The following is a 111,482-nucleotide window of genomic DNA, read 5'->3' as shown; positions in this document are numbered from 1 at the left end:
ATCTATTTGTTTAATATTTACATTTAATTTGATTTAGTTAAAATGTTGTTTATTTTATAACTACATGTTTGACTATACGCCTATATGCTCGTACGTATTTATTTTTTTATCAATAAGGATTAGTTTAATGTGCATGTTTTAAGCGATCAAATCGCCTAATATTTGAGTTTATGAATAAATTCTGTAAAATGCATTTAAAGTTAGTCATAAAAAAAAATGCAAAATAAAAACCACATTAAATTATTTAAATTAATTTGTACCACCTGAAACAAATTTTTGGTTTACGTACCTTAGTATTGGAATATTTTCAAGACAATGACATTGCATCAAAATCCCAGTCCTAATAATAACTGTTTTATTTTCTGTAACCAATGGCAACCATCTTTGGAATGCAAAATAGGTGCTTACTAGGTAGGCGAGTAGGTACTTATGTGAATATATTATATTTGTTATATGTATAATATATAGGAACCTACCTATAACCTTTGTATTTATATGTTCTTAAATAATTTTTAGTTTAGTAGGTTGTGTAGAGATAGGTTCCTATGTTATACAAATAACTAATAGGGTACCTTATTTTTTCGAATGGTATGCTGTGAGTTGACTACCCATTCAAATACAATTTTGAACAGATGTCACCTAGGATCTGGGATTAATATCCACTTAAAGATAGGTACTTAAGTAACTTGATATTCACAGGATACACTTACAAACAGCATCGCTAATAATGTAATAGGTAGGTAGTAGGCAATAAGTAATGCAGAAAATAAATATCATGTAACGGTACCTATAAAATATGGAAATAATTATTTATTTTTCATTAAAATAGGTATACACAGTAGTTAATTTGTTAAATCAAAATATTTTTTTCCATTTCTTAAATTTCATAATTTCATATTCTTAGGTTTCTACCATGTTTTTTCCAAAAAAAAAAATAAATAAATAAGGTCTTAAAAACGTATCGCTCATTAACAGTAGATAGGTACATAATATTTATATTAATAACTTATTAATTATTACATGTATACAGAAACATAATGCAACTAGGTTAGGTATATCTGACGTAGGTAGGTAGGTGTAGTCGCGGCAGTAATGCGAAAGCAGTTCCCGCGGCGCCGTCGGTTCAAACACGAAAAAAAAAAAAAAAAGGTAGGTAGGTGTATAATATTATCACCGTGCCAATCTAATTTAAATCGATAAATAATTAATAATACTCTTTTAGTTTCATTGGACGATGCCGACTACCTATTTTGAGTGCTCTACAACTTGGTGAAAAAATGAAAAATTCATTTCTAAAATCGATAAATCGACAATTTCAATTTAAAAAAAAATGTCATATTTTTACTTATAAATTATAATAAATTACCTAATAGGGTACTTATAATATCATTCAAATTTGAAGTGTCTTGTTTAACTGAAGCTCATAAGAACTTACCTGCTTAACGCAATAACGTACGATTAAAAGTCCTATTCATAACTTAAAAAAGTATTATGCCTAGCCGCCTAGGTAATTATTTATGAATAGAAAAATTGTGGTATTTAAAAAATAAGTGACAAGCAAGAATATTGTTAATGAAAAAAAAGTTTGTTGCAGTGTTACCCCCCTGGGGGTATATAACAAAAGTAGATATTTCTTGAACGTTATAAGTGATAACTATTTAAAGGATTATGTGTTATTGGTGTTATATTTAATAAATTGTCTATTACCTACGACCTATTATTATATATATATATAATGTGGTTATTCCCGAAGGGTATAAAATGTATAATGAAGTGATCTATCTGTAGGCCAATCATATGATTATAGCATTACACCATTATCTTTGTAGGAATAAAACTTACTAAAAGTAGTTACCTATTCAAAATTTAATGTAAGTACCAACCTTACTCGACAATTTGACTTTATTGGACAACATATAAAAAATAAATGAAGATAGGTATCCATCGCAAGGTGCGTTTAGATTACATAATATAAACAATAATAAATTGGTAGGTGTAAGTATAAAGCCTTTAACCTAACCAATTTACTTTTTTTGCAGTTTTACTTTCAAATAAAATTATTTATCATTTTCTTTGACGACGAAAACCTGCTAGGTACCTTTGTAGTACAAATATTTCCGATTCGAGGAATCCCAAACTCAATTATTTTGTTTCTATACCTAGTACCTATCTACATGGCCACATAGTAAAAAAAAAAAAAAAGGTTTTGTTTGTGGCTTCAATTTTTATTTATACCAGCAATTATATGTAGCTAGGTAGCTATATAGGTACATACTAATAGTCATATTGGCATTTATTAATATCACAACCACTAGATACAGTTGGTGGTTCTCTCATTCTCTGGGGATGAATAGTAAATTAAGTAGGTATAGTTACAAGTACCTATATTTAAAACATTATTTCTCTCAGTCGGAGAATATATAAAATGTCCAACTAGTTTTCTGATGAGTTTTAATTCATCAATCGATATTCGATATAGGTACTTTAGGAAGTTATAGGTTTTTAATAAATAGTCGATCGTCCGAAGAAAAGTACAATATTTTTAGTTTTAATTCAATAGGTAAATAATATTAATTACAAATAAACCATAAAAATACATTGTACACATTTATACCTACCTATATTAATGATATTAATAAAACTTCAATTTTACTAAAATAAGTTATTGGTATGGTACCTAGTTACGTAATGGCCGGTACCGAATTGGTTTCCGAGGCCCTACCACACATGCCGAATTGGTTCCCGTTTAAAAAGGTATTTTATTCAGATGAGCTGAATTTGTTCACGTTGCTACTCAAGTAAAATTGTTTAAATTTTAACTTTAAAGCAATTGTTTGCAATAAGAAATCATATGAAGAACTTACCATACTATTATTTGTTTAGATTATGGAGACTATATTTGAACAGTATTAAAAAATTTAATTATGTTGAATTTCGCAGTAGTAGGTAGTACCTACAAGGAAATTTAACAGCAAACAAGAAAAAACAACCAACAATTGGAAAATTGTGTAACTGACTACACTAATAAGAAAATTTTACGATTAGAATATTTGAAGAAAGTTTGCTTCAAATTTGCAAGGTTAGTTTAACTTAACCTATCAGCTGTTCAGCTCAATAATTTAAAATGTAAAATTATTATATATTTTATTTACTTAAGCGATGACTGGTTCACTTACATTTCAACGATCGCTAATTGCACATTTTTAATCATGACAACTACTTTAAAGTAGATAGTACCTACCATCTAATTCTGTAAAATCGGGAAGGGAAATGTGATTAAAAAGTGCAGAGAACTAGGTAACTCCACCAGTAGTGGGATACTCAGAAATTTAAACGTAGTTAACCAATTTGGCTACTCACAGTTTAACATACCTACCTAGACTTTGAAATTCAAAGACACAAGTACCTAGGTAATTTTCTTTAAAAATATATAGGTATCTTAATATAATCATCTTGTGTCATTCAATAATCAATATATATGTGTAATTATAAATAAATAATAATATAATATAATTAACATAATAATATTATGTATATTAGATATTATGACCATAAATGTTTCTATTTTTATGGTTAAATATTGATACATAATACATGCCTAGGTACTTTGAACAAAATATAATCATCTACATTGTAGTAGAAATTTCTAAAACGACTGAAACAAATTTGAAAAAAAATAACTTTTGAAATTATTATATGTAAGTAGGTACCTACAGTTAAATGATATATAGGTACAACTGTTCGCATTCGGGTACCTACCTACCTATTTTTAAAATTATATAAAATCCTATATTAATATATATAATAATTACAATGGTAATAATTTTTTTTTTTTTGATTCTAACTTCAAGTGATATATCTGTGCAAAACGTTTAGTAAATTATGTAAATTCATGTTGTAAATTAAATATCTAAGTCAATATTGTTTTAGTTAATCATTACCATAATCAATATATTTTTTTTCTTTTCAAAAAGCTTTTTTAGAATAACTACTCACATATTTTTCATAAAATATGTACAAGTTAATAACTATTTTTTTTTAAAATAAACTTCAAAAGTTACTGTGTACAAATTCCACTAGTACGAAACATATTAACAATCAGAATCTTTAAAAAAAATCATTTTTAGTTTTATACTAACCATCGTTTTATTTTGTGTAACATAATAGCTAGGTATTTAGAGTTTAGAAATAAAGTTGTTAAAAGTATTATACTTTTTAATGGAGATTATTAGTTGACCGTCTAGTCATTGTCTATTTTGATATTATAGATATTTTTGTTTATTTGTGTTATTATATTATATATTGCTTAAAAAATATGAGATACCTACTTAATCAGTGCTGTATCGTAACTTGTAACTGTAAGTATACTTATATATAAGCTACTTACTAACCTAACTGGATTTAAGACATGACATCATAAGGATGAAATAAAATAAAATTAGTAAAATATCTACTAATATTTTAGTAACATTTGTCTTTTTTTTATTTATCCCAGTGGCCAAAAGTGAACCTAAAAAGTTCGTGTCACGTGATTGACATGCATTATTTTAAATACTTGAAACAATAAAATAGAGGGACGTCATTTATATATTTTTTTTTATATCATTTCACTAATTTGGGCAGCTCAGTAAGTACCTAATTATCAATTGGGTATTTGGGTGGGTCTATATTATTTCAGTGGTATTAAGCATGAAGTAGATAATGAATAATAATAATAATAATAATAATAATAGTTCCTATATGGATATTTATCATGTATAATATTATTCAAGGAGATCAAGAGCTAAAATATTACCTATATATCTTCAGTTAGAACTTGAAAAACATTTTCTTTCAGAACGAGCATTATAATACCTAATATTAATCTTCAGTTATAACATTTTTGCGATTAAATCATTGAAGCGTTACAATGGAATCACTGTGTTATTAACTATATATGAATATAAATGTTTTGACTGCTATGAGTTTAAATGTATTCAAATATAAATTATTGTAGTGTCGTGAAATGAAAACTTTGAGTCTATTTTTTTTTCTAAAGAAAAAAGTTCTACGATCTTCAACATCGAAATGCACATTAACGAAACGCATTCAGACTAAATTAATGTGTGGTACGGCCTGTTATCTCTATATTAAAATCGCGTGTTCGAACCCGGAACCATTTAAAATAATAACAATAACAATAACAATAACATGGCACTGTCATAACGATATAATATATTGTGTTAAAAACAAAAACAAACATAGTAATGTGTTAGGTACAACTTACAATATTAGATAGGTACCTATACTGATCAGTGGTGCTTATAGAAATTTATTATTTTCACTATGGGCCAATATTATTCCTTTTTTCAAGGTGCCTGTTGCCGGGAGCTTATAATCTGTATACCTATAATATAACCCCTATATTCACCACTAGTACCTTAGTAGAATGACGTCAATGCGTATTTGCAACTATCAACTACATTATAGAATAATTTAATAGAGGGACAAGCCGTCCAGTACGATGTAATAATAATGTATTGTTCCGTTTTTAAATTGAATTTTTGTTCGTATATTGGAATTAACTACAGGCATCAACAATGTCCAAAAAGAAAATAATATTATTACCAATTCAAAGCCAACTTATAGAATGTGACTTTTTTTTCGTTTCGACGGTTTTCGTGGTATTTTGATATATTATACTATTTTTATGTTCACAAAGAAACGTCGCCGATATCCGTTTCGGGTCGTTTGCCTAGGGTTTGCGGGTTACACGACTTCATTTCGAGATTGCACTGGTACTGGTCGGCGTACGTCGCGGACCGTCGGTGTTCGTCGTGTGCCAAGCAGCACATTATCAGACCGGGTGGATGGTTGGCGCCGCCGTTGTTCATGGGGTGGGACGGCAGCTCTTGGTGACCAGTCATCAGCTTGGTCATGCCCGTGGTGATGTCGGCGTCCAGTGAGACTTCCGACAACGGGCCCGGGATGTTTAGGAACCGCTTCCACGCTGACCGGAACTGTGGAATAAAATTAAATCAATAACCGTATATTAGAATATCGCACCGTTTTAAAACGGTACAACAGTAATAAACCCGAGATAAAATCCAATATATATTTTTATATAAACCAAAAGTACCCGAATTTCGTTCAAACATTTATTTCTTACTTTTGGTGACGTGCCTTATCAATAATTACCTAATAGTTTCTGCACAAATTACTATATATATGCTTACAATATGGTTTACCACAGTTTATTGCCCTTTATTGGATATTTTATTATTTTCCCCAGAGTACCGACTTAAGAAAATTTATTTTTGAAAACTTTTACTCTAAAAAATATTTTCTTACATAAATAATTTTTTGGATTTAAGAATAATGTGACGGTCAATATCAGAACAACAAAAATTTAATAAAGGTTCTAGCATCTCTAACGGGCCATATGGTCTCATTTTGTTTCTCCTCCACCCACTTCCCGCAAACTGAACTTTAACACCAACAAAATGTGACAGTAATATTAATTTCCATCAAGTAAATTCCTACCTTTTCGAACTTTTTTACATAATTTAGCACTTTGCCTTTTACTTGTTATCTCAGATTTTAAAGTTTGTCCCAAAAACACGAATATAAATTGTTTTGTTTAATACTTAAAGTTATAGTAGTTATACGCTTATAAATGTCAGAAAAATCATATTTAATAAATATTCATTACATTAAATATGTTATTCATATGAACTAACTACACATACCTACTATGTATAACAATTATGTATGTACATTTCACCTATTACCTAATAAGCATATTCCTATATTATATAGGTAGGTACGATCAATAATATTTCGGATCCTGCAGCAGTGGCTGAAATTAAAGTAAACTGTCAATGGTGAATGTTTTCAGTGGTGGTTGAGGTGGAGCGTGATATACACCTTACACATATAGTATACGTATATAATGATGTGTTGTATTACGTTTTTTATTTCTAAAGATATGGCGTCAACGTCATATTTTTCTGTAGAGAAAATGTCTTATAATATGACTACTGACTTGTATATCACGCACAGGATAGGGTGTGGTGTTCTATACACTTAATAGACATCGGTCTACATAGAAATTACAAAGGAATGTTATGCTCTAACGAGTGCTGTTATATTATGTCCAGACGCGTGAAGTGAATCATGGTTGACAATTATTATTTAGAAGAGAAATCTCGTTGTTCGGGATCGTCCATATGAATGTGACAACTACAGCGTGTATGTATATATTTTTATTTTTATATTATATTATATTATATTATATTTTGAAAAATACGAATAATTAAAAAATTTGATCAAAATAATTATGATTGCAATTTATTCAAATATAATTTTGATAACGTAGATGATAACGTTAGTAAAATTATTTACCTTTTAATAGGAATATATAATTGAATTCTTGTGAAATGATCACTAAAAATTAGGGGAGGGTGGCAAGGAGTGTTTTTGTGTTCTTGTAAGGTCGATGTCATATAGCATTGTCCCACCAAGTCCTGTAAAATACAAGTCAAGGTACTTGTAAGTTGTTTTATTTCAACCATGTTCAAATCATACCTATGTAAAATTATATAGGTACCTTATAATATAATAGGTATATTTATATAATTATGTGTATAGTAAATAAAAATATATATTTGTTAACGCACGTATATGGAATAATATTATTTCAACTAAATATTATAGAACAATACGAAACATAAGTAAAAAACGTTTCCTTCTTAGTTAACAAAATAGATATTTATATTTTGTTTACATCGTTCAATGTCTTTGAAAATGTATTCTTGTATACAATTTGGTCATTGACACAATATGTTTTTCTTTAGGATCTGTATTGTTATCGTTGTACGAGTTTAAAATATAAGAAGGGATAGCATAGACCATTTGGCTCGATTGAATTTGCTCATAAGCACGTATGGATGATATTATGGACATTTTTTATACCAGCAAAATTATGTTATGGTGATAGCATAGCGTCATTTTCATCTATTACTGTTAATAATATATATACTGTACATTTTTTTTTATTGGGTGCTATATTAGCTATTTTAAGAAGTTACGGTATGGTTGTTGGAAACTCGTGTATGTCCGGTATGTGTGGCAAGGTTTTTGTCACTAAGAACCCAGGTGGTCACTCATCCACGAACTAGTGGCAATGGACGGTCGAGTACTCTCAATCACGTTACGTGACTGATTGCAGCAACCGGGTAACGCCAAGCCACTTTAAGATTATTTTATTAAATATTAAACTTTTAGGGATAAATAATTTACAAATAAAATAATATTTTATAATATAAATGTTACTAAATCAGTATACATGTCATTATAATGTCAGTCTTAGAATACATTGATTATATTCATAATTTGAAATTATTACAATTTATATTATACTGTCAAAGGCTAAAAACCGTATTTTTATATAAACTAAAATGTACTATATATCTAGCCACATATAAAATGAATAATAAAATCTAATTACTAATTTAGTAATTAGTGTAGCTTGGTAAATGTGCTTTATTGCATCCGTGTATCAAAATAGTTATATTCGTTATATTATACATCGCGATATTACAAATTACAATCAACGAGATTCTGGATGTGCTAAATATTAATAACTAATATTAAATAGTTAATTAAAAGATAACAGTTCTGTTATTAATAAAATCTTTTATTTAAGTTATAAATAGGACAGGAGCTTGTTGACTTCGTGCACTATATGCACTGTCGTTTACTAAAATATAGTAAGTTATTAAGTATACCAATAACCATTTTTATCATCGAAATGAAATTAATGGTATAATTAATATTAATGAATTAAAGTTTCTATATGTACCTATACGGCTAAGTAACATAACCTAAACTAAATATAAATTCTACGCATCAACGATATAGTGAAATAGGGGAGGTATATATACCAGTATATAGGTACTTAAATAGACTATGTATTTGACATTCTCACGTCTTACTTCCAATTTCTCGTTATCAAAAATATATATTTTTATTTGTGTATTGAGTAAATTTTAGTCTATGCTACTTTGGTTATTAATATATATTAAGACGTGTACTTAAAATGTTATTTATTCAGACTACAGTGACTAATCCGATGTTTCATATAGTATATTTGCTGTTAGATCTTATTCAACGTTTCATCGATTAGCAAAAATAATGAAATAACATAATATTGTTAGTTATTGTTAACTATTGTATAATAATTAATAATATTGACAACAATAACCTGCAATTGTAAATTACTAATAACAGAACGTCACGTCGGTCAGCAGAAATTATATATTTTATTCGTAGGTAATAATACATTGTGCTATAATTAAGTATAATTATTATAGCCCAGTATACTTTTCTAGGTATAATAATGTGAATTCGGTTGAAAATACAAAAAAAATAATACCTCAGCTTGTGATTTGTAAAAAAAAATAACTAGTTAAAAATATAAAATTATTACAAAATTTAAATATAATCTCGCCATACGATCAATAATTAATTATTAAATATCTAAAGTTTGTATTTGTATTATAAACAAAAACAAATATATTGGAAAATAAATAAAAATAAATATGTGGCGTGGAATGGTGCGGTGATGGTTGGCTTCAGTCATTAACATGTTCTGAAGTCAAGCATCCGCCTGTGTTCTTAGTTCTCAGATGGGTGACCACCCAGGTTTTTAGTGACAAATCTTCTCTACACATACACGTGTTCTAACCAATTGTACTCTCCCTCACAGTAATAAATACACTAAATAACCCTGGCTAATGACCTCAGATGTTGAAGCATTAACTCAATAGAAAAAAAATAAAAATATACACATTTTATAGGTACATATTATTAATCGTTGACATAACCACACTATACCTAGTACATATACCCCCCCCCATTTATTTCCAACTACATGCAACATGCTACATGCTTTACACATTGTTGATTAGTGATTAACGATTATTGAGTTGGGACAATTGAGAAATTACCGCCAGCTATGAATTATGATTTCGTGTTTACCTATGTGTGAAATTGGGAAACGTCACTAACGTGATTATTCTCTTCACAATATTTCCTTGGCTCATCGGTCCTTTAGACTCTACAGTTTAGAGTATTAACTATTTTTATTATTACTATTATTATTATCATTATTATTATTATTATTATCATCATCATCATTGTCATCAACCGGGTATGCTTTTTCTCGGATATTTTTTACCGAGGGTATTTTGTTCCGTTTTCCGGTTATATCTTTTAAATTCAAAACAAAATATTATGTTCTCATTCAACAATAATAATATCGGTATAGGTTGACGTAGCTTACCTGCGTATTGAGTCCAATGTATATAATTGGATTCCAGCATATGCTCGACTTGGCGCACAAAGCCGGTATTATGCTGACGACCGGACTGATATGAACGCCGCCAAATGCAATCATCAGAGCTAGCACTGAGTACGGCATCCACGCAGTTAAAAACGCCAATATCATCACGGCCACCATAATGGCTACCCTGCATTCTGCTTTGGTCGCTTGTCCGATGATTTTTTCAGCAGCTCTCTGTTGAACGTGAAATATTGTGATGTTATTGTCACGCTGATAACACGCAGGGAGTTTTTTAAGAACAATTTCAGGTTTTTTTAAAAAAAATTTTCTATAATATTACATTGTATGTATATATATCGACGAGGCCGAAAGAAGTGTGCATGATGACATTTGAATTTATAACGAAGCACCACCTTCAAAATGTTATTTTAAAATCAGATTTTATTCGATCGATTGATTGACGTTTACCTATTCAAATTGATCGTACCCAGTAGGTATTTCAGCATTTGATATCTGTATACATAGTTAGGTATATGGTATGCCAAAAAATAATTGAGGCTGCATCAATTTCGGTTTTTTTTTTTATTTCGTATATGCTATAGTATTATGATATAGTTCAGTTATTCAGTAATTGAGAGGAAATAATTCAAAGGAAATTACAGTAAACATATATTTTTTACTTTTAAGGCATAATTATTATAATGATCAATAGAAGTGCATAATTCAGTACTCGTATATAATTTGTGTTCCGATTGCAATACAGTTCATCGTCAAGAGCTGTAAAATTGTTGTTCATTCAACAATCACTTTTACCACGTCATGAAGTACTTTCTCCCATGTTTAATTAACTTTGAACGCCATGTCAATCGTAACTGTAAACTATACTTATTACTAAAATATATATGCTTATTATACCTATACATAGATACTGGTGTGTATTAGGTACACGTAATAGTTGTATCTAGTAGGGCCTAAGGGGATCAAGTCCCTCCCGAAACGTCAGACGATCATTTTTGTACCAGTGAAATAATCCTTCGTGATGACATTAATTTTTTTATTTTATTGAAGTCCCGTCCCTCCCAGGGAAATAAATCCTGGCACTATGGTACTGTAGAACTAGACCCCAATACCTATAATATTGGTAGTTCTGAAATTATAAACAACTTATCAGGAAGGTTTATTTGTATACATAAATTTATTGTATGTATGGTTATATTTTTTCCTCTCATAATTATATCCGTAACGTTTAATATACCACGATTCGATAACCGACTCAACTCGGGGCACGCTTTTTACATGACCATTCTTTTTTAGTATCCGTGATTAAATTTATGAGTTAATAATTTAATTATATTCTTGGTATTTCATCGTACACGAGTTCATTACTAATGAGATTGTTAGTATTAAGAGTATATTATAGATTTAGTAGTAAATAAAGTAGTTAATAGTTATTATGATCACACGGCGTTCTGGGTAGATTATTTAGCTGCATTGCTGTCATAGGTCTGTTTCCCGGTATTTTATACAATATAATAAAATAATATTATGATTTATGACGTTGTGTATAATATTATTTTAGATAGGGAAAATTAAGTTTGCTTATAAAATTAATAACTAGGAAAAAATTCAAACTACCTATATATTTATAATTACGACTATAATATCATATAATATTTAAATATATAATTTTCATAAAAAAAATCTTTACATTTTACCTTTCTTACTGTAACGACGAGGCTCACATACGAATAGATAATCACTGTAACTGGTAGAAATAGTCCAAAAACAAATATGTATATAACATAATTGCTATGCTCACCACTCTCCCAGTCGATTGAACAACTAGAAAATATTGTTTAACTTTACTAAACCGAAAAGTGACAAACTAGACTGCTTGATTAACAATTTTACAATCATTGTCTATCGTAAAAATTACTAACACAAATCAAAACATTTTTATAGATAATTTATAGTTTTAAAAATCAAAATGTTTTATAAACAATTGTTCTTAGGTTTTCACTTTTTTAAATTACACCGTACATATTTTTTAGTTTCATGAAATAAAAATGAATAATTTTTTTAAGACTTATACTTTTATAGATAACGAGTGTTAGATGTTAAAAATTACCCCGTGTTTAATATAAATTATAATATACCTAAGCTACACTGTTAATTTATAAGATAATATTTCATATTTCATATTTTATAAGCACAATGATGAAAATAGACGATAATAGTAAAAATGCTTATACATTACGTGACTAAAACTGATTTAAGAATAATACTATTGAGTATATTACATGGAATGTACTTATAGTATGATTTTTGATACTCCTTAACGATAATATTGTGGTGTACTATTTTATTTGCAATACGTAAAAAATCCGAATTTAAACTGACTTTTGAAAAGATATACTTGAATGTGTTGAAATATTGTTCTAAATAAATTTCTCTAGGTTAATAAATAATATGATTTCGTGACCAATTGCCACCCGCCAATTTCATACCACAGCACTTACTGTTTACTATATTATATTTTATAAAAGTAAAATATTTTAGAAACGTTGTTTCTTGCCGATCGAAAATTCGTTGTCGAGAAGTGAATAGAAATTAGGATCCCTAAAAATGTGAACTTATTTGAACACTATTGTATTTTTACGAACTTGTCTGAAAAAAATGAAACTCAGATATGTCGTTAATTTCGTTACTTTTTCCTGTAACCTGTTGCAATAATATACAAGCATAGATTAATACCATTGAGATTAGGATTTAATGGGTTAAAGCCCTCCGGGGGCAATCATCTTCGGTTTTCTGTAAATATTTTTTTTGTCACGAGTTATGTCATTGTCAGATTCAGTATTACCTGATGTTTGCAGATTCGTTGACGTAACGATTCCACCCGAACAACGGAGGTCCTGTTACAGCAAACGCATATATCCATATTCCAGCTATTGCGTATATTGCAGTTTCCTTGGTCAATCTGGTGCTGCTGAACGGATACCGTATCATTAAATACCGATCGTATGCCAACACTGTCAAGGTCGTAATTGACGCTATTCCTGATGAAAAAAAAAATGTGAAATAATAAGTAAACCCGGCAGTTTGTGAGGTGAGTGGATTTCTTAATTCTTAGTTTATTGATTCTATTATTCATTGATTTAACTATAGTTTTTAGCGAATGATATTTCGTTTCACTATTATTTATGAAAACATTAATATCGATCAATTATTATTGTTTTTAGTAAAGGTTTTGGTAGTTTTCCTCTTTTTGCAGTGCATGCAATTTAAAACGTATATACTGTTTGTAATAATTATAATATTAAACATGAATATAGACTAAAAAAAGATAAATAATTATAATATTTTTAATGCCTATACTTTAAAAGTAACAAATAAACTAGTTAAGATCAAACGAAAATTATAAGTTTAAGGTAAATTTATTCTAGGGTTCCACTCTTTATATTATTCATTTAATTATTTTAATTAGATTTTTGTTTGGCAGTAAAATCTTCTTCTATATATAAACGTTAATTAAATCAAGTCACATTTAATTAACGTATATGTCAATACAATCTGCAATAACAACGCTAAAAACATTAATAACATTTAGTTCAAGAAATTGGGATTTTAAGAGATCCGTATTACATTTTTATGTCAGTCCAATTTGTGATAAATAACCAATTTGTTTTCATTTTATTAGAAGTTTTAAAACATTTACATAAAGAAATCATTATTTATACTAAGTACGTATTCAGTTTTAGTTGACAATTTCATAAAAATAAAATATTTACCCATGTACTACAAACAACATACGCAATAAAAGTTCATATTCCGATGAATATAAATAATACATAATATTTGCTACACAATAACTTTAAATTTAATTAAGTGAACCGCATAAAGAAAATTCAGAGAAGAGTGAAAAGCTAAGAAATTTAATTCTCAACTAAAACTTAAAGAAAATATTGTTAGGTCAATGCTGTAAATCACGTAGGTACAGCTTGTTGATTGTTGCTATGCAGGCCCCCATTTAACGATTTTAGGACTAAGTACATAATTCAATAATATGTGGACTTTTAAAATCCACCGACAACAAAATTAACTAGTCATAACTAGAGGGAAATATTATACACACAAAATAAAAATAATAATTAGGTATCTTAATAAAACATGCAGATAGGTAGGTACTTAATATTATTGAAACGCATAAATCATTATTTTGTTAATATTATTAATGATTTTCTAATACTGTGACAATTTTTTTTAACAGATCTAAAAGTAGACATTAAATGTATATATATTTTTTAATACTGTTTTTTGATTAATTTAAGAGATTATGTACCTAGTGGTTATGTATAATATACATTATATAGGCTACTCATATAAGTTATGGATTTACTCAAATATTTTTTTGTTATTGTTTAATAATTTTAGAATATTTCAAAATATTTTTAGATTTTTAGAGTAGCGACGAATGTATTGATTTTACAATAGTGTGTGTTTTTTATGTGTTTATACAGGATACGTATAGTAGAAAGAATGCTTCAATCTTTAAATTTTAGTGTAGATTTTGATAGAAAATTGGATCAAGTTGATACTTTTGACTGGTCAAAATTAAAGTTCTCAGTATTTTTCAACATATTCTGGAAAAACAAAAATTGGATTCACTGAGAGAAATATTTAAAACATGTTTTGAGATTTTGGAACAAATTGACCAGTATAATTTGAATCACGTATATTGGGCGAGTGTATACTATTGAACATTGTATTTTTAATTGACACCCGCTATATTATTGATTTTATTGAGTCATGTGCTGAAGTAAACAAAAAATAGTTTCCTGTATAAATAATATAGTACTAATAGTCAATTATTTACAAACACTCAAGTTTGGGGAAGAGTATAGTATTGGCGTAACTGGAGATTTCCTTCGTTATAACGGAGCACTATATATACGTATATACTGTGCGTTTATGTAAGTATTAGAGTAGGTACTAGACAACAACATTTGGGTTGAAACAACAGTATACTTCCGTGTGAATTTCCTATGCAATCACACCTGCCAAATTTGTGCGAAGTTTATTCTTTAATGTGCACTTACTGATGTACCTTTGGTTTACAAACCAAATCGAGTTCATATCGTACTTATGAAAAATAAACACATCTTACAGCATTCATTCACGTGAGGTGTATTATTTTATTTATTGAAATTTCTATTTGTAAGAACGGTATGATAAAAGTGAACTGACATCGTGTGACACTATGACGTCTTACGCCAACAATACATCAAAACCTCCGAGTTGTCCAAAGACCGAAACATTTTTCTCTTCATTGTTTCTCATTGTTTTGGCATTTTCATGCCCGAAAGTTTTTCAATAGTGCATGATGGAATTACGTGGTTTATGAAAAAAAATGTCTCACTTACGGTTACGATGGGCATAAAAATCAAATTACTTCGTATGGGTGCACACTGCACACAGTACAGACTACGGTGACATAATCATCATCAAATATTTTTATTTATTTTTATAGATATATTTTTAATTTTTTATAGAAACACTAAAATGTTTTTATGTTTTATCTTTGTTTTGTACATTAAAAAAAAAAACTTTTTTCCATTTGAACGTCTTGTAAAGCTTTGCAGAGTTAAATTTATTGCATTTGATGTGTTCAGTAAGTGCAAACTATTTTTCGATGGTATTTCGAAAATGTTGAAATAAGTTATGGAGAGATGTACCGTCGTAAATAATTTACCTATGACAAATAATCATTAATATTATTATCCAATTCCACTTCAAAATGGCACAGTATTTAAAACGAATATATTTATTCTGACTCTTAACTGACTTAACCGAATTATGAGTGCTCTAATGCCTCGAGGTTATTGCAAATGGCCGATTGAAGTCTCTAGTTTTAATGATATGATAAACTTATAGCTGCAACAGTGTAGTGTTAACAACTTAACAATTATTTAGGTGTTATCGTTGGAACACAGTAGTAAACTGCTAGAAGATTATACTGCAAAGAAAGCGTGTGGTGTTGGGCACTATCGTCAGTCGTTTAGTGTTACTCAACTCGGTGATAGGTAATTAATTAATTAATTGAATCGTTAGTTAAACACATTGTGTAGACTTACACAGTTAATAATTATGTATTATGAACTTATTTTATTAAAGTTTAGCAGCATTATCAAGGACCAGAAATTATGTCGTCAATAAGACCTATAGTTTGTATACTATTTAAAATTATTAGGGCAGGAATTAAGAAAAGCAACATCACGCCCGACAGATATATTAATAATCTGAAGTATTAGAACAAAGATTACAAACACCTAGATAGTTAAGGTTATATAGTATTCCTCAGCTATAATATACGATAGTATATAATACATATTTAGCCTAATATTTAATATATTATATTAGTCTTTTAGCGTAGGTGTTCTTTCACATAAAAGTGTTGTAGTTCATATTTTATTTGAAATTCTTTACCCAACTCATCTATTTGGTACTCTCATACCCGTAAAGATAAGGAACTTCGTAAATTACGCATATTCCTTTTATCTTCAAGAAATATGTAATATGTGCATTGTGCACACATAAAGTAAAGAGTAAAAAGAAAAATTTAATAGTGGCAGTATTGCAGATTGTATGAAATTTATTTGCAACATAAAGATACTTATTTGGGATAGATCGGAAAAAAATCGTGGGACCATGTTTGCAAAACAGTTTTTGAAATTTTTGAAATATGAATATAACACACAAACCTATATTGAGCATTGAATATAATTTCCATTGAAAGAAACAATAATTTTTATTCTTCATAGCTACGTACAATTTAACGATTAATTTAATACTATTTAATATTAATATTTTATATTATATACTATTTGTCATTTTAGGAACGATTTTCAAATCGAAAATTGTTTGTGTTGTAAGTATGCATTTAATGTGTATTCTATTGACATTTGTGCAAACCAAGTATTAATATCGGTGTAATTACTAAAAAAAATGCGTTGATAATTAATAATTACCAAATAATGCCATAAAAAACCCATAGATAACACATATGGTTTGACCGAAAATCCAGCCTTTGGTGATAGCAGCGGCCAAGGTAACTGGGTTTCCCAGTACAGATACGGCTAAGTCGGATGTCGCTAAGTTGAATATTATCACGTTTTGAGGGGTCCATAGCTAAATAAAAAAATAATTTTAAAATTAATCGAGTTTTGATAATAATGCACCTAATAAACAATTGAGTATTTTGAGTTAATCATTTAATGTATACAATATATGCATTATACATGTTACACTAAACTTTTGGCATTGCATTTTATAGGATCAACTGTTCAAGATATAAATCATTTTGATGGCACGATGTTACGATATGTCAAAGAGTTATTATGGACAGGTTGATGCGTAAATCTACAAGTGAACACTCACCCGGGAACAAACTTAAATGGACACAGTTAACAACTAATCATGTTTGGTAACTGCAGACGATCACCCACATCATGCCATCATTATTCATGTGATTTTGAAGGTGAAATATCATTAAATATTGCAAGGGATAATTTTAAATTGGTATTCAATTAAAGTGTTTGTACTTACCTCCTACTACTTCGTTTGTTTTAAAACACATAAATAGAGAAAGTTATAGACTATCATCAGAACATTTAATATTAATAGTAATTTAATACGAAGTTGTAGGTAATTGAAACTTAATTACATTAATTAAGGGTTGTGAATACGGAAAGTCCAAGGAACGTTGCCTTGTATAACCAAAGTTTTGGATAACCTTGAGTTGGGTCCCTAACTTCAAAAATAGCATGAATTAGGTCCGGGCGTATTTTATCGAGTTCATGAGTTGGGTCCCGATATATTTGATCAAGTGCATGAGTTGGGTTCCGATATATTTTATCGAATTCCTACATGAGTTTGACCCAGCCTATTAGTGGAACTCAGAAGACACTACTTGGAGGTTGGCTAGAAAGTCTTCCAAAAATGTTGATGTTTGTTACGTAAGAACCACTGTCCGATGTAAAAATTATTAAAATATTAAAATTATTATTCAATTAGTATTTTTTTTAATTTTTTTTTTGTTACCTTTATTTGTACCCATAAAATTATTTTAAAATTAGCTTTTAATTTTTTTTTTCTTCTAATCGTTAATAGTTTAAACTAGGGAAGAAATTTAAAACACAACTCCAAAGTGAATTGTAAATTTTACCCTGAATTCCAAGGAAAATTTCTATTAAAACAAAAATGTTGGAGTGTGCTGCACAGAAACTAGCATTTAATTTTGCATGAAAACCATCGCAGCTATTTGTGGTGCGATTTGTGGTCGTTGAAAATTCAGCCCAAATATTTGGAAGAAATTATGCATCTTGCTCAATATATGTTCCTGGACCAAAATCGAGTATTATTAAATATTATCATGGACCCAATTCGAGTATTATTAAGTAATACCGTGGACACAACTCATGTTTATTATAAGCGATCAAATATCTCGGGACCCAACTCATGTTTTCCCAATGTTCTAAGTATATTATTAGTGCATAAAATATATCAAATACATCATTATAATATACTTCAATATAATGGTGCATTTTGATCGGGTGCTTTTTGATTAGACTAATTGCATTAATTACCCGCGGATCCCTAATCATAATGAAAATGACGCAGGTGTTGAAGAGAAATCCAACTATTCCGATAATACTCAGTACGATGGCAGCACCTAGGTAGATGGAATCTGAAATGTGCTGTGGCTGAGCGTATTCTCCGTTCATAAGGACACATCATAAGACCACATTGAATGTTTGACATCAACGTATTTGGTTTTCAACAGCACCTAAAAAAATAAGTATAAACTATATCAATACCTAACGGCTAACAGTAATTGACTGTTGTGAAATAGTCCATATAATAGGTATAAATATTCCATAAAATATAATATTAAAATTTTATTTTATTTTAAGNAAACAAATAAAGTAAGTATTATAATATATTAGAAATTTCAATATTTGTCTGTTTGAACGATTATATCCTGGGTTTACCCGTTGAATAAAAAAATAAAAAATAAATGTTATTCTCCTTTACGAAAAATGATTTTGAATGGGTGGTCCAGGGGTATGGGCTCCCCCAACCACAGACGCCAATGTATTCATCATTTTAATAATTCGTTCATACGATAATGAAGAGCGCTCCTGAACGAGACTCTTCGCCCGTCGGTCGGCCGCCGACTACGATGTGTAGTGGGCGTGGCTTAACCGCCGCGTGCTTGCGCATCGCGAAAACACTTAACAGCGCATTCTCTTAGCCGTTCTATGCGTTTCACATTGGGTATCACGTCCTCTTAAGCAGCAACGACATGCACGTTATGAAATGAAAAAAAAAAGATTACAGTGGACTAGAAACATTAATTTATGGGAGTGGATAAGGTATCGTTTGTAATTATTTACAACTTATTAAACATTCACGAATGTATAATAAAATCTCAAAATTATAATGCAAGTTGTGTGATAAATTTTTTTTTTTTGCTTTATATATTAAGTTCCATTATTAAAATATGAGATCCACTGGTGACGGAAAAGTAACAGGCAGTAGTTTTCAACGTCGAAAACGATAATTAGTATAATTATATTTAAAGTATGACATTTTAAACGACGTTAGATTTAGCAAAAAATGGTAAAGAAATTGTATACATGGGCAGCTCGGTAGGTAAAAATGGTAAAGAAATGGTATATATGGGCAGCTCGGGTACCTACTATAATATTCTACATGTCTGTCAACAAAATATGCTGGGGAAACAAAAAAATAAAGCTTGTGTGAAGCTGCATGTAGTAATAATCATATAATAAAGCCATATATGTAGGTAATCCATACTCTTTACTCTATACAATTTATTGTTTGAATTATATATTATGACATATAATAGTATATTAGCTATAATATAAGTTTATATCGATCAATTATTTGCACACTACGGTATAGGAAATATGAACTATGAATATTATTGGACGAATAAGTTAATAAATTAATAAATTAAAAATATCAATTTTTAAAGTACAAAATGATTATACAATATTTACAGCGTTTAATTATATTTTATGCTACAATGGCACATCTTTTAACATTCAATTAAAAATAAATAAATACACTACATAAAAGAAGATAATTGGTAAGGATATTATGAATGTTTGAAGTAGTGATGATAGTGATCGGTAGTTCTTACTTCTTCCAAACAGTTCAAGAAAGTAGAAAAGATCAACGATGAATAATTAAAATGAGCCTTCACAATCTTCTGAACAAGTTGACGCGTGGGAGACAAAAGCCATCTCATTCAAATTAATTGGACATTTGGAAAAAAAATTTGGTACTGTATGGTCAATACATTGAGTATAATTGAATTATTAACTTTTCAACAAATAATACTGATATTATTATATTAATAGGTGATTAGATACATCATTTTTATACGTACGATAAGCTATAGGGAAAAATTACTTTGAACATTTTTTCTTTTGTAATTAACGATAAAAAAGTAAAACAGTAAAAATGTAAAAATTACACTATAATGTGAAACTCAAATTGATATTCCTAAACAAGGGTTTATCAATAAATGTTCTACAAAATAATTAAAACTGAACCAAAATTGAAACAAAATCTTAATGGTGTTAGTAATTTATTATTATTTATGATTAAAATTCAATGTAAATTATTAATTCGTCTACGCTTCAAAACAATTTGATATTTCTTTGTTGCAAACATTAATGGTTGAGTTATCAAAGGCAAAGAGAATAACAATGTACTTTTAAATTTTAATGGAAGACTCATTATTTAAAATATGTATAATGGCCATTTGTAATTAAAAAAAATGTTTTGACCTAAAGACCTAATAAATAATTAATATTTATAAATATAATACTGTCCATTGCCAATTGCTATGGACAGTATTGCAAGAATAGTAAAAATGATTATAACTATAACTGGTTAGACGACTGAAAATATATTTAAATTTAAAAAAAAAGGACGGAGTTAAAAACTTTTAATATTCCTTCTGGCACATTGATAATATAGTTTTTGTAAATTTCCTATTTTAAATGATTTGTATTTATGCTACTTGAGCTTCAACTACAACAGTTCATCCACTTATTAGCTACATACAATAAACATTTATAGTTGTACAGGTCCACGAAAAAAAACTATTTTGTATTTAAAATCAAACAATCATTGAGAATGACATGAAAACCATATATTAATACATTTTTTGTTCGTATAATATATATTTCAAGAAATAATTTACCTATTTAGAAATCGGCATTATATTTATTCTTAGAGTGTGAATGTTGTGAACACCTACAATGTATAGAATATTAAATATATAAAGATAGCATATGGCATCTATCTTCTTGGTTTATAAACATTTTGTTTATAGAAACAAAAGAATGAAAACAAATTTAACATGTTATGTTTTGCGAACATTTCTGACGAGAAGAATGAGTTTATTAATTATCATTGGTATTACCATTGACTGTATGTTTAATCAATGGTTGTAACCTATATCCTATGGAACTATGTCGTAATAGAGACACATTTTAGTATACTAATACACCTATTATGAAACTACCTTTATAAAGTGATAAAATAAAATTTGCCCATTGTATTTTACAACGAATAAATACATTTACGAAGAGTGGAAATAAATAAATTGAATCAATCAATTAAGCTTCTTATAAATTTGGTATCCAATATTGCGATATTACCTGTTTCCTAAATATATACGTCGTTTAAACAATGATGTGCCTACCACTAAAAAAATTCGTGGGTGTTTCCCACGTAGGTGAAAATGACAGAAACTTTATTATAAAGACAAAAAAAATTGTTTTTCTCTTCGCACGGAGTTCATTTTTTCTTAAAATAATAATACGGTAGACATTTTTTAAGTGGTTAAAATTTTTTAGTTATATTAACTACCGAGGTTATAGATACTCAAATTTGGTTTGGCCATTAGTTCTAATCATATTTGTTGATAATTACCTGATATCTTTAAATTTCAATAAGTGCCATTTGAGAATCTAAAATCGCAAATATTTATAAAATATTTTGCTTTCGTCACCGAAAATTCGAATGACCATACAGTATCCGCCATCATATAGACAACCTAAAACCCACGTATCCGTCATAAACGTTTGAGTATACGCCAAAACTATCTTATAGAGAGAAGGGAGTATACCCAAGTCGTATACATCCCCCCGCCCCCGCCACTATGGATCACTGCGTACAAGAGATCCACTTTAGTTAATTTGTCAGTTTTAATGATTTGTAACACAAGCGATAAACAGTCATCGTGTGTCGGGAAATTATTATTACGCGTTCATTTTACCAAATCAATGGTCCCATTTGAAAACGATTCCGTAAGATATGTTTATATTATACCATAGAGTGAAATAAAATATGTGATATGTGTAATATACCTATTATATGCAATCGCTAATGCACAATGCACCTACATTAGAGTTGACTCGTTGCAATCGTACTAATGCGCATTTTCCTAATGCGAATTAAAAATGCATTTAGATACATATAGGTAGGTCTCTACTTGTAACGTCCAATTCAACTTAATCTGTGCACATTAACGATAACAAATTAACGCGGTCGTTTTTAATGTCATGTTTTCAAGTCGATCAAAAAATGAACACAGTCAACATTTTGTCGAAAGCTACTCACATCAGTAAAATACATACTCCTAATAAAATATTCTGCGATATTGTTGAACTCCGCGATATTTAAATTTTGTGTTACGATAAAGTAATCAATATGGATTTTATTATCATAGAGGTGTGCCGCGAATATAATACAAAATATATTTGTTGTTTGCATCAATGTGGTTTGATACGTTTTTCACCCGCCCCAATCCAAAAACCGAATACCCACTTTTACCATTTTGAAATATAGATATAACTTTTTGTAAAAAAAGTTTTCGGTTTAATATATTATAAGTAGGTATATTACACAAATATTATATTTGTACATCAACAAATACTTTTTTTGTAACGTATAATGCTTTTCTTAAAACAAAAACTATATTATATCTACAAACTTGAATTGGTTCCAAAATTGTTTACTTATTGGTAAAATTTATAAGACTATGTACTTAAATAAATCCATTTTAAAGTAACTCTAGAAATTCTTAAAGGTTTTGCAAAAAAAAAAAAAAATATTATGTACCAATAATTTAATAAGTAGTACCTAATTGATTTGCTACAGTCTGAAATCTAGTTTGCTTCAATAAAGTATGATAATAATTAATATGTTGTCCTCGTTTCAATAAGCTTTCAAATTTTTAAATGGCAAACGAATATTGAATGTGTAATTTTCGATTAAAGATTTTGAAATATGTACCAAGTAGAAAGTAAATTTGGATGCTGGTAAATTAGTAAATTGTGTTTAATTATGTAAATGATTTGATAACTAAAATTATGCATAAAAAACAACACTTAGGTACTGCTATTAGGGTATATTACTAAACAAAAGTTTAATGTTAGCATAGAACGATAAAATAAAATAAAGGATCACATGGTCACATTTTATGAAAATTCGTGTTTTCGTTCTGCAAAAAAATATTAAACCTAATACAACAATAAATACTATAGTAAATTATGTATATAATATAAAGAAACCATTTCTTGAAAATAATGTAACATAGCTAAAGCTGAGTTGCACTAGAATGTACATTGACGGTCTAAAAATTACAATGAGTTTGTTTTTCAGTAATAATATAGACTTAGAAAACGAAAATGAAAACAATAAACATTCCACTTGCTCACTGGTTCAGTAATAATATGTACATTGCTGAGACATGCCACACGGGCCGTTTAAGAAACATTAATAATCGCCCGATTTTTAACTTGAAATAGGTACTGCTTTTATAATAGTAGTTCTTTGAGTACTATAAAATCGATTAAAAATACCATTTTTGTGATTTCCCATTCATGTTAGGATACTCGGGAATGAAATAACAGACTGAGTAGCAAACAAAGTCACCTTATCTCAACGTTCCAAAATCTATAATAAACCTAATAACTTCAGAGACACATAATGTCATCCACGCCTGGGCATAAACGAGTTAAAAAGTTAAAGTTCAGTTAAATTTAACTTATTGACTTCACTTTTTTAAATTACATTTTCATTTTAACTGATTTTTATAGATGTAAACTTAATAAACGATGAGCTAATTTTAATCAAACCCAAGTTACATATAATTAAACAATACATATAATACAATTATTATTGATGATGCCTAATGCATAAAAATCTACTTTTTTATTATTTTAAACCATACTACTAATTATTTATGTATTAAAAAAATAATAATAACAACAACTTAACTTAAGTTAATAAGTTAATTGAAAGGTTCCATATAACTATTAACTTTAAACTTTTTAAAATGTTCTATATAAACTTAACGTAACTCGGTTAAAAATCAGTAACAAAATAACGGACTCATGACAAGAAAACTGGATAACGTGTAAGTAACGAATATATTATTACGAAATATTAAACTCACCATTAAAAAAATGGAAATATTCCCTTGTTATAAAAAGAAGAGTAGAAGTTATAACCACCATAGTGAGAATATAGGACACACGCACCCTTTCTTAGCTCATCATTAAAAAACCGACTTCACATACGAAACATTAATATGCTATAAGCACTTAGCACATTGTGATTAAATTCCCAAAATACACTGAGCCACTGAGGCACAAAAAATCTTCATTAATCTGGCCTCATCACAACATGTATCCAATGAAGAAAACACAGAAGACATTTATAATACACTTGAATTTTTATAGCTACGAACAAAGTATAATACTAATTTTAACTACCTAGGTACTCAATCTACCGATGAGAACTTTATTTTAAGTTGTTTTTAACATAGAAATAATTTTTATAGTTATACCATTGTCTCAAATTAAATGTTTAGTTGATTATTCGAGCATGGATTGATAAATGTTTCACATAAACATCCAATTCCACCAAATTAATTCAAAAGCAATAACATAATTTTTACATTAGAAAACATCAACACTGAAATGTATGGTTATTAATAATTCAATAACGGCAATTAAAAATATCAAACTCAAAAATAATATATAAGTAGATATATCTATAATAATATCATTATTTTATGTAGTTTAATTTTATTTAGAAACCGCCTATTAAAATAATAGGTATTTAAAGAAGATCTCACCAAATATATACAGCACTAAACTTAATTTAAGTTATATTATGATAAAATGTATTATTGTAATATTCTAGGTATGAATTTATTCACGACATGCTAACCTGCATTCGATATATAAACGAATAAGAGGGACCACGACATTCGGTAAGGTTGAAGAAGTCGTTGGGTATATTTGTTGGAATGTGCAATCAGTAAGTTATTTGAATTCCATATAAGTCGGATAAACCAAAGTTCTCAAAAAACTTATTAAATAAAAGCCTTCAAACTTCATATCAATTGAGATCAAATTCTACGTATTGTAAATTGTAATATTATTTACTATATCACTAACTAGTTGAACGGTATTTTGGCTGGGTTTATTTAAATTTACAAAAGAAATAAAATACCTATAAATTAGAATAAACAAAAAAATATTTTTTTATAATAATGAAAATAATTATATTCTATAATTTTTTCTACGAACAACGTACATTTTTGACATTATAATTTAAGCTTCGTTAAATTAACTCATTCAAATTTAAATGTAAAAAAAGTATTGTATACACAATTTAATGTAATTTCATTTATGTAGGTACTCTTAAGATCTGAATTTGATAGCACATCTGTTCGATAATTTACCTACACAAAAATGTGTGTTGTGAAAAAATAATTTTTAAATGCGCGTTTATTATTGAGCGTAACAGTAATAAATATATGAGCTGTAATAGTTTAGTACTGAAAGCTGCACGAATAAAAAAAAATAAAAATTTAATACAATTACAATACTAGACTTATAATATTATTATCGATAAAATAAGGGTGCCACCTTTGCCAATTATCATTATTTACGCACACACGCGAACACACGTCATAAACACAGTGTGGATCAGCATTTACTATTCAGTGCACTTTTGTCGACACAAGCCACCAGAAAATGATTTCTACAAGGATGTATTGCCATTGTCCGTTATACAGTGGACGATAATTTTTTTAAAACGCCATAATAATATTAAAATAACAACCGGCAAGACCAACCTTGTTCCCAGCCAAGTGTAATTCACCGCCCCCCCCCCTCCCAACTCCACCTTGACGTACACGGCAAACAATTTTTAACATCAATTTTTTGTACCCGAGTATTTTTGGTTAATTCAATAGGTCATATAGTATCGTGATACGCGCGAACATTTTAAACCGAGTAACATTACGAGTGAAACGTCATAATAATATAATTTATTAAAACGCAACAATGCAATAATTTAATACGGTGCGATGTCCATACGGCCCGGAATGTCGATTTAACGACCATCCAAGTAACCGGGTGGTAATTGAAATCGTGTACCTACTGTAAATATTACATACGAAGTTTATTAGGTAGTCTATAATCAAAGCTGGTATATATGGTATACGCGAATAATAACGAAGGTTTTCGATGACAAACGCACAATACAAATATCATAAAGAGTTATGTAGGTACATTAAATTGTTGATCTTTTTACACAGTTATTATACTCCATAGACTAATGAGGTATAATATAAATTTAACGGGGGAAAATAAATATTATATTACAAATTTACATTGCGTTAAAAGAAAAAAAGAATGTGAAAATTTGCAAAATTATTTTTGTTCAAGACTTTAAACAATATTATGTTTTCATACCAGTTATACATCATATTATATTTACTTACAATAATATTATGAGTATAATGTATTGTAAGTTGTTCTACTTCGTTCTAAAACATGACGTGACTTGCACTTTCGTGTTTAAATACTAAATAAGTAGTATGATTTAACTTTTCGAATTTCTCGAATTAGTGACTATTTCATTTTACTTGTCAGATATACTTACTTTTTTATTCTTATTCGGACACATAATTATTATTTATTCACCATCTTATACATTGTTTATAACTAGTATTTTAAAGGTTATTCTGCCATTTATAAACTTTCTGTATATAATATTACAAATGTAGGACACACTTCTTTAAGTCTAAATAATAAATCAGAAAATAATTGTTTTATTTTTATTTTTTTTATTGTTATTTTTTACTAAAGCCCTCGGCATCAACAGTCACTGGGTTGATGTCAATTTATAAGTTGAGTAAATGAGGCGTATACTTAAACGTTACATTATCAAAACCTTCGTATCTAATTTCAATTTTTAAGTGAACTTTTAAAGTTATTTTATTTTTGATACCACTGATTTCGACTGAAATTCCATCAAAACTTTTACAACTAAATAAATGTGAGGGTGGGGGTGACATAATTGGCCGTTTGACCGATGAAAGCTTTCAGAACCGTTTGTTGTCCTATACAAAATATAAGTAACTATTTTAATTAATTATGTATACAAAAAGAAATATTAGTGTCGATGTAACCTAAATCGACTTGTTGAATTTGATTAAAAAAATCAAATTTACCTTGGATTCTCTGATGGCTTTTCTACTCACAATTCTGGTGGAAATAAGCATTCATCTTCAATGTGATTTTTCAAAATATAATCGGTGAACAAACATCCTACTGTATCTCTAGTATTTGAGAAAAAACCAAAATAATGCTATAGCATGACATATATTAATTAATATCAACCATTCTTATGTCTAAAATAATTTTTAAAATACAATCAGCAATTAGTTATGTTGTCGTTAGGTTTCGTGTGAATGAAAAGATATATGAGGAATCGTGCATCGCCGGGCCCGCACCGGCCTCCAACTTTTTAAACCCATATCCAGCTTAATATACAAAGTTAAATAACTCAAAAAGTACTCTCTAACTTTTTGATTTTGATACATCGATATTTCCAGAAAAATGATCCATTTCACAATTGACTGTTGACAAGAGGGATTCTCGTTTGAAAAATAGAAGTTTGGATCTCCTCAGGACACCCATTAAATATTATAACAATTTTTTTTTATACAACAAGACATTTTTATTTTGTCATTTATACAGTTTATGAGCCTATATCATTTTTAAAACTCACTTTTTAAAATTCGTCTTTATTATTTTAAGATTTGTTTAAATTAAGTTTAAAAACTACCTGTAAATGTTAGGACCTCCACTGAATGTGAACAAAAGTATATAATAACAAATAAAAGCCACAACCAATATCTCACATACCTATAATATGTATTATGTATATTATAAACTATAATATATATTTATTTATTTATTTATTTTTTTTTTTTTTTTTTTTATTGATCCTGAGCCCGGCAACTGTGGCCATTAGCTATTAGTAGGTACTGTAGGTTTTTGGAACGGTAGGGGGAACACGTGTGTGTTTGTTTTGGCAGAATTTCGAATGGGGCACCCGTAGGTTTCTGCCATGCCCCGGGGGTGGGGGATGGCAGCACTTGCTCTCCGGTCACCGCGAATTGTCCGGAGAAAAATGCCGCCCGGTGGCCGAGGATCGAACTGCGACCGGCTGCGTCGCAGCGGAAGAGTCAGACCACTCGGTCACCTCGTCCCCCAATATATATTTAATAGTCAGATAAATGTCTATATCTAACGTTTCGTCGCTGCCCTGCACGGCCCGGAGATAGAAAAGTCTAGAACTCTTGAATCCCATCGAAAACAGAGTCCAAACGTAATAGTGTAGACAATTCAATTTTAGTTTCGTCGATGCGATAGACCGCAATTTTAGTACCTTCATTGCGCCTCGGCCGCTGATAGAACTCGGTTGTAATAAAGCTCTTACTTTACTTCATGAATGTATGATAGCCGCATTATTATTATTGTTATTATTATTATTAGAGAAGATGCCTAATGCCTATATCTTATTAATTATTGAACCATTGTTTGATTTAAACGAATTTTACCATTATTGGTTTTGCTATTAATTATAATGTGCAGAACTGCAGACTGCAGGCCATTGGCCATGAGCATGAAATAGGAAACTTATGTAAGAGGTGTTCAAAACATTTGAAAACTCTTTAATTATTATTGTTAGCATACTTGCATGCCTACATAATATAACAATAACAGATAACACTGCTGTACTTCTTATTATAGGTAAAATATTTAATCTGCACCTCGTTAATACCATATCGTCGTTTATCCATACAATTATCAGTCTTAATAATTAGTCCAATAACTATTTCCAAACATTTTGGACACCCTGTAGATCCAAATTTGATAATTTGATTTTTTTCTATCAAAATACACACTTAATAATATAGTACATTTTTAGGTATCCCGTAAATCAGTTGATCACTGTAATGGTCCTGTACTGTATTTTTATGTAGTTAATTAATGACTATAATAATTATGATACAACATAAGTCAAAGCTCATGTCATACCGTTTGTCGAGACATGCCTATAAGCTATCATTGGTGATCAGGAACTAGTGGGGGGGGGGGGGGATAGAACATCTTGAAATGTACTCAAGCACCCCCACCCAAGTTCCTTCCGATATTATACATGGATTATAATGCCAATGATTTCGCTTTATTATACGAATAACATATTATTGTAGTTATTGTTGTTTTTATTTTGTATTGTAATAAATTGTACATTTGTATATGCTGTTTGGATAATTAATCTATTAATTTTATTAAATAAGCTTATTCGTGTTCGCCGATTGTGAATAAAATCAATAGATGTGATATATTTCCTGTCAACAGACAATCAAATATTTAATGATATATAACAATATAAGATGGTATACTGATATATAGTGGTACAATTTAATATAATATTTAATTGTTAGGAATACGGGCAATGTAATAAATGAAAATTAATTTTTAAGTTAAAAGATATAATAAATATTAATCTATTACATCTGATATGTTAACATCCAATGATTTTTATGATTTCAGTTAATCAATTTTCAACTTCAAACAAAAAACAATAGTGGCTCAATTCTAATAGATACCTAATCGACAAATTGAGAGTTTAGTGTAACGATGACAGCGGTCGTCGGATTATATTGTGTAATGTGTAACCTGCAGGGTTTCAATAAAAAAATGTCGATTATCATCATTTAATGCAATATGGACTAGATCTATGTCTCATAGATTATTAAAATAAATTGTACAAAGTGTCATATTTATATGTTTGCAAGAGTTATGACTTGTGAAACGAAAAATGGTATATGGTCAAATGTCTGTAAAAGCATGTAGGTAGCTAACCTAACCTATATGTCACGCTTGCAGAGCGTGAACGAGATTACGACTTACGAGACACTGTAGAACTAATAATAAAAAAAAAATTTTTTTTTGAAATCTAAAATATAATAAAACTCACCTACATTGTAGGCATTGAACAATATGCCAAAAACAAACCAGGTATTTAAATTTAAAAAAAATGCATCTGTTGAAAAACTAAAAAATACAGTGTGAATAGAATTATTATATTGAAGGAATGTTTTCACGCCATTCCAAACGGAATTATTTATAACTGTTTGAAATGTGCATGACTTTTACTAATACGTTAAAGTCATAAACATCATAACATTACAGCAACGATACTGACAACATTTTATATTTATAACCATATTTTTTTTTACGATATCACAATTAATACAAAAAAGGTTATTCATGTTTGAATTAATAAATTTTTAAGCGATAAGAACTTTGCTTGTATTTGTGATATCGAAAAAATAAAAGCAACGGTGCACCATATAAATGTTCTCCTCAGTAAGAAAATTTGGTTGCTTAGTTTAGACTACAGTCTGAGTGGTTCGCAACTAATGTTGCGCCAAACAGTTTTGCCGTGTTGTACGTTTGTATAGGATGGAGACAACATATGCGGGTGTGGCGTCCTCTTAATACCATATTACACTGTTACCGACACAGAGTCAAAATAGTTGGAAACCTAGCAGGTTGAGAAAATCGAGTAGATAAAGATGATTATATTTTATAATCTGTATAGGTACTTACAACAAAAATCAAAACCTATATTAATATTATAAAACAACTTTTGTTTGGATATCCTAAAGGGGAGAATATCATGTATTGTCTATTTGAAAACAATTCCAAATATTAATTATCCTCTTTCAATGAGTTTAATTGACATAATGTTATATGCTATACATAAGAGCATATTAATTATAGTTATATTAATAAATAATTAATATCATATATTAATTATACTATTATAGTATATATAATACACATATTATATATTTATTTTCATATTAGTTTATAATCGTAGTTATTTATAATACTACTATTATAAACTAATATGAAAATAAATATATCATGTATAATGTATAATTGTATTAACATATGAAATTCATCCTAACACTCGGAAAATTCCATAACTGTTTCGATAAACTATGAATGTCCAATATCGTATAATGTACTATGTGGTTTTGCGTAGGTATTGATTACCTATACATTTTAATACTTAATATTATGTACCTATACATGGTATAATGTTTATAAATTTACAACGCGTTCTTCTGAATAGCCAGTAAGAAAATGCTAATTCCTCGTGCAAGTGCCTAAGGCAGTGTTCTCAACTTTTTTTGGTTCCCAGCACACTCGCGTACTTGACAGCCACAGCAATTTCGGCAACTTCGCCGGAAGGAATAGTTATCGCCACTCGCCCATGCGTCATGTATATGAGTGATATGACGTTTCTCGCGGCGCACTCAGTCGATCTCGCGGCACACCGGCTGAGAACCACTGGTCTAAGGGACCAGCGCAGTTCCTCGTCCACCGGCAACCACAACGAACGATCGAAAGTTTTTTGTCAGCGGCGCAGAAGTATTATAAATTGTGGCCGGGCAATTTCAAAACTTTGCGGCCTCAATATCTTAATTATTCGATACATACATCTACCGTACACCTACTCATAATATTGGTGTTCAAATATACACGCGATTGTGGTAATAAAGTTATGACGTAAATAAAATGTGGTCTACCAGCAGCATTTAAAAAAAAAAATAGAGGTCATCGGGCCACGCGAGACGAATAAAAAATAAATCGTCTTCGTCGTCTTCATCGTTTTCAAAACAAAGTTGAAGAACACGTTTACGAGCTCGTTGCATTTTGTATATAGATAAATATTATACTCAAAACCAAAAAACAAATCCACGAAACACTTGAAGTTGAAACAAAAATGAACAACAAAATCGACATACAAAAAAATAAATACGTTACAAATTAATATAATATTTTTAAATTGTTTTGTTAATATTTTAATAATTGATAACATTATCCGGAAACTAACCGCGATTAAGAATCGGCCGAAATTGGACGGTTAGTTCTTAGGGACGATTACGCAGTGGTTACGCTTAACCGGGTTTAGCGAAATCCAAAATGTCTGGTCATCAATATTAATCGTGATTACGATGAGTTAACCGCGGTTAACATAGTGTTGGTGAAATCGGCCCTCACACGGACTTCGGCGCCACTGGACTATACGTTGTTTGAACGGCGAAAAAAAAACAGACGACCGGACAGAAGTGGCCACGGGCAACTTGACTCGCGACCGGCGCTTCATTTAGAGCAGCACTTGTACCAGGACCCCAGCCAACCGCGGCGCGCTGTCGCGTCAATTCGGCCGACGGCGCGATCGGGCTGTGGCGGGAATACCAACCGCCGCCGCCGCCGCTAACCAGGCTCATACTATTCTGGTACGCGGCTTCCTCGTTGTCAAAGAAGAAAAACGAGCAAACAAATACGCGACGAAACGTATTACGACCTCCGTCGCCGTCGGTGAACGCTTTTTCTACGAGTGAATCGCAGTCGTCCGGCCAGCACGGTTGTGTATTATAAGCAGCGTCGCAGCGGTTTGGCGTCTTAAAAAAAAATTGCACGACGAATAATATTCCACTAATTAGCACCGCATTGTAGGCGTACACAATATTATTTTACATGAACGAAATATATTACGCGGGTACCTACGATTGTAATATTTGTCATCTCCTACCGTCGTTACAAATAGATAAGTATGCCATTGTATATGGTATTAATCATGTCGTTAGTCGTTATATTGCACAAGACGTAAATTGGACAAACATAATCAAGTCTCGACAAAACGCGCAATCCGATTTCCGAATATTTCGTTCCTGGTAAAGGTACCTGCATACAATTCACGAGATGAGCATCAATCACTTGATAGGTAAATTTTTTATTTACAGGTTCCATGTAGGAAATGGGGATAACGATAAATTGACACTCCTCTACAACTCTTATATTAAAAGTTAATAAATAGGTACAAAATAAATAATAAATAATTTTATTTTGTTAATTCTGATTTTTTTTTTTTTTAAAGATAGGTATCTACTATTGATATATTAATATTTTCTATATTTTTGCGAATATTTTAGTTTTTTTTTTATAAATGTTGATAAAAGTTTTTATGCCCTGCCAAAATTTAATTCAAGACCAAACATAAGTTCTTATAGTTGTTAAACATATTAAAAATACATAAGTAACAGGCAGTAGTAACAATATTTTATAACCGTTTGAGGTTTATATTTTGATAAAAATTAAGTTAATCTATACAACTTTTAATTTTGATAACTAAATCTTAAAAGTGTCGAGGTTTCTAATAAGTTTTCCAATTATGTCTATGAATTTGATAAATAAAAGAGAAGCTTTGAGCGGGGATGTTTATTAGTTATACTTATAGTATAAGCACCGGGCCCGTCGAAATTGCGTATTGCAGACGTGGCTTAGTACAACATAATGGTCGGTTGGAATTGTAGAAAGGGCGCATGAAAAGTTATCAAAATTACTCATGTAAGAGAATTGATGAACTTTCATCATTTGTGCTGCTCATCGTATATATTCATATGTCATGCTTAAATGCAATTGCAATTTGTTTATTGTTTATTAATATTGTAAAGGTTCCCAGAAATTTAATATACGAATGCATAATATGGGTAATATAATATGCATAAATAGTATAATTATAATGTACGAATAATCAGTGCTCGAATTGGAAAAAAATTGAAGACGGACGCTGATTTTAGTTCTGAAAACCCCGTTCCATAGCTGATAAATTGTAAAGTAACCCGTTGTCGACTTCGTCCCCCAAACCCCCTGCACATCATAGTAACACAAAAACTGAAACACAATATTGAATATTCCATATTGAACATTGTAAATCTTGCGTTCTATGAGAGTCGAGATTCGAGAACGAAAAGTGTACCCATGACGGCGAAGAATGTTTTTTCCGCTGACAAAATTGGCTGTTGATAAATATAAACATTTGAAATATAAGTATATAATATGATCAATAACCCAATTGGTTTTAATTCAATAATTATTTTATTGTATTTATTATTTTATTATTTATTAACTTAACTTGAATATGATTAAAAGCAACTCGTTATTTATTAAGTTTATATCAATTAAAATAAGTTAAGTTAAAAATTAAGTTATTGAAAATTAAATTAAAAAAAGTTAAGTTAAAAAGTTAAGATTAACTTAACTTTTAACTTGACTTTAAATTTTTAACTCGTTTATGTCCAGGCTTGATATTCGGATATTTATTTAGCCATGATTATTATCTCAGTCCGCGATTGTTGTCACCGATAATCGTTTTCTGGAAAAAATAACCATTACTTTGCAGTTTGCTATAGAAAATAGAAATAAACGAAAACAAAACCCAAATATACCGTTCAAAAGTAAACATATCCTTAGGGGGGCGCGTTTATAGCGTTCCTAGCTTAATTAAATGAAGGGGGACGCTGAAATCTATGAAAAAATTGAAGCGGACTTCGTCCGCCAATCCGGGCACCGCGAATAATTCACATAATAATAATAATAATAATAATAACAATAAAATGTACATAATATAAATTGGTCAAGTATTTACTATTTATTATTGAGATACTGTAATAGAGGTACGTGGTGGAAACGTGGAACTGTTACAACGTTTCTGTTGTACAAAATTATGAACACCCTTTTTTTTAATCAACAGTTATCGGAGCACATTAAAAGAACAAAGAGTTAAATACAACATTTGACATTGTTATTTGTACATTTTGTAAGTTAAACACGGACTATGATTTGAAATTGCAGTATTTTATTTGTTCAAATTCAAACATTTTTAGATATATAGAACACAAATAAATACACAAACAATAATCAGGTTTTTACAGTATATTCACACCCTTATTTAGGTTAAGTCTAGTTTAGCTTTATAAACAATTTTATAAAGTACCACGGTTTGTCTTATTATTGTAATATATTGTTATACATTTTAAATTCATCCGCCTTTGCTGCATATAGCCTATCCTAATATTCTTTTATTTATTTTATTATTTTAGTTATACTATTCCTCTTCTAACATATTTATCTGAAATAAAAATTCTTTACCTTAATATAATATTTTTTTTATGTTATGTAATTTCGATATATTTAAGATTTATTGTGCGTAGATACGTATTTAACCGGGTGGCCGGCGCATATTGTGTATAGGTCTGCCACAGTTCAAATGTTAACAAAGCATTGAAGATCAGTTTCGTTTTGATTCAATTAATATTATGTGACTGAGTATTTGGGCTGTAAATTAAATTTGTATTAATATAAAATAACTTTAACTTTGAGATTGAAAATTTAACATGTTGATAATTTTAAAAGTGTTTCTTTACGTTTTTATATAGTATATTAATAATTGGTATACTTATAAAATATATTCGTTTATAAATAAAAGCAAATAGGTTTTACAGTAAATGTATAATGTATATGTTACAGTTAAAGTGTTGAATCAGTTCGTTTATGAAATAACTAGGTAATTTATAAAATAATTAAAACTTGTAGGTAATGTATATAATTTATACTTTAACTAGTTATTTTATACATTCCCTGGTATCACTTCGTTAATGTGTCAAATTGTAAATAACAAAATATAATAAATATAGTTCTAACATTTTCATCAATTTAATATAACAAAATCAGATAAGATTGACCTAACCTTTTATTTTTTATTTATTCGATACCTACCTACACATTATAATAAATTACAAGAGTGTTATTACAACTATACTCTCGATCCCAGTTCACAGTTCACAGTATGTAAAGGAAATTTGTTAGCTGTAGAAGTTCCAAATAAAAGTATTACATTAAGATCTGCGGCAACTGCGCAGTCACTGGGAACTGGTCAGGGTTTTTTTAAGTGAACTTGTACCAAAACATGTGGTACGAAGCGATATGTTTGTAGAAAAAAAAGTATTGTGCAACTCTAAATGCCATAATAGCCTTACATGAATAAATATAAATAAATAATATAACTATAATTAATTCAGTAAAATAAAATATTTTAATATATAGGTACTTTAAATTTTAATGTATTTTATACTTTAACGGATATCAAACTGAAATTGTATATAATAACTAGATATTCTATGAAATAACTAGTTAAAGTACAATTGTCATATATTGTTTCATACTTTAACTAACATTCGTAGGTAATTCATGAACTACCTAGTTATTTCATAAAATAACGGAATTCAACACTTTAACTGTAACATATACATATATATTACTATGTATTAGTTATTTCAATAAAAAAACACAAAAAGTTGATAATTTTTAAATGTTAAAATATCTATAATGACGTTTTTAAATGATTATTACAAAAACGAATTATGTTGTAATTGTACTACATATAATATTATAGTTTAGACAATCATGGTCTATGATTCTGTATATGCCAATTTTTAAGCGCCAATATGGCAGTAAAATAAAGGCTGTACATGTTGACCTTTCGACGTTTAAAAAAACCCGATTTATTTGAAATTTGAAAGCCAATACTAACAGGTAATTATTTTTTAAATAAACTGTTAATAATATTGATGAAGGATGAAAGAATGCCGTATAGGTATACCAATAGTTAGTTAATACAATTGATGTCGAAACGTCGAAATATCCCACCGCTGCTTTGCAATCCGTCGGTGGTGTGTGTCGTGTGATGACGACGTTTTCAAAGGTTTCACGCCACACAGACATTTCGGAGTGCGCGAAATGCAATTATTCGAGGTCCGCCTATAATACACCACTGAATTTTCGACGCGCCGCCGACCGATCATCTGTTGCACGCACGGGCGGGTATGTCGCCCCCTCTTAATACGCCTCATCATCATCGTCATCATCGTCATCATCGTCATCATCGCCGTCGTCGTCGTCGTCATCATCACGTCCTCCTGCAGCAGCCGTTCGGAAATCGAAGTCTCGTCGCCGTGTACGACGAACAGCAGTGTGACCGGCACCGCGGACCCCACCCCCCGGCCGATGTCCGCACACGCCGCTCGCGGCGTACAACGCACTTTTATTTACATTGCTCGTACCGCGCTTGATGGGATCCTGGTAAGCGACGTACGCATTCGCCGACACAACGCAACTCGGCAGAACGTTATCGACGACCAGTACGAGAGTACAGGCCAGACGTTCTGAGATCCTGATACGAAGCCGGGCGGTATGCATTTCGTACGGGCGTATCGTGGTTTTTGAAAATCCGAGGGAAATTCGTGTTCCGCCGGTGTCGTCGCAGTCGCCGTGGTCGCCGTGGTCGCCGTGGCCGCATCCCGGAGAGAACGGAGAAAAAAAATACTCCGACGACCATCTGACTCTGCTTGTTCGGATACATTTTTTTTCCACACAACTATCGAGACCACCTGACCACATCTCGCATGACCGTGATCGTCCAATTAACCTATCTATACCTCACTTCCCCTCGCCGCCAGACTAATATTTTCCGCTCCTAACGCTTTTTTTTTCACCGAGGTAGACCTGGTAAGTGCGGCTACCAGGGCAACATGCGGCCCAGAGCAGCGCCGGTTTCGTGGTTTACGTTGTATAATAATGGCATTATACAATAATATTTACGAAATAATTGTTATATTATTCTCCGAGATTTGTTTTTATATTTCGGGCGAATCATGTTTTCACGGTTTATTATTATATAGATGATATTTTTTGTTTCATATCCATATTTATTTGTTATAATTTAAAATATCAAATGTAAAACATTTCAATAGGTCTTTTTTTTTGTTATAAATATTAAATACGAATATATTAACACTTTTGAATACATTGGACATAACCAAATGAACTTTGTGTCCATTCTAACTGATAAAAAAGGTAGTTATGTCATATTTTTTAAGGAACTATAAAAAACACGACTGTGTTATTCTGGAAAAATACATCCAATTTCTAGTTACATGGCATGGTGTCATACAATAGATCATACGGAAAAATAAAACCATTTCTACGATCAAAACTGACTTCAGAAAAAAACATTCACGCCTCGTAGAATGCCAGGGTTTGATCAATGATCATCACTTTTTTTTGTAACATACCTATGTTTTTAGGCGGGATACAAGATTTTTGACCGATTTTTTGTGAGGTTTTCGATGTCATGATTTCTCCTTATTAACAAAAACATTTATGATCCATTGATTTTCCTTAAACAGAAAAATTATTGATTAGCGTTTTATGGTTTTCTTTTTTTAGAAAGATTTCAAATTAATTAAATAACGCCAGAGAAATAAGTTTCTACAATTTATGATATTATAATATTATATATACACGTTTATTATACAGTGGAACCTCGATAAGTTGAAAACCTCGATAAGTTGAAAACCTCAATAAGTTGAAAACCTTGATAAGTCGAAAAAAAATTCGTTCCCTTGTGAAAACTTCGATTACTCGACAAAAGAACTATAGATGACTAAAAAATTCTGTGCTCCGAATATAGACGGATAATGACGGATAATTGTATAAACATTTGTTTAATCGGCTTGCCCGTTCCTATAATTTGATAATTGATAAATTAATAATAGCAAATCTCAAATTTTAAGTCAAATTAAGATTACAAATTATCTATTATAAAGTTGCAACACTTCATGTTTTAATATATTTTTTTTATTTAAATAACTTACATAATCACATTTTTTTACGTTGTTTATAATAATTAAAAACTTTAATACATGCCTACATACATTTTAAAAACTCTTTAAGTAGAATTTTTTTTCTAAAACCTTGCTAACTCTAAAACCTTAGTAAGTCAAAAACCCTGATAAGTCGAAAAAATTGCATTTCCGTTGAATTTCGACTTATCGAGGTTCCGCTGTAACTTAAAACTTTCGAAAATAGAGTTTTTAAAGTGGGAGTCAAATGCGACTTGATTATAATTATATTAATAGGGTTTTTCTGTAAAAAAAATTATTCAATTATCGAACAATATGATTAATTGACGAGGCATGCGAGTTTTTCCCGTTGTGATCCGAGTGTTTATTCTAAAAGCGTGTTGGATCCGTCACCTAGACGAATTAAAATATCGATTGTAATTAATATATGCATAATACGATACTGCATCATTGCAAGTCGCAAGCAAGTGTGTAACAGGAATAGCTTACATTTTTTGGCCTTGTTAAATTTTAATAACATCAGATAATAATTATTATAGACTTTATTATAATACCGTGGTGTATCTTATACGCATTACGATCTTACAGTTCTGTAAAATTGAAACACTGCAGGGCCTTTAATAAGTAAACATATTGCATTACGTCATTGTGGGGTTTGAGTTGTAATAATTATAGGGGAAGAAACAATATCAATTACCCAGCTTTGAAAGCTAAAACAAAATGCTTATTGTATTACTGTATATGAATATAGGGACAAAATATATACAAGTAATGTACACATTTTAAATTTGTAAACGTACACTCATCAAATATCAATTAATAGGTACCGTTGTTAGTTATTATAATTATTTTTATTTAAAACTATTTAACCATTCGCACCTATAACACCTACAAATAATCGTTAAATAATTAACCCAAAATTAATGTAATAAAATAAAAGTAATAATTTAGTTTAATTTAAGAAAATACATAATATATTATTTCTATTTTTTTTTATTATTTTTTTTTATCTTTGTTTATTGGGTACCTACATACCTAATCATTTTTTATTATATAAAATCAGCAATATTTTTTTGAATATAGTTAAGAGGATTACAGTATGTTATAGAATGTGACTATCTTATTTTTCATTTATTTTATATAAAAATTAAAGTCATAAGAAAAAAATATGATTATAAATTCAGACACCATAGGGCATTGGTGGTCTCCATAATCTAACCATTTTCACCTAAAGTGATTCGGCTAGTGTGCTGTTTTTTCATTCATTCAAAATTTAACTTTTCGAAATTTAAAGTTTACTTACATACAGACAACAATTTGAATTATTTAGATTTATTATGCCATTTAAGAAGTGTCCTGTTATGATACGAACACCTTTTTTAAGTATTTTTTTTTATATAAAATGTAAATTCAAAATTGGTTAAGGATAAGCTGAGAAAATTTGTACAAAATATTGATGTAGAATGTAGATAATTTAAATTTTAGTTCAAACGAGTAGTTTCTGAATTATTGAAATGTTTAAATTATAAATAGTCTGTGATAATGTGTAAAGAAGATAATATAGTACGTGAATTAGAAAATTAAATTAATTCTAAATAATGTATTAACATATTTTGATTTATAAGAATTATCTGAGTATAATTATTAATAATAATGAGTACTAGTATACTACCATAAAATATATTATTTCAATTTCATGTTTTATGTAAAATCACTATTATTTGCATTTTAATAACTCGGAAACTATTTTAGTTTGAAATTAAATTTAGATACATTAATGTCACAAACATTTTCAAAAAAATCACCTGCTTTACAATTTTCAACGTAAAAAAGGAGTTATAAAAAAAAATGTTGATCTACACAGAATTTTAGTGGCTCGAAAAACCTGAACATTTAAAAAATAAAAATCAAAAATTGAATAATTTTAATTCTTTATTATTAAAGGATTAAAGTTATGTGAGTACTGAGTTATATTGAATATAATATAATTGCAAGTGAATTTTCAAGTATAGAATTATGTATGTTAATAAATCAATATATTATACATAATACTAACTTTGTTAATTTTTTTTAATGAGTTACATTTAGCTGTATGTATCTAAAATAAATTAAACTATACAATTAAAAATAAAACTTTGTAAGTTGATGAATTTCGAAATGCCTTTTAAAATTAATTGTGATGGTGCAAATTACATATTGTAAGTATATACCTTTTATAATTTATTTTCGGCTATAGCGTAAATTATACCTATATTGAATTTTGGATGTTGTGTTTAATAGTATATTATTACATTTACTTATATTTTTTTTATATTTTACTTGAATTTCATTAGCGCCTTGGCCAGGAGAGAGCCCCAATAATACTATAGGCTGGTTGGCAAAAAAACGGTAGTAAAATGTTGGTTTGTTTTACGTTATGTAAAAAATGTTAACCTTAATTTCTCAAAAACTATAACATATTTTCGAATATATGTGTTATAGGTAGGTTCAGTATGCGATATAGTCAAGTAGCATATAGTACTAGTTCAATCTTTATCTATCACCTAGTCCATGACATTCCTTTTTTCGATCTTTTGAGTTGTTTCCTTAACATCATAAAAATAAATATCAAAGAAAAATGTATGCGTTTTTCCTTATATTCAATATACATACATTTAAACGTGACACGTAAAAAGATAAGACGATAAGACGATGTAGATACTATTTATTGATATATATCTGAAAAAAATAAATGGAAAAAGGTGAATTCGGTCAAACAGTGTAGACATATATTATATTATTTGTTGGGATCCCAATGGCCAATAGTGCCGCGGGCTTTTATTTGATTAAAAAAAATATATATACAATTTAATTCTATATAGTATTATACGACTGATATACATCTAAATTGACCCTTATAAATGAGTCGCACGTACAATGGAGTAGTTTAAAAATGATCCAGCTTCTACACTTATATTATTGTTTTTGATTCTAAGGAAATTACCTGACAATTCGGGGTGTGTATATTATTAAAAGTATAACATTATATTTGTATTATTTTATTGTTATTGACTAATATCATAATAAATGATTTTTTGAAAAACATAAACATTTTGTAGTGCAATGGACTTATTTGGGATACAATATTTCATATATGACCAAATATTACTTAACAAATAACAAACAAACTATAACAAATATTACTATGTTACAGAATATAGAGAGATAATCTGTGCTCGAATTTCAGAATCATACTTAAATATAAAGTAATATTATACGTCATTAGATATCGATATGCCACTGTCGTCCTTTGGTATATATGGCTGATTTTTTCTTCGAAACAAGCGTAAATATATTATTTAGCTATACAGAATTCATTTTAAATTATATTACATGGCGTAAGTTTGTGATAGCTGGATGGTTACACTTTGATCCGGGTAAACAAATAAAATAGCTATTATAAAAATATAAAAATATAAAAGAGGAAATAAAATATTACTAGCAAAGACAAATAAAAGATGCATTGAATAAAAAAAAATAGCACACGCTGAAAAATCGATGTAGGGGAAGAAACTATTATTGAAACTATTAAGTTAAATAAATAAAACTAATAGTAACTAGTAATAATAATTGTTTTTTCGTTTTTGGTATAAAAATATTATATAAGTGCTTGGTATTTGTTCAAAATATTATTTACGAGTTACGACATTCATTACTCTGTGAATTGAAAATATCTTAGTGCAGGATGAATCAAATACCTGAGACAGTGTGTATAAAATATTCACCAGTTCTACATGACTACATTCCTAAGTCCGAACAACAAATATCTTGTTACATAATTTCCCAATTTCTGGGAACATGAAATACTTTTTGATTTGATGTCCAAGATATTTTCGGTGATTTGCTTGTTTGCGTCTGTTGGAATTCATTTTTCGTTTCCTCAAAATGCGGACATCGATTTTTGTGCCATTTGTTTAAAATCAGAAATACTAAAAAAAATTTTTAATTTCCTATACTCGAAAATATTTTTTATTTGTTTTAAAAAACAATATAGTAAATAAATGATTGTATTTTATTTTTATTAACCATTTAATGCGCATAGTATAATAGTCTGCATGGGTATACTAGTTGAGGTAACAAAAATGCGTTTGAAATAATATTAGGCGATTATTATTGTTTTTGTTTTGGTTACAGGACCTGGAACACAGACGCATCGCGTGCGTTGAACCGTGGCAACGCGGAACCGGCTGTTTTGGCGGCGACGACTGCTCAGACCTTCTGCGGTCCTGGTACCGTGTTTCACCGCATTTCGTTAGTTTTGTGTCGTTGACGCCGTTGACGGCCAATGACGGGCACGTTATTATTGCCGTTGTTGTTGTTGTTGTTGTTGTTATTGTTGTTGTCGTTGCGATCCACTTTATCGTAGTTGTACCACAATAATAATTATTGACGACGGGATGTGTACCGCGCAGGCTTGAGCGAAACGCACTAGTCGTGGCCGGACGGTTGACGCGCCGCGCCGGAATGGGTCGGCAAATATCAATAATAGTAATAATAATAACGATATGAATTGATTTCGGCGAATAAATTTTTGCCCGGCGCGTCTGGCCAATCAGGGGATCATGAGCCGGGCGGCCGTCGTCCGCGGACGCACGCCGCACGCAACCGAATTGCACGTGCGCCGGCAGCAGGATACCAGCCGGTCGGGCGGGCCGCGGTGCCGACGACGAGCGAGTAAAATAAAAAAATTGTGCTCGCGACAATATTATTTTTACGATTATTATTATTATTATTATAACGAAACGTGTATTAGCATAATATTATTATTATTGTTATTATTGTAACTAGACAACTACACTAATATGCATATTATCAAAGTATTATTGCGCCTCCGCCATGACCGTACAATATTGGTTTACCATTATGCAGCGCGGAGTCGCAGAATAATGGACATAATATTCTACGGTAATATTAAATAACACGTAGACTGTGAGGCGGTTACATAATATAATATTATATTATTATATATTATTACGAACCTCTAAATTCGTGCAATATTTGATAACTCGGAATTGTATGCACATTACGTTGTTCAGCATTTCAGTCTCGTATCGGGAATTGTTTAATTTCTGTGATAGAGGGGGGGGGGTCGACATACGTATGCACCATACACACGCATCTAACCTACACTGCCTATACTTGTACACTTTGTATACAGTTATACTTTATACTTAACCAGTTGACCTATATATTATCATAGTATATACCAAATAGTGCAAATACCTTATATTATTCAATTGTTTGTATATACCTATTTACACGAGTTTTGCAGATTCTACCAGACCGCATATTCGTCATATTAATAAGTATAATACAATACGTCATATAAACAATATAATAATATGTCGTACTGTACTACTATACATGACAATACTTTATCAATAATAAATCATGATTGATAAGTGTAAACTGTAAGTGTATAATACCGTATATGTGTCGTATATTATGCAGCCATCTATATTCCTAAGTGCGATAGGGAACATGTACTTCATCAATAAAAGATGATCGAACAAATTCGGCGGTCATCATAACTCCCACAGTACACTCCACTATACATTTCATGTTATGGAATATAATAATATAAGCCTTGCCAGGCCCAAGACCAGAGACTCCTGGTACGCGTGGATTTTTACTTTTTAATGGTTGTGATGGATCGATAATAATTTATGGAATTTCAATACTTCTTAATGTCATGCTTGGCAAATTTAAACACGCAGTTGTAAAAAAAAATAATTCGCATAAAGTAAATGAAATGTACACCAATCATTTCAATCAAAACTATTAATGAATTCATCATACAATTTTAGAGGACTGTAATTAATAAACTAATTAAATAAAATTGATAATTCCACCAGGACACTGTAAAATTATAACAATAATTATCAGCCATCTTTTTGGGGGAAGTAAGAAGGAAAAATAAAACTTCTGCAGCCCAAATGAGTGATGCGATTTATAAAAATGCTCGAATGAGTTAACACTAATTATAGCATTTCATTTCCAGTAAGTACGTTTATAGTTTAATCATATATTATTATAATATTACACAATACCGAGTACCTATATAATTAGTTTAGTTTAAATATTTCAGCTATCGTTAAGGAATCTTTTGTTTATAAGTAGGTGCTTATTAATAAGCTCGTTAATCGTGATGAACGTGTAAAAAGTAAAATTAATTATAGTGAGAATGGCAAAAAAGTGCTCAATTTATGGTAGCTGTATATTGTGTAAAATTATCATTTAATTAGAACTCTTAAATAAATAAAATACAAATATTATTACCGGCCCTTTCATTAACAATACTTATATTGAAAATGAAAAATAATATTTGTTTATAATATTGATTAGGTTATTATTTTTTTACTTTGTAAAACAGTGAGGACGCAAAGACTCGAATCAGTGAAAATCCACTTTCATATTAGGTATATAGACTAGGAACATCAAGAAAAGAAAATCTTATTTGTTACGATGTATTATTTTACTCGGTCGTTAAGAAGACATCGCACCCGCATGTGTTACTGTTTCTGTCTTACACAGGTATTACATAGCAAATTTGTGTTCACTATAGTGAGGGAAGCTGTTAGTTTTGACATTAGAACGAAATGACCTATTATCAAACTTTTAGGTAAGAGCATTTATCAGTGTTCTCCCGTTGGTTTTTTACGATATTTTAATTTGTAAGTGAATTATGAGCATTTTAAAATACTACTGCTTTAAATATTCATAATTCACTTAAAAATTAAAATATCGTAAAAAAACAACTGGAGAACACAGCTAATGTTCTGATCTAAATGTTTGATAATAGGCCAGTTCACTCCAATATCAAAAGTATCGGCAAAATACTGAAACTAGTGAACAGCTACTATATAGCTAGTCGTACGTGTGTGAGACGCAGACAACATATGTGCGTGTGCGGAGTGCTCTTAAGTTATAAAATCAATTAGAAAATTAACAAATTCAAGGGGTTAAGTCAAAAAGATTTAAAAAAATTAACATTTTGACTTGGCTGTAGCTTTTCAACTAGTTAGTACATGCCTTTGATTATAATATGTACATCGGTATAGTTATGAAAATCAAACATTAGCATTTAGCACCCTCTAATAATGTTGACAGTGCGGGCCTGAGTAGCATTAAGTACTGGTATACAGAATATAAATTATTGTACACTGTAGATACCTACAAAGGTTGTGCCACATGACGTATATGATACATTATATTATACGAAATTGTATTACTATTTAGCTGTCGTATTGTCACTTATACTCTGTGTGGCATCTCCGTATCGGCACATATAGTACATAATATTACGTACCTTTAGAGTCGTATTATTTGATGCGCACACATAATTCGAACAATAATTCGATGCAATAATATTATGCAGCCCTACCGCAGGAGAGGCATTATAATAGTATAAAGACATTATAATAGTATACTAACTATATATCGCTAAAGGCGGTCGTATTGTCAACAGAAATTAAAAACGTTTTTAATCTTTTTTCTTTTTTTCTTTTTATTTGGATGTCGGTTACACAGTAATTCAAATCATATAATACGATTCAAAAATATTTAAGAAACACTAAATTATACTTATTTTACCATATAGTTTAGTAGTATAACAAGTCCATTCATCATATATTATATGGTATATATACTATAAATATTTTACTTATATGGGTCAAAAGTGATATAGTTTTGTTAGAATTTAAAAAACAACACCATAAGGTCCAAATATTTTGTTTGAAATAGAAAACATGCTTTTTCGCTTTTTGTTTTTAATTTGATTTGAACATCAGACGGTAAATTTAAGTGTTAAAGTATTTATTTATATCTTATATGCTATATAATATAATACCTATGCATATTTATGTTTATCATATTTTCTTGCTATTGTGTTTTTTTCAGTTTATAAACATTGATTTTGATTTTTGATCAAATTTGATTTTGTTTAATAATAAACTAGAAATGTAGATTTGTGCAGTTATCATGAATCTGCAAAAAACAAAAATACATCCATACAATATTGAACAATATATTATATCTGCTATCAACAATGATGGTACCTATATATAATTGGGTACAGTAGAACTCCGATTATCCGAACGCCAATCATCCGGACGTCCAATTAACCGGACGAGAAAAAAAATGGCACGTGCCGTTATTCATACACGTGTCTCATAATCGTTTTTAGATTAGATAAAGAATAGGTATATAATATTATCTATATATATAAGAATCTAACTTGATTTTGGAGACGAAGGAAACCGGTTTTGAACCCTCATTATAATAATAATAATTAACTAATTACCAATTATTTTCATATATTCACCAATAACGATGTCTGTTTCTTTTTTAAAAATTTTTTTTTATTTTATAATCGTTGTATTATTTGTATAACCAAAAAATAGTCTTATGATTTTAAATTAAATTATAAAAAAATAATTTCTTCCGGAGGAAGGTCGGGCAACTAGTTCTTAATAATTCCCGTCATTACGACGTAGGTACATTAAAAATTCTGAAGCTTTTGATGCATTGGACTTATCGTTTAAATGATTTGAGAGGCAAGAAGAATCGAACACCAGTAATTAAGTCTTATTTTGTTTCAGTTAAATATATAGTAAAATTATTTGTTTATGGTTACGAATTTTAAATTATATTATAATATAAATTATAATATTATATTGACTATACGAGTTATCGATCACGGATCAATAGCTGATGCTTCTTAGGCTATTATAATAATGGGGCATTATTTTACTATTAAATAATTCAGACAACTAAAATAAGTATAATTCAAATTAATTTCCACATTGCTGACTAGTAACTATTATGCTAGGCACTATGAGTTATATATTTTATTATTATTACGACAAGCGAACTTAATTTGGTCTTGTATTTAATTTTGCAATTAAGTTTTTGAAATCATTGTATTCCAGTGATGCTATATCGCTATAAGCTCGTTGATCTCTTTTCATCTCCTTTGGTACCTTTTCCCCTGTTTGTGCAACCGAGGAGGAAACTGCTTTTGCAATTTAGCATTACTTTCACCTCAGACACATCGTTTATTGTACTACTCGATTACAAATGTAGAAATCATTTATACAATATAGTATCAACTTACTACACTATTACATACATACACAGTACACACATTTAAAAGTCAGGTGATATCTTCTTTGGAACCTAACGAATACATGAAACATAAAACGTACATACATGTCCAGACTATATATTATTGGAGATTATAATAGGTAGTATAAAAATTACATAGAAACTTTCATAAAACTAGCTATAGTAAGTTTAGAGGGTTTACACTTTACATAACTCTTAGACAATGTTTATAATTATAAAAAAGCTGTTAAATGGATGTCGGTCTGCTGTATAGTAGATTACAAGTGGGTCACTCTAATGGACGGTGTAAATTTGAATTCGATGATATAAAATGATTGTATACGAAAAACGATTCTGAGCGAAGACGGTCTGTCAGCCTATAATATTACTTAGTGATTTAGTATAATTGATGATATTATTGTGGTTTAAGTAATTTATTTTACTATTAAGCATTAATACTATAATAAGCTAAATTCATTTTTGCCAAAAAATTTAATTTTAAAAGTCGTTGAGTGTTGAAAATATATTAATATACTCAAACATTTTCATATCTCCACGAATAATATTTTTAAATTAGAACAAAATAATATACATCATTATTCTTGGTTATATTTGAACATAATAAAATAACTATAAAAAAACTGTGTTAGTATATTTTTCAGATTTTTTGGTTATGGAACTAACTACTTGTGTGCACCTTTGTTTTAAATGATCGAACTTTAGCAATAGAATGTAAAAATTTTATAAATATTTAACTACAAAATAATTTGTACATTTTCAATTTAATAAATTTTGTTAATTAAAAAAAACCGTGCCTATGTATTTTCAATTTTGACTACTTTTATAACAATATATTACCAGGAGCTTTGTATTAAAATTTCACTCTTTTGAATCAACAAATACAATTTTATTGACATTTAGAGAAAAGAAGGGTAAATTTAAAATGTCTGTAAACAGCTCAAAATGAGTCAAAATATTTTGAAATTTAATGGTGTATGGAAAATACTAATATCAAGGTTCAATAAAAACTACATGTATCTATGGTCATTTGGGTTAGAGCTACACTAAAACCAAAATAGATTTAGTCAAAAACCGGTTTTGAATAAAAACTCACGTTTTTCCTTAATTTTTGTTTGTTTTTCCCTGTGCTTTTGAAAGCAGTTGGGAATGTTTTATTCTCGAGTCCCCAAAATACAAATTACATTTACTTTTCTTCCAGAAAAGATGCTGTTGTAGCACAAAATTTTTTTTTTAAAAAAACACTTCACCGTAAAATCAATATATTCATCACTTCGCTCGGTATCTAAAATTACTAACTAACTACAGAAATATTATAATAAAAGATGAAACATATTATATTTTAGTCATTATAGCTAAAATTAGAGAAAAAAAATTATATTGGTAATGCTATTTTTACCTTATTACCGCAACACATCATATTAGCAATACTACTTTATTATAACAATTATTATTAAATATTATTACATAATTATTGTGATATTATTTTTTAAATATTTTTCTATTTGAACTAAAAATATACACCATTAAATAAAATAATTAATGAGACTGTCAAATAATTCTTAATAAATAAGCCAACCTACCCATGATCAAGAAAATGCAATGCAATTACACCCACCCACAATCAATCCAACACCCACCGCGCAGTATTAAATTATTTACACTTATATTTGCATAGTTATGTAACTACTGTAAATGGTACAATGAAAAAAAATTATAGTTATAAAAATAAAAATGTTTTACAAAAGTTGATGATTATGAGTTATGACAAATTTGTGAAATTATATCATTTAATGGTTTATTAAATGGCATAAAAAAAGATCAAGGGGTTATAACTATTTTTTTTTTATGCACATTTATCAGAAAATTGTATCTTGAGTTAAAGAAAAATATATAAATTAACTTAGTTTGAAAATGACAACTTTTACGTCATAAAATTTTCATGGAATAAGTCTTACAATTCCGAAAATATTTTGATTTTTACTATTCTAAATTAAAATATGTTAAAAAAAAAATCATTGAATGACACGAATAAAATAATAGTAAAATCTATTTTTAGACTTGTATGTCATAAACGGTTTTTTTTTGTTAGTTTTCCGAATTTAGTGTTTTTGATTTAATTTTTGTATCCACCTTCCGTTCCATTTAATCATTTTTATACGAAATTTACGAAATATTTTTACACGAAATTTCTAATTACCCATGCTTACTATATTTTAATAATTATTTTAGTGGTTACCTATATTATGCTATCAAAGGTATACGCTATACCCTTGCATTTCAATTATTATAAATATTTAATAACTAAAACTAATATTTATCAACTCAATGTAATATTTCAAAGAATTCAGACTTCAGTCTAATTAATTTCTTGTAGCTACCTTTATTTTATATTATTATTTATTTTAATTTAGATTGAATATTTTCAAAGTTGTTTTTGATTAAAAAAATGTTACAGTGTTATGAAGGTATACTATAATAATTATTGTAAGAACAACATTAACAGCGATTTTTTTACTGTGGCTTTATATTCGGATAAGGTATAAACCCTAGCTAGGGAGTAGGGACATTACTAAGGAGAACTGTATTCCCCAAAGTGGAAATTCAAATGATTAAAGGTAATATTTAAATCATTCACAATAATAAAAAAAGGTTGTTTAAATAACTATTAAAAATATTTACTTTAAAATTAAGAGATTCTACGAAGTAATTATAAATGAAAAAGCTATCCGATATTTTTCCCTAGTGGTTATAGGGAACTACACTATCAAGACGAATGTACATGATTACAGCTAGAGTACTCCACGAGCTGTTCAGTACATTAATACTATTTTGAATATTATAATACATAGGCGCGTCATATTAATTTATTATAACTCATAACCAGCTATAACTCTCAGAAAAGTGTGTAAATTGGTTAACCCTGGGTCTTTGTTTTGTATTTATGCATTTTTGGTGTCATATTAATATAAAAATGCGATATTTAAAATATTTAACCTAGCTGTAAAAAAATTAACGAAACCTTAACAATCGATTATATCATATTATGATTACTAGAAAAAATATTATGGTTAACTAATGGCCAAGTAGGTGAACCATATTTTTAATGATAAAAAAATAGCGAAATCGGTGATAGTTCTATACTACTTTATAGACAATAGACATTATACCGTTATAACGCAGTTATACATATTATTTTAAATCCCAAACAATTTTTATACGAAGCATTTTTAAGCTTTTTAACACAATATTATTAACTTACAACTCAGTTATTATAAGTTAATAATTCAGATGAGCGGGACAAGCAATTGTACCTCTTTACTGCTAAGTGACTTTGAACTAATACCGGTAAATGACTTGTGCCATGGAAACCTTATATACAATAATATATTATATTATTATGTAATCATAATGCAGCTATTGTGGTTAAGTTGATGTTCTTATTATGTTTGTGTGCACGTGTACTTAGGTCTTTAGAGATGAATAACGTAAACAGACGTAAACAAATATACAAACATATTTAAATTTTAATTAATAAAAAATTTAAATTGTCCTATGACCGTTTGAAATATTGATGCTATTGAAACTATTGAAAATAGTGTTTATACTTAATGTATAGATAGACATTTTAACGTTAGGTTAAGTTAAATCGGATCTATATTCATGTGAATTTTTTTTTGTTTTGCTGTTTGTTAGTCTTATTGTAAGTGGTCATCATTTTTTTTCCACAATTTTCGACTTTTGTAGACATTCACTCATAATGAGTCATTTGAATATAATATGCATTATGTTATGTTATATCTGCATGCTATGTCATTATACTACAACGAGGTAGACCATGTTATACAATATTATGATTATGCACACAGTACCTACACTTATAAAGTATTATCCGTCATGCCATTACAAAATATGATAATTGGATATTATATGAATGAGTATGATATTTATTTTATGGTTTTAATAAAAGATTAAATTTTACAATTTATTGTATTAAAAAGGATAATATACTATAAAATCACATTCGATTATACGTGTGTCGGAATATTTACCTGTTAACCTTTCTAATCGCTAATCCAACTGAAATTCGATAGTTATTGATGCATATTAATAGTATATACCCACATACTAAACCCACATCATAAATCTGAATGAAAAATAATGTAGAGTATACAGACAGCAGAATTACGATTCAATTACAACGTTTCAACGTCAACGATGAAAATTTACCCTATAAATAGTTAATATTCTCTAAAATACTTAGGTATTGAACAGTTCGATTTACCTATTCGTTATTATTAAGAGGACATTTCAATGACATTTACGGTCTCACCATCTAACAACGTGGGAAATAATTTTGCTTAGTATTTGTATCACGTCTCAGGTTGAATTTTATGAAGAAAATCGCTTCGGTGAAATATCAAGTTGAAATGTGAGATTCTTGTCTATAATAATAATTTTTACGCCAGTTCTCTTATCTCAGCCATATTTTAACTTTAAATGAAGGTCGTGAGGATAAGCGTACCTATAATAATGTATAATATTTTAACTCTATTCTAAAATAGGTGTTTCTAATTAATAATATATAGGTAGTACTCCTTTGCGAATTTTTTACGTTATACTTGTACAATTTCATCTCAGAAAAAATTAGCGAAAAAGTACTGTTATTTACTATTTGATAATATTTAAATATATATGGTTATATGGGTAGGTACACATAATAATATATAGACAGGTGGTACTCACGAATCGTTGTCGTCGCCGGACAGTGAAGTCGAGAGTTTTGGAGAAATCGTCGGGAATACGAAAAATATCTAAACCGAAATCGAAACCGGCGAAAAACAATAGTAACAAATAATCGTATTGGTATACGATAGAATTATAAACGTGGTCGTGGTTAACGCGACCCGAGACGAAACGACATCGCGGAACGTATGTTGGCGACTGTCTGCTTTGGCCGAACGGGGTTAGAGAGTGTGTTGCGCGGTGCACACGATTTATTATTTTCCTATTTTTTTCTATATTTTTTTTTCAACGAAAATCGCGATACGTTTTTCGTCGTCGACGACGAACAATATTATTGAAGATCACGCGCTCGTCACGCCGCCACAGCCGTCGTCGTCTGTCGGTCTTACACGCATTTCGAGTTCGGGGGGACTGTTGTAAAGTCGCGGCGGTGGCGCTTGGCTGGCGTGTCGGATTGGCGGGCGGAGCGGCGGCAAAACGGAGCGCTAATGTCCGCGAGTGACTGGTGGCGGAGAACGCACACCGACTGTCGTGTGAACATCCGTCGGTCGACGACGGGGGCAATATAATATATATGACTACGAAAAAAAAAAACAGCAACAATATTCATACGATCAACACGCATCGCGGTGGAAACGATCGCGAACAGTTTAATATTACTATCGTATTACATTAAATTTCAAATCTTGGTTGATAAGCGGGTGAGCGGGATGATCGTCGACATTGTATCGAACCATAAATATGACGAACACACCGGCCGTAGCTTGGATTCGATACGAAAACGCCACGTGCAATTTTAGTAAAGACTACACAGTTGAAAATATATATATATAGTATCATATTATTATACTACATGCATATTATTTGGTACTGAATTATATAATAACAGTATAACGAAAATATTGAAATAACACTGTAAAATAATATGCGATAAAAAAAATGCGAGTTTTCCATGTTAAACGCATTAATTTTTTATACTAATAATATTATAACCACGAATATCATTCAGCTGTACGTAAACCCAGGATGCATATTGATTGGTCCACGCGTTTAATTGAGTTATTTTCATTGTAATAAATTCTACAACGCATATAATATACTCTCTGAAAACTGATTATTGGTTTTTTAATTTCTATTTTGAAAGGAGAAAAATGATAATAAACAATATAGTGACTATTTTGTGGTCACATTAAATTTTTTTAAATTAAAATTATGATATTTGAAAAAGGAGCAGCAGTTTTTTTTAATCGTGCTGATGAAAATAATATTATGAGAGTTGAGAAAAAAAGGTGAATACAAACTATAAAATTTGTTTAGACATGCTTTCGTACATCATCTCATTCATCACAAATTTTACTGAATGATACTGTATGCAGTATATTAGGTATATTATCCTATTTACATGACTGGGTACATTTGTTCACGTTCACAAAATATATTGTATATATTACTCGACTGCTGTATCATGTGGTTGCGTAACTAGGACATCATGACATATTATATTCAACGAGGTCGCAACAAAATTTAAAAAAAACCAGCTTAACTGACTTGTAAAGTGATAAATATGATATAATAATGCATTAGAATGGTTTTTTAAATGTTGGGTTGAAATAACAATTTTAGTTTTAATAAAAAAAAAAAACATTCGTGTTTCTTTGTTTAAGCCACCAATTTCATAGGTGAACTTAAAAAAATAGATCACTTACTCAAACTTACTCATGCGAATAATGTGATACACATATTTATCAGTGCATTGGTATTCATCTTCATTATTCTTTATTATTCATTTTAAACTTTTAGGGTTAAAATCGTATTATCACTCCACTAACTACAATATTTATGATGTAATAGTAGTATTATAGTACCTACAGGCTACAATCCAATTTACTCCTAACTTCAACAGTTAAAATGTATTACTTAATACTGCTCCGTGGTTTCAAAAATAATCAACCCGTTTAAAAAGATTATGAAAATTAATTTTTTCAAATCAACACAACTAATGAAAAGTGTGCAGAATACTTTAATCATGCTTCAAAGTACACATTCTAACTATTATTGATTGAGGCAGTGACTACACACACGCAATACTAACAAACAAGTAATAAATAATATTGATAATAACAAAGACAGTAGTGTGAATAATAATACTGATAATGTTTTTCAATAAGATTATGCTTCAGCAATGTATAACATTAATCAGGAAGTCGGGAATAATAATCAAGAATCTAGTTTAATGTATTTTGGAACATACTATGCATGGGTATCATCGTACAGTTATAATGAATCACTGACCTAAATTGTATACATTTTACTTTTTACTAGTAGTTTTTTAAAAGCAATGGCTTACATTTTTTTTTTACAAAACTCCTAACATAGAAACCAACATAATAAAAAAAATATATCTATCCTATGACGACTGAAGAGCGGAATGAATAGATTGAATATTTCCACTCAATAATGCACCTATATTGCCTATACAATACGCCGTTCGACTTATTGTATTTTATGTATTGGTATTAGATATTATATAATGTATTATATATTTTCATGTTTGACAAGCGTCATAAATTGAACCTTAAAATAAAAAAAACAATATTGTGCTCCATCAAGTTCTACTAATTACAGTACATTTTGGTTGAAAAACCAAAAAAAAAATATATTTTCGTTTTATAACTTTTTGATATAAAAACATTGAATATTGACTTAATATGACGAGTTATTATCAACAAACAATAAAAATTGAAAATTTAGATAAGCACTCCACTCTTATATTGTTCTAAGATTTCAAATTTACCTAGATATTCCAGGATAAGCATTGGATCGTGAAAAAAATGACTAATAATATAATATTCATAATAATACCTACTTGTTTACGATTTTGTTTGCTTGATAATACACCTAAATGTGACTATCTGAGCATTAATTATAATATCAATATAAATTATGTATGAAGTTTTTGGACAAATAAAATAAAACCACACAAGATTTATTTTGTAAAACCAATTATTAACCTAACCTACTAAACCGCTCCACTCTACATAAAAAACAAAGAAATGCGTGTATTCTACGAATGTAATATTATATACTTACTCCAATTATTTATTTAGATCTTCGAAAAAAATGTTAAAAGTTAAAAAGAATATTATATATAAGTCGGGAGAGTCACTACCCATAAATTACCCATTTAAGTAGAGATAATTATAATATAAAATGTCTGGGCACAGTTTTTGTAGGGTTTAATTTAATTAATTAAAAAAAAAATTATTATACAATTCATTTTTGTTGCAACAATACCAGATACCACTCTGTTTTTTGTGACGTACGTTATTTAATATTTACCGGAGTATAGGTATTATGTGTTAATACGATACCACTGCCCCTGCATAATCACTATTCTTGGAATTGTTTTCCCCTGTCAATGCAATTCTTCTACTATTGACGATTTGACATACGATAAAATAATAATGCCACTCTATAATATTACCATAGTAATTTGCATACTTGGGATTCTTGCAAATACTTGTACATATTATATGAAGTATAAATATATATGGGCGAGTCACAGAAATATGTGTAATGCGGTATACACTTACGTATTATGATAACTGTTTACATAAATTGTTTTATCGAGTGAACATATCACATTTCAAACAGAGGAAATATGAAGATATACTATGTTATATTATATGTTTTTAATTAAATATTCCAAACGCAACTCATTCTGAGCTGAGCGACTGTATAGTGATGAGCATTAAGCATTCATTTTAAAACGATGTGAGTATTTAAATTTTTTGGGTAAAGGCAAAATCTCTAGTGTCATACAGCCATATACCTCATATTCGAGTATAAAGTCTATGTTTGTGGTACATCTTTAAATTATTATTAAGAGGTTACGTTAATAATTGCCAGCTGGGAACTATGCACATTGCACACCCATAACGAAATACATTATCACTTGTAGCCTAGGTGGTTTATAAAATCCTTCACAAAACACAATATTGTAATTTATATCGAATGTGGATTGACATAATATTATTAAAGCGAATATAAAAATGTCACTCGCTAAAGAATCACCAACAGATTACGGTCATTTTTTGTTGCGATGTTTTGGTAACATCGACGATATTTAAATCTGCTTGTTCTTGAGTACGTGAAATGGAAATGACACGACGGTTATACGATACACGAATAATTTGTTCGAGTGGAAAAACAGATACGAAATAATAAACAAAATTATTTTATATGGGCTATAGGTAGGTATCATTGATTTTTAGATACATTGTACAATGAACATACACGTAAGTACGTAATATATGCAGTTTTCAGTGACGCTTTGTTAAGGCTATCGTATAGTTGTAGTAGTTACTTATTGCTGTTTTACTTTTGAATAGAATCAACATATTCATATGTACCTACATATTTTATGAACACAAACACGCCGAGAAAGTATTTCGTAAATTTTATTGAAAATAAAGGAATAGAATACTGATCCTGTTACAATGACCAACGAATAATGATTGATTGCATAGTAATTCAAAATTAAGAATGTTGAATTTGAATAATCTAAACCATCTGTTGACATTATAGGTTTCTTTTATGACTGGCAAAAAATTTGAAAAACATTGTCAAGTCATTTATATTTTGTGACAAAAAATTGTTCAATAGGACAATACAATAGACATTCTTATTAATTAAAAGTATGACGTTTAAAATAATATCATTACCGTGTGATAAAATGGTAAACTTCTACCACTACTTAAATATATTATAAAGTAAAGCGACGTTTTGTTTGTCGATATGAAATTTAATGTATCAAACAAAAAAATCATCTATTTAAAAATTAACGAAAATGAATGATTATTAGGAAATTACTAATCTCCAGCAGTGTGGATTTTTTAAACATTCCATAAGTGTGCTTTAGGTTTGTTAAAATCGAAAGTTATAAAAAAGTTAAAATAAAATCTTGTATTTATAGTTCAATGATTTAAAAACCTTCATTTTCATTATTCCAGATGAAATAATTCATAAAATATAATATAATGAGTTATCGTTACATTCGATTAAAATACAAACCACTTATTTTACTTTTTTATTATAGCTTTCTTGGAAATCAATAATTTTATAGATAGGCATCCATAAAATGTAAAACATTCAATTTCAAGTATAATGACAATTATTAATTTTCACGAGGAAGAAGAAATGAGTAAAATAAATATTTTGTATTTTAATACAATGATAATTCATTATAATACGGTTTATGAATTATTCCATCTGAAATTCTGAATGGGAAGGATTTTGAATAATATTACTTCTACGTCTTAAAATATATTACGGTATGCCAGTCAATGCTTCTAACTTGAAAGCTTTAACGTCAATCTTTCCTAAATTGGCAGTGTGCATTTAAGTATTATTTTTTTCTTTTTGATAATAAAGGTAATACAATTGCAGTTATTAACACATTTAAATCTCAATCTGTTCATAAACTAGTTATGATTGGTAATTCCGCGAATTAGATTTCACCGTTTATTGAATTTGGTCGTTTTATTGTATCTATATAAGTAATATAAATGTTTTAATATATTATTATTACATACACAATGTGTGTTCTAAAACTCATTATAAGCTAGAGCTTGGATTCATATTCACTAATTAGATTTACGCATTCACAAATAGCAATGAAGTAATAGTCATATAATAAATTTAATTTATGTGTCTATAGCATACATCTGATTACAATCAAACACCATAATATAATATTTTATAACAATAATATTATTAAATTTATTTCAAAAATATTTGGCAAACTTCAAAAATATTAAATATTGAAAAATATAAAAATATGCAGCTGAAAAAATATATAAATATAATATTATCTAAATGCATAAGGAATTAATCGACATAAACATAATACGTTCTTTTTTCCTTTAATGGGTAGGTAATTAATCTTTTCAAATTCTAGTTTTGGAGTTTGTAAATATACATTATTTTTCTAAGTTTTAAAAATAATTATAGTACAAAAATGGAAGTCTTTAAAAATGGTTTCACAAAAAAACAGAAATAAATGTATTTCTTGATCTAGAATTTTATTACACTTTGGCCATTTTTACAAATAAATTAAATAGATGGAGTCATATTATTTATTATAATTTTAAGATCATCATAGTACTCCAGTACCCCCATTATAATATCCAAACCCATTATTACGTACTTTTAATTTTCGGTACACAAAGTTAAATAACTAAAGAATATTCGTTCATTTTTGATTTTGATACTTCAAGATTTTCAGAAATATTATCCACTAAATAGTTAATGCTACCGTTGGGGGTTCTAATTTGAAAAACAGAAATTTGTCTCCATAGAACACTACTTAAGTAAAATAAAAATCTTGAGAATTTGAAAATACAGGAAAAAAAATTATTCATAAACATTAGTTTGAATAACTGCATTTTTTATTAAAAAAATGGGTGAGCATGCTTATTTCATCATCATGTATAATGTTTACAAGTAGTGGTAAATTTGTGTACTTATAAATTACCCTTTATAATTGTCGTCGACCGTTGTGACCCGATTACGTTATACAAATGAAAATGTCCGTTTATCCAATGGAACGTGATTGTCCATAGCTGTGCTAGATCGTAACGTGCTAACGTTAGAACATGGTCTGGATCCAAGACTAATGGATCCAAGATTTTTTTTACACTAGAAAATTTATGTTACGCCAAAAAATAAAAATAAAATCGATTCGGCCAAAAACTGATTTTGCTTGAAAAATCCCGTTTTTCTTGATTTTTTTCATCCATTATAATATTGAAGATACTGGGAACTTTCAATGTTGATCTCTGGAAAGTACTTACTAGGTACAATTATTTTCTAACAAACCATCACCCTCAAAGTTAAAAGTGATTTTTAAATAAACAGACATACAAAAAAATATACATACACATTATCTCTCCCTCTAAAATCCTAAATGTTTAACTAAATGTAAGAAGCATATTGTGTTGGATAATTTATTTGTTTTTAGATAAAATGAACTCTACAAGATAAGTAATATTCAAAACCCGAATACATATAATAAACATATGTATGGTTTATTTTTATAGTTTTATTATATATATTTTTTTTTTGTATTACAGAGGTAAAAATATACAATTATTTTCTGTGGTCGAGTGGGGCCATGTTTTAAACAGATGTAAGTAATGGTTAATAATAGACTCTTTGTTTCCTTTGGATGTTTAATTATTCTGTGTAAATTAGTTGCATAAGGTTTTTATACGTCCCTGCGTTGGCATAATTAAGGACAGGAAATTGAGGTTGCTAAACATTGCTTGTTCTACGACCAAAAACAATTTGCATATAATTTAGTTATTTAACTATGTCACACTTTTCGTTTCTCTCGATTTAGTAATTTAATTACATACATTTTTACGAAGTCATTTATTATTTTGTAGTTTTTACTGTTACACTAAGCTTGATGAATATGTCTTTAAAAAGTTTTTTATTTCATTAATTATTGTTGTTTTTAAGTAATTGTAAGTTTGATAAGTAAGATCTAAATAATATTGCTGTTATATACATCTTACATTTTAATTGTTACAAATATTATTTGACACATTCAAAGAGGATAGCAGAAGTTTGAACAAAGTATTTGAGTCACCTAATAAGTGACATCATCAGAGGTCATTAATTTGAACAGTTTTAAACCCTAGATTATATAGAACGGAATAAAAAAAAATATGAAATTGAATCGACAGAACTTGGGACATATTAACTTATTGAAACTACAAAAACTATAAAATATACCAATTCAATAAGCATTTCAATATACAAAGAAAAGCTAGTTAACTGTTAATGGAAAAAAAAAACGTATACATAACTACATAAGTTTATTTACCAATGGTCATGAACGAAATAACTTCAATTTCATGCTTGTGAAATACAGCTGATATTTCAAAGGAACTGTCCAATGTCTGAGTAAATGTGTCTGGAGCATATAGAACCCACAGTTATATGAATTCAATTTTCTTTTGTATATAATTTTTACCAAACAAATATTCCACACAATATCATCTCACTAACCGTCGACTAAGATATCATGTTTTTATCCATAGTAGGTAGTGTTTTGAATATCTGTTCATGGTTCGTGCGCCCATGCCACCCCCTACCCTCTTCAATCTATACTTACATATTATATTAATAGTTATAAATTATTATAGTAATACAATTTTATTTTTATTTTCATCCTATTAAATATAATGTCAAATAACCCTTTGAAAAATCCTCTGTACGGACTTTGCTATATCACTAACTATACTAAATTAGATTTAAACAGGGTTAAGTAATTGAATTCTTTATTCAACCGTTTTGTAATTAATTATTATTTAGGTCAAATACTTTTGTAGCTAAATCATAAATACTTTGTTTGTGAATATTAGAAGATACTATTATGCATGTTATTTTCCCTTAGTGGGTAAAACTTATAGAAACTTTAAAAAAAAATTTGAAAGCCTTTGATAGTGTATACACTTGTATATATTTACTTCAAACAATTTAATTAATTTAAACTAATTTAAAGTTCGATTAAGTAATGATTTATATTATATTTGACATTATTTTTACAAATGGTTAAGTATTGTCTTTGTAATTTAAATTGAAATATAATTTAATAATAATAATACAAATAATTAATAATTATATGATACTTAATGTATACGTTAAAATGTCATTAAAAAATATTTAAATATGTATCATTTTCAAGTTAGTACGTATGATTAAGTAGTATATTAAATAATCAATTAATAATAATTTAAACTGGAATTTAATAGACCAACATGAGCCTACATCCTAAAATCAAAAGAAAAACAACAAACCCCAGATTTCGCCTCTTAATTAAAATTGAAACTTCCCCTATAAAATAATCTCAGAATTAATTAATAACCCTACCTGTTTGAACAAACGGAATTTTGTTTCGGGGTTCGATAAAGCACTCCAACACCAAACTTATTCGTTATAGGTTGGGCGTTTAAGTATTAACTTCCTTAACGTTTTATACCACTAATAAAAATTTCCTCAAAGATTTTGTAGTACCTACTTTCAAGATTATTCTTAGGAAGGACCCACAATCAACTATAGGTAAACCATAAAACTTGCATAGCGAAGTAAAGTAAGCCATTATTAAAACCTGTTAATCGAATAATTGTTCTCTTTTTAATTCCCCGGAAAAGTCGAAAGAAGACTTAAAAGAAATTGTCTCAAAGATGTACTCAAATTATAATTAATTAGTCCGCAAATAGTTGTGCTGAGTTGCTTCTCGTTAACGCAAGGTATTCATGTTATGTGTTAATAGTTAAGTATGTCATCACATTTACTGATTGTGCATTTGTAAAGATCGTTATTCGTTAGTAGGATAAAAAACACCAAGTTGTAAAAAAAAAAAAAACTAAGAAATATAATATTATTTTAACAGCGATAAAATTATTTAAAACACACGATGAGGTAAATATTTTCATTAAGCCCCTATTGTTGTTTAGTGTAGTAAACTTAATATTAACTTTAAATATATTTTAAATGTAGGTATAAATAATTGTATTTACATTGTTTATATAATAATTAATCTAATGAAAACACTTTATGTCACTTATAAAGCCACATTAATACATTACCTTTAATAAAAGGCGTTAAAAAAATTTGGAAACTCTTTAATTACTGTTTCCATACTTTTGTACTTACATGTAGCATAACATATAACACTGCTGTACATTTATTGGGGCATATAAATGATGATAATATGATGTAATTAAAATGAAATGATTAAATATTTTACCTAATAAATGTACAGCAGTGTTATCAGTTTTAATAAATTAGATTAATGACCGTTTCCAAACATTTGTTTCTTGCTCAATTCTAACACTTCAAATTAAATTCTATGTTTCAATTTCTTCATTTGGTCGTCAATTCCTTAATTTTTCTTTCAAAACGAGAGTTAGTATTTCTAAGTAATATAAATTAAATTTTTTTTTTCATATTGACTGAATTGAACTATTCGTAAATATAAATTGTAAAACATTTCAAATGTACGAGTAAATATAAATTGAAAATCAAACACCATTGCTCCATTTTCAGATAAACAAAATAAGATTTTAAACTTCTCGTCTAATATTCTTATGTACTAAATGTATACCACGTTTTATTTCTTCTATTTACAAAATAATCGTTTTTTTTTTAATCTTAAAAATTATTTTTATAGTAATGAAAAAATATAGTTGTATGTGTTAACATAGATATTACTATGTTGGATATTTAATTCTTTAGAGTATAAAAAGTATCAAATGTTGGAAATTTGTTTACTACTAGGTAAGCAACTCATTTATCATCATTCTTTTTTAGCAACCTAAAAATAAATATTTTCCCATCATAATCAGTAATCAGTAATGGAATATTATGTTGACATAACGAGGCATGATGACCAATATCATGGGATAATCATTATCCCTTCAGATTTCAATGTTCGGTTGGGGCTTTGGACAAAAATATTTTCGTAGTGGGTGTATTGAAGTACCTATAGAAGAGTTGTACAGTGTACACCTTTATTGTTAAAAAATAAAATATAAGTTTCTACCGATTCATTCATACGGATTCATTCAACTTATGTACCTTTTTTTTACAATAGTTTGACCAACAGACACTTGAGTGATTATCACAATAATAAATAATAATACACTCTTACTCAATGTATTATATAAAATAATCATACTATTCAATTGATACTAGTAAATCTGGGTTACAAGATTTTTAATAATATCACAGTGCATCTTAACTCTCAGCCAAGTTTTCAATAATTTATACGTACGAAAAAAAACAACGTAAACGTCGTCATTGAAACCAATTTATTAGCTAATTATTTTATGCGATGCATATTTTATAGTGATTTTAAAAATTCAAAATGTATTTGTAAATATTTTGGGTTAAGAAAAAGTAAAATATTTTTATACTTACTGTTTGAAGATTTTTATAATTACCGAAATATAATAATATAATTATTTATGGAAGTAGATGTACATTGTATACATGTACGGACACTTCAAAACTTCGTATACCTACATATTTATAGATATTAAAATGTATAAAGTATTAAGGTATAATAAACAACGATTCGACAAAAAGTTTATGTCTGGTATGAACCCTAGAAAATTATATTACTCGTATATCAATAATATACATTTAATACGTAATACAGGTACAATAGATTATATTAATATATTGTTCTACGAAAAAACATTTTTAAAACAAAAACAATTTTTAATTTATTAAATAATTTATTATTGAGTGGTGCATAATACAAGTGGGTTTAACCCAGAAAATAACATATGAATAGTATACTGTATTTTTACATGCGTAGTACCTATTTGTTTATTATAGTATGCATTATTTAAAGAGTACATTTTAAAATAAATAGTGAAAGTCAAATGTATAGTTAGTTGTCATTAGAATATTATTTATTTATTCCTCTAAAATCACGAGACTAAAATTATATTTACAAAGTGAATCTATTCATGATATTAAAAAACAACAAAAACATCTTTACTTCTATGAGGTCCAATTTTTTTTTTTGCAATCATTGAGTTCTAATATTTTGGTGTAACTTCCATCGTCTTAACACTATTGTAGTTGACGATCACCGCCAATATGATGAACACAATACCAAAAGCCACAAATATGTATTTAACATATTTCATGATAGTAATTGGCAAAAATAGTTTATTCTTTATTTGATTAGTCCACGTCTTGTTCAAAGCGATTCCCTGTAATTGTATGAACCAAACTATGTTTTAATAAACGCATAATTACTTGTAAAACATATTCTGAGAGGAAAGCCATTAATTATATTCATCATAGTGAAAAGTTGTAAATCTAGATTATATACGCTAGACGAAAGTTATACTACTCTAACGAGTTCAAGTATTTATATAATAATTTCTAATAAACAGATTAATTTACCTCTTCAACCCAAAACAGTGGTATTAGTTTCTCATCTTCGTTAAGTGTTTTCATAACGCTTATTTTTGATTCTTTTTTCAAAAAAATATTGAACTGCAAACGTTTGTAACCCAATAATGGAGAACCAGTCATCTGTGAAAAAATATCATTAAATAACATGATATAATCGGTACTCTCACTAGTATACCGTTAGGTAGAGTTAATACTTATAATTTAAATGTTGTGTTATGTGGTCAAATAGATACGTTTGAGAATAAAATCAACTTACTGGTTCGAAGTACATTTGAATCCTATGTTTTTCAGCGTCGGGGTGGAGTCCATCAACATTGTTCAGATATTCTTCGGATTTATAAAAATGAGGAAGTGTTGCAATTATAGGAGCACCTGTACAACACAATAATTAATTGTATTCCACCTTCTTAAGTTATCATTTTGTTTCTAGAGAATTATCTAGTATCTTATAATATCTTTAAAATCTATGACCAATATTTTAAAACTTTGACCGAAAATTTGTTAAAAACTGTAATACGCGATTATATAAAAAAATGCTGACCCGAACAGTTTGTCAAATCCAATGCTCCAGGTTTTAAACATTTTTTTTGATTCAAACAAAAACATTTTTCTTCCGGTTTTACTAATATGGCCGAATACTCAAATACATTTAATCCATTATATTTTGTTTCTTGTACATAGTCTGGAGCCAATGATCTAAAAAATTATTGAAATAATTGAATAAATAAACAGTATTATTTTATACCAATTGAAAATAAATTATTATTATTATTATTATTATTATTGTTATTATTATTATAGTTAATAACTGTGCAAAAAATATAAAAAAATAAAAAATAGATATTTATAGGGAAACAAAGAACAACTAGGTTCATTCCATCAATTTTAATTCGTTGGTTCATTTTAACAATGCAACAGTTTCAGATTAACGTCTTTTTTTTGCCAGATTAGATGTGATTTATTTTTAGTCGATCTACCGTGTGCCTATTGCGTACCCACTTACAGGATCTGAAGATTTTTCAGATAATGCTGTTATCGATTTTATTGGCATGCCTATCATGCCAAGCGGGCCATGTGTTTCTCGTGGTCGTGGGGGCGAGGATATATTATCATGGTAAGTCCTAGCAGGGTCTTGGGGTGGTCTACATTTTCCGTAACGATCTTTAATACACTATGCCAGTATTTAGTAAATATGTTTATTGAGAGGTTTTAGTTCCTTCAAGACCGTCACCCGGCATTATCGGATTGATTGATCTTGAAAGTATGCAGTTTTGAAACTAAATTTTGAAACTCTGTTGAAAATTAGTTGCGAAATATTGACATGGGTTTAGAATGAATCTTGCAAAGCCGGATGAGGGGGGGGGGAAACTTGACAGACGTTCCGTATGGCCATTGTGTTTCTGGGTGGTCGCAATCATATTATTATAAGTAGGTACATAATATTTCGTATAAGTTGTTCATTTGATCGATAGTGAGTTGTTTAATGTTATTTTTCTACTTCTGCACTACAGCAGTTGTCTTGTAGTACTTATTATTAGCAAGTGTCATATTTTACTGTGTTATTCATATTGGTAAGAACACATTTCAATTAAGTGCGCGTAAAATGTGTCGCTTATCGTTGCGTTTTTTAGGAGCCTAATCTTGGGGTTAAACGAGGACTTTTACTGTACTACCAAATACATAATGTAAAGCAATGGCAAGATATGAGACCAGAAACAATTTATAACTTGGAATTAATACAGTTTGTGTTTAATAATATGTAGATGTACCAGAAAAATCACGCGAGAGTGGTTAAAAACATATAACACGATTTGAAAAATATTGAAATTTAGAAAAAAAATCGAAATATATATCACTGATTTAATATAAGTTTCTCAGTAACAGATACTGCTTGTATGTAGGATTCATAGTTTTTAAATGTTCGATTCAAGTGCAATATTTTCCACGTACTTTTATTATGTTATTAAAAAAATTAAGTGTTTTATCAAAAGATATAATCATGTTGTGCATGATGACTTCTGATGTGTTTGGTATGTAGCAGGGGTGGGCAACTGAAGGCCCGAGCTACATTTCAATTAATTACGTCATACGATTGTAATGTTTATCGTCTATACTCTATAATATATCTAACACCAATTAAAATGAATGTTTTGAACGGCCCTCTTTTTTTATGCTTTCTATGCTCCAGCCCGCTAGATTTTGATTTTCTAAAAATTGGCGGTCTAGTAACTTTGAGTTGCCCATCCCTGATATATAGCGTAAGTACACTGCACCGGCAAACGTCACCGCTGAAGCTGGCCAGGTTGGTGTCCTTCGTGATGAACGGCTGAAATATCGTGGTGTCCGTCCCGTATATCTTGTTGCACTCTTCGCCGGGCCACACTTCCTGTTTGTGTTTGTCATTGAACCGGATCACTTGGCCAACTTCCGTCGCTGGCGTAGTGTAGCCGCGTTTTACTGTGTAACGGTTGCTCTCGATGGTTCCGTTTTTCTGGACCAAACAAAACGCAACAAATATTTTAATCACATTAGTTGTAAGTGGCGGCGGAGTGAGCCACTCTAAACGATGGATTCTAAGTGGATTTCCGTAGGTATAGTAAACGCGCTGCGACAAAACCCGATTATAACCTTTCGGACATTGATATTATTGTTACGTGCGACTGTTTTTAAAATTGTTTTTTTATTTAAATCTGTGCTTAACTTTGCACTCAATTTGTCATAACAGAACAGCTCACGATTTACCAAAAAAGATCTTCTCCTCTGACGGGTTTCGGTGTAAATACACAAAATCGTTAGACTAATACTGAAATACTGAATCCTATGCAACCGTATAATATATTAGCACTCGTACAAAACCATTAATGTTACCATCTACAATGGTATTAGCTAATTATAGACTGCAGTTAGTTTACATTTTATTTTATTAAAAAAATACTATACCACTCCGAATAATGAAAATTTGAAATGATCCTTGCTGATTTTGTGTAAGCTCGCCGAATTTTGTCTTATCTGTGTACAAATAGCAACGGCTGCAAACTCTCCGGACGTACAATTTATATCCAGTCCATTCCACATGATGTCATTAGCGGTTCCCATCATAAATGCACTGGTTTGATCTGGATACAAGTAAGGAATTGCTTTATTTACCAAACCCAGTGCGGCCGGTTTCATGATCTTTGTCATAGTTACCATTCCCTACACAAATTCAAAATTTAATTGGATTATGTTCATATTATATACATATGAAAAATTCAAAATGTAGTTCATTATTTACTAAGTGTCCAAGTACATATAGTTTGTAGAATAGCTCAAGTATACTTAAGCATAGGTGTAACTAGACCTCTAAAACGTGGAGTGCTATACTTTTAAATGCTTCACAAGGCCGTGAAGGGCTTTGCCCCAAAATAGCCCAAAATAGTTTTTATTATTTTTAGGCAAATATTTCATAGGTACTTTATAAACATGAAATTGATGGTATTTCACTATAAAAATAATAATTAGACCTAAAAAACAATGGTTGCTAAATTAGAACTTGAGGGTGCTAAAGACTCTTTTGCACCCCCCTAGTTGTGCCAACGTACATAATAAGCAAACGTATTTTCAAAAAAACAAACATTTAAATTGCATAAAAAAGATGATACTCATGTATTTTACTATAGCATCATAACTATATTATAATCATCAGCTTTTATTTAAATAAATATTTCATATTGATAAAATAATAATACGAGTATATTACTTAATATGCAACATTGAACATACTATCATAGCCAAATGAGGCATAACTATAATTTCATCTCCTGTTAATGGTAGCGTCGACATTTCGTCAAGCACAAAAGTGTTTTTGAAACTAAACTCGACAGTGTCTGCATCAATATCGTCGATTAAATTTTCTTTTTCTTTCCATTCTCTAAATTACAAAATGTATGTTGTCGGTTATTTTTATGAGAAATTTAAATGCTTAAGCTTACTGATAAACATAAGGCCCGACTTCTTTAATTATGACTTTTTCACCCTTCTGTGCTTCTTCAGGATTAGTTACGTTGAACAAATAAATTTTAAAATCTGCATATATTGGAGGATGCGACCACATCTGACGCATATTTGATCTCGGATTTAATGCTTTACTCTAAAACAAATACAATTTCATACCTCATCAAATTATTTAAAAGTCCTAAACATATCACTACTTGATCCGTTAACAATGATTATTTCATTACATTTTGCCTTTATATTCCTATGGTAAATATTAATACATTTTTTAATGTAATATTATATACTTACACAACACACTCTTATATTCGTCTCATATACGCATAAAATGCAGTGGTATTAATTGAAATATGTATTATTAATTCGTGATATTGTATGTGTCCTTAAGAGAACGCTACACAACCGTTTGTTTTTTCCTTCTTAAAAGTGTGTAACATACCAAATTTGCAATCAGCAGATCACGTTTAGCTCCGTTAGTTTAAAAATTAGAGTGAATCAACCTATTATAAAATTTGATGGTAATAGAACATTATTTGTGTTTGTATGTGGGTTTCTTATGATTGTTCAATTTTTAGAAAGTTATGAGTATATACCACAGCTTAAATTAAAAATGCTCATAACTCACTTAAAAATAGAATTATTATAAAAAAAAAATCAAATACAAATACAGATTATATTCTTACCATTTAGTTTTATAATGGGTCAAATCACTCTAATTTTTAAACTAACCGAACAGAACATGATCTACTGACTATTTATTTACCATGTTACACACTTGTAAGTTGTGAGACGGAGACTACAAATGGTTGTATAGTTTCTTCTTAGTGTACATACAATCGTAATTGTTTTGTTATAAAACGTTCCACTCATTCAATAAATGCAATTATGTAAATAAAAGACTTAATAAATAATTTTTTTTTTTTATTAATTTGAGTGAATATCAATATTAAATATTCAGCAGTAGCTCAAAGGATTTCACGTATGAATATTTTTTAACGTTATTATTAATAATAAGTTGATACACCCAAAAGAATAATCATACAATTCTGGTTGATTCTAAGAGTTATGAACTTTCACAATTTCATTATAAAATATAATCTCAAGTTTTAAATGGATGAATCAAATAGCGCAGATAATCTATATTACAATTCTCGAATTTAGGTACCTACCTATAATATTGCACATTGCAGAAATTACAGACTGTACAATTAAATTTTCAATTATATCCATTTATTCATTTTGTTGACATGGATATAATAATTGATTTTAAATGAGACGAATTTACATAATCCATTGGTACTAAATCTCGCAAATATCTCTTCCGCGAAATGTGTTAAATCTACTTCGACCCATAGAACCATGAAGAAATTGACTGCGCTTAGAGAAAGAGAGATAGGTGAGAAAAAATAATTTTTAAAGAGACAAAGATGGATACTAAAGGGTGTCGCGGAATAAATGGATAAAAAATTTAATTTTCCCATTTAAAAACAATAATCAATTACTAAAGACATATCGATCATTCAAATAGCTACTCGATAAAGTGATTGCAACTTAAAAGAATTTACGCGTTAATATTTGTTAACAAGAGCTCCTCTTTTCTCACTCAATAGTTGATTTGCTTTGTACGGTGAGGAAATCGCAGTGCATGTATTTATATGTCCATGTCCTGACCTCGTATAAAATATAAATTTCCAACAAAATTATCGCGTCCGCCAGAAAACGCAACAAATAAAATACGAAATTAGATTGTTCTATTGTATAGATGGAAGTATAGATCCAAGTTAATCATGTTAAATTAAATAAACGTATACGGAGCGTATAAAGCCATCGTAAAGTCTACTTTGAACCTACAAAGTTAGTGCACCGGAACCAAACGTTGCTAAGATATCACCATTCGGATAGCGTTGTGAATGTGAGAAAAACGACTTGCCATTAATTACCTGCACAGTGCAGGGAAAAAATATATACGCACCACCTAGGTAATCAGAGCCATCGTAGTTAACAAATCGTCAACAACGCAACGATACAGTCAAAGGTTAATTTTGTGTAGGCAACTAAAATATAATTATTTTAAGAAACTAGGAGCAATTTACGGGGGATGAAGATGGGAAACCCAAGCGCATAATAATATCAAGTACACCTAGGCCCAATTAATATTTATGGACTTGATTGTTGTTATTTATAATAATTCATACGTGATTTATGTAACGACTTTTGTACGAATACGCATAAACTGTGTTAATACTTAATAAAGTTGCATTAGAGCAGTGGAGGGGGCGGGAATAGGGGCAGTGTCCCCGGGCCCCGCGATTTTAAAATTATAATTAACGCCCTGCAGTTCTGAAATGATTTCTACTGTTCAGAGATTTGACTAAATTTCCAAAATTGAATTTATTGAAATCATTCTTCGTAACAAATTATTGTTGTATAAAACAGTTTTTTATTGTTGAAAATAATTTTTTTTATACCTTGAATCGGATGCGGAATGGTTATTTTTAGACGTCAGTCGCGGCGGCCGGAAAGCCCGCCCGACGGTATAGGTTTCATTGTATTCTTATTTATAAGTTATAAATATTATAAGGTACTATTTTCAATACTTTAATATACATTATCATCAATTTATATTATACTGTATATTACACCACCAGCGTAGAGTAGAGACAAGTATGACCATTAGTGACACTAGTGTGTTGCACTGTTGCTTGTGTCTGTGTGTGTTTTCGTCTTTCGAGCATTTGAGTCGGTCGCTGGTTGATGTGTTTTTTCTTATAGTGTTATTAACGTGTAATTGGAAGATTATTCACGATTATTATTATCTATTCACAAATAAGTTTTTACTTCACATAAATTATTATTTTACACTTCTACGTGACAACGGAGTATGACTAGCAGAGATCATGAAAAGTTTCGTAAGTATAAGAGTGGTAAAAACAAAAAAAAAATTAAAACAAAATATAAACAGATTAGAAAGATGCATATTATCTTAATATTTCAAATGACATGTTACACAGTTCACTAGCTTTTTTGAAATCTTACAGAGAATCAGAATTTATGAATGCTAATATTATTGCTAATAACCTGGCGGAATAAATTAAAGTTGAACCAGTATTTAAGAAAAACAGACCAAGAAAGAAAAAAATTGATTATGAAGGAAACGGTGAAAGAATCAATGACAGAGAAAAAAAATTTCAGACAAGAATATTTCTGACTAGCTATAGATCGAGCAACTAGTTCAGTTGAAAAACGTTTTAAACAAATTGAATCGTACTAAGGTTATTTTGTGTTTTTTTTTTTTTGCATTGGCAAGTACGATACACGAATGATGACAATTTAATGAAATATTGTAAGAACCTTAAAATTAATCTAAAAGACGGGACTTCGAAAGATATTGATTTCATGGAGTTGTTTAATGAATTGGTCAATTTCAGATTGATAGTAAATGAAGAAACGACTCCTCTTGAAGCTTTGACGTGGTGTAATATTCTTCAGAATGTTTTCCAAATATTGGTATTACTCTTAGAATTTTATTGATAGTACAAGTTAACTTCGGCATGTGCCGAGAGAAGCTTTTCGAAATTGAAATAAATTGAAACATATTTGAGGAACAAATTAAGTCAAGAAAACCTTTCTGGTCTTTCAATAGAAAAAAATATTTTTAAATCTTTAGATTATGATGATATCTTAAATCATTTTGTTGCTACAAAATCAAGAAAAGCAATGTTTTAAAAAAAGGAAATAATTGGATGAATGTAATTTGTCTTGTTTGTTAATATTGTTTTTTCTGTTATATTGATTTAATTTTTAAAATTTTTTTTAACTTCAATACTGTATTTCCATTATCATCTATGTGTTTACTGTTTATACATGTTATACAATTATTGTATAAAAATTTATTAAAATATTATTGATTATATATAAAATGATGGTTGATATTTGATAATATTGATATAGTAAATACCTACTTAGTTTGGATAATACGTATACATAATAATATATCTAGATTTCGAGCATAGCAAAGAGAAACATTTTTTTTGCCATATTTTTGATAGACTGTTATTTATTTTGCCCAGAGCCCCACAAATCCTATCGCCGTCCCTGCATTAGAGTTCATCGTGTGAAAAATAAAAAATAAAAAACACTTAACAGTGTAACAACATAAAATAATATTATGTAAATACCAATAACATGTTGGTAACCAGTGTAATCCCCCTGGTTTTTTTTTTTGGCGGTGGTGTTTTCATAAATAATCCATGATCGATAATTTGGAGTTATCATACATGTACTAAATGTGGTGATGAGGATATCATCGCCATTTCGGTGCAAACTAACTGATTTGGTTTTATTAAAATACTGGCTGATCCTGTACCGTGCCGTTGACCGTGACAAATTAAAACATCAGTGGATTTTGCCCTGCTATAACACCGTTAATTACTAACTGCGCACATTTTTTATACAGCTATTTGTATTATTTTGGCTGAATACAAAAAAACAGGTCTAAATAATGATATCCAATCATAGTAGTCAGTAGAGTAGTTGATTTGGCTGTGGATCGCTTACATGCACACACAAATATTGTCTTTCATTTATGTAGATATACATTATAGAATATACGTTTAAGTGAATTACAATTATCTAAGTCCGAGAAATCGTAGACCAATTTGCGAATGAAAAACAAATCTGTCTCAAAAATATTCACATCTCCGATTTATTTTTACTTTTTGATCTTTATAAGACCATAAGATAAATAGTTATTTAAAGATAAATCTATAATTGACTCGCTGTGTGTGTGTTACCTGGTGGGAGACCCCTGCGATATTTAAGTGAGTTACAATTTTAATCGCCTTTGATTATGTCAGGAACGACTTATATGAGTATTATTATAGTTAATAACAACTATAAGAGGCATCAGAACGATATTTCTAAAGGATGAAAACATTTTTTACGGTGTGAAATTAATAATGCATTATGTTTTATTATTCTAATTAAATGTTTAATGTATACTTGAAAATATGGCAATTTAATAAAACTCTATAAAAGATGATTGGTTATTGAATCTCCTCTGGTTCAGATCCTTCAATTTATTATGCATGCATTCGATAATATTGAAAGAATAATACAGTTACTTCCGCACGAAAAGTCGCACAAAAATATCTAACGATTAATTCACCACGCATATACATAATTTAGGTATTTCAAATATAAACGAATATTAAATTATTCAGAATACAATTAATGTATAAGTTACAATAATACATACATGTTAAATAATATGTATATATTTTATATTCATTACAAATGTTGATGGATTTATATCAAAAACTTAATTCTATTTGAACACAATTCAAAATAATAAAATAGTATTACGAAAATACGTCTAGAATATTATATATTTATTGAATTCGCTTACTAAAAAAATAAATAAGATACTATTTAATTAACAGTATTTTAGTAGAAGAGTTACTATATACTCTATATTATTATGATTATAAATATTGCTTATATTTTATTGACTATGTATTTTTAGATTCTCAGAGGATTGATGAATGTATTGGTTTAACAATGTCGTGTTTTTTTTATTGATTTTTTGTGAGTCTGAAGATACCTTTATTGAAAAAAAATTACTTTTTAACTTAGAGGTTTTGTTAAATATTTTTATCAACATTTTCTAGACATAAATTTCAAAATATTTTGGCTATTTTTGTGTAGTTTTTTTATAAACTTGAAATCTATAAAAAGTTGTGCATAAAGTCACATACTTTTTATGTAAGCAAATGAAGTTAAGATTCAATTGACATTGGTTATTAAAACTTAAAATAACGCTTTTTCTTCTTACAGTTTTCGTTGTTTTATTGTAACTTAAAACTATTAATCGTAGGAACTTGAAAATTCCACCATTGCTTAAATTTTTATTTTCTATACACAATAGCATTTTTGAAATATTTAGATGAATTCAGGGATATTAACATTATTCACACAAAAAAGGTTATTAAACTCTTAATTTTAAAATACACAATTTGTAGTAAAAAACGAAAAATATGTTGAAAATTAATAAATTGGATGCAAAAAATAACTAAATTAATGTTAAATGTTTCCAGAATTTTTAAAAATAATTTTTTTATTATGGTCTACAATAATATTTTAAGTTTAAAATGTCAGCTACTTCCATTTTAAAACGAAAATCTTAGATGGATATAATAAGTAATTAATCGATTTTTAATGAAATAATATAATATAATATGGTACTTTTAATTATAAACTGAAATCAAATCTCCTACATGCTACATATTGAATTAGTCAGCTGATACATTCGTTTTTGAGTGCCACAATAAGTGAGATTGAAAACGTCTGCTGAAGAAATAAATTAAAAGGGAAAAATATATACATAGTGCATTAAAATATGCGTACTAGTAGAGGAGGGTCTGATTATATGCTATGAACTGTAAAAGCTTACCACTAGTATTTTGTAAAGAAGTAAAGAAGACAATAATATAAATGTATTCCTCATTTTAATAATTCAAATTGTATTTTGCTTTAATGATTTTGCATAATGATTCAAAATATTAAGTATAATATGAACCATTTTATTATATTTTTAATAATTTAGTATAATATTAATATAGTATATACTCAAATAAAATTTGCTTTATGCAAATATGTTTTCCAATGTATACATAATAAATAAATAAGTTATAAAATATTTTTCCTTTAAATGTAGGGATATTTTTTTTTTCAAGTCTCAACTATCAACACTCAATCACAAATTTTACTTATCATTAGATTACATTAATAAAGACTACATTTTGAGTACTTGTCTCATTCTCATTTAACTAAAAGAGTGTACCAAGAAGTTTAATTGATTGGACAGATATTGTAGGTTAGATTTTAGAGATTCGTTTGAACAAACCAGGGGCTTATTGCCCCCGGGCTTTGGCAATTAAGCAAATACTGATATCTTAGAAAACTAAGATAATTCTCTTATTATAATTCTTAGCAGAACCTTAGATTACACAATTGTACGTCCATAGTGCACATAGGAGTGTCAGAGTTGTACAAAATAAGTTTTAGAGATAATATTAAGCTGAAGCGTCGAAGGAACTTTAATAAGTGAAATATTCAGTTCAGCTTCTTATGCTCACCCTTAATGTTAAGCGTCTTTCCAATATTCTACCTTATCTAAGTACCTACAAAAACAAATATTGATAACAAATTCAAATAGAATAAACGAACAATGGTTCGGCACCGACCACAGTGGCACAGGAATATTTTTGATTTAATTATATTATGTATATAAGGAATATGTGATAATTGTTTTCATTAAACGCATTAAATATACTTTTTAAAATATTAAAAATAAATGTTGATCAATCATTAGGAATTCCAAATTTAAGTGTAGCTGACTAACGGACAAAATCCCATGAATAAAAAGAAAAAACACAACACGAACAGTTTTAAAATGTACGTACTACCATTGAGTATAATTGTACAACGTTTTATGTGTGCTGCGAAGAAGTGACTGGCTGGCGTCATCATAAAATATGATAAAATATGATACCTTAAGTTGTGAAAAACCCCTATAAAGGGTCAGTTTAATTTTTAATTTTTTTAGTCGTGCTCAATTCAACTTTATTTTGAACAAAACCAAAATTTTAATTTTCTTTATTGTAATTTTATTTTAGAGCTATTTTACTGTGGTATCAACTGACATACACAACCAACTTAGAAACGTACAATTTATTTTTATTATATTAAAAAGGTAAAAATTAGTATTTTTGAAAGGAAATCGCATATAACTCCAAATAACTATGTCTTTGCTATAGTTTTTATTTTTATTTTATTATGCTACAAAATAATACCTAATGTACCTTAAACATTTTGGTTTTTTAAATTTGAACTCTTTGCGAGTTCATCCTTTATCTAACCTGTCCATTGACAATAATTACAATCACGAAAGTCATGTCACGTTTAGTAACTGTATCGCTCGGAAATCATGGAAGATAAGAAAACAACATTTAGTATACTAGGTATTATTCTGTAGAATAATAAAATAAAAATAATAACTGCAGTAAATATGACATTATTTAGACTATAAGTAATTTCCTTAAAAAAATGCTAATTTTTTCAACTTTTTTTTACTTTTTTAAATTTAATAATGATAATTTGCACATTTCTGGTGTGATAGTGTATGTTTTGTATATTATAGTTGATAGCACAGTAAAATAGCTTTAAAACATAAAATACTACGACAAAAAGTTGAAAAGTTTTGGAGATACATCATTATATGTATTAGGTATGTACCTACATTAGGTTCTATTTTGTTCAAATGAAGTTGAATTACCCATAACTAAAAAAGGTTAGACCCATCATTTAGAGTGGGTTTTTTTCACAACTTAAGGTAAACTACCATATTATGATGACGGCCGGTCACTTCTTCGGGCAACAAATTGTATACTCAATGGTACTGCCAATTACATTCAATTCCATTATTTTATCTTATTGTTTATACAGACATTTTTTATAGTGTAGGTTGAACATTATATATTTTTAAAGCAATAATTAATGTAATTTAAAATATAAAACTTAAACTTTACAGAATGAAAAAAAATAATGTAGTAGGTATTCTGGTATTCATTACATTTATAATATTCTCATATAGTCGTTTATTATTTATAGTATTCAGTTAGTAAAGAATTCTTCAGGTCAGTGGTTGACAATTGGTTTTTAAATTGAGTCTATTAAAAATATATATGTATAAAGTAAGTATTTTAATAAGACTCTTATTACACGCAATTTGTATGTAATAACAAAAACAAATAATATACAGTACTATATGTTTACTTTTAAGAGTTAATAAAATGTTTTATACTTATGAAAAAATTAAACTGGCAATTATTTTTAATTTTTAATAATAATGTTTTTTTTCCACAAAACATTGCTCTGAAAGAACCATTTATATCAAACTCATACAATTAAATAAATGGTTCGTTAAATTATGTAAAATTGATAACAATGTAATTTATGCATTACGTCAAAGAGGGTACTCAAAAAGAACAACGACCGAAAAATTATATGAGGAAAAAAATTAATTGTATTACGAATAACATTATACTTTACTACGAAACACAACTTATAATAGTGTTTTAGGGTACCTATATTGTGTGTCTAACCGGAACAGTTCGGGAGAAAATGAGCGCTATAATTGTTTGTGTTTGTTTCGGCGAATTATGCGAATTTGTGTCATTCAGTACAGTAGGTAATCCCAGTGACTTTCAGCAACAGCGTTCACATAACTACCTGTGATAAATTAATTTGTAGCTAGAAAAAAAAAAGACAAAAATGATACAGCTAAACACAGTCTACTATTCAGTACGAAATGCTATATATCAAATTTTGCGATACGAATTTCTAAGCGAGTAAAAACAGGTCTTTGAATCATAGATATAAGTATATTCACACAATAATAGTATGTCGATTTGCACACAAATAAAGCGGAAGTACTGTACAAGGTGATCCATTTTAGTGTTTACAGTTATTATTTCAAAAAGTTTTTTTACAGAATAAGTTTTCATTGTTAACTATGTTTTAAAAATTATATGTTTACAATTTTTATCGTTGCCATTTTTTTAAGTTTTTACTTTTTTAAATGATAACCATTTTTTTGGAGTACTTGACACATATAAATTGAATTTCGAACTAATAATTTAAATTACCTATTTAAACTATTTTTAAGTCTTGATGAACTGAGTGGAGTTGTACAGAGGAACTCTACAACATTTTGGACAACTTATCCGGATAACAATACTTTCAATACTTAAGAAAATCTGATCAAATCGTTTGAAATTCGATTTTTATGTATCAAATACTCTTGAAAATATGTCTTTATTCAAGAAAGTAAAAAATATAATTTATGCAATATAGTTTTAAAATTACATCAAATTACGTAAAAAAACTTTTTGAATTAATGACTGTAAACACTATTACGCTTCGAAATATGAAACTAAAAATGTATATTAAAAATGCAAGTATTAAACAATTAAGAACTTTAAATATAATATCAATCAAAAGTTGTAAAAAAATTTAATTTGTCTATCAAAAATGTTGTTTTTCGATGACATCAAATTATGTAAGAAATATTAAATCTTATTAAAGCGTAGAGATTATACAGGTCTAAATTATATTGTTTATACATTTGAATACATGAAATGTAGAATAACATAATTAATAACAAATATTATTGTTATAATAATTTAAATTGTTATGAATTGTTATTATTATATGGAAATAGTTAATTCTAACAAAGTACGTCGTCCGCATAACACTAACATGGAGTGCACTGACTTGGTCGTGAGGTATGTGAAATTGTTGAATAAATATTTATTTCGCTGATAGAATGTGCCAATAACATGCCTTTAAATAAACACTCACACCAATGCCTCGAAAATATTATTGCAGCTGTTATTACTACTACTTGTTAGAAAATAATAGGTTTTTAAACATTAATTATATGTTAAAAAATGAAAACAGATTTGTATAAATAAGTGTTTTTGAAAAATAGACATTTCATAGTTCTTGCTGTAAACACCGATCGTGCCTACGATAAATTGTTTTTTGGACTTAATGTCCTCAAAAAAAAATATAATTTTGGGATCAGTTATAGTGTAACACTTTTACGTACATATTACATATACTCTGCTTTTTACGTTGTTTGGTCGGTGAATTTACAAATATAAATTATAAACTTAATACAATAATTCAGAGATTTTTTATCATTAACGCTACATACACTATTTATTTTCTAGGTATTATACGTCATGTCACACTGTCTTAACAAATATTTATAAGCTATTTGAAGGATTTATTTTATTTTATTCTTGAATTGATTTTTCTTTTTTACTCAACCTTTTCGTTCATATTTAAAATATAAAAACGTCTGTAATATTCTATATTCTATCTTTTCTATAAAGTTAAATAAATTTTTGGTTAACCTTCAAAATGTTATCAAGAGCTTTTTTTAAGGTATAACGGGCCTGGATGTGAACTGTTTTTGCTAAAAAAACACCTTAATACAGCAAAAACTTTCAAGCCTCGTAAAGTAATATGATTTCGATATATATTTTAAGATAATGACTTCTCACAGGGTGAGTTGAACATTGATTTTCAAAATTGTGTTTCTAACCCGTATAATACGATTTCGAATAATATGGTAAATGTTCACTAGTTTTGTTTTTTTGTTTTTATCAACTTAGTCAATTATCCAAGTCCCATTCTCCCTGTAGAAAATCAACCACTTTCTAATAAAACAAAAAAATGTATAAAATTAAATTTGGGAATGAAAGTTTTTGCTGTAAAGCTAGTTTTGAGAAAAAAATCAGGCTCTTCATTTTTGGTTGGGCATGCTGTTTATTATGCCATAACTGGGCTCTCCTGCAGTGCGTGCGTAGATTTCCCAGTACTCATATACAACTACATCCACACTATTTAGTATTTACTACTCACACTAACACCACGCAAACGGAAATGACGAGATTGCATATTGCCTAAATAGTGTCCCTTATTGAATGGACTCGAGCAACATTTATCATCTATAATAAAAAATGTTTAATTCTCTTCCATTTTTTCTCGTAATATTTCTTTGTGTTATGTAACTATTAGAAGGGGAGGGAATCGCTGATGATTTTTCTTGCGGACCATAATACTACCTTTAAATTCACCACTGAAAAGAAATATTCTATAATAATAATTATAAAATCCGATGTATAAAATCATATTTTATTCTGAGACGTGTATATAAATATACAATTAAACGTTTTATTCATTGATATAGTAGCATCTTAGTTAAAATATACAAAGTGTCAGAAATTCTTTTGTAACTAAAATAACAATATGTATGCAAATAAAAACAATTGTATCCAAAATTGTAGACACGTTTTTCATGAGTTTAGTTCGAATAGGAATGAAATAAGCATAATGGTATACCTACTGTTCAAATACTACAAGGCTTTAGACTGCTATTTTTTTTAAAAGAACAGAAGTTATGCATATTTGTTGAGGTTGGAATTTTTAAGAACTAAAAAAAAACATTCCTACCGAAAATTGGGGTGACATTGATAATGGAGGGTGACTTTGATATACTTGAATTATTTCATTAAATTGTATACGTTAACTTCACTTTATGGGTATAATTATTTTTTTTGCATATGTTAGTTAAAGATTTGGTCTTCTAATGATAACGGTAATGTTCCAATTTCTTATAAACTATTTGATCTGTGTGTTGTTTATTATCCCATTGTTATGTAGTTTTTTACTATTACAGTAGAACCTCGATTATCCGAACTAATTGGGACCGCACCTAGTTCGGATACGCAAAAGTTCGGATATTGGAAATTTAAAAAAAAAATTTAGAATTACGTATGTATTAACTATTTACTATTTTTATAATTAAATATTTATTATTGTTATTAATATTTTATTAGAATTACATACATAAATTACATTATCAAAAACATTATCATATATTATAAGAAATAGGTACATAACATTTATTTTATTTACATATGTATGTATTATATTTTTTAGATAAGCCTGTTGCGTTTTGGTTATCTACTAATGATTGACGCACGTAAAATACATAACCTGTACTAATAATAATCCAAAAAGGCAAAAACGATAGTTTTCCGATCCGACCGGCCGGATACGAATTTTCATGTTCGGATAACAGAACGTTCGGATACGCTAATTATAGTTCGGATAATAGAGGGTTCGTATAACGGAGGTTCGGATAATCGAGGTTCTACTGTATATTATATAGATATTCAACACGCTGTCTCTGTAGACAGAGATTGTCAACAGAATTTATTATTATCCACCTAAATAGTGTTTGGTTGTTTTAATTTATACAATTGAAATATTTTTACTACTGTCACCCTATAATACATTTTATATTATTACTCAAAAACTAGTTGACCAAATATTTAAATTGGGGTGAGATTGATAGGTTTCATATCATTATCATAGTTTAACATAAAAAAAAATGGGAGTATCAAAATCAACCCAAATGCCTCACGACTTTGATGCCTGATTTAAAAATTTAATGTAAAAAAACTGTCCATTAGAAAAAAAATTTTAGGAATGTTGGTAAAATAGTACTTGAGGCAACGAAATTATTTTGAGATCTGTAGCACGAGTACTAAAAAAACTACAAGTAAAAGAACAAAATAAAATCAATACAATTGATTAAAGTCGCCCCAATTTACGGTACCTATACTTAAAAAACGCGTTGTGTGCAATTTTACTTCTTTTATAACGATCGTAACTACTCGTATATATTATAATGGACATTTCTCTATGATGCAAAGAATAACAACTTCACGCATAATTATAAAGTTGACGAAAATGTCTAGACGCAATTCATATTATGATTGACATAGCAGTAACCTATTTCCTTACAATATTAATTTTCATATACCTAGGTACTTATACATTTATCCAATGATTATTTACACGATAAAAACTAACAACATACATTGTATAGAATCATTTTTGTCAGATATGGTCATATTGTTTTAGAAAATATTACAGTATTGAAATATGTTTAAATTTATGAATTTTATGACAGTATGGATGGTTGATTGGATGATGAAAAAGAGATTCAATTTTGAATAAAATGAAATTGTATTAATATAATTTTGATAAATATTCATTTCTTAGTTTACAGATTGGAGATTGCTTCCTAGGATCCATATATATATATATTATATATATATTATCGTATGGTAATAACATTATACAAAATTTAAAGCAAGTAAATGTTTAGTTGCCTATTTGGAGTCACTGCTGATGAGGTTAACGGACAATAGGTTGCCTAACCTAAATTTGACGGCGGACCCATTTAAAGTATTGTTGTGTGTAAATATGCTTCATAGGCTTAATAATAAAATAATCTGAAATAAACACTTACAATACATCATGAAGTTAATTAAAGAAACACATTAATTCATAGGTGTAGTGCGGTTGATGTGGTTAGATGATTGCATTATTGCATTGCAATTTACTGAAACTAGCAATGTCATATAAATTAAAATTTAACACATGATATTGTCGTATAGTTATAAATTTATAATTACGATTTAATAACACGAAGTCATATTTTGTTGACACGTTTGAAATTTTGAAATATATTTTTATTTTAAGTACAATTACTCTGATTTACTGTAAATACTTTTCTAGTACATCGTTGTGACGTTGTAATAAATGTGAATTCAATAATAAATCATATTGCATACGAAAAGCGATTCTGAGAGGAGACGTTGTGTCATTCTAGCATACTTGTATTATTTGTCTTTTGATCCATTAAAACAATTTCACAATGTATTCAAATGTATTATTCTTTAATTTATCCCATCAAGCCGAGCTTGTGGCGAGATAATGAGTTGTTAGTATACAGTATGATCTTTATATAGAAAATAATTTACAATATTTAAGATACTTTTACCCTATTTTGATATACGAAATAAAGTAACAGCCAGTTTACATTAGTTTTAAAATATAAAATTATTCTTACTTACAATATTATAAATATATATTTTATATACACTAGCGTGGCGTTAAAATTGTATGTACAACTTGTATAAAAATCAAACTTAATAATTTAAATACAAATTAATAAAAATCGAACATTGATAAATAGCGTAACTTTCGGGTAAACTTTTTTTTATTGATGGAGGTACAAATACTTGCTGCGAATCTTCTGTTAAAATGTCTATTTTTGGTTATTAAAAGAACAACTTTTAATAGGTATACATTTTGGGTGAAAATGTCAAGTGTCTACAATTATTTGTTGTTGAAATTACAACAAAGTGTCAAAATTTATTTATGGAAATTCGCTGATTTTTTCGGTGAAAATAAAATAAAATTTTAAATTTGAACTTTGTGAAAAATTGATGTTGTTACCGGCAAACTTGTTAGTTTTTGTTTGAGATCGAAAAATGTGTTGAGAATCTTCTATTAAAAAGCTATAAAAAGAAAAAACTTATATGAATACATTTTTTGAGCTGATGAATGTTAGATTAGGTAATAATAAAATACTTATTTTGTGCAAAATTAGTTGTACCTATGTTATTTACCTAAAATAAACAGTAAGTCAATAACATATGATTATTGTTTGCGTTTCTATTTCAACAATGACATGAGATCGTATTACGCAATTAAAAGTAATTACTGGTATAATGTGCACAGACGCGTGTAATAATTATAACTTATGTATATACTTATTGGCATTTGTTATTCAAATGTAGAACGTCGTTTCGTCAATATACAATTTTAGAGGTTAGATTCACCGGTTTTGAAATCAAATTTTATTTAAGACATGACATTAATAACGTTATTTCACAAACAGACAATTTAAAATTGCAGTAAACCGGAAATTAGTATTTAAGAAACGAACTGTATATAGGCATACTGCAGTGACCGGATGTAAGACACTTGTCCTGCCTCGGTCACTCTGACATAGGATAGAGGTATTTTCTAATATTTAATTTGAAAACCACAGTTAACTATCGAGTTTAAAATTTATTATGAGTAGATAGCTTGTTGTTTAAATATGCTTCTGTTTACATTTTAGATCCTGAGCTGAGCGATAAATGTATTTTTCATTTCTTCTGCGGTTCTGTGTAGTTTTTCATACTATAGTTTGTATCTAAGAAACTCCAATGAGAAAATGAAAAAATTTATAACATGGATAGGTATTCTTCAGACTCTTATTTCCAGTCATTACTCTGTACCCGTATAAAAATATATTAAAAACATACATATTGTTAACATTTATTCTACCAAAGTAGTAAGTAATCACAAAAAATAATGATAATAATACACCGCATTGTAAAACCAATTTCGCTCTACTCAGAATCCATCAAAAATAATTTTTCCAATGTACCCATATACTTTATAATAATAATAATAATAATAATAATTAACTCTATTTATACAAAAAAAAATATTTAGCATTTAACAATTAACATTATGCTGCAGCAAAATAAAAACAATATTATGAATTATACATTTTTTTTATCTTTAAGTATGATTTGTCATGCCTGAAAGATAAAACTAATTTTTCTCAGATATTGTTGATCCTCACAATTCTTTTGACCGGGCCTTGAGTTCATCATCAATTAATAAATTCTTTAAAGTAATTTGGGTACTAATGACTCATTCATTTTTCAATCATAGTTTGGTGTGTCGTGACATATTAATATACAATATTTCAAATTGTCAACCCAAATGATTTTTTATACATCATGATTTTTGTAACATATATTATATTATAGCCATAATAATTTTCCTATACATAATTAAAATGTCAAAATGTATTTTAAAACTACGTGATTTCAATGATGATGACGATGATATTTTGTCGTTAGTTAACGAGTATTTTTATCATACGTTAACACACTGCTGTCACGAGCAGTTTGATGTATTTACAATATTATATTTATAGGTTTGAGGTAATAATATTTATTTTACGCTTACAAATTCAGCGAGATCTAATATAGATTTGAAAAAATATCAGAAGGGATGTTTGTTCAACTATAGTTTTCTGTTTTAAAATAATATTTTTATATATAAATTATTACATTACAATGTTAAATAAGTTTCTTGTAAAACGAGACTTGTAAGTTAGTTCACAATAGTTATAGTATGTTTAAGTGATTTGCTTTTTTACTACTTACGAGTGTACTTCGTGTATAGAAATATTTATAAAAAAATCTTATGTAAGGAAATACATTCAAACTAGAAAATATATGTATTAAATTTATATTACTTGCTATGGAGAACACATAATGGTCTAGAAACTAAGGCAAAGAGGTCACCCTCTTAAATTGAACAATGTAAAAAATATATAGGTACCAGTGCATGAATAAAAATTCTGAGAAACAAATGATAGAACTAGGCCTTCTAAACTGGTAAAAAATTAACATGAAAAAAGTAAACATATTTCTTGCTCTCTCTTCATAATGTAACTATCATATTCGGGTTGTGACAGATAGTACAATTTATTGGAACTATAGCTAGGTAGATAAATTATCGATTTTTTGTTCATGAATATAAAAAACATATTAAAATTTGAACCAATACAAATGACTAAACTAATTTCAGTCGTATAAAATATAATATAACTCTCTTGAGGCGCAATTATATACAATACAATTATAATTTATAATACATACTAATATACCTAATAGTTTCTTATTTACAACAATTTAAATATGAGATAAAAGGAATGATGTAACATTGGCGTCATTTATAATTTTATTGTGGTATTATACCACGGTAATCTGAACCTACAGAACCTTATTAGTACCTTATCGAGTGTAAACAAGAAACTATTGGTTTGAAATTTGATATTTGTACAACGCTTTTGAAAGAATAAATTGTGCTTTCAAATATTTAATTAAAAATACAAATTTAATTTGGAAAAACAAATAAAGTACCTAAAATATGATTATCAATTTTTATTTACTGTACCTATAGTTATTATGATAATCTCTTACCTCCAATATTTTTTTGTGTATCATCTTCGGGAATGCAAACCATCCGACGAAAACGCCAAACAACAAAAATATGATTCCAATAACGGTAAGCGTCGTCGGTGCTCCCATATCAATAGAATAACACCGTCGCCACCACTGAATAAAAACGAGTCGTTGCCTCCGAACACAAGACGCAACAGCTTCCGAATACGAAGCGTTAATGATGGAAATCCGTCACGTTAGATATTCAGATGTGTGTATTATAGTATAATAAATCTACACAATAAACATAATATTATTATGAGCAACAGTCGATAGAGATGAACTGTGCTAATATGGGAGTATTCCTTGTAAATGGTTGTCCGGGAAAAGGTTAGGTCGAAACGATATATAATATTGGTCCTGTACCGTAATTTGGCCAGCCACGTAAATCTCATTCGTGGTCTAACAATAAATTGTTTGAGATAAGATGTTTTTCGCCGATCGCAGAATTTAGGGTGAATTTCGCAACGGGGTCTGCACAAATTACGATGAATCGGTCGTCTGCTCTGATTTTCACGCGAAGTCTTACCGGATGAAACTATACTAATTATGAACTATTAATAATTAGAGCTCTGATTTCAAAAATAAGACCAATACGATAGTTATAATAGTAATAATATGGCCTGTACCTACGTAAGTGTGCAGTTGAATTCGCTTATTGTGTCACGTACCAAACAATGTGGAATAATCAGCGACGGCGTTAACTGTATTCGCAGCGGAATACGAGGGGTTATAGTAGGTAGTAGACAGTGTGATCTGCGATGGTCTGGCGGTCGATGGAAACTTTTTCTTTTCTCTGAACTCTGAACCCGTGTGTCAGCAGACGGACAACCTGCTCAAATTTTTGCCGCACTGACCGACCGACCGACCGACCAACTTACTACTACTGGCCGCGGTCAGCGCACAACACTCGATCCGACTATTCGGTCGAAGAATTTCAAGGCTCCTGCATGGCTCGTATGAGTGTGGTGTATTTTAGACGATCGCGTGGAATACGGTATTGGATATACGGTCGGGGCGTCTACAATGTTATACAACGGTATAATATACGCACACTATCCACCGTAACCCATCATTAGTACGCAGTTCTTTTTCCTACCGAATCCAGTGGCATCGTAAATAAATTATTATGATACGACAACCCGCCGCCGCAATCGTCCGTGCCGTGTCCGCCGCGCCAACCTCGATCCCTGCAGTATACTGTAATATGACATACATCGTAATGATAATATTATTCGTGGCCGATACGATATTATAATTATTATTTTTGTGGGTATATTAATGAAATCCAGCGTACAATATCCACAACACTATTATGCGTAGGTACACATAATACGACTACGGGGCAGTAGATTGTTGCAGTACGTTACAATATATTTTAATGTGTCCTAAAAATATCAATCTAATATGCCGGTACCTATATAGAGTTTGTTTTTTTTCACGTTAAACTCCCGTGTGCAATATAATAGTAGAGTGTTTGGCGGCGGTCGACTATTATACACGCATACGGAGTTGCCGACGATAATGTTATTATTAACTGGTTGTGCGGTGGCGGGGACAATAATGATAATAATAAAACGATAACAATTTTGGGTCGGACGAACGGCGGGTGCGAATAAGGCGTCGCTCCTTTGCTGACCAATATTAGGTACCTTTACTGCAGGTCAAACGCGATACTACAGTCGCTACGATGACAAATTCAGCACACACAGAGTATTCGAAACTCAGCACGGATTCGGGTGTTATGAGTATTCTGACTATTGCATGACACCAACATGTGAACCGATTAAATTCGTAATCAAAAGCGGTTTCAAAAAGTATATTTTCGATATTGAAATAGTTCATAAAATATATCAGTGCACGGACAATAACAGATACCTAACGATGATGGTGCACTTTTGATTATAATTATTGTATACGAGGCCTAAATCAGTCAATTTTATTTTATACCAGCTAACGATACGCTTCGTCTTATATGTTTTGAATTGCGTATCCATCTCAGGCGCTCTTTGAAGATCAATAGACAATCAATACGCTTCATAATATATTATATTGGTTTCTATAGGTATAGGTTCTAGGTATACAATGTAGGCACCTAGAATGAAACCACACACGCAATAATTAATATCGTCCATCAATATGTCTCCGGGCATTTGAGCCTTTGTAACTGCGCGTAATATACTGCAACTTAAACGACCAACCCGCAGGACGTCAATCGACTGAACGGGGACGGCTTGAAATCGTATCGTTAATCGATCAAAAAATTATGTTGGAAAATGAAATAAAACGATTATAAATAAAACTCTCATTAGATATAACGATTGCAAGTGCTCGATAAGTTTATTAAAACGATACACATGCATGTATATATTATTTTATTAGTTATCCAGTAGGTACCATGGTATATGCATAATATTATGACATAGTCTGTTCATATAATATTACGCGTATTTGGCATCTACCTTTATTTTATAATATAATGAAAAGTGCTAAAACGCAGCTCTGCACACTCAGTAAATATCACTGCATAATCGAAGCAATTTCAAGGAGTAGTCATTGAACGTATATAATGTATTATTGTGTCTGACTGTAATGTTGCCAAAATATTATAAAAAATGTTTGTGAAATCCTAGAAATGTACGTTCTTCTCACTGTTTATGTTAAGCACGACCAAATAAATGTTAACAATGAATGACCGATATTATGTACCTATAATGTTATCGTGGTATACAACCAATACTCGTCTGCGTATTGAGGACTTAGGTCCTAGAGCCAAGAGTATTGACTGACTATATTGTTATAATGCGCGAACTAAAGTATACATTTTTGTATTGCTGAATAATGTGATAAATTTGCATTGTAGGCTCTTCTGTTATTTAAAACGATTTAAATTATCATAAATTCTGCTGTTGTATATAATATTATGTGTGAATACAGACATACTACAGTAAGTACTACATAATGTTGTAACAAAAAAACATGAAATTTGAATACCTGTATACGTGAAAACTGTAGAAAAGCGTTTAGATAAAACTCATCGAAGACCGATGCTTACAAAGTATATAAGTAACTTATAATGTGTTTGAGCTGTCGACAAATTTTCTTATTTACTCATCTTAATGATTGAAAATTGATTACAAAAAAATTGTGACTGACACAAAAATCTAGGGTAATACGTACAATAATAATATAATATAGTGGTTCCAAACATGTGGCCCGTGATCCCTTTCAGCGTGGCTCTTATTAATTGAAATATTTTATTTCTTCAAAAATGTTGATGAAAATAAATAATAACTAAACAAAAAAGTAAAGTATACATTTTTGTAATGCCTAGTATTAAAATATACAGTTGTAACTTAAATCATAATAGTCATAATCAATAGAAGAATAAATTGTGTTTTTATTTATTTTGGATTTAGTATTAAGATGAGTAAAAAATAAGAGAATTTTACCCGCGAACCTTAGGCGTACAAATATATGGCTCGTTGCTTATTTTAGTTTGAAATATAAAACATATGAAGAATAGTTAAATATTAACATTAGTCTTAAAATTGTTTAGTAGTTATAATCTAAAATCAATAATACTACATAATTCATGGAACTCGATAAATGTCCGTGCGTGTTGTAGAAATAGGTGAGGTAAGGTGACTTTCGTAAATAGGTTGGTCAATATATTGTTTTCTAATTATTAATATATTTTAGAAAACTAGGTTTTGTGTTATTAAAAGCCAAAATTACTTTCATTTAAATTTTAATATGTTTAACTTTAAATATTGATAAAAAATATAATTGAAAATTCGTTTTCGTGTAATCAAAAACTGCATATATGACAAATGTGCGTAAAACTATATCATAATATGGTCACACGGATTTTATATTATTCGAATATAATAGATATTTCAAATAGAGTTATAGAAATTAAGAATTAAGAAACCAATACCATTCAGAAATCAAACAGTATAATAAAAGAATAATAAGTTTTAAATAATTTTTATTTGCAGAACTACCAATGCCCCAAAGAGGCATAGTGGACTCACACATTAAGCAAGTGAGAAATAGGCAGGTGTACATAATACTACTATAGGAGAACGACAAACACCTGAGTGGCCTCCACAACAATGTTTGTTACAACTACTGCGACGGCTTTAACCATCGTTATCATAGTATAATGTGCATTATCATAAATTACGAAATCGTTCTTTGGTTAAACACTTGTTACACAACGTGAATAATGCCGTCGTCGTCGTCGTCGTCGTCGTCGTCGTCGTCGTCGTCGTCTGATTAATAGATTATTGATATCATAATACTGCTAACAATTTAGTCACAATTTTCGATTTAAGTTAAATGATTGAAAATCGATTGACCCAGTGACGTACACCATATTAAATACAAATATATATTATATATTATCACATCACAGATTGTTGTCGTAACAGATATCGTACACTCCGTTTTTAATAGGTGCCTAATACCTATACAAATTAATAAACATAGGTTGAAACTCATTATAATGCTACTGCATTGTTATTTGAAATGTTATTTGCTGACAGAAAGTATATAGCAGCTATATGTTCCCAAGCTCATAAATGGAAGAGTGCTCATTGTAATTACACAAATACACGTTATGTCGGTATAAGCGATGTGCTGTGTAGGCATATAATAGTACTGTGTATAAGTATGATACACGGGAACTATTTTATTTTTAAACATTAACATTAAATATTGATGTTCATGGAAAATGTGAATTTTAATCTCACCACTATTTCATGAGACAAATTTTAAGTTTCGTATGGGTAAAGTAACTATAATTTAATTTGTTGAACTACTCGCCATAATATTATGCTTTAATACAAATACGAGTAATTAATATTATGAAAGTTTAATTCATACTGCAATAATAATTAAGTAGGATTTTTTAGGGCTGGGGCTGGGGAAGGGTGGCACACTGTGGGTGACATATTACGGGCAAAAAAAAAAACGATGAACACTTATCGTCGTTATGAAGTCATTCACTCCGCTCTTGGTCTATTGCGTGAAGTGCCAATATCGATGATTACAAAATAGTATATGACAGCACATAAATGAAACGCGTGCGTGAGCGTTCATAAGCTTTCGTTTGCAGGAAATCACACACACACACACACACACACACACACACACACACACACACACAATTATTGAGAAGTAAACACATATTTATATAATATCGTCACATGGACGTGTAAGGCGTAGGCATAGTCTCGTGCACAAACCAACGCTAACCACAACCCGTTATGACATTAACCGTTTATTTTCGTAAGAAATATTTTAAAGAAACAAGCGTATGTATATGTATATGTATGGTAGTGTTTAAGTGAGAAATGATCTTGTTTCGTGAAATATCCAGATAGTTTTTACACGAACCAAATTAGGACGATAACCCATGTAATTTATAATTCAATTATAGATATTATTTTATAAACTACCCTTGATCGTATAACAGTTATACCAATTGTGTAAATTTGAAGTAGTTAGTTATTTCCCTCCCCCCATGTTATTCCCCGATTACTCATAGTTAAAGTATCCGTGAACATCTCGCTTTTATTCTCGTCCCCGATACTATTATATTATAATTTATAATATAAGAATGGTCCGATGGTGTGTTGTGCCAATCAAAATGTCACCAAAGTCAATATTATGATAATAAATAGAGGGTATTCCACTGTTAATTCCATGTTCAAAATTTAGGCAATTAATAATTTAACTTAATTTTTAAGATATTGTAAGCAAATGATTGCCGATTATGTAGAAATTGTTGTAGATTTTTTCTATATTCCTTACATGTTTTCATGCAACATACACTGGCATTGTCAAATATTTTTTTATCCAAATATCCTGGGGTAAACACTTATTCTATGCATTTTCTATATCAAGTATGAATTTAATTTTAAGAGGACGCTGCACAACCATTTTGTTGTCTCCGTTCTACAAGACGTGCGTAACAGAGCAAATTTACCCTCAGCGAATTCGGTTAGTTTAAAAATTAGAGTGAATCGACCTAATATAAAACTTGATGGTAAGAAGCAAACATTATCTGTCTTTTTGTATATGCGTTTTTTAAGACAGTTCAATCTTTAAGTGATTTTAATTTACGTTATATTAAACACGCATAACTTGCCAAAAAATTGAACTATCGTAAAAAAATCTACGCACAAACATTGATAATTTCCTCGCCATCAAGTCTTATAATAGGTCGATTCATTCCAGTTTTTAAGCTGACAGAGCTCAACGTGATCAGCTGTTCTTAAATTTAGTATACGTTACGCACTTGTGGGACGGAGACAACAAATGGTTGTATATATAGTGTCCCCTTAAGTGTATAAATAATTGTAATTGCTTTGTTATAAGACGCTACAGCTCATCAAATTAATGCAATTATATAAATAAAAAACTTAATAAATACATATTTTTTTTTATTGGTTTGAGTGGATAACATATTTCATTCAGCGGTAAAGCAAGGATTGCATGTATCATGATCGCAATCCTCTTATATTGTTCGTTAAATTATAAAATAATGGAATTCATACTTTAACAGTTACAATCTATAGGTACATTCACGTGCATTTCCAGCTCCATACGGAGACTAACAAACTTAAACAAAACAGAGTTTTTTTTTTTTTAATCAAATTTAGATCGTGATGGGATACTTGAGTTTATGTTTAAGGTTTTATTTTTACGTAAAGTATGAAAACTTAAATACTCTATTCTATGACCTTATTATTTATGTGACGACACTTTTGGCTTTATTATTGTGTCATACCGTGCATATTTGTTGGTTGAACGGGCTAGAAGTTCTACCCTCTAACGACTCGTCCAAATTTCACAAGATGTGTCGTTATTAGAATCAGGAGTATAAATACCGTATGTTTGGTGAATAGTTGGATTATATCGTTTGGGCGAGTGCTTATTGGATCAAAAATACCATTCGAGTGAATAAGTCTGAATAAAATTATTGGTAAATTAATGCATATACCTGTGTACCATACAATACATTGTCAATTGAAATAAAAAATGAGAAAAAAAATATAACACCACAAACATAATGCATAACTAATAATTAATAATAAACTCGAATTATTAATTGTTTGGTGTTGTGAGCGCTGTGCAGGACACAGCGATCTATACCACTTTAATTATTTAACGACGTAGCTCGTAATCGTCAGTCTTGAGATGTGTGTTGAGAAAGATAGGTATTGAAATTCATTAAACACATAGACTTGTTTTTTTAACAATAAAGTAAAACAATTTATTTATTATAATTCTAACATAAAAATCATTAAGCCTAACCTAACCTATCTTTTATCTATGCATTAGGCACACTGTCGTAAGCGCGTATCGAGCTAGTGCTGACAATCTTCTAAATAATGGTAGGTGCTCTATCTACCCGTATTTATGCGGGTTCTAACAATGACGTCTAGTGGCGTGATATTCTAATATTCTAATTTTACGCCGCAATATTGTTGATTAGCATTATTATGAAAAATAGGTAAAAACAACCTGTTGTTTTCCCTCTGATCTCTGTTTCCCGTTATTTAGGCTTTTACGAACATTGCATATTTATACCTACTTTGTCTATCATAAATTATACCTCGTGTATAATTCATAATTATAAGTAAAATATTCTGATAAGCGTTATGAAATAATAATGAGTAATACACTACCCAAAATTATTAAACTCGCTCATACAGCCATCACTCTTAGAATCGTACTCTAAATCCATGTAATAATATTATTAATATACACATTTAGTATTTTTTTTTTTAATTTACAGCTGTTTAAGAAATGGAAAATTATTTTTAATTCTCGCTAAATTATGCCTACCAGATTAGATCAAGCATGAACAATTTAGAATATGTTTGTATCAAAAAGCTTACATAATATCATTGCTTGAGGACCTACTGAAGTCGCATAAATTTGACGTACAATGAGGCTTTTCGTCAAAACAATCCAAATACCTAGCAATCGTGACAGCAACTAAGGGAAGACCGAAAAAATTCTACTCAAGACTCATTGAAGCAAATCTACTATTGAGGCGCATACCATTCAACCGAACGAATTGACCAATACAAATTCGGACTTCCAAATGTATCGCCCAGGTGGAATATAAACGACTAGAGGTACAAAGGTAATGTACTAATGTATATAATATTATATGTGGTATAATATTGCAATGTACATGTGTACATCTCTATTGGGATATTTTATCTCGAAAGGAATATAATAAAATATTTGGAATAAAAAACGTCAAATGCTCGTATTATACATATATATGGATTTTTATTATTGAGTGGATGAATTCAACACCGTAATAAATTAATTACATATAATGACATAATTTATAATGCATGATTAAAGATTGTGAAATTTTCGACGGACACATCAACTGCACCAGTGTAGTCGGACGATTGGTTTGTCTTTGGCACGTGAAATGTTTTCAGAATCTGGAAAAGAAACACAAATGGTATTTAAAACACGAATCAACGGTTTAGTGGGTGTGGTGAACTTGTGGCGTTTCAGGCGTGCTGACCACAATCGTCGCGGTAACACGTTACCGGAAACCAAGTCGACGTGAGCCTGCTGCACAAGTCCTTCGTGTCTCGTGTCGTGCAGTCGCATTTTTACACCGTTTCAATTGGTCTATCATAATGTCATAAGTTAACAGCACACAAAAAATTTGAAATATTTCGACTTTACGGTTACGTTCGGTTGGTTAAGAATCGTGTCATGTTACCATACGGGGCAAACGGTATAGAAGGTACGGTTCGACGAATCAAAACACGGTACACGGATGAGGCGTACAGCCTAAGATTTTGCTTACCGTCATGTCGTCCGTTCAGCGACGGTGGTAGTACAATGGATGAGCTGGTGCGTAGGCCGGGGCGTAGACTGGGGCGCTGGCCACGACGGCTGGGTGCGAGATGCTGACGCTGGAGTAGGAAGTGGCGGCGGCCGGTGCATGGTAGACGGCCGGTGCGTGGTACACGGCGGGTGCGTGGTACACGGCTGGTGCGTGGTACACGGACGGCGCGTGATAGACGGCCGGTGCTGGGTACACGGACGGCGAGTGGTACACGGCGGGTGCGTGGTAGACGGCTGGAGCGTGGTACACTGACGGGGCGACGGCTGAGGATGAAAAACAGACAATAATATGATTAATTAAACGATGACGAGAGATGGCATTTAGAAAACCGTTTCGATTATTGTGGCCCTCCGCTTTTGCGAAGAATTACAAAAATAATTGGATCGATGGCAGAGACGTGAAATATATTGTTTTATATCGCCGCCGTAACCGTCGCTATAATTAAAACAACGACGGCGACAGCTATGCGAGTGATGCAGTGACTCACCGTAGATGGCACGTTTGTCCTTGACGGATTCGGACTTGTCGGCGGCGGGCTTGTCGGCGATCGGGGAGGCGACGGCGGCGGCTACGAGCACGAAGGCGATCAACACCTGAATTGGGGGTGACAAAAACAAAAAAAACGTTAGCCAATACGGTAATAGGTACCCTACTGCGAAATGACGAGTCGCAATAATAGTAATAATAATAATAATAATAATAATGCTACTGCTGTAGTAAAACCCTCACTGTGAATTGCATGATGGCGATGTTGGTTGTTGGAGGTGTTTAAAATAAATAAATTAAACGGCTTGCGGTGCGGTTGTCGTTTGTCGGAGACTTGGACGAGCTGCTGATGACTGATGACTTTGGACATCGGACGTACAACTTTTATACTTGGCAGCGGACGCTTGTCCCCCACCCGCCCACGACCTACCCTTCTCCGCGACCACCGGCCCGGCGGAGCGGTTTCGCAAAGTTAGCGCGCGACGAGATCGGCGCACATGCCATCGTCGTCAACTCGAAAAGCGAGTCCCGAAACAGTGAAACGGGCACCGCACCCGGTCGGACGGCGGCCAGACGTGGGGGGGGGGGAAGTGTGGGGAGGAGCGGTGAGCTGTACGACAGGGGGACGAGGGGTGGCAAGTCGGACTCGGTGAGGTCACGTGCACAATACCATGTCGGAGCACACGCGTACGGCAGGGTAGGTCGGTAGGCTGGTACCAGCCATGTTGATTGTGGCCGTCGCGAGTGGGTATAATATTATTATGATAGTGCAATTAACATCATCGAAGCCGCCGCCGTAGTGTGATATCGATAAGGCCATCGTATCGACATTGTTATCTCGACAACGGCGATACGCGGGCGGCCGACCTCGAACCGATGAACGTCTTTCGGCCCGTCACTGCAACAGGACTACTGTAGCGGGCGCCAGCAGCCGCAGTCGCGCCACGCCGGTCGGACCGCGGACGACGCGCGTCCATCGATGACTTAGCGCACACATAACGTTTTTTTTTTTTTTTACACCACAAGCCGCTGCGAAAAAATCATTATTGCGGAAGGTCTAGTGATATTTATTTGTTTTTAAAAGTCAATAAGGGGTTTTTTTACCACGATAATTACAATGTTCAAGACGGTTTTTGAAAATGTACCCGATCAAACATTTAGCTTTTTTTTTATTCCGTTGTTCGAACCGTCCAGGATCCCGCCTCGGTAATTAGCAGTGCTGCCCTGAAATCAACACACAACTAACCTATATTAAACAATAAAGATAATCTAATAACATTATTTATTTAATGGACTCGTAAAGTTTTTTTGGAAAAAATGTGGAAACGTGTGCACTAAGTCTTTGATTTTATATTGCGCCAAACAAGCGATTCATTGGACAGACTCCGATAACGATTATATTATTCTGTCAACCCGTTATAAAATACATACAATTTTCTGTAATTAACAGGTTTTATCGTTTTTTAGTTACAATTTTTTTTTGGTGGTTTCGTTATTACTCCGTTTTTTCAACAGTAACCGTTAATTTTACCATTTTAAATAATAGCGTTTAAAGTTTAAACGTTAAAGTTAAGTGAAGTACTTAAAATTGTAGTGAAGTATGAACTAACTCGCCACTTTTTTGGATATTTTGAACTTTTATTACAATTCATAATCATTATGATCCAAAAATCAGTATTTATTTAAGTCGGGATTTTAATATTGATCATGTATTTTTAGTTTAATGAATACTATATAAATAAGAAGTTGAATAATAAAGTTAACGATAAAAAAATAGGTAGGTATAAAATCTAATTCATCAGCTATTGTATAATAATACCTTTTGTAAAATAAATCAATTATGAAAAAGTACCTCTGTATGTGATTAAAAATAATGTCCTCCAAAGATTTCAAAAAGGCTATCATTGATAAATAATTAGTCTCCGTGTATTTATTGTTACCTATTCATGTACACAATTCAACAATTGTACGTATTTAATTGCGTAGTGTGCAATTTATTCATATTATAATAAATATTTTAATATGCCTATCAGTGAGCGAACGTCGTATTATTTGTATGACCATATATTTTTCGTTTCATTTGAAATTTTCATGTTTTGCTAAATCTACGTCTTTATCTGCTTTTAAAAATAAACATAACAAAAAGTTTAACTCGTTTAAACAAACACCACGTACAATAATTATTTTGTCAAAAGAATAGTTTGTAAATCTATTATAATCATGTATTTAAGCGGTTCAAAGCGTCCGAAATAATATATCAACAAGAGTTGAATTACTAACAAAGACGTATAAGCAGGAAAAGCTTTTTAAACAAAATGATTTTAAATATTTCGCATGTGGAGATTTTAAGGGAAAAGTTACTAATATTATAACGTATAATACATATGCAGGTATTATATTATGGTTTTTAATTAACGGTGTTCTAAATAAGACACTACTTAGTATTTTTAATCTTTTAGCCATTTTGTTATTTTAAACAATACAGCCAGGTTTACTATTTGTCATATTATACAACATTTCGCATTTTACGCTGGTAGATACGCGTGTATTACGTGTAATCTCGAGCATTACACGTGGCTAAGCACTATCCGTCTATACATATACTTCATACATATAAAAATGTAATGGAAATTCGTAATTTGTGTAATATTTTACAAAAAACAATAACTCCAGTATTCAATACTGTTATATACCTAAAACATATTTTTGTTTTGCTTCTTGATTTTTGATCTAAATTCATATTTTAGTCTGAAATAAATAATATTATACTGTGAAGTTAAAATATAAACTCATCGCGTATGTAACTGGCCAAAAATATGTGTACCAATACGCATAGATATTTTAGTATGTATTGACGACTATTATTGTACTTATTTTTAATTGAGCTTGTGTTTATTTTTTTAACATAGTTTTATAAACTCAAATGAAATATGTATATGCAGTTCGTTTGAATATTTTTAAAAGTAAATATATATAATATATTGACTTAATGTCTGTTAGTCAAGATAAACCACCTACAAATATGACGTTGGACCAAATTGTGAAAGCTGCGTTTGTTAACCGATCATCAAAAACTGTACACAAAGAATTAATGAATGAAATAGTCAAGGGTTAGCCAATTCATATTTGAATGTGTTATAATTTTCAAGATAATCGATTTTAAGTTATAATAGGTGTATGTCTAAAAAAAACAGTTCGGCTTGCGCCAAGAAAGCAAGAAGTTTCTAACGAATTATCAATGATATTGAGAAGACGTATAGCATTTGAGTTATCAAGTTCGAGCAGTGAAAGCTTGGGCAACGATCAATCAGATGATTGGAATATTAATTATGATAATTGATTGTTTTTAATTCTGTTTTAATAATATAAAAAATAAATTGTTATAACTGATTGTGAAATATTCTTTTGAGATATGTTATATTCAAAGTGCTCCGGTTACATAGATAAGAAAGTCAAAATAATTTTGTTTACAATATTATGGCCTATGAAAGTCTATATTTTTATTTCTATAAATTTAATTCTAGTATTAAAAGTAAATAATATGCAAATTCAAAGAAAGCAAATTTGATAAAAATAATTCTTTATTCTCTACTTTCCATAATATTTTATTCAACATAGCCCTATACCGTTAAGAACAATTTAAAATTTAAAATCTGGTTTTAATTTTATTTAGCTGCATGTGATCTGGGCAATGATAATTATATTTACTAAAAACAAAGTTGCATGCAGTTATTGAGGAAAAAATATTTATCATCTGTACTGGAGTTTTGTAACACATTTTATCTAATCTAATCATAACTAAAAAATATTTATAGTGCCCTTGGGTTGATCGCCAAACAGTTAACATAATTTGATAACCGTCCCTTGTGCAAAAATTATATTACTTATACATTGAATTTGTAAAACAAAAGTGGTTTCAGCCCTTATCATCACACTCATATTTTAATGAATACGACCTTGTCATCTTATTATTACCATTTACATTTAAAATATGCAAAATGGTTTGAAATTATATTAAACAATTATATAATCGATTTTAGTACTTGTATTTCATATAAAATAAAATAAGTAATATAGGTCATACGTATTTGAAATTTATCTATACATTTTAATTTCAGTTTATTGACATTAAATTAGGGATAATGTATGACAAAGAAATTATATGACCCATTTTTACAAAATAAATACCATCTAATAATGGTATCTAAGTATTTCAAAATATTGTTTTCATTCATCATATTATTCGAATTTATAAATCGATTTCTTTTTTTTGATAAATAAAATTGTTGACTTTTAAACAACGTTTAAATATTTATTCAAATTAAAATTATTCTATTGTGTACACTGTACATCCGTCATCCAATCAAGTTTTCTTTGGTTTATGCCTTATTATTATGAATTTATTTCAAAATAAAATATATGTAAATTTAAGAAATATAATCATACCTTAGTAAGAAGGTATCATGGGCCTAACCTGCAGTTTAGAGTACACAACTATATGTAATTAGTTAATACAAAATATAACTGTATTCTATATACTTTATAGTATAATACTATGTGTTATAGGTAATATGAGGTTTTATTAATAGTGCTTTATTTCTGTGCAAATGATCTTAATTGTAAGTCATTCAATAGGGAAATGAGTATAACTTATATTATTTCACCAATAAATAAATATTAACTGCAAGATATACAACGATTTACAAAATTATGCACTATAAATAAACTAATTTAATTTTTACTTTAATATTAATACAATTGATCATTTGATAACTGAAAATATATAATATAATTTATTTATGAAGGTTATATAAAAGTATATAATATAATAGGTACTTTGTGAAAATAATAATTGTTGTAATATTTTTTTAATACAAAAAATATATTAAATTAATATTTATGAATAATGTCATTGAAATGAAAATGAGTTAAAAATTATTTATATTTAATGTGCAGAACAAGTTATAGATTTTAATATATTGCGAGAGCTTTTATAAATTTGGAATTATATGTTTCCATAAAAATAAATAATCCTGAAAATTGGAACATAGTTTTACAAATAGAGCAGTCTTCGTTTATTATTTTTATAAGTATTCTTTATAACCTATAATAATGTAACCAACTAAGTAAATTACATAAATTATCTTTCAGAAGATTTCATAAATGTTTTTTTTTTTTTTTTTTAATAAGCATACAGTTGCAAATAATAGTATTGATCCGATCCTTTTATTTTTCAATAAATCGATAAAACCATCATCCATTGAAAACCGTTGTAGAAATTCTTTATACTATGTATCATGTTAAACCTTATAGTTTGTACTTTATTATTATAATAAATTAATAACGATGCAATATTCCTATAAGAATAACAAAAAAAGAAAAAGGTTATTACGGCCTTTAGCATTTATAAAATACAAATATAATATAATGTATAATATATCGTAGAAGAGTACGCCTCACCGTCAGTGCGAATCAAGAAAACATTAACAGTCGCCTAGTAGCTATACAGTGCTATTTTATTAGTAGGTAGTTAAGGTTAGGTTAAAAATAAATCATAATAACCTTAACAGGAATTAGCTACACACATTTTTTGGCTTGTTCTACATTTTTTAATGGCGGTAAAAGATTTTTTAATTTTGTATTAAAACAATTTTAAATTTTAAAATAGAAATAATATTATATGTTTTTTTTATTTATTAGTGAATTAAAACACATTTTAACAACATTATTAACTCTTTAATGACAAAATTGAAAAAACTACTTATAAATATTTTATAAATTAAGTAAGCTTGTATTCGTTTTCTATACATATAATTTTGAATATTTATTGATTAACCTATAATTTAAAATTTAAAACAATTAACAGACAAACTAAAATTACAACAAAAATATTAAAAATGACAATGATTATTGAACAGTAAAATACACTAATAATAATATAAATAATAAACCAAATATCGTTTAGTAAAAAAAAATCTAAAACCCAAAAGTGGACTATGATAAAACTGGGTATTTTTTTATTTTGCAAAAATGTGCAGTTTTGTAGCATTTCAAACTGTATACCAGTAATTATGATATTTTTTTGTCTAAACAAGAATTTATCGACAAATAAAATAAATAAAATAATACGAGTTGAATTTACCAGTTGTACAAGTTGAAATAAATTTAAAAATAAAAAAATTTATAATTTGAACGTACCGGGAAGAATGGATTTGGCAATCCCAAATAGAATAATATTACGTACTACTCAGAGACCCAAATAGTCTACAGGACTATAGCATAATATTAATATAACAGTTATCTATTATTGAATATACGGCTGTGTACCTAACCCATTAGGCATTATGTACTGGCGAGTGGCGACTCGTCTTGGGCGCGGGCGTTATAAAATACTCCGCGTGATGAAACCGACGGGAACGGGGAAACAGTACAATAATAGTCATGATAATCATAATAATCATAATAATTCTATAATATATTATTATTATTAGTAGTAGTATACGGGTGTACGTGGCCGGTTGCGTTTGTGTAACCTTGTCCGGCCGGTAAGACCTATAAACGGTTTTCCCAAAGATCCGTGTCAAGTGCCAAGTGCTCGGGCCGGCGAAATCGGTGTGGTATGTATACAACGAGCTCCGACACACCACACTCACACTCACACACACACGGCTAGTAGAATCTATCGGCTATTACATAATATTATTATATTATATTATTATTATCATACAGGATGATTCACCCAAGCGAGCTCACCCCCTATGCCTTGATAATGAATGTATTCAAATTCTGATTTTTGAAACTTTTAAGTATACTTCAGTGCCTACTTCATATTTTCAAATATTTACAATTTTATACTATTCCTCGATCGTACAGCTCGGTGACTCTAATTTTTTTTTAAATGAGATTCATCATTATTTTTCCAGTAAATTCTCAATCGTATATGTACCTAAAATAAAATTCGAATGAGTAGTAGTGTTTGAGTTACTTATTTTAGTGTACCGAGGATTTCAGGTACATGATAACGGGTCTGGCAGAAATGGGAATTATGAAGATTAAAAGACTTAAGTGATGTATACAAACGAATCAATATTTCTTTAATTTGCAAAAATCTCAGAGTAGGTTTAATAGATACTAAATATTACACACCAATATTACATATTATATTTTATATTTATATTTCTGTAAAATCATTTTTTAGGATTATTATCCATACTATAATATTATATATATTAATAAGTAGAGAGCGGATTTAAACTCTCAATAAAACTAGAAAAATACATTAAAACATATAATATTTAATGCACTTAAAAAAAATGCCTAAAGTGTAATAATAACAATATGAATTTTTTTTTTGAGAGGAAATCAAAATAAATTATAACAAATTTTTTGATAACACTAAGAACTATGTGAAGATAAGAAAACTTCCCTAAAACCTAAAAATTAACTCGAAATGTCAGAAAATGCTTTACAAATAACAAGAGTCGTAAAAATGCAAAACATAAGTTTCATTTTTTAATTTCCTGATATATGAAACGAATTTTGTGCTTGGAAATTATTGTTTTAGGACATTCAGAACAAAGAGGACATTTGCATTGAATTGTACTCTCTATTAATGACTCGGAAACTATACGTTTGAACATTTTAATTCAGATGTATCAGAGCTTCAGAAAAAATAATCTGTTTAGTAGTTTACAGTGAAAAATGTTGGTTCTCGTTTGATGAAAAAAGAAATTGGTATTGCCACAAGATGCTGTACAGACCAAATCTAAAAAGTAAAATTATGGCTATGGAATAAAAATTCCGAAAATCATAAATGAAATTAAGGAATTATTTAGAAGACAAAACAGTGACGAGCGTGTTTTGTGAATCACGCTGTATAGGTACTTGGTCGAGTTTTGTATTATCCACCACGACTGCCTACAACCCGATTCGGGTAATTCGACGTGTGAGCGGTGCTCGTTGCATAGAAACTATACTACTACACATATGACATATTTCATATATGATATATGTAATTAGATTTAGTCATTTAGGTATAGGTATGCACGCAGATATGCAACTATTAGGTCTGTAATAATGACAACCGCTGACGTGGTTTGCGTTTAGTGACCATATTATTAGACGTTGTTGTGCAACCCGCGGCGAGCGGTTGTCACTGGTACTCCGCTTTTCAATAACGTTTGCAATGTTATGTACGGACCACGGACTGAGATATATACAAATACAAGTCCAGAGTGTGGACCGAATCACGGTTATCATAATATTATTATTTACTTAGACACCTATTATTAGGACGACGACGAATCGGGACAACGTGTAGACTCCGCGGGGTACCCCGAGGCACGCCAGTGGATATTCGCTACCATACAATTTATGGCCGCTATGTTATAATATAATTAGATAACATTGAATCAGCACCAACCCATCATTTACTCGTATTTTCCCTCTGTTAACAGGCCGATCGGCCATTAACGAGCTTACAAGTTAAAAGTTGTTTTTCTCGTCCAGCAATGTTTTTGACTTAATCAACTAACTTTCGGTAATGATGGTAATGACGAATTACGGCTAATTATTGATTTTTTCCAAGTAACAATGACACGACTTGGTGTAATAATTAAAGACATGCAGTATACAGATTTATTTTGAACGTGACATGATTGCTTGAAAATGTTTAGTTTACAATAATAATAATAATATAATTAAAATTGTATTCCCCGAGTTTCAGTCAAACGAATTTAATTAAATGAAAAAAAGAAAATGTATTATTTATCTACATTCTTGTTATTTGATCCAGTTAAAATATTTTCCTCTGCGACTAATTGCAATTATAATATTGTTGTTCCGAAATACCATGTGCCCACTTCAGTAAAAACAAGTTAACTAAATCTGTTTTTGAATCTCATGGTGTTCAACGTGTGTTAGCTGAATTTGAGATTTGAGTAATCCGTAAGAGTAAATACAATTGTTATGGAGAAATAAATATCACATTATTAAAAAGTCTTACAAACTTCGTCTTAGTAAAGTTGGTTTTGTTAGTTTTCTATCAATATCAAAAAAGGAACATTGAATTCAACTGAAACTAGTTTAAAAAAATAGTAATAATAACTCGTCCTCCAGCCTTGACTACTGACAATATTGTCATGCCTTGTGTAGTTGTGAGTTATTAATTACGGGTAAATTCCTTACATTTTTTATGAATTTGTATTTCATCAATCGTCATTGCCAACTTATTGTTACTGGTCAGAATAAACTCGCTCTTTTTTTTCTGAAAAAAAAAACTCCAAAATGCCATAAATTAATTTACATTGTTGTATTCCAAATATATTAAGTCCTTGAATTTTGCAGAAGCATTGCGACATCTACTAGGCGTACTATAGCGCCATACAATATTATTATATTAACAATTATTGTAGTGATCAACGACAAGGAAAATAAAATAATATAACAAATAAACTTTAAATTATTATGTAGGTATTCGTCTAAAATACATCTGTTTTTTTTAAATATATATACAGTGTAAAATATCAAGGAAGTTACCAATACACAAAAATTTTATTCGTTGGGTCCTAAGTAAAAATACATTTCCCAAGTGAGTAATACCAATGAAAGTTGATATGACAGTAATTTTGTAATAAAACATTAACATCCTTGTTTACTGCTTAAGTGTTGTATCGGTGCGAAGTTTGTCCATTCCGTACATTTTGGCGTAAACACTACACACGTTGGGTTAGAAATATGATTAAATGTTTCGAATTAAACGCACAAGACGTACTTGACATTTAGAACAAATTGCCGGCGACGATGATGGTGATAATCAATCAAAAAAATGTCTATACGTCTATTACCCCAACCATATTATTCTATATCTTTATTGTATTGCCTATGACTATCCGTTTTCTCGGCCACCAGTATACACGACAATGAAAACTAGATTGTGAGCTATTGTGAAGAAAGCAAATAAAATACTTTCAATTATTATGTCGTTTTTTTCTTGTATCACGTCCCGGTAATTATTATGGGTATGGCATCTGTTCAAGTGCGCCTGTTTGTAACTCGAGAGGCCATTTGTAATCGCCATTTACAGAAATCATGACCTAAACTGAAAACATTTCGTAATACCGACGGTGAAATTTATTAAAAAATATAATATGTATAAACATATTATATATGCCTAAAGAAAAAAATTATTTTTGAGAAACTCATAAAATGTGACATCTATTAGATTATAAATATAAATATTTATATTAATATGATAGGTATTATTATTTGACCACACGTAGTCATGATTATTTACCATACTGGAAGTTTCTATAATCAAATAAATAAAACCGTAAAACATTTATCAGCCGTTACTGATAAAGTCAAATAAAATCAAAGATCTAAGTTTAGGTATTTTATTATTGGATGTAGATATTACGTTTGATCGCCCACAGAAAATATCTAAAATAATAAATGATAACATTAATTATCTTGCACAGCAATGTTAAAATTATTTATTTTTTTTATTATTTAGAATTCTGGTAACACGTATGACTAAAATACTGAGGTTTTACATTTAAATTTTAGCAAGTGTGTACTTAGAATTTAGTTTGTATAAACAAGTCGTTCAACTTTTCATCCACAAATATTGGTGCCTATAAATATATTTTATCGTTTTTATACAATAAATAGTTATTACAGGTAGGTATACTTTAGAAGTTACGACCATAATACAACGAAATATAAATTGAAGTACCTTTGTTTTATTATTTATTACTTAAGGCTTTTAAAAAATATGTATTGTTTTATAAGACGGTTTTGGTTTATTAGTTCTTAAACATAGGTTCAGAAGTAGATGAAACGAATAAAATCAGTTTTTAAAGATTTCAACTGCCATTCGCACATGGCAATTTAAATGTATAACACATAATAATATCAAAGTGTGGATCTCATTGGCATAAAGTAAACGTGAATTTAGTTCCACTGGACTATTATAACATAAAGCTATATAGTACGTAAAATGAACAGATTGTATTTGGCTTTTTTAGAATCAGAGCGCTGAGCTTGGATGAATGAATACACTGCAAGACTTACAATGATGTGTGCTCATAGATTTATATATTGTGTGTCAGTCATCACTTTTTGGAGCACTAAGAATGTTTAAAGTTTAAATCTTCAACTTAAAGGCGGTTAGTCACTGGTATCGAATTGGATTTAGTTGGTAATTTCCGGTGCTTTAGTACATGCTTTATTAATAATTAATGTACCTACACAATGGCATTTTCAATATGTTTAGAATAAATTTAAAATATTTAGATATACCAAAAACGTATTCACAATTCATGCTATTCTTCGGAATTCTTCTTTGGAATTTATCTATAACTAACAGCATCTTACATAAAATAATATTGAAATTATTGTTGTATAACTTACTTATTAGTTATTGTGCGATTTGTTTTTAACAAAAACTAGTTTAGCCTGTCGTGTGTTAATATCACATAAAAATAATTTCTAAATAATAGTAATATATTGTATAACAAATATCCTTAGAAATATAAGCTGACATAGCGACATAACGTCTCTGTTTAGATTCGCTTTTCGTCGTGTAGAACGATTTGTCATTGAATTCAAATTGAACACATCCATTGCAGTGGCCTACTCAATGACAAAGTACACTTGACACCTACTAAACATCATACCGAGTTCTCTGATTTTTTTATTATAATTTATCATGATAATATTTTATTTCTGAATGCAAATTTCGTACAAATCGTAGAATAACTTCAAATAACTTAACCATAATTAGTATAACCAGTAACATTCAGTACCTGCTTTGTGTAATATAATTGGGAATATATATGAATATTACATTTAAATATTAAAAATAATTAGTATTCTTTGAATAATTTGATGAATAAATTATATGGCGTTTATTAAAACTGTAATGCCTTCTGATTTTTAAAGTATTTTAAACACAACATAATACGATTGTTTACTGAGGAAAAACATATACATATAATGTTTATCAAAACAATCTTACCAAAAAATGAGTTATAATCGTGGCACCATCTCGAACGTTCGATACAATTATTTATCTAAGGAATAAAACTTATTACTTAAGTGACTTAACGTCAAACTGGCACCTCGAGAGAGTTTTTATGTATTTATATTATAATATGTACCTACCTATGTTGTTTTCCATTATTGTAGCGTCCTTCAAAAGTCACCCCATATAGGTACTGTTTAACAGTGTAATTTTCATAAGACAAAAAACAAACAAAATCAGACACTGTTCGTGTCGTTGTAGCCGGAGGATATACAAATGTTAAAAAAAAAAAAAAACAGTTTAAGTTCGTCTTCTTATAAATGACGCTAAAAATAGGTCAACCTTTTTCCGGTGCCGAGAATGCACATAATAATATCGAGGTATGTGTGATTGTGTGACTGTAGATATTATGATACGTCATATTATATTTTATTGTATAATATATCGAGAAAGAGTTTGACGATAAAAAAAAAAAAAAGACCGACTCGTGAAAGAATATTGTCGATTACAGGTGGCTTTCCTTGTATTCTATTCTATTACTTGTATCATTGTGGTTGTCATATCGGTTTTGCTAGCCAGAATATTACATATATATATATACGAATGCATTCGGACGTCGGCGACAATGACCAATATCATTGAAGATTTCATTTATACTCACCCGACAATAGCACGCCTGTGTATAATCGTATACCGCGTATGATATAGGTAATATAATATACATTGTCCGAACGCGATATTATGTAACACATAGCCGCATAGGTACACTACAGTCATATATATATATATATATATAATATATATATTATGTTAGTAAAAAATAACAATAATGGAATTCGTACAGTGATCCAATTGCTTAGCAGGGATATCATTTTAGTATTAGGTATTCGTTTACCGGGTATATAGGTATACTATATAAGTTAACTTCGCGAGGCGTTGAAACTTGTTCAAACAGTGTTTGGAATGCTTAAGCGAATTATCATACTCTATATTACTTCAAACGACGGGTTTTCTTGCTTAGACTTCTGGGAGAGCACGTAATTGTTGCGTGAGCCGTAGAGTGGTAAAAACGTGCACCGTTACAAAGTTCCGCTCGAAACGCATTCTAATGAAACTTTTCACTGAGAAATACTCAATGCCGACCTTAAGGAAATTTAAGAATCAAAGAGTACAATTTATATAGGTACTTTACTATATATACAAACAGGTGGTAATCCATTTGCCTTGCTACCTTAACATTCCACGTTCAATTTTTGTAATTTTTAATGAAAAAAACTGTTTTGAAGTTACTAAGAACAACACTACAAAACAACTGATTTCGGGGTTTTTAAGTTTACCAAGCAGTACTTTTGAAACAGTACTCATACTTTGAGATTGAAAAAAATGCTCAATACTTTACAATAACTTCAACAAGTTAGCTAGTATATTATATAATGTATAAATTATTATTATTATTATTTAACCATGTTGTATAGCGAACTACCCACACCATGGGTCCACTTCATCTCCTCCGGCACCTGCGGTAGTTCAATCAATTACGTATAATAATACAAGATATTACCATGACTTTCTGACCGCAACATTAGTGGGGATGATTCGTATCCTTCGCAACCAGCATTGTGAAACCCCGAGGGTAACTCTTACAAAGAAAAAGAGAAGTAGGTACTCGCGTATAACAGTATCACCGAAATAATTTTTCAGTCCCATAATAGAAGCTTCGCATAAGTTTATTTCGACTGAACCGCTTGAATGAACTGTTTTCGTCATAATTGTCGTTGAGAGTATTATGTTCTCGTTGACATGCGCTTGCCCGCAAAAACGAACACGGTATGATATATATATAACAAACCGTTAAAAAACAATACGAGTTAAGTAAAATATTGAAAAAAGCGTTTTTCATCATTATTTAATTTATTGTTACGATAGTATCCATATTTCAATAAATATGAATGTACTACATTTATTGTTTCCAAATCCGATTTTTCAACCATATCAGTTGTCGTTGAATTGTGTAGTAGTTTAGTGTACTCGTACTATTCGAAAAATAATAATTTAAAATAATTGGAATTTATTCTTATTCTGAGTTTGTGATTATAATTTGTCTATAATATGTGCATATCGATGACATTGTTTCACAGTGTAATTTGAGCGTGTACCATTATTCAAACACTGAAATCTGAAACCATGATAAATAGTTCTACATAAATCATCAAAAACGGATCAATTGTAAAATACATTTCTCGAATTACGATTAGGTACCTTTTACATAAATTTATATGTTGTACAATATACATTCAATACGCATTCAAAAACCACGTTCAATCTCCCTTAAATGCATTATCAATGATTTATAAAAAATATTAAATAACAATACATCGTTTTAAATGTATACAACATGGAAATTAGGTAATTAATTGTTATTGTATTAATGGAATACGTCATAACCATATCTTATATTTTGTAGTAGTTAATGTATGATATCTTACAAAAATAAGTAAATATAAATTATATTTTATCATATTATAATATAAGATATTGTTTAATATTTATTCAAAACAAAATAAATAATAACTTTTTGCTCGGAACTTACAAAATTCAGATGAATATGGTAGATCATATAAACGGCATAAACCGAGTTTATTATTAAAATAATAACAACTTAGTAAATATACATTATTAAACAAAAATTGATAACATGCATATCTGATTTAAATGTTTACCATAATTTTAAGTGCTACACTCTTAAAAAGATACAGTTTAATTTACAATTTTTGCTTAGAACCCAAACATTTTAAGTTGATTACGTACCCCAATATTTATTATTTACTACTATCTTATGATCAAAATAAAAACCTACAATACAATAATTATAAATTTATAGTTTATATAATATATACATGGTTTTGTAGTTTTCACGACCTACTTCTGATTTGTTTTGTTTTAGCCGTATCATTCTTTTGTGTACATAATTTACTTTTTTCGAACATGAATCGTTATTGTCATTGTTTTTAGGAGTATAAAATATAATAGTAAGACAGTCGACAAAAATTATAATTTATAAAATAAGAACATAAAATTACCTTTTAAAACAGAGTAACTTCATGGTAATAATAGAATTTCGTAAAATATAGTTGTAAATATTTATTTTAAATTCGAAAGAAAACATTGACTGAATACTTGTTGTACCAAATGGTTGCTTAATGTATTTGCGAAAATCGATGACTGATATGTTT

The 111,482-nt window shown here is 29.4% G+C and overlaps 3 protein-coding genes across 8 annotated transcripts; all 3 read right to left on the bottom strand.

The window, feature by feature from the left end:
- Window positions 1-5,499: 5,499 nt before the first annotated feature.
- LOC111035295 (rhodopsin-like) lies at window positions 5,500-53,781 on the bottom strand. The gene is made up of 7 exons (XM_022316848.1): window positions 53,277-53,781; window positions 18,970-19,169; window positions 17,353-17,512; window positions 13,188-13,383; window positions 12,040-12,166; window positions 10,325-10,558; window positions 5,500-5,999 (listed from the first exon to the last, which is right to left on the bottom strand). The coding sequence occupies exons 2-7, from the start codon at window positions 19,105-19,107 to the stop codon at window positions 5,694-5,696; spliced, it is 1,161 nt and encodes a 386-aa protein (XP_022172540.1). The 5' UTR covers window positions 19,108-19,169; window positions 53,277-53,781; the 3' UTR covers window positions 5,500-5,693.
- Window positions 53,782-64,825: 11,044 nt separating this feature from the next.
- On the bottom strand, window positions 64,826-87,771 carry LOC111035296 (sensory neuron membrane protein 1). 6 transcript variants are annotated; one of them, XM_022316851.1, is made up of 11 exons: window positions 87,469-87,771; window positions 87,206-87,377; window positions 86,819-87,073; window positions 69,254-69,411; window positions 69,045-69,192; window positions 68,223-68,477; window positions 67,556-67,773; window positions 65,824-65,978; window positions 65,539-65,654; window positions 65,271-65,402; window positions 64,826-65,074 (listed from the first exon to the last, which is right to left on the bottom strand). In XM_022316851.1, the coding sequence occupies exons 3-11, from the start codon at window positions 86,924-86,926 to the stop codon at window positions 64,898-64,900; spliced, it is 1,467 nt and encodes a 488-aa protein (XP_022172543.1). In that variant the 5' UTR covers window positions 86,927-87,073; window positions 87,206-87,377; window positions 87,469-87,771; the 3' UTR covers window positions 64,826-64,897. The 6 variants fall into 6 exon arrangements, with proteins under 6 accessions (XP_022172543.1, XP_022172546.1, XP_022172545.1 ...); XM_022316854.1 differs by having other exon boundaries at window positions 87,206-87,345; window positions 87,511-87,771; XM_022316853.1 differs by lacking the exon at window positions 87,206-87,377.
- Window positions 87,772-95,220: 7,449 nt separating this feature from the next.
- LOC111035272 (cuticle protein 65-like) lies at window positions 95,221-96,606 on the bottom strand. The gene is made up of 4 exons (XM_022316814.1): window positions 96,468-96,606; window positions 96,226-96,331; window positions 95,697-96,001; window positions 95,221-95,319 (listed from the first exon to the last, which is right to left on the bottom strand). Exons 1-3 carry the CDS (start codon window positions 96,477-96,479, stop codon window positions 95,712-95,714), a joined length of 408 nt encoding a protein of 135 aa, XP_022172506.1. The 5' UTR covers window positions 96,480-96,606; the 3' UTR covers window positions 95,221-95,319; window positions 95,697-95,711.
- Window positions 96,607-111,482: the final 14,876 nt, after the last annotated feature.

This window comes from Myzus persicae, unplaced genomic scaffold, assembly GCF_001856785.1.
Source record: "Myzus persicae strain clone G006 unplaced genomic scaffold, MPER_G0061.0, whole genome shotgun sequence".
Lineage (NCBI taxonomy): Eukaryota > Metazoa > Arthropoda > Insecta > Hemiptera > Aphididae > Myzus > Myzus persicae.
Note: the sequence above shows the minus strand (reverse complement) of the source record. Positions and strands in the feature narration are given on the sequence as shown.

What these genes read in the sequence shown, in the direction of transcription:
- LOC111035295 (XM_022316848.1), bottom strand. Translation starts at nt 19,107, where the DNA reads ATGAACGGAGAATACGCTCAGCCACAGCACATTTCAGATTCCATCTAC. An exon ending in GTTTTTTATGGCATTATTTG is followed by an intron (nt 13,384 to 17,352) that starts GTAATTATTAAT and finishes TTTTTTCATCAG; the next exon opens with GAATAGCGTCAATTACGACC. An exon ending in TCGTCGTTACAGTAAGAAAG is followed by an intron (nt 10,559 to 12,039) that starts GTAAAATGTAAA and finishes CACGTTCAACAG; the next exon opens with AGAGCTGCTGAAAAAATCAT.
- LOC111035296 (XM_022316851.1), bottom strand. Translation starts at nt 86,926, where the DNA reads ATGGGAGCACCGACGACGCTTACCGTTATTGGAATCATATTTTTGTTG. An exon ending in TGCCTCATTTGGCTATGATA is followed by an intron (nt 68,478 to 69,044) that starts GTATGTTCAATG and finishes GAATTTGTGTAG; the next exon opens with GGAATGGTAACTATGACAAA. An exon ending in AATTTTCATTATTCGGAGTG is followed by an intron (nt 67,774 to 68,222) that starts GTATAGTATTTT and finishes TGTTTGGTCCAG; the next exon opens with AAAAACGGAACCATCGAGAG.
- LOC111035272 (XM_022316814.1), bottom strand. An exon ending in GGACAAACGTGCCATCTACG is followed by an intron (nt 96,002 to 96,225) that starts GTGAGTCACTGC and finishes TTTCATCCTCAG; the next exon opens with CCGTCGCCCCGTCAGTGTAC.